Source organism: Perca flavescens, chromosome 2 (assembly GCF_004354835.1).
Source record: "Perca flavescens isolate YP-PL-M2 chromosome 2, PFLA_1.0, whole genome shotgun sequence".
NCBI lineage: Eukaryota > Metazoa > Chordata > Actinopteri > Perciformes > Percidae > Perca > Perca flavescens.
In genome coordinates this window covers 31,461,048-31,579,828 of record NC_041332.1, presented here as the reverse complement: position 1 = coordinate 31,579,828, position 118,781 = coordinate 31,461,048, and the positions used below count along the sequence as shown (strand labels likewise).

The 118,781-nt window shown below is 40.9% G+C and overlaps 5 protein-coding genes across 11 annotated transcripts; 1 reads left to right on the top strand and 4 right to left on the bottom strand.

Moving 5' to 3' along the window:
- Positions 1 to 9,849: 9,849 nt before the first annotated feature.
- On the bottom strand, positions 9,850 to 26,892 carry fhdc1 (FH2 domain containing 1). Its single transcript, XM_028589546.1, has 12 exons — positions 26,865 to 26,892; positions 26,225 to 26,562; positions 24,360 to 24,421; positions 18,764 to 18,866; positions 18,567 to 18,652; positions 17,637 to 17,737; positions 16,173 to 16,243; positions 15,147 to 15,254; positions 14,394 to 14,464; positions 13,539 to 13,656; positions 13,210 to 13,374; positions 9,850 to 12,692 (listed from the first exon to the last, which is right to left on the bottom strand). The coding sequence occupies exons 1-12, from the start codon at positions 26,890 to 26,892 to the stop codon at positions 10,521 to 10,523; spliced, it is 3,423 nt and encodes a 1,140-aa protein (XP_028445347.1). The 3' UTR covers positions 9,850 to 10,520.
- Positions 26,893 to 47,620: 20,728 nt separating this feature from the next.
- On the bottom strand, positions 47,621 to 64,482 carry arfip1 (ADP-ribosylation factor interacting protein 1 (arfaptin 1)). 4 transcript variants are annotated; one of them, XM_028599716.1, is made up of 10 exons: positions 64,468 to 64,482; positions 63,796 to 64,358; positions 62,045 to 62,427; positions 58,044 to 58,145; positions 56,381 to 56,489; positions 52,922 to 53,034; positions 52,429 to 52,650; positions 49,633 to 49,790; positions 48,195 to 48,369; positions 47,621 to 48,096 (listed from the first exon to the last, which is right to left on the bottom strand). In XM_028599716.1, the coding sequence occupies exons 3-10, from the start codon at positions 62,423 to 62,425 to the stop codon at positions 47,941 to 47,943; spliced, it is 1,416 nt and encodes a 471-aa protein (XP_028455517.1). In that variant the 5' UTR covers positions 62,426 to 62,427; positions 63,796 to 64,358; positions 64,468 to 64,482; the 3' UTR covers positions 47,621 to 47,940. The 4 variants fall into 4 exon arrangements, with proteins under 4 accessions (XP_028455517.1, XP_028455508.1, XP_028455526.1 ...); XM_028599707.1 differs by lacking the exon at positions 64,468 to 64,482 and adding an exon at positions 54,807 to 54,908; XM_028599725.1 differs by lacking the exon at positions 64,468 to 64,482 and adding an exon at positions 54,807 to 54,908 and having other exon boundaries at positions 62,312 to 62,427.
- Positions 64,483 to 64,718: 236 nt separating this feature from the next.
- fam193a (family with sequence similarity 193 member A) lies at positions 64,719 to 87,460 on the top strand. Of its 3 annotated transcripts, none has more exons than XM_028602064.1 (23): positions 64,719 to 65,171; positions 66,677 to 66,751; positions 68,368 to 68,610; positions 73,369 to 73,544; positions 73,657 to 73,824; positions 75,119 to 75,365; positions 75,929 to 76,053; positions 76,245 to 76,392; positions 76,541 to 76,603; positions 76,706 to 76,780; positions 76,875 to 76,987; positions 77,594 to 77,836; positions 78,623 to 78,779; positions 78,975 to 79,121; positions 79,662 to 79,940; positions 80,326 to 80,548; positions 80,663 to 81,025; positions 81,719 to 82,001; positions 82,148 to 82,334; positions 83,199 to 83,438; positions 83,664 to 84,567; positions 85,975 to 86,056; positions 86,468 to 87,460. In XM_028602064.1, the coding sequence occupies exons 1-23, from the start codon at positions 64,950 to 64,952 to the stop codon at positions 86,559 to 86,561; spliced, it is 4,857 nt and encodes a 1,618-aa protein (XP_028457865.1). In that variant the 5' UTR covers positions 64,719 to 64,949; the 3' UTR covers positions 86,562 to 87,460. The 3 variants fall into 3 exon arrangements, with proteins under 3 accessions (XP_028457865.1, XP_028457875.1, XP_028457858.1); XM_028602074.1 differs by having other exon boundaries at positions 76,529 to 76,603; positions 80,663 to 80,977; XM_028602057.1 differs by having other exon boundaries at positions 76,529 to 76,603.
- A 4,966-nt stretch (positions 87,461 to 92,426) lies between these two features.
- Positions 92,427 to 96,526, bottom strand: tnip2 (TNFAIP3 interacting protein 2). 2 transcript variants are annotated; one of them, XM_028601909.1, is made up of 6 exons: positions 95,821 to 96,526; positions 95,088 to 95,390; positions 94,795 to 94,884; positions 94,319 to 94,582; positions 94,042 to 94,158; positions 92,427 to 93,576 (listed from the first exon to the last, which is right to left on the bottom strand). In XM_028601909.1, the coding sequence occupies exons 1-6, from the start codon at positions 96,136 to 96,138 to the stop codon at positions 93,292 to 93,294; spliced, it is 1,377 nt and encodes a 458-aa protein (XP_028457710.1). In that variant the 5' UTR covers positions 96,139 to 96,526; the 3' UTR covers positions 92,427 to 93,291. The 2 variants fall into 2 exon arrangements, with proteins under 2 accessions (XP_028457710.1, XP_028457701.1); XM_028601900.1 differs by having other exon boundaries at positions 92,427 to 93,579; positions 95,821 to 96,524.
- A 6,452-nt stretch (positions 96,527 to 102,978) lies between these two features.
- On the bottom strand, positions 102,979 to 104,642 carry sfrp2 (secreted frizzled-related protein 2). Its single transcript, XM_028564958.1, has 3 exons — positions 104,039 to 104,642; positions 103,733 to 103,813; positions 102,979 to 103,414 (listed from the first exon to the last, which is right to left on the bottom strand). The coding sequence occupies exons 1-3, from the start codon at positions 104,538 to 104,540 to the stop codon at positions 103,110 to 103,112; spliced, it is 888 nt and encodes a 295-aa protein (XP_028420759.1). The 5' UTR covers positions 104,541 to 104,642; the 3' UTR covers positions 102,979 to 103,109.
- Positions 104,643 to 118,781: the final 14,139 nt, after the last annotated feature.

Here is a 118,781-nt window from a genome sequence, read left to right as displayed (position 1 = left end):
CCGCAAAAGTCTGTTGACCCTGTAAACGCAGCTCCAGCCTATACTGCAGAATTAAACCCAAATATTCAGACCAGAGTTTGACCATGATTTCATGATCCTGCTGTGTTCACCTCTGCCTGCACCTGCTGCTGCCATTACTCCAGCAGAGCATGGCGGGATTAGCAGCCAGAGTCCTGTGAATGGCTGCTGAATAATTGACCAACTTCTTTTGTCAACATATGTTGAGGACCAAATTGCAATGAAAGTTTGATGTGGAAATGGTAATTAGGGGGGATTTCAGAGAGTGAAAGAGTTATTAGGGACGGCTGTTGCTAAATGTACCGTACAGTATCCAGGAGAAACAGCAAATCTGACTCTTCCCTTCTTTGGGGAAGCAGGCTAACTCTACTCTACGCTATGGGACTTAATATTAAAAACATTTTTAACTTTTATTATTCATTGCCGTGTCTAAGAAGCTTTCAATGAAAAACAACTGAATAAATAAGTCATGTAAATTTAGCCTCAAGTCCTCAGACTGGCAGGAGTTGAGTTTGAATGTAGCTTTGATAAAATGCTTACAGAGACCATTTTTGGTGCAGTAAGTGGTACTTTAATATTTAACTTTAACTTTCGTAGCAGCAATGATCACGTGTGGACTGATCCAATCTGAAAACAATACCTGTTTGACTGTAAATCTAAATATTATTCAACCAACGATTATTCTCATTGCCACATAACCTGCTGATTATATTCTGAATAACCAATCAATCGTTTCCAAAACACTGGGCGCTACTCTCTGCTAGGGGTGGGGGGAAAAATCGATACGCATAGTATCACGATATTTTCTGTGGCAACACTGTATCGATACATAGACTCCAAGTATCAATCTATTATTAGATTATGTGTTGGTCAGTTTGTCTGCTTGACAATCCCATTTTGCAGCAATAAAATAGAATAGAAGTGAGATGAACAAACAGAGAACTGTTAGCCTAGAAATCTAGACGCAAATGTAATTTGCAGCCAGGGTCAGTCTAGCAACTCTCCGTTGGCTTGCGAGCTGGAAAAACCAAATTCTGGTCAGGCCAATCACATCGTGTATAGAGTCGGTGGGCGGGCTTAACATTAGGATGGCAGAGTTGTGACGGTTCCGCATGAATTCCCTGCTACTTGAAAACAAAGAAGATGGCTGCTGCTGGCGAACAGCAGTCTTTCGAATCGGCTTTAGACTCTGGAAGTTAAGAGTCTTGGAGTTAAGCTTTTCTTTGAGAAAAGAACAAAGAACAGCACTGAAGTCATTCTCAAAAAAGGGAGATGTGTTCGGAGTTTTGCCGACTGGATACGGCAAAATTTTAATCTTTGTTGCCCTGGTTGGTTGTAGCGCTATCCTATTGCGTGCAGAGGAAATGTGAAAGACAACCGTTTATCCCGCCCCTCGGATTGAGCCCTGCCAATGGTGAGTTCCCAGACCCAACATCTTGATGTGGGTCTGGCTCGTCAGGCTACAGAAATGTATCTTTTTTAGATAAAACAGATGTTGACAAAGTCTCCTTTTGGGGGACATCATTTGAAATTGGGAAAAATTTGAAGTTGGAAAAAAGGTAATAAACTGCAATATATCGCAGAATATTGCAATATGTTTAAATATCGTATCGTGACATAAGTATCGTCAGGCCTCTGGTGATTCCCACCCCTACTCTCTACCACCACTGTGTAGCGCCCACACAGACACAAGGAGAACCTGCAGACTCCACACAGAGAGGCCCGGGACCAGCAGGGTTCGAACCCGGTACCTTCACTGCTAACCATTGGGCTGCCGTGCTGCCTCCTTTGTTGCTGTTTGTCAAGCCGGGAGGAGAAAATCTTCTCACGATTATTTGATTATCAAAATAGTTGATTCATTTTCTGTTGCGCAACTAATCTAATAATAATAATATACTTTATTAATCCTGCAAGGGGAAATTACAATGTTGTTCACTCTGTTGTTATTACACACATTACACCCACATGCTCAGTACCTATACATGCACTAATGGAGAGATGTCAGAGTGAGGGAGCTGCCCATGGAAAGGTGCCCCGAGCAGTTCGGTGCCTTGCTCAAGGGCACCTGGGAGTGCCCAGGAGGTGAACTGGCACCTCTCCAGCTACCAGTCCACTTGACTTGAACCAGCAACCCTCCGGTTCCCAACCCAACTCCCTACTGACTGAGCTACTGCCACCCCCTAAAGACAAATCGTTTCAGCTCTAAAGAGACATTTGACTGTAACCCAATGGGTAAGAAGCAGTGTCCAAACAGAAAAGGGAAGCACATGAATGCAGTCTGTAAAATACTACAGTGTGTGTGTCTCACCCCATGTCTGTTTCCTCCAGTTTGCTCTCCCTGTCTCGTCCCGTCTCTCTCTCTCTCTCTCTGTCTCTCTGCGTCTGCGGGGGTCAGTTAAGTGGCTTGACTTTCACCACGTGTTCCTGTCATGCAGATCTGAAGACAGAAGAAAAAGTGAACGTTAGCTTTTCTCCACCACACACTGACAAAATATTGACAATTAGTTTTGTCCCTAAATTCTTATTAAAAAAAAAAGACACCCTGAGCATTTCAAAGTGCATGTTTTTTATCGGATGATTTGGCTTGCCTGTACTGTACAGTCTGGACAGTCCTCTACAAAGAGGGTGTTGTATTTCAATTGGTCTCACACAGATAATCCTTGTAGCTGTGGTAGAATGAGACTAAATCCCAGCATGTTGGCATTACATTTATGTGGAAATGGTGTATTTGTTAAAGGTCAGGAGTGGTTGGGTGTGACACTGTGTCCTTTTAAAGTGACAGGGAGTAAGGTTATCAAAGGGACACTGGAAGAAAACTCTTAGGAGACTGTCACCTGGTGTTACACAGCAAACCGTCTCTGAAGAATGAACTCACGTGAACTCAAGATTGCGTGATAAAAACGTTGCTATAAAAAGGTCACAGCCTCATTTGTTTGAGGGGGGGGCATATTTTCATTTTACAATTCCATATTTTGGTTGCCAATGCTTGATGTCAGATTCAATTGACTGCAAACATACCAACATTCAGATTTGAATCATTTGAAATTGACCATAAGAAGATGTGCTTTTTTTATTATTATTATTATTATTATTATTTCTACCCCCCAGCAGACTGCTGTAGTAAATGTGCACTGAAAATGGCTCATAAAACAGACAGAAGTTGTGACTCACTCTCTCTAGGGATGCCGTGTTGCTGTGAACTCCTTCCTGTCCAGCTTGTTGTCTGATCCCTGCTGTCTGTTTCGTGACGTACTTGCCGAGCAGCAGAACATCCCCCAGCTGCTCTTTTCATCAATCAAAAAAAACAAAAAATCCAAAACAAGAGCCGTGGCTGCCTCCTGCAGCAGTGTCAGAGTGAAAGTAAAGAATCTACTCCTCGGCTGTTAGGTTGAGCTGCAGGATAAGGAGGGATTGAGAGGAGCATAATCCCTCACACATGCACAGCAACTTTGATCTCGAGATAAACGTGCCAAGTCGCGACATCTTATGCTATTTACCCCTATGGAAGGGATTTGTAAACAACCTATGTAGTTCTCATATTATTTTTACCTTTTGTTTTTGTACTCTGTTAATTTGATATTGTGTGTAATTTCATTTGTAATTTATTTTTGGTTTTTTCCCCCTTTCTTTCCTTTTCAGTATTTTAGTTTCTTTCGATTATGCATTGGAGATTGCCCATTTTTATCTCTCCATCACATCTTTTATCGATTTTGTGTATATGAATCTGTAGTATTTGTATATGTGTAAACCAATAAAAAGAAAATGCTATACAATAAATAGTCCTTTGACTTGAGCTAAACCCATAGCATATATGCCTATATCTAAAGTACTAAGCATAACCAGACATACTTTTTGTCCATTATGGTTATAATTTATTCCTAATAGATCCAAATATGTTACAATTATGGTAATACATTATGAACAGTGTTTTGTTGTTGTTGTTGTTGTTGTTGCTTTTATTAAGGAAGCAGATGTTCCTTGAGGTGCACTTTGTCTGTTTGTAGTTTACAGTCTCTAAAATCATTACAGTCTGTAATGTCTGAGCATAAAAACATTGATTATAGTATTTGAACCAAAAAAACTGAGGCCTTTTAAACCAATTCAAAATCAAGATTTCCTTTGAATGTAGAACACGATGGGTAAACAACAGAAGGCCGATGAACAGTATTATAAAGGAACTACAGAGGACTAGAGTAACTTATATGTAATGTAAAAATAAAAGTTGGTCCTAGTGACCAGTATACTGTGTTTCTAGTGTATTCACTCTAGATCAAACCGTTTGAAGCTGCTTTGCCTTTTCTGGTTTTAGTGTGACTGTTTTAAAGGGTTACACTTTACTTGAAGGTATCTACATAAGAGTGACATGACACGGTCATGAACGTGTCATAAACATTATAAATAAGTCATAAACGTTTATGACATAACGCTTCTTTAATTCGTTTTTTTGTCATGACAAGTTAGGGTTAGGGTTCATGTGTCATGACAGTGTCATGTGTTCATGACAGTGTCATATCACTCTTATGTACATACCTCTACATAAGTCACGTCTCTCCATTTACTGAAGGTCATTGTGTTTCACATGATGTTAACATTGGGTTCTGTGAGATTTCTCAAAGCATAAAATCAAAAACTGTAACCAAAAACAACAAAATGACACACACCGTTGTAAAATATTCAAATGTAGCAGCCAAAACAGTAGCGTTTTCAAACCTAGAAAAAAATCAGAGAAGTAGCTGAGAGGGTCATTTACAGGACTGCTGGCACCCGAGATACTCTGCTGCACTCTGCTGGTGTAGATGCTGAGGTTCACCGATTCTATGTTTTTGTCATAGACCAGAGCTCTTTAACAGGGGGTCCAGGGCCTCAGAGTTACTGAAGGGGGGGGGGTACCAAATTATTGTAAATTTTTTGAAAGAATGAATATAAAATATTTTGAGACAGGTGTGTCGGAGGGGGATAATTAAGTGCAAAGAAACTCCTGCACACTGTCTAACTTGCAAAAAATAAATGTAATAGTAGGCAACGTTTGGGTACTAGACCATCATCAGGCAACATTAATGAAGGGAGTTTCTTTGCAACCCTGGAAAGCTTAATGTTTTTTAAATGTCTTAACATGAATCCAACAAATTACTGGCAAATATAAATCAGCCCATTTGTGAAAAAAAATCACATTGATCATAGGTTTACTGGCTTCTAGGTAAGGTAGTCACTGAGCCAGCCATTAGTATTTTATATGCATTGGTTTAATATGTAACTTTATTTTATACAATATGTAGTTGGGGGTCCTTGGCTTGAAAAACATTGAAGACCTCTGTCATAGACTGTAAAGCACGTGTGTCAAACTCAAGGCCCCTGGGCCAGATCCAGCCCCTCGCAGATTTTGATCCGGCACACATATCAATTTAGGTTCACGATAAATTTCAGCCCAATTTTGCCGATGCTTTTCGGCCTTTTTTCTATGATGGCTAAGGAACTTTTTTGCTGACTTTTTTAGGGCTTTATGTCGACCAAACTGTAAGGGAGAAGGCTTCATAAGACATGCAATAATACAGTCAAAGATATTTGACTTTGTCAAAATGAAAACATGTCAATAAACTCTAAATGTCTGGCCCTTGATGCGATTCTTATTTTCCAATGTGGCGCTTAGTGAAACCGAGTTTGACACTACTGCTGTAAAGGCTTTTGTACTTTTGCTTCCTGGAGTGTTTCGCTATAAATAACTTGCAAATATAAAATCTGCCTGTTTAAAACCAAACCATATACAAAGTTGACAATAATCTGGAGGAGAAATTGTCAACACAGTTTGATTATTTATTTAGTTTTATTTTACATATTCATTTTATCTTAAATAATACTAACTTCTTGTGATTTGTGGGCATTATAGTGGGAATGCAAAGCTTGAAATTAGAAGTCAGTTTCCACATTGTGGCATCAAGACTGCAGTAAACCAGCTATTTTAAATAGACAGACAAACAATTAGGATAAAGAAAAACCCGGAACAAGTTTTCCGTTTACACAGCAACATGTGAATTTTATTTATTTCTCGGATGTCATCATCAGAAATCCAAACTGCAGAAGAGTAACGTCACAATTTGCAGCCCTGTGGCCTAGTGATCAGAGATGATCATATGATCAGTCTTTGCTTTTTCATTGGGAGGCTTCAGACCAAGCAGAGCGGTAGAGCACCTACAGTACATGGATTGTTAAACTACAGCAGACACATCAACGGTTCTCATCACATGGTAAAAAAAACAACACACACTAGTCATTCCTTTCCAGTGTGCAAAAGACTTCCTTGGGTGTAAATTAATGCCAAAACAAGGGACATTTAATCATTTGGTGAAAGATAAATGAAGGAAATACATATTTATACTACTAGAGAAGCAGCAATTCTGTTGGTAATGAATTAAAAAGGGCAAAAAAAAAAAAAAAAAGATTAATTCTAAATAATATTAAGTCACATATTGTGAGCACGTTTTGCATAGTGACTTGAAACAATACCGTCTATACATTAGGTTTGCAGATGCCATGACCTTTCAGGTTTACAGAGCCGTTAGTAAGCAATCGTAATTGATGTTTGGGCTGTTACTATGGTAACCATCCCGTAACAAGGAAGTGGTGACGAAAAGGGCAAGTAAGTATTCAAATTCCTCAGCAGCTCTGCTGCTGTAAGCCAGTCAGATAAAATGTAAAAGGGCACCCATTGTAACGTTCGGGGGCTGTTAAAAAGGTGCAAGCAGCGTGCATTGTGGGATACACAAAGGACGACTCTGAGGACAGACAGTGCAGAAGACTGAGACTGATTGTAGGCTATACATTGTGTCCAGGTTGGAGGAATCGCATCTATACAGCTGTTGAAGTTGCAAATTAAGTTGGTGTGTTCTTTCTTTGAACAGCCCGTTCCAAATAATCCAAATGTAAACAAAAAAGTTGATTCCACAATTAAACTTTGTACGGAGACAAATGTATTGTTTAGGCTAAAGACACATTATTCCTTGGTTTGAAGGTTTATACAATCTGTGTGATTTTAAGTTTACAGGAAGATATACCTTAAACCAATCCTGAATGGGGTTTTCCCAATCTTTACTCAAGGTCCACTTACTAGCTTTTTCCAGAGCTCTCAATCGTGTAAAAACTGCTGCTTCCAAAGTGAATTTGCACGCTCAAATTAAAGATGTTTTTTGATTGTATTTTAGGCTGAATAGCAGTAAAATATTAATGAGCTGTAGCATTCCCTGACACATATACTCAATACTCAATTTAAAAAGTAAAGAGCTGAACTACAGTAGGTGATTAATTAATTAATTAATCAATCAATCAATCAATCAATCAATCAATCAACCAACCAACCAATCAGCAGCAAAGTAATCAGCAAATTTTGACAATCAAATCGATAATTAAAAAGTGAATATCTTTGGGTTTGGACAAAGCAAGCATTTTTAATAAGTCTACTCTGGCTTCTGTGAATTTTTCACTGTCTTCTGGCTTTTTATGGACCCATTGAAGAAAGTATTCGTCAGTCAGATTGATCGATAAGGAAAGTAATCATTAGTTGCAGCCCTCGATTACTTCACTTGATACTTGTTTCAATTTAGGCTACATGCAGACCACACACACACAGTGGCACGTCACACTGGGCCTTTTGTGTCATCGGTACATCAACTTCATTTGCATTACAAGGAAGAGGAAGACACCCATCGCATGTCAACGCACTGTAGGGCAGGGCTCTGATACAAGATATGCATGCTTGGATCATTTTTGAAATATCTGTGTGCTCACATACTTCACTCTTAATGCTATGTAAACATATTGATAGTCAGAAAAATACTATGTCTTTACATTATGTACAAAGTGTATCACTACGAGCGTATTACTAACCAGCGGAGTCACTGTTTTTTAGCTCGGTGGGATGGAATGTAGGAAAAATTTCTACTCTCCTTTTTTACGATCGAGCAGTTACTACTGGTGATGGATCGGCTACATTAAGCTTTAAGGCAATGCACTGTCGTGAGTGTTGCTGCCATCAAGGCAATGGCACAATGCAGTTTGAAAGGCAAGTGGTGTGAAATGGTCAACAGGGCTGTATTAAGCCTCAGTCTGTGCCTCTCATGTACTACCATTACATTTGAGTCATGGAGATAAGAAATCAGTTCATCTTTAAAAAGTAGTTCTTTGTATGAAAATATAAAACAACACAATGTAGGCTAACAGCTATATGGACATATAAAACATTTTTCATTTTGTTTCACATTGTACAAATCATTTTCGGCTACCATGTTTCGATTAGGGGAAACATTTACACAACTTGAGAAATTAAAGCAACACCAAAGCACTTTTCCTCTTCGGTCCCCCTACAGGTTGGAAGGGGAATTGTCCATTACTGCTATTGTGATGTCTCATTATGTCTCGTTCAAACTACAGATCCGCTACCAGATCTGGCAAACTTGCATAGTGCGGTTACAGCCGATAGAGGGCCGCAAAGCGAATGCAGAAGTGCCGTTCACCCTGTTACGAGTTGATGAACCACTTAAACGATTTTGGAAACATTATTTTAAGGTACATTATTTTGGTGCAAGTTTGCCAGCTCGGGTAGCAGATCTGTAGTTCGAATGAGACATAAGAATAATGGTAATGGTAACGGTAATGGTAATGGACAATTCCGCTTCCAACCTATAGGGGGACCGAAGCGGAAAGGTGCTCCAGTGTTGCTTTAAACACTGCATAATTGTGCAGTGGAGTATTTCTTTCTAAGAAACAAATATGGCAGCCGCAAATGACATATGTTCATGCTCAATTTGTACGACGTGAAACAAAATCTATAACCTTTGTCAGTTATTTTACGTCCATATTGATGTTACATTGTATTATTTCCATAAAATCATTCTCGTGACATACAAATGAGCAATGACATGTCATTTCCGGCTACCTGCATTAGAAATATAGTTGCAACTTGGGACACTGGCTAAAATGTTTCAATATTGTGCAACGGACAGAATATTTCTCTCTTTCTTTCTTTCTTTCTTTCTTTCTTTCTCTGTTGTCTCTGTCTGTTTGTCAGCAGGACTTCAGAAAAACTACTGGCCTGATTTTCATGAAACTTGGTGAAAGGGTGTAGCATGGGCCAAGAAAGAAAGCATTACATGTTGGAAAGGAGGGGAAACACAAATTATATTTACTTACGTTAACATTGCGAGATAAGGCGAGGCTTTGGCGGGAGCTGTGTTCTCCAAGTGCCCTTCTAGTTATAAGAGTCTTTACAAATTCTGAAAGTGCCTTCAAAACAGCAGTAGTGTTACCAGTGTTGGACAACCGTCTGGGTTTCAGATTTTTCAGGATAACGGCTGCTTAGCTCTGTAACGCAAATGTAACAGGAGGCACAAACTGGGGCTAGGCTGAATTATGACCAGTTATTGTTGCAATTTAACATAGTCAAGAGAGGTGCAGGCCTAGAGAACATATGAGATGACTACATTCACAGTAGAAACATTAGACCAGGCTGTCAAAACAATCATGTGACTGATGATTATGTCAGTGTTGTTTCAGACGCGTTCAGTGCTTTTCTTTCAAAGCATTAGCGTTGATCGTGTATTAGCCTCGAGTATACAGGAAACAATTCCTACGTGCATGTCTACTCCATGATACTATGGAGGAGTTCTAACACATTTACTTACTACAGACACACATACATACACAAGGTACAACAGATACCACAATTGGTATACACTGTCTTATAATCTGTGACTTTATATATTGTAGTAATATGATTTATACCAGGGATTTGTAAAAAAAAAAAAAAAAAAAAAAAAAAAAAAAAAAAAAGAAAAGTGACATTGCAGTTTAAACCAATTTATCAGATCTACATCTTCATCATGCAGAGCCAATTGAACATATTGTACTTTTTTTCTGCCGGTACAAGGCCACTGCGATCTTTCTGAGGTATCAAGCAAAGAAATCAAAACGGTGCGATGCTCTACAGGAGGACGCACCAAAAAAAAATAAAAGACACCATAACAGCAGCAAGTGTAGGTACAACAAATCTTGTAACCCTGAATGAAACGGACACTGAAACTCAGTCTCAAACTGTCGGAGCTAATTAGCAGCATCATATAGTCAGTAGTGTTCGACATCAACATCATCACAGACACAAGCATATACAGTAAACAGACAGCTAAGCGGGCAGAGGCTCCTGTGTAAAAACACCCATTTGCCATTTGTCGGTGTAGTTAATGCCCCCCACCCCACCCCTAAAATAAAAAGGGAATTGTTAAAACAACAGCAACAAAGAAAAAACAGCTCTTTGCAATTCATAAACCTGATACAGATCCAGCTACTAGAGGAATCTTAGGGTGAGATAGCCTAAAACATCTTTCAGATTCCTGTCTTTTGCATGATATGAGAGGATAAGACTGCGCAGTAGAAGGGGAAGAAGGGCGAATATCAATTTACATCAAAGTCTCTCTTTCTTTAAGTCCTTCTGCAGTCAGTTTCCACTAGGTTTTACTTTATTTCCAGCTTGGTTTAGCACCTCTGCTGGGCGTCACTGAGTCTCTAGACTGGACGGACTTTTCAGAAAAGCTACTAGTCTTGCGAATGTCTTCGCGTGTAGGAGGCGGTGGGGGAGTCTCGCTGCGGTAGGCGCTGCGGCTGGTCGCTTTCACACTCTGCACCCGTCGCAGGTTTGTCCCTTGGGGCCGCTCCTCGCTGGCGTGAACTGTGGGCGACGGCCTGTTCTGCTTCACCGGGGTTTGTCGACCTAGAAGCGAGGGGCTGCGAGACGGGGTGGAGGGGACAGACGGGGGGCCCAGATCCTTCCTGGACCTAGAAGTAAAAGCTACCGTGTTGCGGGCAAAGCTGGGGACATCGGAGGCGTTTTTGAGTGTGTTCCAGCTGCTGTGCTCAGAGGAAGCTCCACCCTGAGCCTGAGCCTGAGCCTGAGCCAGGGCTCTCATGGTGGAGCGGCACATCTTCTCCTCAGGTGCAGGCTTGGGGATGTTCCTCAGGGGTTTGGCGTTCGGCTTGTTGATGGAAGCCTTTCTCTGGGCTAATTCGCGTGCCCATCTGGAAGCGCCGCCTGTGAGGCTGCTCCCCCTCTGAGCTTTGGACTCATCCGGAGGCAGACTGGAGTGTCGAGGAGGTCTCGCGGTCTTCTCGCTCCTTCCTCTCGCTGGGGTGCTCTGGTCACGGCGTGGCTCTCCACAGTCGTGCTCCAAAGGTCTCTCTCCTCTCCTGCTACCGATCCTTGTAAGCTTGCTGATGGGCACGACCTTCCGCATGCCCTGGCTCTCGCTGCTGGTCAGCGTTCGCACACCGCGACCTCCGCTGCACTTTGTCGCTTTGGTAGCTTTGCCCTTTGCATGCGCTGGCTTTCTGTTGCTCCTCTGCGCGTCTTTCTCCACGCCTTGTTTCCCCTCAGCGGTGTCACAGCTCTCCGTGTCCCACTCGTCCGCGGTAGCAGATGGGGTCACGGACGCTGCGTCCACAGATTTTGGCGCTGAAAGCTCACTGGTGGAAACGGACTGGTCCATGGGAGACAGCGACTCCAAATTAGAGGACGGGGAGCTCGAATCTAGCTGGCTCTCCTGATCGGATCTCTTGCAGTCAGTCGTTCTGAAATGAAGCCCCTCTTTCGTCAGAGACGAGCTATCCACTTCAGAATAATCCGAGGTGACAGAGCAGTCCGTTTCTGTGCAGTCTAGTATATAAAACAATGGTTTCTTATTGGATACAGAGGTATCCAGTGGGAGGGGTGTATCACAGGTTGTTGATGAAACCGTGCTGTTGTCCTCTTCTTCTTTCTCTGTCTCAGGAGAGAGCCCAGCATGTGTGGGAGGATCTATTTCCCCTCTCCAGGCTGCATTGGGATCTGCTCCTCTTTCTAAAATGTCATCGTGCAGGAGGATGTCCAGATTGGTGGGAGGTGACCGTCTCTCCTTTTCCAAATCAGTCACCACAACATCCCCCTGGTTGACAAAGTGCAGAGGATTACTGTTATTGTTTGGACTAGGTAGCTCAAAAGCTTGAGGCCCTCGAACTAAAGTGTGCTTCTCCACACTAACATTCAAGTGGCTGGTAATGGTTGGGTTGGGAAGATTGGCGGGCTTGGGAAAGACGCACAAGGGACGAGGCAGAGCGCTGCCTTCGGACACAGATGAGTAATGGTTGTTGTTGTTGTATGGGTCATTATCGTTTAGCCCGGGGGACGAAAACCTGGCCAGCGGGCTGATGGGCTCCGTTTCTGCACGTGGGGACTCCACCGGTCTGTCGCAGCCCAGCTCGCGGTTGTCGTCCTGGGCTGAGATCCAGGGGGTGGACCTGCGCTGCACGGTGCGGCCCGGCCGAGGTAGGCTGTTAAACTTGGAATAGTCGGCGGGGTTCCCAGTGCCTCCAAATAGCTCCAGGTAGCCTTGGAGTTCTCGGTCTGCTACGGAGGTCATGGTGTGACGGTGGCGGCGGGCGCTGAGGGAGCGCCCCATCGGGCTTTGCGGACTCTGAGACCTCTGCTGGAAGAAGTCGAGCAGGCCTTCCTTAGTGAGCATCCCCACGTCGCTCTCGCTGCTGCTGCGGCCAAATCCGCTGGCGCTCGGATCGGCGCCCGACCAAGCAAAGCGCTTCTCCTCCAGCTCTCGCAGACGACGCAGTCTGGCGGCTTCCTTCAACTCGCGGTCCGCGTTGTCCTGAGAACAAGAGGAAAAGTTAGAAGTGTTTAGAGGCAGGCAGGAAGACTAATAAATGATGGTAATATCAAAGTGAACTGGGAAGAAATTAACATTTCAAGCTTCTTTTTACATTGACAATCACTCCTCTTAATGGATATGTCCCAGTTATTTTAACATGGGTCTTACTTTCGTAGTTTTAACTATTATGTATCACGCACAACTACTCTCCTATTTTAGCGGACTGTTTTTGTTGATGCAATCCACGCCCCTAGGACAACACAGCACAGTGCTTTGGTTTAGGTGGCTCGGCATCTGCCCCCGTAACGGAATAAGCGGATGACGATGGATGGATGGATAACATGGGTTTCTTTAAAACCTGTGTAATTGGTCTCCTTATGTTTCCTACCAGTCTGACTTCCTTTTGAGCGATGCTGATGCTTTCCCAGATCTCAGCAATCAACTTAGTGGGTTATTATTACCCAAGGGAATGAGGCCCAGTTGTTAAACTACAATTATTCTTTCACGAAAAACTGACCTTGACAGCTTTCTTGAACTTGTTGCAGAAGTCTTGAAAGATGCGGAAGCACTCGTCCAGCTTAAAGGTGTCCTTGTCTTCACACAAGAAGTCGATGAGAGCGTTCCCCTCTTTGCGCAGATCCAGCCTGCGTCTCTTCAGGTCCTGAAGCGTCTGTGCTGAACTCTGAGACATCGGGCGCATACATTTTTTATTATTACACTTTAAAAGGGTGTCATTATCTATAGCACTTGAGTCAGCAGCGCCAGGAATGTACAGTGGCCTGGATCCAACGTTCTGTATGTGTGTGTCTGTGTATATAACGTATTATACAACTGCTGCTACTTCACCTGCAGAAAGGGCTCCAGCTGCTGCACTAGCTCCCGGTCTCCTTGAACTTTCTCCTCCAGGGATTTAATCCGAACATATAAGGAGGAAAACTCCACCTCGATGTTTTCCACTGAGATTCTACATGAAAACGTTACAGCAGACAGATTCAGATCAGGAAAATGTGCTTAGAAACCATTTTGGTGATAGCATACACAATAATCATTTTGTCCTCATAATACTGCTGAGCACGACAAGACCTGACAGCATTTTGTTGAATGCGCTGTCAGACTGTCATCTGTTAACGATAGGATCGCTGTGAGAAATGCTTTCAAATATCCTGAGAGAGGGAGGGAGGGGTAATCTTAGCTCTCTGGTGCAGGAGCGGCACTGTCTCCACACAGAGATGACCTTGTGAAGCTGACAGAGCCTGACAGCCAGCAGCATCACACTGCGCTCTGAACAGGACTCTCAAACACGACTCTCAAAGTACTGCACTTAAGTCAGATGTCAGCCTGAGTAATGAGGCTGAATGTTGTTGTCCATTCAGCAATAAAAATGTATAAAAAATGTTAAAACCTCAGTTTGATGAAATGGTTGTTTACACTTTTGGTCATTTACAGAACACAGAAATTAAACATGGAAGTACTATATATTTAAAATTAATTTATGACTCGTTTGTCAGAGGCCACCCCCGTTTTCAGTGGTGGAAGCTCTGGAAACCAAATTAGGTTTGGTGAAACTGAACAACCTTTGGTGGAAAAAAAGATTCCTTCCAGCCTGCTTGATACAATCATTTCCAACTTCACAGTCAAGATACAAGTGCATTGATAAATTAACGCCACGTTTTTTAGGGCGGTAAATGCTGAAAAGTTTACCTGGATGCACTCTGGACATCCTGAAGTTTCTCAGAAAACTTGAGCAGCTTCTCGTCTTTTTTCTTTGCCTCCTGTGTGGAGACACATCATACAATTTATATCCAATTTGTTTGTTGCTGTACATGATGAAGTGGCATCATTGCAGTGTGAAGGACCACTCTCTGTTGTTTGATTATGTAAGTGCTTGGCCAGCCTCTCTTGGCTCTTTTCTGCTTCCTGTCACCATCTGCTCTCCAACCGCCCTCCTGTAGTCCGTTTACTCAAGCACCACTGCTGTGAACGATTTATACAAAACAAATTCATTTTGGCTGACAAGAGACTGCCTCTTATTGGACTGAAACATGTGCCTGACAATATCTTTTATTATTATTTCACACATTTGAAGTTTTGCATGATTTACCTGCAGTAATCAGGATAGACCACATACTTCCTGGATGAAATCGGTGTCTAGTTATCCTAGAGATACCTGAGCAATGTCTCCAAAAGAGTTCCTATAGTACAGTACCAATTCATAGTATCTCAGATAAAATACATTTAAGAGTTCCAAATACATTTAAGAGTTCCAAATACCAAAACCCAGCAACAAACGGTAGCCATGTGAAGCTTTCAACTTTCAATTTTATGCTAATGTTGTGTCAGAGTGTGTTGACATGGTCATTTTTCTGATGCCCACTTTGCTGTGTTGATTACATACAATAGTACAGCTCCTAATGGTAATGTGTGCATCATATTGTAACTGAAGCCTTCACTAACCATGGCAACAAAGTGCAGGAGGTTCATCCCGGGTTTGTTGGCCTTGGTGTCGGCCAATGAGAGAAGGGAAGACAGCTTGAAGCCCACAGCATTGCCTGCGTAGCCGCCCTGTGAACCACAGAGGGACAGAAACATATCAAGATGTTGAAGGTTAAGGCTGGGGATATTCTATGTGTGCCTAATTAACAAATCCCATGAAAAGACCAAAACCAACAATGAAGGGATCTGCAAGTACAGCCTAAGCCTGGAATTATAAAAGGAATCGGTCGACATTTTAGGAAATATTACTCTTTTTGTCTGTACATAAATTATAAAGCTAGAGCAAGTTTAGCTTAGCATGGAGACTAGAGACCGGGGGAAAGAGCTAGCCTGGCTCTGTCTAAAGTTAGAAAAATTACCCTACCAGCACCTCTAGAACTAACTAGAGCACAACATATTTTTAAGCTAACTATCTCCTAGATCTAGCTTTATGATTGATGTACAGATATGAAAGTTGCATCAATATTCTTATCTAACTCCCGGCAAAGAAAGAGAATAAGCGTGTTTCCCAAAATGTCCAGCTATTTCTTTAAATATGAAGCTTCAGCCAGGAGACGGAAAGCTTAGCAAAAAAAGGTTGGTTAAGAAACATTCCAGCGAGCTTCCGTGAAGCAACAAATTGTTGATTTTAGGCTTCCGTTTTTGTGTCAACCAAACAAACAAAATACAATGTGTTCATTAATGAACACGTTTCCTGTCTTCTTCCTAAACTAAGCTAAAGATGCACTATTTACTCCTGTTTCAGTAACAATTGTCAAAAACTACATTGCCCAGCTGGTTAAGGAAATTAGTCTTTTGTCTTTTAAATTAACCAATATATATTGGTTTAATTTAAGATGTATGTCCTCAGTAGGAATGAAAAGGCTTTGAGCGTAGTGTCACCAAAATAACATTAGTAGTTTTTGTCGTTGGCAATGGAAATGTATAAAATAATGCCAGCCAGATATGAGAGTGAATGTATTAAGTGAACATAACCGATGCACTCACAGCGTTCATGATGTTTCCGGCCTGCAGCACCAGATGCAGAATGGCATGAAGCTCCTCGCAGCTCATCAGCTCTATAGGATGAGATCAATATAAACTCAGTTAAGAGAATCCAGAGCAGATCACAGGAGCCCATTACACACTACTTCACTTTCATTTACCAGCACCACCACACAGAACAACTGTCAGCAGTAAGAATGACATCCTACTTTATAGAAAGTTACCGGAAATGTATTTTTGCGTTTTAGACCAGCTTCCCTTTTAGTCTCACAGTAAGGGTCAACGTTACATACTGTTGAAAGTTTCAATTAAATGGTGTCACAAAAGTTCAACTTCATTTGTCCCATGCGGTGTTTAACTGATGGCTCTGCAATGCAGTGAAAAGGTCAGGGTACTGTAGGAGAGGGTTTTAGAAAAATCCAATAAACCACAGTTGCAAGACAGTGTGACTCAGCTAAAATGACACAGGCTCAAATGATGGTTGCAAAAAAAGCAACTTTTCATCAAACCCTATCATCGGGTACACATTGCTTTGCCAAATGAAGCTTAGCGAAAGTTCCATCAGACTTGATGATCAACACTCCTTTTATACACTTATTCATTCCCAAATCTCTCTGCCTCTCTCTCCGGCTTCTACTCTATGGGCATTCAAGTAGTCCAACAAGATTTTGTCGATTTCTGTACAAACTCATGCGACCCTCCTCCAACCCTCACAGCCATTCTTCATCATATAGGCACTCAGTCCCCGGACGAACATCCTGAACTAATCACAGCATCACTACCCCCCCTAAATATACTAGGACAGGATGGTCTAAGCACCAAAGACTCTTCTCAAAACTCTATTTATAATGCAAAAAATATTGTTTACTCTAAATGAAGTCTCTCCTTAATGAAATACCTGCTAAATGAATGGCACTCCTACCAGCCTTAGCTGTACTTTGTGTTTACTGCTAATTTTGTTAGCATGCTAACACAGTAAACATTATCCGCATATGTTGTCTGCCATGTTGCCGTGCTAATGTTAGCAATTAGCCAAAGCACCACAGTGCTTAAGTACAGCCTCACAGAGCCGCTAGCATTACTGTAGTAGACTGTCTTAGTCGTGTCACGGTCATGTTTAATGTGAATTTGACAGGAAACCATTAAAAACGGCACAACTGTCTGTTGCTGTCATTCCATAGCAAGACTGATAAAGGCTGACTATCAACTTTTGCAAACTTTTATGGTAAATTTCCTAATTTAAATAAAGTATTATTTATATTTAGAAAATCAACAGTATATGATGACACAGCCTTGTCTTTCCATTCTGTCCCCAAATCACCATATCTCAGGTGACACATTTCTACTTCTTGTGCAGCACCCCTGACTGCTCAAATATCTGGGTCACCTGTCTGTGTGTGTGTGTGTGTCTGTGTGTCTGTGTGTGTGTGTTTGTGTGTGTAGGCAGCAGAGCCCGTGTGTTATTACCTTTAGTGGCGACGCGGACGACATCGATCTCGCGGCTCATTACAGCGCAGGAAGGAAAGAACTCTTCGCGGAGGACAATGGCCTCGATCCGAACCTCGAACCTGTCGGGAGACGGAGCAGAGAGCGGATAAATCTGTGATCTGAGGGGAATCTCATTCTGTGGGTTGTGATGAGATAGAAAATGGGAGTTGACAGAACTCTTTTCAAGGACTTGTTGAGGTTCTGCAGAGAAGCTTAAACATTATTTTCACTGTGAAATGTTTCAGGATGGTGGATGGGGAAACAGGAGGGATTGTTGGTGGCAAATAACTTTATTTGAGGCTGAGTGGCAGTGGGAGCTGATGGATGCACCTCCAGATAGTCATGAGTCAGTAAAGTTACTTCATTTAATAACCGTGTAGTATTTTGTTTTATACAGTCATTGCATTACTTCTCCATCATACCCCCAATAGTGATCGCATCTCCATTACACTAATCCTACTTTAATGTGATCACCCAGTGTTGTTACAGAAAAGAAAGTTTGGTAAAAAGACCAAAACAAATTTCATAAATGTGAAAACGTTTAGCTGAATTAACTATAAATAATATGTGAGACTCAAATCTTTGCAGGTAGGGTAATTTTAAAACTTTGGGAAGAGAATGCAGATGTCAATTACCCAATCTTTGCTAACGCTGGTGCATTACAGTTTAAATGGTAAGTTAATGTAAATTTGTCCTAGAATAATGAATAGATACAAACACAACACTTTTATAGGAACATGTGTGAATGAGGAGAGCGGTGCACTGGAAAGCCCCCACTAAATGCGAATCCATCCTCACAAAATGATACAGGACAAACCCTTTCTTCTTTCACTGACTTGTCAAATTAGTGACTTCACATTTCCCTTTGACTGAAACTACTCTATGTACACAGCATTGAAATGAACTTACCGAGGCACCTGGATCAAGAGGAACATAAAGGAATCAACCAGTGTCAGCTTGTCTGGGTCTCCTTTAAACGCCTGAAGTTTCTTGATCTGTTGGGGGGGGAATACAGAGAGGAAGCTCAGCAGGCTCTATTGTTTTCTATCTACATTCACTGTCTTTGATTCAAAAACTAAAAGCCACAGACATTCATAAACACAGACCTCCTCTACGTCAGGCAGGAGCTTCAGCAGGTCTCTGAGCAGCTCTGCTCCATAAGGCTTTCCTTCTCCTTGTCGTATGTCTTCAACAATGGAGCGGTTGGACCTGAAACACAAACCATTAATTTCAATGTAACTTAATGATAAATAGCACAGGTGCTCTATTTTAAAGCCCCCCCCGGTGTTTTTAAAAAGGCACTGAATCCAACTGTTACCCACAGAGTCAGTCAGGAAAAACAAACCCAGAATACTGACAGTGACAATATTCAACTGTATTTCGTTGCTGATTTCTTCACGACATTCCCAGTTTAACATGTATTCTTGATCCTGTCTTCCTACACCCAAGTCTGTAGTACTGCAACACAATTACCAATTACATAACCGCTATAAAAGAAGACTATAAAGCCTTCATGGACAATATCCAGTAAGCTGACACCTTACAATATGATGTAACCCAGCACAGTAGTTCTGTAATAAATATCCCCTTATGGAGGCTTTAAATACTCCAATATAATCAAATACATGTTTATTTAACTTTTAAGGCCACAGTTAGAGTTGTAAACTGGAACAGAATGAAAACTTGTTTGTTACTATATAAGAGATTCATGTTGTGTGTGTTTTTTAGCTAGAATGTATGGATTTCTGCATGATTAAATTTGCTCTTTGAAATGGTGTTGTGAAAACTGACAAAGCATTTGTAAAGAGAGGGAGGTAGAGGATAAGGTATTATGGTTCAAGCCAAATAAAACAGACAGTTTCATGCCCATCAGACCTTGGATAGACATGAAACTATCTCGATTGAATGATAGAGTTCAGAAGCTGAGCAACAGTGCCAGAAAAACGAGAGGAGTCAACTACAAGTTGCGCTGTGTGTGTGCTGCTGGTTAACTGAAGCTAAACATATAACTTTATATGTTTTACATTGGTATTATTTTGTCTTTCTGTAACTGTCTTCCTTATATATATTTTTTAAAGTATAGTAAGAAAACTGAGATTTTACACTCAAAATAAACTTTCTTACTGAATTTATTAATTACATTTTGAAATCTGGGTACATAAGACATGTATTTATTGAGTATGGTGTGGTGTTCTGGTATCTTCTCCATAGCAACAGCAGCTAAGGCTCATGAGTATTGTACTTTATATTTAGAGCCATTCAACACAGCAAATGGATAGTGATGACAAGTGATTTCTCAGAAACAAGGTTAAAACTATTTAAACCGACGGCCACAAACAAACCTATAGTATCAGTAAATGATCCAGGAGACACGTGTTTGAGGATATCGTTCAAAGATTAAATGGAAATGGGAATTTACAGTGGTAAAAATAAACCTATGAAATCAGCAGCTTCTCCCACTTTGCAAATCTATTTCAGTATAGCATATTGTTTTAACTTTTAGTTTTCTGTTAATATAGAAGAGTATTGTAACCAAGGTTAAAAATCTATATTAAGAGCTAAGTTTATATTAAAAAGTCAATTCATTAAGTATGTTATTAATGTTAAAGATTAAAAACATATTTGTCTAAAAAGCAATTCAACTGAGAGAGAAAATAAATAGGAAGTTTATTTTGAAGGAGGTGGGTTGGGGATGTGCTGTCAGCCAATCAGGAAGAAGCTCGGACTGTTGACCTGCACGGAGCAGAGTTCACTTCCCCTTGAGCTGTTGGAAGAACAGAGAGCAAACCCCACGTCGAACGATACCTACCTCGTCAAGACATTCCAATAGAAGTTGTTAAAACTCAGAATAAAAACTCTTAAAAACAATCCAGTGTGGAGCCCTGGACCTGTGAGAGTGCAGCCGGAGAGAAATGACGTCCCCTCACGAAGAAAAACGCATCGGTGAGCGATCGTTTTTACCATGCTAACCGCTAACGATAGCGCTAGCCGCTAACACTAGTGCACCTGGAGCGCTAGCTGAGATGCTAACTAGCACAATGGCAGACGCCATTCACTAACGCTAAAACCATTAGCTTGGTATGTTAAAGCTGCAGACTTAATCCAGTGCTGTGTAATATGGTTTAGATAATTGTTACACACTTAACTGTGGAATGTGTTGATTTAGCACTTTTATCTGTGTATTTTGGGCACATTAATATTTAAATTATCCTTATGTGCTACATTTTATTTGAGATGTGTTTAAACATGCCTTCACATAGCCAAGGGTACACAAAGTGTCTGCTTACTAGTATCTGTTATTTTGTGTTCTATTATGTGGAAGCAGTATTTTGATATTATATTGAAGAGTTTTTCAATCATTATCTCGAAATATATTTTGAGAATAGTTTACCAATATTGTGATATCGTATTACAATGTTCAGTTTAATATGATGATTTAACATGAATTATATTCTAGTTCATGATTGAAAGCTAAAAGAAAAAAGCTAAATGATTGTTCTGACCTTACTTACTGTAGGTCAGGTTTTTTTGTTGGACCCTTTGAACCTTTGATCTACCTGGATGTTGGAGCCTGGATCGAGACATTGATGGCGAGCCACAGCCCAGAGGAGAACTAGAGATACGGCGCCTGCAGATTTCAACACTTCATTACACACACACGCACCCACCACCAACTGTGCGGTAGGACAAACTCTCTCCACTTCCACAGTGGACCAAACTGAACTGAAACAGAATTGAAGTGACTGAGAACGGGGGGGAAATTCCGAACTTTAAATCACAGCTGTGAGTTTTGTTTAAATTTTTTATTTTTCTACTTACCCGGGTAAGATTTGTGTAATTTTAAAGTGTTTAATTTTTATATGTTTTGCTATCCTTCCCACACGTGTAATAAAAGGGAAGCGATTTTGTTTCTCAAAGAAAGCATAACTGTGTTTGAATCATTCCTGGCGTATTGTTTGGTTAATCCTGGGCTCCGTAGTCGAACATAGAACTTCTGATCCCACTGGCCATAATTAATCATTTTATAGAGTAATCCATTTCTGCTCCCCACCCCTAAACGGTTACAGTATCATGCTGTATTTGAGCCTAAATGTATTGAATGCTGGATGATGAAAATGATAAATTTATATTGTAAAAACTGGCTCCAAGCATTTACTAACCCAAGTAAATTTAGAAGAGCGTGGAGGATCATATATAGGACAGAGGATAAATACATATTAGTTTAAAAGGCACACACATAAACAAACACTATCTGTGATGAGGTCACTGATCATACTGAGTGCAGTATGACTGACAGTCAAATGTCATTAAAATACAGTGGGGAGCCATGCAAATACACAGTCATGCAAAAAGATAGGCCTACCTAGAACACTTTTTGTACTCTGCTCCAGACGACTTAAGTAACACAATGCTGAGCCCGGGTCAAACACGTCTTAAGATTTCCTCAACCAATGAATGTTAAACAATGGAGAACTAAGTAAGCCAATTAAAATAACTGACACATATTTTGACCCTAATCTCTCTCAGTTACAAAGGATTTTCATGTATTTGTTTTCCCTCAGTCAGGCACTAAAACACAAAATGAAAGTGAGAATGTTTGCCAGTGTTGGGTCTCATATCTCCGAGACAACTGCGGAACCAGCTAAAACACACTGTATTCAAATGTGGTACATGAAGTAGGATAACAACAGTTAAGTGTTCGGTCTAATTCCCTTTCTTCCGAATCTCAAATTACATTGGGATCAATCGGGTTTTCCTAAGTGTTCTTCAGCCACAGAGAAAACCGTGTGATCACTGCCCTGCTCATAATGGCCAAATAAATATCTCGCTCTCCTCAGGACTTGTGAGGACACTGAATGGCCACAAACTGACAAAAAGTTTGATAGAGCCTGCCAAATTGTACATAAATTCACCACCGTCCTTCCTCCTAGATACTATGTACTCATTCTTCATAGCTGTGGCCTCACAATCTAACACGATAACATTTCAAAAACTGTTACACAACCACATTGATTTTCATTACATTCTCCCACAGAAATATCAAGAGTATACCACTTCACGGTCACCAGCTCTCATCTCAATAAACAGCTGTGGGATATCAGAACCCATTGTTTTCTATGCAAGGCCACCCACTGGCAGTGTGACAGTGCAACACCTGAAACATCCTCCTGGATCCATTCTTCATAGATTTACAATCCATGTATCATTTTGTCATCCTGATTGTCCATATTGTAATTTTACTATGTTGGTCTATTCTGTACAAATTACATCGAATGTCTACCTGGGAGAGGGATCTCTCATCAGTTGTTCTTCCTGAAGTATTTCCTCACCCAAATCGAGATGTTATGGACAGAGGGTGTCATATGTTGTACATATTGGAAAGCCCCTTGAGGCAAATTTGTGATATTAGGCTATATAAATAAAATTGACTTGACTAAAAGTTACAATCTCAAAAGATGTCTGCTTAGGTTATCTTTGGCGGCACGGATGGTGAAAAGCGGTAATTGCAGGTTTAGTTTTGGATCTCACTTCCCAGAGATCTAAACAGCGTGACGTCAGTCAGTTGGCAGTCGAGGAGCGAGTCTGTTGCGTTAGCTCTACCTACCCTCTCTGGCAAAGCAACCATTGCTGGGCGATGTAAAACACGTCACTAACTGTGCGCCTAACTGCCGCAAATGCATAGGCTCAATCACCCTTGTGTTACCTTATTCGGAGATAGAGTGATTTAACAGACATTTATTTCAATGAAAATCTTCAAGATTATTTCTTTAAGTGGGAAGCAGAGCAGTGGTACATCCCGACAAATTGATAACGTGCGCTCACTTTTACGATGACATTTCGGTGCTCAGACCGTCACCAGGTATATATTGATGAACTAGAAGGGCACTCGGAGAGTGCAGACCTCCGCCAAGGTATGCCCTATCTCACAACGTTAATGCAGTGGGAATTTTCCTAGGAACTAATTTGTCTGATGATTCAGACCACATGAATGCAGCACAAATTCCCAATCTCGCAATGTAAATGAAAAATAATCTGTGTATCTTCCCGGTGATTCTGATCTGCTCTCAAATGTATTGGGTTCTTCCTTAGCCCATGCTACACCCTTCCACTATGTTTCATGAACATTGGGGCCCAGTAGTTTTTCCTGTAATCCTGCTGACAACACACAAAAACAAATGGGCAAACTGAGCTGAAGTTATTACCTGCTTGGCGGAGGTAATAAAGTGAGGACAAGTGATCGACAGAGTGGGCTGGATGTTCTTTCACAGTCACAGTTTAACCCTAACCCTAACAGTGCCATTTCCCATTATCGCTGTGTCAACTCTCCATAAAAGCAAACGTAATTTCATACCATTTGCTCCTCAGAACAGCACAACCCAGCAACTGTATCTTGACGACTTTATCGGTCTGTATGATGCATCTATTGTTTGCTATGGTCATCAACCGACACTCAGGAAATGACACAAAGCTACATGGGGCGGTCTTTAAAATGCACTCTCCACCATCATCATTACACCACCAAATGAGGGAATAACAAGTTTAGACTCCAGAGACTTAGATAATCTATAACAAGGAGCATCAAAGCTGGAGGCTTACTAAGACATTTCCTCTTTCACGTTTTTGCATTAATTTGTCACATACTCCACTGAGCTTCATGGAAGCAGCTCTTCCCTCAGGTAGTGAAGCAGGTGGAAGACTTACTTCTTGAACTGCTTCAGGAAAATGCCCACATTCATCCCTCTCTTGGAGTCAAGGATGCTGATCTGAAAACAGATAAAAGCAGTGATACATGAATGTGCTGTAGTTTAGGCTATGTACCCACAGCCCCCCCTTCTTCTAACAACTCCTGGTTGTTGTTGCTTGTGTTACCTACAGAACAGGCCCCCACCACCACCCATAGTCACCCTATGGGACACTGAAATTCCACGGGGCCACACGTGGCTCACGTCTCCTTCATTAACAATGGCTTGTACTGCCTTCCTTTAACAGGTGACTGTACAATATGTACATTTAAAAAAAAGGCTCCCTCACAAGACCTAATTAGAGCTTTTAAATAGCAATTAGAAACGTCTGTGGTTTGAATGAAAGACTTTGAGTACAGATGAGGTGGGGGAAAGCCAAGTAAAGCAATTCAATTTAAATGTAATCAACTTATACACACCCAAAGATATAACGTATGTAGTATGGTGCTAAAATAATTAGTTGATTGACATAACAATAATCTGCAAAACAATATCAATTATCAACTGATTCCAACTTCTCCGGTGTGAAGATTTGCTGCCTTTCTGTTGGATATCATTAGAAATGGAATAACTTTGGGTTTTGGACTGTTGGTCTTTGAGGACATCATCTCGGGCGGTGAAAACTTGTGATCAGCATTTGTCACATGTTTATAGACTACACAATTAATGAATAATTGATTAATTGAAAGTGAAAGCTGTTTGCAGCCTTAATATAATTATATATTGTGCCCTTGTGACCACGAGAAAAACGTACGGTCTTGGACAATATATTTAATAAATATATAATACACAAAAGAGTGTGCACAAAATGGTGGCGTTCTCTCAAACTCCCAAATGAGTGTTTAGTAACTTTAAGTCACTTTAAGGTTTGACCAGCTGCAGTCAGCTTATCGTGGGGACACAGAGGTGAGTTAATCTGGAACATGAGTCTCCCTACGCCTCACGCAGGTTTTGCTTTACAGTTCAAATGTTAGGTGATTTACAGGAGTCCATAATGACGCAAGCATGCTTTTGTTCTGTTTATGAACACAACTCATTTCCTACACTCAAAGAAAAGCTGTAACTGAGCACTGTAACCTAACTCGTCCCTGCAGTGATATCCTAATACAGTGGGAGCGGGGTAGAGTTATGCACTCCAGCATTGTATGGTTATGAATCGGGGACTGTCTGATCCGGTCAGTGGTGTGTTCAGGACGTGACGTAACCAGCACGTCTTGCACAGGGTTCCAAAAACAATGTGGATGTAGGAGCTGGTATCAGGGTTCCGTATTTCTAAGCTTGTGCATTTTCAACAATCTGAAATTTGTAATGACAGCATCAGAGAATAAAACAAGAATACAGTCACAACAATCTAATATTTTTCATTTAAAAATATTAGGTCATTTCAGTTGGCAGAACTTTCTATGGTAAGATTCGGGCCTGAATCTGGACTGTGACCGACAGTGTGCAAGATTTCTGGTTTATTCTCACTTTACCAAGCTTTTAAGTCATTAAGACTTAATGGTGAGCTAAACCTTTTTTGAATGTCTTATTTACTTTTCTAAATAAGATAAAAAATATAAACCCTAAATCTGTAAAATACATTCCTGGGGGGAAATCAACACACAACACAAATTAGGGCACTTTTGAATCCCATAATACTCTCTTTGGTCTAAATTAAATCCAGGGAATTAGTTCCCAGACATGGGCCACTTTAACTTTAAGAGGATTGATATATAATCACTGTGTCAGCACTCTAAACTCCACCATCACCGGTCTTCTTTGTTAAAAGAAACTTTTTTTTTTCCAGTGTTGCAAGCGTCAGTCAGTATGTCAACCGCTCACCTCATCCTTGCTGCTCTCCTTGAAGGAGCGAGACCTGGTGACATGAGTTGAGGTTCCGGCGGCCGGCGGCGCCCCGCGTACGCCCGTCACTGCCTCCTCCTGCTGCCCGAACAGCTCCTCCACGGAGCGGACATCGATCTGGTACTGCTGCTGCCGCACCACCAGCGTCCAGATGTTGGGCTTCCCGCGCACCTTCTCCTCCGGTATCGGCTTCCAGAAGAAGCTGCGGACGCGGCGCTTCTTCCTGGCGTTGTGGCTGGTGGACGTAGTCTCCGGGGGCGGGAGGGGGGGGGCCCCGGTGGTGGGGGCGGCAGGGGCGGAGGTGGGGGAGCTTCGTGCTTAGAGGTGCCGGGGGCATCGGCGAGGGAAGGTAGGGTGGCGTGAGTGTGTCCGGACATAGAGGATGGGTCAGAGGTGGTGATGGAGGAAGTGGTGCCGCTGCTGCACTCGCTGCTGCAGCTCTCTGGCTCATTGGTTGAGGATGGACAACTCATAACAAGCATTACAGGGATAATCAGTCGGCATATGGGCTCTATGCTGAGAGAGTGCACACACTGAATATATCTGATCAGTATTTCCACTTTTTCAAAACGATTTCCAAATGAAGAACATCAAAATGCTGCAGCGTACGTCCCCTCACTGCTGGAAGAAGGTAGGCGTCCCTTCATCTGGGCACAATGAAGGGAGCACGTCCTTTAAATCCGTCCATCTCCATCACTCAGCTGGTCGCCCATCGTGCTGAGCTGGGCCTTTGAAGGTTACCTCCCAGAGGGAGAGGGCGGGCAGCGGCGATGGCCATGGACCTTCGAGAGCAACAAAAACAACATGGGACAGGATTATACAGAGGTAGTCATGCGTCACGTGTTGTCACGGACAATCTGAAATTAAGGGAAATTAAGAGGTGCGACAGATCAAAAGAGAAGGGGTTCCCAGTCAAAGGGGCTCACAATGAGGGAAATAGCAAATCCGATTTTTTTTTTCTGTTTTTGAAGGGCTTTGAAGTCAGGCTCTGGGGTGTGTAATGGTCAGAGACATTACACCCACAGCTTAGCTTCTGTTACGCAGTTTGGTATCATTTTCATTCTTAAGCAGTTCTCATGTAGCGGGACACTAAGGAAGATAACAAGTGGTTGCAGGTTAGAACAAATAGTCTAATTTAACACTGTCATGTGTTATGTAGCGGTAGAGGTTCTCTACGGCTCTCGCATCAGGCGGACATTCATTTGGCCTCATGAGAAAAGTGAATTTGTCAAATAAATAAATAAATGGGTTATGTGTCTGATGGTCTGTTTAATTACTTCTAGCTGCCAACTCTTCATTGTTAATCCAATTAAGTCTATTAATTTAATTTTCTTGAGACAGTAGGCCTATACGATGACCTCCAGTTAAAATCAACCATTACCAAAATTCAATCAGGCAGACTTCCTGATTTTAATCAGAGGAACAGACTGTAGTTTTATGGAAAACAACCGGCGGTCTCTGACGTATTCATATCACCGTCACCTGTTGCCATAGGGAAGAGCCTGTCGCGTAACGCCATTAACAAAACAACACAGTGCACCAGAAAAAAAAAAAGGTTGAGATTGGGCAAAGTTTGTCAGATTGCTTTGCAAGGTCACCCTGGAAAAGAATGTAACAGCAAATCCAATGAAGTAACCGAAGAAAACACAAACAGCACATTTTGCTGGATAACAAAGCTTAAGTTAATATTTAAACTGGCTTATGCCTGGCTGAGAGAACCTTAAATTCACTCAAATACAGTACTTTTAAAAGGAAAAGTGGGGCACGAGTTGAGGAGCCAGACCTAACAGAAGCCTCATACAGTGATAATCTACAACAAGTAATACCACAATACATCATATAAAGCTGCAAGTTGAATCATTAATTACTCAACAGACAAAAAAATAATATCAAAATAACTATTATGATCATTCATTAATTGTTTAAGTTATTTTTCAAGCAAAAACTTTTTCCCAGATTCCAGCTTGGAGGATTGGCTGCTTTTCTTAGTCTTACATGAGAGTAAATGAAATATCTTTGGATTTTGGAGGATTGGATAGACAAAGTAAAACATTTGATGACATCATCGTAGGCTTTAGGAAATTGTGTTGGGCATTTTTTAGTTTTTTTCTGACATTTTGTAGACCAAACAATTAAATATTTATTTATTCAAGGATTATTTAAAAATCATTAGTCACAGCCTTAAAATAATCCTTGGCACCACAAATCTAACTGAAATTATACTGTATTAAATTATACATAAAAGAAAAAACTAGTGCAAATACCCCTTAAAATGAAATTGAGTTTTGCTCTCTGGTTATATATTATACATAAAGCAATATAAAATAGTGGCTGGGAAACATAATAGTATTTGATTTACTTTAATGTAAGAAAATTATCACATTTCAGAATCACTTAAAAAATAATAACTGATAACTTAAACAAATTAACAAACAAATCGGCCTATTGCATACCTGTTGAGAAACACAGCTGTGTAGATCCCAAACTACTGGGCATATCTAGTGCTTTTACTAGTCTAACACTTTTAGAAGATTAAACCTCTAAAATGCGAGTCATTGGACAATATTTTCCTTAGACTACTTTAGTTTTGAAACAATCTTTCAAAGAAAAAAAAACCTTATTTAACACGTAAGCCGTTAATAAAGTGGTAAATAAGTAACCTCACATATCAGTAACCTCACATATCAGAAGGATCTCTCTCTCTCTCTCTCTCTCTCTCTCTCTCTCTCTCTCTCTCTCTCTCTCTCTCTCTCTCTCCCCCCCTCTCCACTGTTCCTCTCGGTTGGAGGGAAACTGGTTCTGTTTCAGACAACACATCACTCACTGCCACAGTTGACATGGCTACGGTGATCTGATACTCTTCATGGCCTAAACAAAGAAATGAATGGTGCTTCTGACAAAAAACAGGAGATAGATCAAAGCCATGCTGGTGGATGGGGGCAATAATTGCCTTCAGCACCTTAAGGAAAAATTTATTTGGCCATTTATTTCTCTTTGGGCTGCATTCACATAAAAATAATAATAATATATGTTTGGTATCAAACACTATATCAGTGGCCACTTTCTGGGAATTTATAGAATCAACTCTCTGCCTCTTATACAACTTAGCAACATTGTAGTGGTAATCCCATTAGTTAGCAGCCCTTTCCACCTGATACCCAGAGATTATGATTATTTTATAAAGAACACGTCACAAATGGCCTCATGTTGCCAACATCAGCCTGCGCGCTTAGCTGTCCGGTTCTCAGAGCTGGACCACACCGTCACTCATGTCTAATTCATAAGACTGTGAGAACATCTGACCTCACACAGAGTCATCTCCTTCTGTGGTGCTAAAAACGTGGCTACAATAGCAGATGGAGAAAACTCGGGAGCAAAAGAGTTAAACGGTCTGCCGCCTTTTGTTGTTGTTATCTCTCTTTATTCTGTTTACAGCCATCTCAGCTAACATTTTGAGAAATACATTTATTTGCTTTTTTTCCAGAGTTGATATGAAAGAGAGTATAGATGAAAAGATCCATAACACTCTCATGTCGGTAACGTTACAGTAATTATGAAGCAACAGATGGAGGTGGTTAGCTTTGATTAGCATACTGGAAACCCCTAAAGTTAACTTATTACACGTTAAGAAAATAAAGTCTTGAGACTCCACAAAGTCACTGCGCCTGGCCAAGAAATAGTCTGCCACAAAGCCCTGCATAAAACAACAAAGTGATTTTAAAACTTTGTTTTTTCTACAGAAAAACATTACGATATTATGTGTTAATTGTGTATTAAAGGTGCTGTAGGCAAAAGAAAGAGCAAAGCTAGCTCTGTCTTACAGGCTTCATGATAAGCTAAGCTAACCGTTTAATCCATTAATCCTGCCTCTCTAAAGAAATTAGCTCTGTGACAGTGATTGGTTTGTGGGGTTTCACATTAATTTAATTATATTTCAACCAACCAACAACGCTGTAACTGACATCCTTTGTCTCAGATGATTTACAGAGGAAACACACCTGTCAGTAACACTATATACAGAGATCACTGAGGCAGAGAAGAGCAGTCTGCGTGTCCACCTTCCTCACATGAATCAACACAGACAGATTGTGGGGCTTCACCTTAAGGTACACCTGTTGTCGACCCCGAGGCATTCCTCATGACCAATCTGAGGTAGAGGTTCTGGTGGTGGGTTCACTTGAGTCCTGGTAACTGAAACCCCACTCACCCAGGACCCGAGTTGGGCCAGTCCTCATTTGGTGAGGGAATATCTTGAATGGTGTTCATCCCTCCAGTAGAGGTGTAGAGACTTGGATGACCAAGTCATATACACCTAATGTGGTCTTTTACTTTAATTTGTCACCTGTCTTTTGTTTCACAATAAGCAAAACGTGATGCAGAGACATCCGACTGCCTGCTGGACTTTTTTTCCTTTCTTGTTCTATTAAAAAGTCATTCTGCAAAACTGAAAAAGAATTTCAAACCGGAGGTAACTGTCAACGAGCAGCCAGGGGGCCACCAAGTCCAAAACAAATAAATCCGCTCTCAATCACAAATGTGTAATGCGGAAGGTCAAGGCGCCACCGGCTGCTATAATAATCCCCTGTTGCTAACTTCCAGTTCAATTTCCTAAGGGTCAGTGAACACCCCGCGGAGCCGAGGTCTTTCATTGACACCGTAGGGGCAAAGAGGTGCCTTCACAAGGAATTTGGCCAGTTCTGCTCCACCATCATTACCAAGGGAACGCTCGTTAGCAGAGAGACGTTTTGCGTAGGCCTCAGTGGGATGTCGCTGTCACGCCTTTTTGTTTTTGATCCCTTTTGACCACCTTGAGCTCTACTTGTCCAAACAGTGGTGAGGGGGCAGCCATGACAGGATTTTATTGGCGCTAATGGCGTTTTTCCATTACATGGTACCTGCTCGACTCACCTCTACTCTACTCTACTCTACTCTACTCGCCTTTTTTGGTTTTTCCATAATGAAAAACGTCCCTGGTACCTGCTAACAGGTACTTTTTTTAGTATCACGTCCGCAGAGGTTCCAAGCAAACTGAGGCGATACCAAAAAGGGTCGTGAAAAACCTGCAGACTACTGACTGATCAGAGAGAATCGTCACTAATCACTGCGTCATCATTGCTAGCGACAGACGGAGGTGTCCTAAACAAACCCGCCATTTTTAATATAGTTTAGCCAGCGGTGTTTTTTTTTTTTTGCTGCCTCCAGCTTCTTTTGAAACTAAATTTGTCTCGCGGCCGAGTCGAGTCCAGCCGAGCCGAGTAGAGTAGAGCTGGTACTAGCAGTGGGTAAGCGCCAGGAGATTTTTTTTTACGTATCATCATAAAGCTGCTACGGCTTAGGCTGTAGACCAGTTGTTCTCAACCTTTTTTGGGCCAGCGCCCCTTATCCATTATCCAGGTCCCTTCCACCCATCTCCATCAAATGAGATGTAGGCTAATTGCCCTGAATATTATCATTGATTGATGATTAGGCCCTAACTTTTGTTGAATGTTTAATGAAGACTTTAAATTTCATGACCGATTTGTAATGCTGCAGTAAGGAGTTCATTTAAGATGACGCTCCGACGTCCCGTTACCTGTGAAGGAAGCACCGAGCTGACGGAAACATTAACGGGAAGAAGATACACCGTCTCGTCCAGTCGCAGGGGCGTAAACTGGCAGGTGACCACTGTTTTTTGCAAGTAGTTTAAACTGTAAACTCGTATTGTTGTGAGTTGTTGGTGTAAACTCACCTTAAAACAAAACGCCTCCCCAAAGGGCACCTCAACGCCCCCCTTATCAAAATATTGCTTCCAGCCCCCCCCGTCATCCTCTGAAAAACTGGGGATTTCTTTGGCTTTACTGTCAACCAATGATAATCCTAGCTGTCTGTCTCTCTGCTGTCATTGGAGTCCCTATCACTACACCCCTTTCACCACCACGAATGTCCTGGCCCTGTTTATGGCTCCCAAAGACAATCTCTGCATGGCTGCTTTTTAAAAAGGGTTTTACATAGATATATAGCTTGAACTGAGTAGTATAACAGCACCTAACTGTACAAGCATTATAAACAAATATGCACACACCGTTTGTGTTTTACCACTTGGATTGTGTGTTTCTGTATCATGCAGCAGCTCAGTATGCTTTCTGGGACTCCCTGGATGAAAAGGACTTCATGTCCACTTGGGATCGCTTTTCACAGCGCTGGCTTATCTCTCTGATTTCCATGTCCTGTTTACAATAGAGAGGACACACAATAGACGGAGTTGAGCATATTCTCTCAGCAACAAAACACACACACAGTCACACGCTGCCCCAGCTACAGCTACCCAGATACCAAAGACAACGGGATCGTGTTGCCAAAAAATTTCTTTTCATGCACAGAAGATGTGAAATGACACCTTTTAGGTGCGTCTAGCAAACAGAGCAAAATGTTTACAGCACAGCGGTTCTTGGCAACAGCAGAGGGAGGGACTGCAGTCCATCATTCAGATGTAGCAGAAGGTGACGGACTGTAGCGGCATCGCTAATGTACATCAAGCCATATCAATCTGGTCTGTTGCATAAGTCACATTAAGCTTGCAGCCTCTTCCTCGGACAGAATGTGCCTTAGACAAATACAACACATCACTTCTATGTAAAATCTTTAACACCTCTATGTAAATTGCTCTTCTAACAGCGTGTTGTTTGGACAAAATGTGCTTAAGTAACAAACTAAATATCAAATGTCTGGTAAACTGCAGGCCATTTATCCCCTCGTGCCACTGGTTGTGTAAGGCACCACAATACCTTAACAAAACAGCAGAAAAAAAGTAGTCTAATTGGGAAACACTGTAGACAAGGAGCCTATTATTCAGTAAATCCTGGATTTATCAAAGATTTTAAAAGATTGAGCGCTTGGTACCGTTATGTCAATGTATTTTCTGAGTGAACCCTGGCAGAACCTGACAGAGTAAATTATTCATGTCCCCATAAATAAAGTAACCCCTCTTCTAACCCAACTGCTGCTGTCCTAAGCAGATAGCAACTCAACGGTGCTGACCCAGAGGCAAGTCACCTGTGTACACTTATGGCTTAGTGAAATATTTATAATGCAGGAAGCAACATGTTGTTGAAGAGCAAAAGAAATATGACTTATGGGTCTAGAAAATAGATAGGCTTTCTGCAGGGTTCAGCACGTTAAATAAAGACTGTTTACCACAAAGAATGCAATTTAATACCTGGTTCATGGTCATACCGGCCAAAATATGGCCTAAAATGATTTACTAAGTGCATGAATGACATTCACAGACGTTAATATCATAGCAACATAATTCATAATAACATTATTCATTAATCATTGAACAATCTGGACCTGCAACAGAAAATGGAAGGATAAATGGATGGTTGGATGGATTAACCAAAATAATAACTGAAATTAATTTAAGGTCCACATATTTGACAGAAAGTCAGATGTTTGGAACAACAGCACTGAGGATTTTTTGCTTAAATCCCATACAAAAACATTTAATAACCATCATTACTGCCCACAACACGCTATAAAGAATATGTAAGACCTTTAAGAGGGAAATTTAAGACTTTTGAGTTGTTGAGTAAATTCAAATCAATGCTGTTTAAGACTTGTCACAGCCTGTAGACTGACCGTGTAGGTGGATATATTTGACACATAACTAAATGAGCTCTTTCATCTTTGAGGGATAGAGGAGTTAAAACACTCAAGCTTTGAGCCCTACTCCCTTGACACAAAGCGATAAAGATTTAGACTCCAGTCCAGATGAGAGAATACATTAATGAACATGTTCAGTCCTCTGTCTACAGGCTGTCAGGTCAGACAATCCTCATAATTTCCTCTAGTCACTCCAACCAGTCTGCTTAGCATTCAACTTTAGTTCCAAAGGTTGTCAGAGTACTAGTACTCTTCCCAGGCTCCCCCCCCCCCCTTTCCTCTTAACCATCCCTTATTTAATCCATGATAAAAGTCATTTTTTAGGACCAAGGAGGTAATTCTTCAAAATAACGTTGCAGAATGAGTTAGGTTACATCCAGAATTTAGGCTGACCAGTCTGCTGCACGTTCAGGCCAACAACCTCCAAAAACAAAATGATACAGTAGGCTCTGCATGGAGTATTAACGTGACTCCAATGAAACGGTTTCTCCACTCTGCAAAATTGGTGTTAAGGGGATTATTACATGGTGTTATTTGTCTGAGAAAGACATTGCTAATGAGGCCAAGGTGCTGTACTTAGCACCTCATGCCATGTGAAACTAAACCACTTGAAGGCCACCCAGGCAAACCTAGTGGCCTACTCCACTCTGCCAGCCAGAAGACAAATATTGTTCAAGTGGCAGGAGGGGAAGCCTTCCTTCCTTTGCGCACTGGGTTCGGGAGGTTTTGCAGTCACTAAGAGTAGAAAAAAAAATCCGTTACACCGAAAATTTGACTTGACTTGGAGGCCTTTTTTAGACTTTATAGATGGGTTAGATGCTTGGTTACTAACTATCAACATCCAATCTGACTTCAGTTGACCTTCCTACAACCTAATTCGCATTTTTGCTGCATTTTACTTTTTTTTCCTATCCACTATCTTTATACGCAATATATATTTGTATTCTTTTTATTTATTCTTTTATTTACTTTTTCTATTCTTATTCTTTCTCTTTTTGTTGTTGATGTGTGTAACCCTTGGTAATTCACATTACTCTAAACTGCCTGCTACCTGGGGGTGGGACAGGTAGGTAGGTGGGAGGGGTTTTGTTCAAATCTACGCAACCGTTGATTGCTGCATCAACTGTGTTGTTCAGAACTGAAGATGAAAAAATAAACCTTGATTAAAAAAAAGTGAGAAGTCTCCTGCAAACAGCATCTTTTTTTTAAGTCTGCAGTGTGCTGTCCTCTTGGTTAAAAAAACAAACAATTGAGGTCCTGCTCGATCTTCAGCTTGGCAATTAAATCCACCTGAAAACTGTCCCTGATGTTCCTCTGCAAAATTAGCCCACTATTCACAAACGGTACTATAAATAGACCGCAATCTCCCTTCCATCTCTCTCTGCATCAAATTCCGTGTGAGAGGAAAGCTGTCAGTTGGAGGCATAGGCGTAATTTACATCCCCATCCCCCAAAAAAAAGAATCAAAACTGGCCAGTGTAACCCCCCTCCACCCCCCAAAAAAAAAAAAACCTAATCTAATTTCCCTATTATAAATTAAGACATTTGCACCATAAATTGGTGCAGATAAATTCACCAGAATGCAGAAAATGAAGTGTTTGACGATTAGAATTTCAATTGTGCTTAAGAGTGGAGATCTCGGGGTGCCCCGGTAGCTCACCTGGTTGAACGTGCGCCCCATGTACTTAGGCTCAGTCCTTACCACAGCGGCCCAAGTTTCGATTCTGACCTTTGCTGCATATCATCCCCATCTCTCTTCCCACTTTCCTGTCTTAAGCTGTCCTATCCAATTAAGATAAAAAAAAAAAAAAAAAAGCCCTCCCCCAATGTCGAATGCAAGGTTACGCCCTTGGTTCGAGGTGACAGTAAAGACTTTTTAATTCATAAAGTTTCACAAAAGGCTTGATTATTAACCTCCCAACCTCATCTTTTAAAGTTGTTTTTCTGTTATTGGGTGAGGAATACTGGAGGATTCATGTGTCACATTTTCACTCTATGAAGTGATTCAAATAAGTTACACAGTGGGTATTTTTTTTATTGTTAAGTATGATTGGACAACAAGGAATATTTTCTAATTGAGTAGGTAGAAACTGTAACAACTTCTCTCTTAACGCCATCAGCGTGACTGAACCTGAGATTTTGTCACGAGTTCTCATGACAGCAAAGTGGGTTTCTGGGTTATGTAGTGCAGTCGGGAAAAGTACAAAACACACGGTAGGCTATTTAGGGCTTAAAGTTCTGATTAACGATCACGTCAAATAATTATGGCATTGTGTTCTGCTGCGACTATCATGAAAATGAGTTGCATTTAACTGTATCATCTACTGACAGCTGCTTTTCCTAGGAGAAAAAAAAAAAGAAGTATATTACCAATAATACGTATGGTGTTTCACAATTTTTCAAGTTTGTCTTAAAACCAACGTCAGGTGCTCATATGAAGATTGGAACTGCATTGTCTGGCTGTGATCATTTCTCCTGTTCATAACGACCATCAAAAGATCCCTTATAATGTGATTTCAATGTAAGTGATAAAGGACAAAATCCACAGTCCTCCTTGTGTGCAAAAATGTATTCCAAAGTTTATCTGACCTTGATTTTGAGACTTCGGCCATCAGAGTTAGACAAATCAAGTTGATATCCTCCAAAGTAACTGTCTTTTTAGTACAAAGATCACTCTTTATTTACTCTATAATTGACACATTGATCTCAAACAGATCTATCATGGAAATCTATACGAAAAGAATCGCAGCACATTAAACCCCTCATTTTCCATGATTTCTATTGCAGTGTGCAATAGCCGGGAGGCTGCTGAGGCAGATGTTATGTTTAACTAGGAATTTGTTATTAGAAGCCTGTACAAGTGCAGCATTATTTCCTGCTGACACTATGAAGACAGTATTAATGACATGGGATGTATTGGAATTAGAAGCTGAATATCACCCAAACAAGTCTGCCAACACTGTCACAAATCATATTACAGCTTACATCAGCTCTGTATAGCACCGTATAATAAATACTAAGTTGCATATGTACACAAAAATGTAACCTTTACTGTAACTGCAGTCCCTTCACTGTGCCTCCTACTGCAAAACAAACACCTGCAGAGTCAGAGAAGGAAGGATTTTCTAAAGACCCCCAACACAACATATCGCCCAAGCTTAGCATAAATCTGGTAATAACAGCCTGTGTCTGTAACACGGTTTTCAGATTTGAAAGATTAAAGCTGCCAGTTTGCAGCGCATGCGTTGCTGCTCTGTCAATGACTGTTTAAACAGGCTTCAGACGGGTTCAGCTAAGACTAATATGAATGACTATCTCACCTGTAACACCGGTTATATCACGCATGTCAGCTAACCCGTAACTGAGGAGGGAATTCATCTAATTATATAACCAACAGCAAAACATTTCTAAATCTGAGTCAAACAAACCAGGAGTATGTGTTTATCCTCTTAACAACTCACTCATTAAAGTTTTGTTGGTAAGCAGCTGATAATTCAGAACCATAGATGTGTATGTGAGATAGGAATAGATAGATAGACAGATGCATCAACCTCATACTTCGGCGAGCATGTCCAACACTGCTGAAATGATAAGTGGATTGGCAAATTTTATTTTCATTTTAGCCATTTATAAAAAGCAAAATTTCAAATATTTGCTGGTTCCAGTTTCTCAAATGTGAGGATATTCTGCTTTTCTGTGTTTTACATGGTTGGAAACTGCATATTTTGGGGTTTTGGTCTGTTGATCAAACATAATTTGAAAAAAAAAAGAGAAATTTGAAGACGTCACCTTTAGCTCTGTTATCTTGTAAGAGCACTTTCGACTATTTTCAACTACTATTAACAACTTTAAAGAAAAGTGAAAAAAAAAAAAAAAAAAACACTGTCTTGCTTCCTGGTAAATTTATGTATGATTTTTCGGTCTAAACAACCTTCAGACTGAAAAAGAGATTTTTAACTTATTTGATAGACTAAACAATCAATCCATTAATCAAAACAATAATATGCAGGTTAAAGGACAATTCCGGCGCAAAATGAACCTAGGGGTTAATAACATGTGTACCGAGTTTGACCGTTCTCTGGGATATGTTTTCATGCTAATCGAATGTGACCGGTTTTAGCGCAAACCGCTAATTACCTTATAACGCTAGTTGTCGGGGCACGGGTAAAGTAAAAAGAAATCGCTATTTCTATAGTACTAACATAACACCAGACTCCAATGACGAACGCCGTGCAACCAGTAACATAGCTCAAGCACGGCGTTCGTCGTTCGACTGGACTGGTACTGTCTTTCTAAACTATATTTTTAATAACCTGTCTGTACAAGTTCTCAATGCTTCGGTTTAAATGTAGAGACCCTCATTATGCTACCGTGGAAGTGTGGTGCTACTTTGAGCCTTGTTAGTGGTATAGAAATAGCGATTTCTTTTTACTTTAGCCGTGCCCCGACAACTAGCGTTATAAGCTAATTAGTGGTTTGAGCTAACACTGGTCACATCCCAGAGAACGGTCGACTCTGTAATCATGTGTTATTAACCCCTAGGTTCATTTTGCGCCGGAATTGTCCTTTAACTCAACTGATGATGAAATAATCATTAGGACTGGGCATGATGATATATATCATGAGATGGCATAAATGTGTCAACTGTCAGATATTTCACTCCACCATGGTATCTAAACTCCGCCACCAGTGTAATACTGAGAGGTGTTTCGAATATACAGTATTCTCCACCCTATTTATATCAATGAGGGTAGACTACATATGAAACACCTAACTAACTAACAGTGCTGATCATAACGTTAAAACAACACCTCCATACAACAGTTTTGACAAAGAGTTAACATTACAACCTTCACGAGGGCAGGATCTATCGCAGGACTGTTCTATGAAACTGCATTTTGTTTTGGCTAGGTGTGCCTCATAAACTGGCAACACAATGCTTATCTCTAAAATGTGTTCTGAGGGCGCCTGGGTAGCTCACCTGCTAGAGTACACACCCATATACAGAGGCGCAGTCCTCGACGCAGCGGCCGCGGGTTCGGTTCCGACCTGCGACCCTTTGCTGCATCTCATTCCCCCTTTTCTCTCCCCTTTAACGTCTAAGCTGTCGTCAATAATAAAAGGCCTAAAAATGCCACACAAAAATATTCTTCTTAAAAAGGTCCCATGACATGGTGCTCTTTAGATGCCTTAGTGGTCCCCTAATACTGTATCTGAAGTCTCTTTTATATAGACCTTAGTGGTCCCCTAATACTGTATCTGAACTCTCTTTTATATAGACCTTAGTGGTCCCCTAATACTGTATCTGAAGTCTCTTTTATATAGACCTTAGTGGTCCCCTAATACTGTATCTGAAGTCTCTTTTATATAGACCTTAGTGGTCCCCTAATACTGTATCTGAAGTCTCTTTTATATAGACCTTAGTGGTCCCCTAATACTGTATCTGAAGTCTCTTTCCCGAAATTCAGCCTTGGTCCAGTCCCACAATGAGCTTTCCTTAGGATGTGCCATTTCTGTGTCTGTAGGTATTGAGGAGGAGAGAGGGGGGGCAAGGTGGAGGGTGGGGGTGTGGCCTTGACCAACTGCCACTTTGCTCATTTGAAAGCCATGATGTCTCTCTCTCATGGGTGGGCCAAATTCGCTGGACAGGCAAAGCAGAGAAAGGGGAGGTAACCTTGCTCCTTATGACCTCATAAGGAGAAGATTCCAGATCGGCCCATCTGAGCTTTCATTTTCTCAAAGGCAGAGCAGGATACCCAGGGCTCGGTTTACACCTATCACCATTTCTAGCCACTGGGGGACCATAGGCAGGCTGAGAGAACGCATGTTAATGTTAATAAACCTCATAAAGTGAAATTTCCATGCCATGGGACCTTTAAAATATGTTCTGACAAACCGCACTATCTGCCCGACGGACAGGCAAAATTAGCAACTACATGTAGCTGGTGAACACAGTGAAGCATTTAGCTGCTAAAGAGCCAGACGTTTCCCTCAGGGGTTGGTGGAGACCAAAACAGAACTATAAGGAGAGGAGACGTTGGACTTCAACTTGTCAGGCGGACACAAATATGTTGCTCCGTGTTTGCTGAACTTATACACCTTTGTGTCTATATATAGACATCTTTGTCTATATAGTCCTTTTATCTATATCAGGGGTCACCAACACGGTGCCTGCGGGCACCAGTTGGCCCCCAAGGACCACATGAGTAGCCCTCAGACCTGTTCTAAAAATGGAAATTGAATATTGATATTATCTGTTTCCCACCTTGTTAAGTCATTGTTGATAACTATTGATAATGAGAAATCATTAACAGGATCAGTGTCTTCACATAGATGAGCATCATTAATCATTAATAACCATATATAACTAAAGGCAAACTGAGCAAATTTGTTATTTCAGAAGAGTGTATCAAACTGGTAGCCCTTGGTATGACTCAATACCCATGAAGTAGCTCTCAGTTCCAAAAAGGTTGGTGACCCCTGATCTATATAGATAAAAGGACATATACCATCGTATCATATGCCCCTCTTCTAATAGCAACAATACTATCCCACACAATAATCCTGCAGCTTCAAACGAGCATTTTCCAGACATGCAGTATATGACCCTTAAGATCACAAAACAAAACCACCTAATAAAAGATACAAAGGCATTGCTCACCCAGAGAAACAAGTAAACCAGGTGAAACTAAACCCACTAAGGGGAAGTAATGACAGGAAGGAGGGATGAGATGGGACGGAGTACACCACCTGTGGAGGTTATGCATTAAAAACAGAGCTTTGACTCTTCTTCTGTTTGTTCCTTTGTTCACCGGGTGATCAGTGTCTGGCCTGCAGCAGACCACTGCGTCTGCATCACCTCTGGCTCTGCACTCCAATTGTTGCTTCAGCAACCTGAGCCTGGTGCCAAGATCAGCGTTGGGCAAATCTCGCTGTACCTCTGGGCTTTCACAGGCTTGTACAGCGGAAGCTTACAGATTAATCACAGCATTTTGAGAAAGAATAACACACGCGCTCTTTGATTTAAAAAAATAAATAAAAAAAAGACTCGATGTGGCTTAAACCAACAGACCCTGAGTGAGCTGTACAAAAGGTGACGAATAAAGCAGGTGTTTTCCGGTCACCATAGAGATAACAGCGGGGAAACATGGCGGGGATGCAAACATGTTTACATAGCGGTGGGGAAAAGGGTTTGCCCAAGAGCCCAGAGAGTCAGCAGGCTTCATTAAAATACACTTTAATACCACGAAACACTACTTACAGGCAGCGCATGTACACGGATCATATTACAGACTCTTACAAAACACAACACAGGAGCCACTGAGCAATGTTCATTAATCCCCTAAACAATATTTATTGAGACAAGTATTGTAACATTGTATATTTGTGTTTTTATTTTAGCCCTGAATCCTTCTTTTTTTCTTCTTTTTTTTTGGCAGAAAAGATGTGTGTCAGTTGTTGTCCCTGTCGCTTTATTTTCTTTATTAAACCGCTTTTAGCTGAGAGATTTGGGTGGTAACAGGGGTGGGAGTTTGGGGCTTGACATAAGAGAACAGAATGCAACCAAACCAAGGAATGGTAATGGTCTTCCTTTTTTCTTTTTTTGTTGACCGTTTATTTCATTGAAGACTAAAATTGAATTTATAAGACAAGGACAGATTATCAGGCAATAAAGACCACTCGAGTTGACCCAAGTTGGCAACAACTATTCAGCTCCTCTCCTGCTCCCACAGAAATAAATCAAGCCATCCCCCCCCCCCCCCAAACATCTTCCTCCTCTGGGATGACGTCAGAGAATTGAGTTTTCCATGTTACTCTCGGCTTCCACAGCAACCGGGGGGGTGACACCGCCCTCTCCCTTGACTTGACCTGGGGAGAAACCCTTTTTTTCCACGGGGGTATTGTTCCCAACGCTTGAATGGATTGCCCTCTAATTCATCTCAGCATGTATAGTATTATACAAAAGCCAAGGAAGCCGGGGTCTGAGGTGCAGAACAAAACCAACAGCGGCAGAGTTGTAAAGCCATACACGGTGAACTAAAAGGGTAGCCTAAGTTCTGTATCTGAATCCACAACAACCACCGCAACACCGAAACACTGCTTCTTCACTCCAGGAATCACTTCAACATCAAATAAAAAGCTCCATCAAATACATGGGGCTGCGTTCTAACGGTTTGTGGTAGCAACCAAGTCCATCCGAAGCACCATTTAAAAACCGTGGAGTACTGATAATTAGCATCAAATGTCTCATCAGAGCCGTGGTTTTGTTTACATATTATTTGGACAGAGAGTTCCTGAATTAAATCAAAGTCATTGCCAATTTTAAAACTGCATTATTTAGGAAAAGTCTTGTAAGACTGGCTGTGAAAATACATTTCTTAATATGAGGACTTTGGCTACTTTTGTTATATAAAACAAGGATTTTGTAGGAAAACACGTTTATATTTAAGTATTACATTGTTATCATTAATATTTAAACATATAGCACCAATATTGGAACATTTCAAACTAGATCCAGCCCAAATACTGTATTTATGGATCATGCAAGTAGGTAAACCACCAATTAAGCAAAACCTATAAGCTTCAGTCCTCTGCAAATACTCTTAACTGAAAGTGACAACTAGTAATTGTTACTCCAACATAAAAAAAAACTATAACTCTCTCTACTACTAGGTTATATAACTACAGCGCTATTCTGATATTGACATATTGTCTTTCTGTTAATCAGTGTCAAAAAAAAGCCCCAATAAATGTTTGATTCAGTAACACAATAACACCTCCAAATGGGATTGACACTGTTTTTGTCTATTATTCTTTTTACATTACAATGTATTAGCTTGACAGAGATTTGCACCATTAGGTACACAATTCTTAATTTATTGTGTAATAATTTACATTTTAGGCTCTCAGGTGGCAGTATTAAGTTGATATAATCAAATTGTTGAATCAAAACTCTTAAAATACCGAAAACAAGCTAATGTTTCCTTGGTGTTTACATTGCCAGCATACAGTGGAGCAACAGATTCAGGCCTCAGACTGCACACAATCATCACTGGGATGTCATTTTGGACTTCAGCTGCATTGCAAGACACCTTCTATTGTTTTTCAGAAAACAGTAGCACGGAGGTTAAATGCAATCTGCTTTGCTAACATGCACACTCACTCTTACAATGACTTTTCGCAGCAGTTGCAGCACACGCGCGCGCACACACACACACACACACACACACACACACACACACACACACACACACACACACAAAATGATGCGGCGGTACCGTCCTGCTTGACTTACCGGGGGATGAGAGGGTTCGCCGGGACACGTAACGCGCTCCGACACCGTTAGAGTCAGTGGTCGATACTTTTCAGAGGAGAAAATCTGTGTTTTAGTTCAGGTTATCAGCCAGTCAGGTGGACCGGTGGAGGTGTCCTGGTCCTGGCCGAGCTGCAGCACAAACAGTGCAGACACTCACCAGCAGCAGCAGCAGCAACAGCAGAAGACGGCGGTGTGGTGAGCTTCCTCGTACGTGATTGGGCCAGGTGGAACAGGCGCGTTCACGCGTCCGCTGCGCGCGCCACACCCAGCTGGTGCAATTACAAGACTGCCACCAGTGGTATACTCAGGTGGGTTCATGCAACCAGGTACTTTTAATAAGGTTTAAACAGTGCTGGAAAGTAACGGCGTACATTTACTCAAGTACAACATTTATATAGATATATTTTTTCTTGGGTATTTCCATTGTATACAACTTTACACATCTACTCCACTACATTTCAGAGGGAAATATTGTACTTTTTACTCAACTAGCCTACTACTCCATTAATCTGACAGTGGCTCCACCATGACCAACTACAGCAGTAAAATGCCATGTGAACATTAATGCTAATCTGTAATAATCTATAATATTAAATAAATGATGTTATATACACTACCAGTCAAAAGTTTGGGGTCACTTATTCATTTCCATTCCACTCCATTATAGACAGAATACCAGCTGAGATCAGTTGCATTGCTTTTTTAACCAAGGCAGCAGTTTTCAGATTACATTATGTGCTTACATAATTGCAAAATGGTTCTCCAATGTTTTCTCAATTAGCCTTTTAAAATTATATCATCAGATTATTAAACAGAATGTGCCTTTGGAGCATTGGATGAATGGTTGCTGATAATGGGCAATGTAGATATTGCATTAAAGATCAGCCATTTCTTTCTACAACAGTCGAGAACCATTTTGCAATTATGTAAGAACATAATGTAATCTGAAAACTGCTGCCCTGATTAAAAAGACAATGCAACTGATCTCAACTGGTAATCTGTCTGTAATGGAGTGGAATGGACATTTGTAAGTGACCCCAAACTTTTGACCGGTAGTGTATATTAGTAATACACTCTGAATGGGGCCATTTTGCATAACGAATGTTTTTGACACAATACTTTCGATAATACTTCTGTATTTTTTGCTCAAGTACAATATTGAATACAGGACTTGTAAATGTTAGGTCGTGCAGTTTTCCTTAAGTCAAGGGTCTGAATACTTCTTCCACCAGTTTTGATATAGGCTTCTAGTACAACTTGCATTTTAAGCAAATTTAAACTTTTACGCCACCACATTTCACACATATAGCACTTTTATCACAACATTTATATGGCCGAACTATATTCAGATTTTACTGCCATTCCCAAATTGTCAACTTTTCAGGAATAAACAAGCCTGGTTTTAGCTTGATGTCATATTGCAAGAGCTTTAGACAATTTAGCAAAAGTGTTTCTTTTCATTTTTTTTCCGTTATTATGTACATCATTTCTACTCTCCTGTTTTTTTTTAAGATTATTTTTTTGGGCTGTTCCGCTTTTAATGGACAGGACAGGTGAGAAAGGGGGGAGACATGCAGGAAATCGTCACAGGTTGGACTCTAACCCTGGACCTCTGCGTCGAGGCATAAACCTCTTAATATCTGTGTGCCTGCTCTACCCACTGACCCAACCACTCTCCTGTTTTGATAGGAAAATCCCCCAAACTGGGGATAAAACAGCAAAAAGTGACTAAATGTCAATACTTGAGTACATTTTTCTGCTAAAACTTAAAGACTTTTACTTATAATTCAATATTTTTTACACTGTATTATTACAGCATTGCATAATAAGTGTGGAAAAAAATGAAAGATGAGTCAGGGATGTACTGAAGGGTGACATTAGGAGGTACACTGTCTCGGGAAAAAAGTGCACATATGAGATATAGTGTTCATAAGAATTCAAAGACAAACTTTAATTGGATGAGATATATTTTCCTCCAGTCGTATTGCCTCAGTGGTTTGAAAATGTTTGTACGTCCCTGCAGTTTTTGCACAGATCACTGAGCTATAAAACAATTTGAATTGTTACTGAATGAAATGCATTTAACAAAGAATTTGCATTTTTAAATTGCAGGTACTTTGTTTCTTATATTCATGTTTGATTTGACATCTTAGAACTGCTGCGTCCCATGATCCCTTTCCACTGAGAAACATTCGACTGTTGCTGTAAGTCTGGTTAAAGGAAATCTAGAACACATCACTGAGTCGGTGATCAAAATCCTCAAGGCTTTTCTGAGGATTAACCAGATCCTGTCAAATGTGTAGCCGTGGGTGTGGTGGGTCTGTGGTGAAAACCTAAAGGGGAATCTAAAAGCACCTGGACTTAAGTAAACACGAGTCAATTTGAACTGATATGTCAACAACAGCCTATAAACCGCTGATGTATTTCTGGAAAGGAACATAAAAAACAGGATGAATGCAGAAAAGATTTACTTGAATTATAATTGTAAATTCTCATAGGGCATGCCATAAGCTTTTCTTGGCCCCTCAATGACTATGTTTGTATCTGTCTTGCTGTAGCCCTCTGTTAGCCAAATGTACTACTGTATAAGGCTTTGCCTCGCTTCATATTTCTTTGTTGGCCCCTGGTGGTGACTTCTCATACAAGCTGCTACTACAAACACATCTGGAGATAAAGAAAAGAAACTTTTATTTCCCCATTCAGAATCCTTTTATTAACTCAACATTTGTTAATGTTTCATGATTACAAAAGGTAGAGCTCCACTAGCAAATCATTCTGTAGGTCTTCAGGAAAACTCAACTAAATCAAAGCCAAATGGCAGCATTGATCATAAACTACATATTCAAAGGCAAAATAGAGAAAATTACAAATATATATCCATCTATTTCAGGGAAACATTAGATTGTTGTACAAGATTCACACTCTTAAACTGCTATGGCGAGCCATAGGGAAAGTACAAATTGAGGACAGCTGGTTATCAATACCGGGGTACAATATGTCCTCTTTAAAAAATATACTTTAATGCAGCCCAATGAAAGAAACCGTTAGCAGCTCAGACAAGGGATGCTGGTCTTTCAAATTTACAAAATGTTTCTCAAGTTAATCGTATTTTGGTTGTCACCTTACATATCGTACAGCACTTACAAGTTTTTATGTAATTAGTCCCAAATGCGTAAATGTGAACATGTGCAATATGGATAAATATCTTTGAGAACAGCAAGTTTTAAAATATATATACTTTCTGAATGTTACTGGAGTATTCTGTAACATAGCTATCATGTTTGTGTTGCGTGGAGTGTGTTAACATTTACAGTTGTACAAGTTTTAACTGTACTCAGAGTGTGTGCATGGGTGTGTGGTCCATTCTCTTCCTTCAAGAGTTGGTCCTGAAAAAAAAAAAAAAAAAAACTGGTAGTGAGAGCGTCGGTTTTCAACAGCAAGACCAGATATCAAAACACGGAGGGGAAGAGAATAACTAATTCAAGAATTCAAGGCACATTTAGTCACATAAGGCTGGTCCAACATTTTCTCTAGAATCTAAGAGAATCAACATTTTTACCCATTCAGTCAAATGCTGTGAATGTAAAGAAAACAGGGGAATGCTAAGAAAACAAAACAAAGGGTGATATTGATTACAAGTAGCAGTGTGTCAACATAACAACATACCAACATACAGGATTTGTTGTGAACGGCAACCAGTATGATTTTAACAGATCAATTTAAGGGAATAGTTTGACATTTTGGGAAATACTCTAATTTGTTTTCTTGCCGAGAGTTAGATGAAAAGATTACATGTTAAGCTACAGCCTGCAGCTGGTTAGCTTAGCATAAAGACTGGCATCAGAGTGAAATACTGAGCCTGGCTCTGTCCTAAGATTAGATTAAACCACAATTTGATTTTTTACTTTGGTTTTTGTATTAGTGAGGTTTAGAGGTGCTGGTAGGTAGAATGTTTTTTACCTTTGGACAGAGCCCGGCTAGCTGTCCCCCCCACCCTGTTTCTAGTCAATATGCTAAGCTAAACTAACCGGCTGTTGGCTGTAGCCTTAAATTAAAGAAACTCTCAGCAACAAAGCAAATAAGTGCATTTCCTAAAACGCCAAAACTACCACTTTAATCAGACTTTGCTGGTTAAAATGACCAGTTTGCATTTGCACAATTCATGAATCTGAATGACGCTTTGCCCCGTTTATCACAACCGGTTTAAAATCAAATCGTGAGAGAATTCGTATTCAGTCTCCTGAAGCTTCCCAATTGGTCTTTCAAAAAGCATTCATCCACATCTCAGTCAGCTGATAAGAGTAATGTCAATAACGGGTAAGACGGCAGTGTTTTGGATCCCGTAGCTGCCCTTACAGAGCCAACATGTCCGCCGTGCTGGGATACAACATTCATACGCTGGAATACAAAAAGCCATCTACAGTTTTCCAAATGTGTTTACTGCAGCAACTCCCGTTCAACAGATTTGTCAAACAGTATAAAAGTGCGTCTCCCATGATTTCAAATAACTTCAAGATGAAAAGGATGATTTAACAACAAGTGTAAAACAGATTCTAGGAGGATTTTTTTCTTCCTTTTTGTATTGAGTTGGAAGATTTAGAGTTCTCAAAGTTCGAAAAGGCAGCGACAGTAGAGTTGAAGGGAGGAAGGGAGGAGGGGAGGGGGGGGGGGTCCTGTAGTTTCTGTAGAATTTGACATTTCCTGTCAAACTGAGCCGCTGTGGCTTTGAAAGTAGTGATTAGTGCTCTTCCAGCCAAGATGGACTGTCCCCACCTGGCATTTTCAACTTGATGTGGAACTGCTTGAGTGTCTGTTCCAGCTGCTGTTGGTTTCCAGCGTAGTACGCAGCTATGGCGTTGTGGAATAGGATGAGCTGGTTATGCAATACCTTCACCTGGATTTGGGGAGCAGGAAAAGTAAACAAAGAGATGGTGAGCACAATGAAAGCCATTAAGTTGGTGCCATCTCGAGCAGAACAAGCCTCTAGCTGACCTTGTTCTCTTCCAGGAACTTCAACTTGACGGAGACGTCGTTCCGCATCCTCTCGTACTTCTCGCGGTGGATCTGGAACTGCTGCTGGCAGTGCTCGATCTTGGGCATGGCGGCGGCGTCGCGGGGCCCCAGATTCAACTCCTCCAAATCTGTACGGTACGCGTCATACTCAACCCTAGATGTGTGGTGTTATTTAACAGTATCACAAATATGCAATATGAGTGTATAACAGGGCTGTAGTCCATTCCACCTTTGTCGAGTCCAAGACCAGGACTAGTCGAGACCGAGTCAAGTCCAAGTCCAAAGAGGTTCAAGTCCAAGTCAAGTCCGAGTCCAAATGAGGGGACAGTCAAGATCATAGAAAGGATCAAATTCGGCCATATTATTTACTTTAAGTATAAAATGGAAATGTTCCCATTGCAAGACTGTTAAAAAATCAACACGAGACAAAAGTAATCCCTGAAATGTTTTATGAATGAGAACATTTGTTCAATGCCTCAAGAATACGCTTAAATGCATTTTGGTGAATAACACTGAATGTTTGTTTATAAGAAAAATCCACAAGAGTCCTTTAATATGTATTCATTTATACGTAGGCTTATAATATTTTTCATACAGGTTGCATTATTCAATTAACTGCCTGAATGAGAGTAGACATGTTAGCTTGTGTTAGGAGTAAGTGGACACTCTTTTTGTGGAGAAAAAGTTCGGTAATGTGACGCTGTCATGAACCCTAACTTGTCATGAGAAAAACTGAATGACACTTAATGACAGAAGCATTATGTCATAAACGTTTATGACTTGTTTATAATGTTTATGACACATTCATGACTAGGTGTTGAAATTAATCAAATAATTGATGCATCGAATCGGGGACATGGACGATGTTGCATCGATAATCGGCCGGGCCATAATCGATTATTTCTGTTTACAATTTAATGTAGTCCTAGCAACATTTCTGTTTACATATTCTGGTATGTTTTGCACATTCAGGAAGTGCCATGTGGTCAGTGCTGTAGTTTTATGTATCCAATTTATTTATTATTAGAGCACTGCAGAATGTTTTGTTTTGAAGCTATGAATTAAATATCCTACATGGCTTTAATAGAAAAATGTATTTGACGCATCGTGATGCATTGAGATATTGAATCGAATTGAATCGCTGACATGCTAATCGTAATCGAATCGGGAGATCAGTGAAGATTCACACCTCTATTCATGACACGCGTCATGTCACTCTAATGTAGATCCCTTCAAGTAAAGTGTAACCCAAAGTTCTAGTTGTGTTTTTGCATGAAGTGTGTAGTAAATGTGGCTACTAACGCTGTCTGATAACTAACAAAAGATCCAGCCAGGACTGAAACATTTTATCCAAATGGCTAAATAACCTTTTGTGGTGTGCGGGAACAATAAACACACATGATCATGCATTACCTACCTGGCAAATTCATACTGTTTGATATTAACCATGGTGTCTTCGATTGTTTTGTCCACGAGTGTGTTCACACTGCAGATGAAAAAGTTGATGGCACCCAGCAGTGTCTCTCCATTTTTGGACAAAAGCTTTTGGGTGTCAGCGTTGTAACCAAACTCCTCCTAAAGAAAAGAGTCAAACTAATTGAAGTCATCTCACTGAATTTTGCACCATTCTTTACAGTGAGGTGCAAGTATATATACACAGGGGTTATAGAGATATTAAAACTATATGAGTAAAACAATTAAGTTGACTGGCACCTTGTGAATTAAACAAACATTTAACCTATGGAGAAACCCACTCCTCATAATAGTTTCCAAAAAATAAAAATAAATGTAGCATAGTACAATGCAGGGCTGTGCAATTAATCGAAATGTAATCGTGATTATGATTTTGGCTCCCAACGATCACAAAAAACCGAATAATCTCTTTCTTTTCATTACGTTTTACAGTAAACTCTTATTTTCTCTCGTGTTCTGAATGAGAAAATAAAGTTTAAATAGGAAAAGTATAATGGCAAATTTCACAGTTGTCGGTGTGTTTTTTTTTACTGTTGATTTATTTAACTTTTTCCACTGTTTTTAAGTTCAATAATTGCAAAATCTTTCCAGAAGTCAAGGCGTAATCGTGTTAAGTTATTGTGATTTCAATATTGACTGAACTAATCGTGATTATATTTTTTTCCATAATCGAGCAGCCCTAGTACAATGTTCCCAAAAGAACATCTGACACAACAACTGAGATATAACATACTGTACATACATATATATTTCTATGATGCAGTAATTGTACAGCATATACTCACTCAAATATAAAACAGAATGCACTTGGTATTTGAAACATGGAACAATATAGATAAACTATATTGTATAATTGTAACCAAATTAGAGGACTCCGAGGAAGAGGACCTAAACTTAAATTATGCATGACTCTTTACTGCCTTTTAAGCCATTAACGTGATCTAAAGGCTCTGACACACCAACCCGACGGCCAACTGTCGGCAGAAAAGGCAGTCGGACTGATCATTCAGCTCCCGTGGGTCCAAAAAGTGCCTCGGAACACACAGAAGCGACGCCGACTTGAGCGTACGTTCTGCGTGTATGCGAGACGTCATACGTCTCCATAACAGCAGGCGCCGCTAATCTGTATTGTTGCCCAAAAAATGAAAACCGGAAATGACGAACGCGTCACAAGGGTCTGGCTGCTCCCGAATTTCAAAGCAGACCATAATGGCGGCTCGTTCGGAATACGATATACAATACTCGTATTTTACGAATATAGTTCACCGAAACGTGTTTCTGAAAACATTTTAAGCGAGAAATAGGCCATGCAGTTGTCTGTTTTTTTTGATCGACAAAGGTCAGTTTGAAAGATTTTCGTCCGATTTTGAGAGGCGTTCGTCTCGCTAATCCCGCTCGTAAGTGATTCAACAAGTCAAATCGGCCCAAATTAAAGCCGACGGCTCCTCTGACTGACGACAGCACGGAACACACCAAACAGACTTGAGTCACCGACCTCGCCAGACTGTCCCAGATCTGCCAACCTGAGTGCAAAGTAACTAAAGCTATAAAATAAATAGTAAGTAAGTAAAGTAAAACGTTCAATAGCCTACTTGACTCTGAATTGTGGTGGACTAGAAGTAGACTAATAAGTAGGATTAAATGAAAAATACCCAATTAAAATTGAATCAAAGTAGCCGACGGTAGGCTATAGTTATTTTCCACCGCTGATAAAATGTAATATTACGTGTAGCAAGACTAAACATTAATTCTCAACATGTTATCTGTCAGTTGCTCGGTCACATTACTGTCGTCACTGACAGGACACAGATGTTGTCAGTTACCGTCTCTGGTTCTGGCTCTGACCACGGGGAACAGTGACGGGACTTCTCGCTTCAACGCAGCGTAAAAAACTCCGGAAAATAATGTCCGTGTCGCAAATGTATCTCTGCAGTCAAATTCAATTGTGAATTGTAACGCGTTACTCCCATCACTGATGGACACTATGAACGTTTTTTTCTTTTATCCATTTATTTTTAATATCATTATGTTTCGGGGGGTGGGGAGTATTTGTTTATGGGACTGTGTTCTGTACCTGTTGCCCCTTGGTGACTGATGTCAATGTCTGTCTTGCACACGTTGCAGAACGGGTGAGGAGGTTCTATATACTGTCTCTGTGAGGTAGCCTGGACATGTGGAGGAAAGGCCATCTCTCCCGTTAAGAAATCCTTTTTTTGAGGCGGTTCAGCCATGGCATGCAAGCCTACGGTTATCCGGACAGCCTGGCTTGCTGAGGCACTGAATTGAATTAAACGCCCGAAGCAATTCGCTAGGAGGGGCAGGTGGGCAGAGGGTTCAAATGCAGCGCTTTGATTGGCCGAAAGCTTTTCACTCCACTGCTCAGCGGCAGAATCAACGTCACAGATGTAGATTGCATAGAAACTAAAACCGGAGAAATGCGAGATGCAACAAAATGCGTACCTAGAGAGCAGCGAATCATACAAGCGTACTTAAGGGTCAAAATGCGTGCTGAGTACAAAAAATGTGTACATGTTGGCAGGTCTGCTGTCCGGCCAATGTCAGGGCCTTAAGGGATCAGAGTAGAGTCAGTAAACATTTGCCCAGCACATGAAACACACGTCAATACATATTCAGCGTTATTTTATGACTCTTTGCTCAGACTAAGTAAGGATGATAACACGCCCCTTCCCGTTTATCCTACCAAATCTGATTGATTACGGTGCATCTAGTATGTACTCACATGCAGTTCTGGTGACTTGAGGCTGAGGTCGGCGAATGCGTCGCCCAGCTGCCTCTGCGTCTGCATTATCTGGGACAGCTGACTGGCCAGCGTCTGAGCCAGCTTGATTACATTCTGGTATTTTCTCTTGTTGTCACGGAGGACATCGATCTGAGCCTCCAGCTCCAGGTCCACGGTCCTCGAGCCTCGACCCAGCTTCTCTGACAGGATCTGCCTGGTACACTGCAGAGGACAGAGCAGCATTTTAAAATATGAGGAATGACAGCTGGGAGTTGCTACTGTGCTTAAGAGAAAAAGCAGAGAGACTGTGAAGGAGACAATCAGAGGAGCAGAGTGGAGCCAAAATACGTCTAAAACAAGAGTCAGTTTGGGGTACAGTTCACTTTTCTGCCAACATCCTAATAAACTGAGAAGAAAAAGACTGAGCATAAGGCTGGGAGAAGAAGCAGAGTGAGGAAGGACATAAAAAGAAGTCAAGGACAGAGAGGATTACTTTATATGTGTTGATGCTCCACTTTCTCACTAGGTCCAGTTTTTCCATGGCTGGGCTCTTCAAGTCATCTGAAAGGACCACCGCTCCACTCATTGGTTGTGCATTCATCTCACCTGGACAATTAAAAGTCATTCACTTAGTGGGTGATTAAGTTTTTAGATTTGCAGGCTAGAGAGCGGTGGTGAAAATTAGGGAGGCGTGATTCAATTGTTATAATCATCAACAGTGTAATGAGATTGTCATGTTAACACTGAAACTTCAACACAGACCAAATACTAAATTTAAGGCATTAGAGAATGCGGACGACATCTAGGATTATTTAAAAAGGTGCAGTAGGTAAGCCTTATAAAACTAACTTTGTCATATTTGCTGAAACTGTCCCTATGTTCCAGTAGAACTACATGAAGCAGCTCATTAAAAATAAAAAAATTCCAGCTCCTCTGGCACCACCTACAGCCTGTAGTGTGGGGGTGGGAGGGGCTTAGAAGACCGTTTTGGGCTTTAGCAGAAAAGGGGGAGGGACTGAGAAGTTGTTGATGTTCAAATTTTTTTGGCTAAGTCCTGGATCTTCGCAATCCTACCTACAGCACCTTTATTTAAATCAAAATTAACATTAAAATACAATTAGTCATGACTTACCTTTTTTTTTTATTAAAACGGTCACAGTAAAAGTGAGGAAAAGTGCTTTATTGTGGTTTGGGCATAGAGGGGAAATGCTGAAAGGTACTAAGCCCCAGAAACAGACAAAATATAGTTAATATGATATGAGACAAGTCAAAAAATATAGCAGTACATACTGTAAATACTACTCTTAGTTAAATAAATGAAGTATAAAAGAAACATTTGCTTCCCAGTTAAAATAGTTTAAATATTACACCATGTGTCAAACTCAAGGCCCGTGGGCCAAATCCGGCCCCTGCACAGATTTTGATCCGGCCCGCATATCAATTTAGGTTCACAATAAATTTCGGCCCACCTAGTTTTTGGCACTTTTTTTCCCCCCGTTTTTAAAGTTGTTTTTGTTGCTTTGTTCTGCCTTTTTTTTATGATGACTAAGGAACTTTTTTTTGCTGACATTTTTAGGGCTTTATGTCAGCCAAACTGTAAGCAAGAAGACTTTATAAGACATACAATAATACAGTCAAAGATATTTGACTTTTTCAAAATGAAACCATCTCAATAAACTGAAAATGTCTGGCCCTTGACGTGATTCTTATTTTCCAATGTGGCCCTTAGTGAAACTGAGTTTGACACTACTGGTTTACACAGTGACTCGACAACACTCTGCAACATATAGATGATAAAAACTGTGCGCTCTACAGCTGTAGTTTTATGAAGAAAGTTAGCTTCAGCGAGGTAGCTAACATTAGCTGAAAAATATTTATTTTTAAACTCCAGTTTAATTATTTCACACACACAAAAAAAAGATGTATGCCGTTATATTTTTGACTTGTCTGACAACCTTTTATTACATTTGTCAGTTTCGGGACTCCATAGAGAGAAAACAGGGGATACTATGGATGCCAACTTCTGCAAGGACAAAGGTTACAAGCAGGAAAACCCACTCAGATGAATTGTGAAAGCAGTTTTTTTTCCAAGCCATAAATGACTTTAAGGGGTGTGTAAACACGTATCATTAGCCACTGCAAAGCAGAAAACTACTTCCGTTAGCCCAGACTTATGTGAAGACTAAGTTTGGAGAGTCAACAAACAAGAAAGGAGAAGAAGAAAGGTTTGATTCTGAATGGAGCACAGCCTGTGGGAACAAGCAGCAGGTAAGAAACTGATGAAAACCAAGAAGAGGTACAATAGCACTGCGGTTAATTTAGTGTGCAAACGGTGACCATTCAGTATCATCTGATTCATACTCCATCGCTGCTGGTACCTTTCTCAGCCTGACTATCGCTGGAAGAGCGCGCCAGGCGGCTAGCAACAGCCGAGCTGGGAGCTACAGGTGTCACGGGTGACGTGGGCATGCTTGCCGACCCTGGGAGATATTCAGAGTTAGGATTCATTAGTATGTCACCATCCAGCCTGCACAAGTGTAAGGGGGGATTTCTAACTGATGTAGATTTCCTTTGCATGTTTTTTGTTGGTTTTGTTTTATCACGGTGGCTCTCTATATTGCAAGATCAATGTGTTAATGAACAAAAGCCTACCTCAACCAGTGTAAATAACATGGGAAATAACCATGGCAACATCATGGCAAATGGGCTACAACAGCTCACCACTCTATGCAGAGATTTTTATTTGCATTTGTAACAAGGGCATGATGATGAAAAGGAAAGGAGGGTTACAACCTGGAGATCAGAGGAAACTCATTAAATTCAATTGGATGTCCACCTTTACACATTCAAATTTCAAAACAAAAAGTGGAGCGCTGCAAATACATGGAGAGGAAGACTGTTGTGTAAACACAGAATGCTGCAAAGCAATACAAAAAAATGTAACGAGGCATGATACATTCATGATGAGCTTCTCCGTCACATAGACTGTATATAAAAACGGACACAAGTCTCTACTTCATACCACTGTACAAAAGTGAAGCCAAAATATCGATCGGATACAGGTGCTGCCATCCTGTAAATTTTGGAGCTAAGTCTGTGCAGAAGTGGTCTATATTGATTGACGCGATTGCTCCGGTGCCGCCGGAGGTTCTGCCGGATGTCCCTCATTTTCAGCCGGATGTCTGTCACCTTCCGCTTCCTTTGTGTTGCCATTCTAAACTCCGGTGGATTTCTGAGGACTATGGTTAACTGCTCCTCAGATCTCTGCAGGGTAAATCCAAACAGCTAGCTGGACTATCTGTCCAATCTGAGTATTCTGTTGCACGACTAAAACTACTTTTGAATGTACACATGTTCCACCGAAACAAGTTCCTTCCCGAGGCTATTTTGCAGAGGCTCCTTTAGTGCGTTCAACGCTTAGCACCATCCAAGACGATTGTGATTGGTTTAAAGAAATGCCAATAAACCAGAGCACGTTTGTAGTGATAGGGCAGTGGAGCCGTGGTATCAAAGTTCCGCCCATACACCCGCCCGACCAATCACGAGTCAATCACAGCTGTCAATGATGAAGTTTCACCCAGTTTTTATAACATCAAATAACTAATACAAAATAAACTCATCAGAAAAAGAAACACTTGAACAAACATCACTGTGATAACAACTACCTAAAATGACAGAAACCATCTTTGGTAAAAACTTATTTGACGTGTACTTTGATTTTTTTTTTTAGTTTGGCCCATGTCCCATCCACTAACATGGCAGGGGTGGGATTTATGACCTATACTGCAGCCAGCCACAAGGGGGCGACAAGGGGGCAATCAAGAAGTTTTGGCTTCACTTGTACAGTCTATGCATCAACCCCTGCTCCATTACATTTAGCTTGATGAACTGGGAAATGGTACACAAAACAAGGAGAGCAACGAAAAAAAATCGGGCAGTGAAAATGTTTTACCTTTGTATGGTCCTGATTCAATGATGCCCTCTGTTGTTGAAGCGAAGTTGCTGGAGGTGACACAGGACTCTGAAAGATTTAGGGCCCTGGGGACACTGGGGTAGGAGTCCTGTGAAAAATATTCATATAAACAGGTCAAATGGTTCCTAGAAGACAGGCAGCAAAGACAGGGAACTTTCTGCACTTTCTGTGTGTGTGTTTAACATTTGGGGTTCACCAAAAATTAAAAAAAGAAAATATATTAAAAGCACATTAAAAGATTCATATCAACTTCACAATAAAAGCCATTATAATTTGAGTTTTTTTTTTTGTAAATCGGGTGACAGATATGTTCACTCAATTTACATAAACATACTCCCCACACACCTGCTCTCACCTGTATGGTAAGTTTTTGTCATTAGTCAACAGCACTTAATTAAGTACTTCAGCTTTTTCTTTTTAGATTTTTTGGGGGCATTTTAGGCCTTCATTACACAGGACAGCTGAAGACAAGAAAGGGGGAGAAGGGGGAATGACATGCAGCAAAGGTAATGAACCCGCGGCCGCTGCGGCAAGGACTGAGCCTCTGTACATGGGGCGCACGCTCAACCAGGTGAGCTACCCAGGCACCCCTTATTTAATTTTTTATATAATTTAAAAACTGAAGGTTGAGAGGGGCACAAAACAGAAGAGAACCATAAGTTTGGTGTGGGTGCTGCTACTGTATTGTTACGAATGGCCGATTGGGGGGAATGGTTGACTGTACAGAAGCAAACCTTTCATAACATTTATGTCACACTAATGACTGAAGTTAACTCATTGCGACCCTAAAGTAGCAAACAGCAGCTATGTGGTGCACTGTATAAACCTGTGTATGCATTTACAATCAATGCCTGTTTAAAGATTTAACATTTTGAGGCTGCATACATTCTTGTGGCTGTGGCATCCACCCTGCCAGACCGTCAGTGTGACTGTGAGCTATTAGAGGTAAACAGCAGGCCATCTGGAAGCACTGCTGGCTCACAGGCACATGAATGAGAAAGAGAGGGCACCCTGAGGTCCCCATCAAAATGACTTCACTGCAGAAGAATCTCACCTTGACTGTCTTGAAGACGTCATCGCTACATGGAATTAAACCTTTTTGTAGAGCTGCAACAATTTCTTGAATTTTCATTTAAAAATGGGTCGAAAAAAATTAATCTGCAACTATATCGATACATTCGTTAATTGTTTGAGTTTATTTTCAAGCAAAAAAAGAAAAGCCAAACATTTGCTGGTTCCAGCTCCTTAAATGTAAAGATTCTATGCTTTTCTTTGTGACTGTTGGATGAAATAAAAGAAGCAATTTGACTAAGCATTTTGCCCCGTTTTCTGATATTTCATAAACATAATTTAAATTAAAACGACGGCTAATATATGACAATAATTGCTGGTTACAGCCCTACGTTTGCATACATTGCCAAAGACATCAATTTTGCACGTTTGTTTGTACCGTTACATTTCATCCAGGAGTAGAGTTGTTAGTGTTTTATGTCGAGCCAATTACATCATAACAAGGGCTAATAGTGTTGTTAGAGAGACACAATCTTTCAACCAACGACTTTGAGGACATAGTCAATGCTTTGTTTGGGAAGCCAGGAGGCTTCCATTGAGACAATTATACAGTTTTGAGAGATGCACTTACCCTCTGGAATACGCTTTCAGGGCTCTGATCCAGGTCTCCATTGCTAGTGACTGGGATCTCAGCGGCTGAGCCTCTATGGGACTCCTCAGTCATTGTGCTTTGCTGTAATGAGGGGGGTGACATGAAGCAAGTTATTCTATAAATCTATCCCAAATAACTTCAAAGAGAGAGACCTCTATACAAGGGCGTGAGTTTGAGATCCACCTATATTGCGAGGTCGTTTGTTACTGTATATCTTCGGGGGAACAAATACTAACCTGGGGGTTCTTCCCACTAAGGAAATTTTAGGTATCAAACACTTCACTTCCTGCATTCTGGTGAATTATGCAACACTGTGTGCCTTTTCTGCTTTAAAGGAGAATTGCGGCCAATTTTTATGTGAATCTTGATCGCTATAAATATGCGTGTCCTTTCGTTTGAAAAAACCCCGACCCGAATCGGTGCAGGCAACACGGAGTAGCTGCAGCTACGTGTACAAGCTTCCATTGAGCTAAAACGGCAGTTGTCGGGGCAGGTTTTAGAGCGCCTTTGTGACTCTTAACAGACACAAAATGCAACTCAAATGTCTGTGCTACATGAACAGGGCCCTTACGTGACAACAAGATGCGTTTTCAACTCAGACATTGTTTTAATGTCTCGATTCTGCTGGTAGCTAGCTTGCCCTGTTAGCTGCTAGCTGTTAGCTGCCGTCCGTGATAAGTGTGTTCAGCCAACATAACACGCAGCAGTTCCGTGTGTATTTGTAGCTCATCCATTTTGTGTGTAAACGATCTGGTGTTGGTGAGTAGGAGGCTTGGCTGTGTCGATTTGTGTGGTAATTTTAGCTGCGCTAGCAGGCAACACGGAGTAGCCTACTCCGTGTTGCCTGCACCAATTGAGGTTGTTTTTTTTTCTCAAATGAAAGGGGGGGTCACACACAAAAAAAAAAAAAAAAAAAAGAGTCAGGATCCACTAATGGGACACAACAGTTACGGGCTGCCATCTTGTGGACACCGCCATGGAGGAAATGATTGGCCTGGTCCGGGATTTTTTTAATAATATTTGTTCTGTGGATATACATAGAGATGGCATGGCAGTGTGATTTCAGAGTGAGTATATACATTGGTGATAAAAAAGATCATTTCACCATCTCCCCCCTTTTCTTGATTTAGCGGCGTATTGAACACATCTCATATTATGTGCTGCCACCCATTAGGCTATGCAAAAAAGGGAATCAACTAGTTATCTCTAACATCGCCTGTTCGCCATAGCAATGATTTGTATACGATATCTGGTTTCTAGTTGCCATGTTCATGTCAGAGTTTCCTAGCAAATACAAGGCTTTGTGTGTTACAGTGACATCATTTATTTCAGACCGCATTAAACCCTGTCTGTCATGTTTTCTAACTGGTCATTTTGTGGTTAAACTCAAAAAAATATAAATAAATAAATCCTCTGATGCAGCAACGTGCATGGAACTAAATTCTCCTTCCCTCTTGATTGTTCCTGAGGACTGTAATGACACGGCGACACGTTGGCTTGCTTAGCTGCACATTTGCATGCTGGCTTGTAGCAAGCCACAGGGTGGAGACAACAGTTTGTGCCAACATCAGTTTTGTTTAGCCTATGATAGACTGGCTGCCTGTAGTTGCAGGCTGAAGAGACTGCTGTTAGTTTTAGGAGCTACGACACTGACCTAAACACTAAAAAGCTTTACATGCAAGCTCTGTGACTAATAGTGTAAAAGGTGGTTAATGTGGATTACACGCCTGGCAAAGGGGTTAACACTGAAAACATGTATTTTAAAATCAATAAATCAGATTTGAATCTTTGAACAAGATCCTTCAACTATAGGTGGACCTTGACCAATGTCTAAATAATGCAAATGGCTACCGGATCACCAAGTAATGAGATCTGGGTCTCGTCTAAACTGACTAAGCGGGTTTACTCTGTGAGCTAAAAAGTGAGTTTAAATCAATGAACACATTTCATGTGTGAAGCTAGCATGTTTGGTTTCAGTTTATTTAGTAAATTATGTGTTTACTCACTAACAACCAAGTTTATACTGGGTTAATATAGTTTAGTCTAACTCAGACTATGACTTTGAATGAAATTTTTAGAATTTCGTGACCTTGGACACAGTCCCATTGATAGAATACTAAAAAAACAATTAATCAGACGATACAGTATACATAACCAGATAGCTTCTTCAAACCCTGTTTAAAGTCTTAAATCACTAAAAAGGTGGGTCATCTATTGCAAATACATGAAGATAGCATTTTGCTTTGATCACAGTGTGTCATCTGATACTGTAAGGTGTGTTTATAAAGGGTTAAAACTGGTCTCGGAGAAGAACGCTTTATACGTGTTAGGATGTTTGGCTCTCTGGAAGTCAAACCATCTCTTTGTAAAGCCACAACCAAATATTTCTGATTTGCTGAACCAGAATATAACAATATAACAAGACCAAAGTGAAGATTTTATGTTGGTACGTGTGATAAAGACTTTACTTTGAGTGTTGTGTCATGTGACAGACACATAAATACTTAAAAAGGCAATATGACGCCTGCATGCAGGCAGATCAGCACAGACATACACTGACATCAAGTTTAAACAGGCTGTGTGGTAGAAGCACATCTCGGATTACATGCGCTTCAAAAACACAGCGTAAATTGTTGTTTTCTTTTAAATTAGCTGTGGCTGTTGCAGAACTATCCACGTATCTCAATTTAAGATTCATTTTATATTATGAAACCTAATGGGACTCAACCATGTAATCCAAGATGATCAGGGGGTCTCAGAGCAAATAATGATCCAATCTAACATCTGCAAACATTCTGCAAGGAAGCTTGCTAATATCAGTCTACAGGAGCACTGAGTATAAAAGTGGCTGCAAATGAATGCAGCATATGAAAAGGCAAGGTATGACAAGTCATCTTGTGCCGTTGCCTACAGTTCAGTATCCTGGATACAAGCTAACATGACGTGGGAGGAAGGGATAACAACAATAAACGAATTGTCCAATTAGCTGCGTCAGCTGAAGAGGAAGGAATCATGGCTTGCCTCTCAAACTACAGAAGAACGTGACACATAACCACGTTGCACAATGCCGGGATTAAGCTGCAAAAAGCACGGAAAATGTATCTTTAAGTAAAATCTATGGATTACAACTGTGTTGCATTTAGAGTTACTAAATGAAAAGAATGAAAAAAAAAGAAAATAACATTTTTTATTTTAAATATGTGTGATCTGATGTACAATACTGGCACCGAGCAGCGAATGTAAATCGACATCCTGAGGAGTCGCACATTCCAACGACACAAGAAATGTGGGACTGCCTGAGAATGTGCTGCCAGGAGTCCAAATCCGTTTCACTTAGCCAACCATGTGACTGTCTGACAGCATGTAGAACTCAAAAGCTCTATGTACACCCAACTAACAAACAGGGAAAAATTTAAAGGAAGTGGCATCATAAAAACATCATGTACAATACATGTCACTTGCACACAAACAGTCAGTGCCCAACAAAAGAAGGCAAAAACTTTATAATAATATACATATAGATTGCATAGCAATAAACAGCAAATAAATCCTTCTCAACAATCACTTTGAGATAGGCCACACTTATACAAAGCAGAGCAAGTGTATGAAGCCTTGATCATCCCCAAACACACAAGGCACATCACAGAGCAACACACAAGTAAAAGAAAGAAAGCCACCGACTGCATCATCAACACAGATACACCAGCTATATATATATTCCTTAAAACCTCCAGCAAAGCAGAATGAAATCTGAAACACATCTATCAGGGAGAAACAAACAATCTCTTGACAGCTATAACTCAGGTTCATGTAGTTGATTATATCACGTAAAGCTTTACAACTAAATTCAATCTAATACTCAATGATCATATTGGAAAGAGACCACCACCACGACAGCAAGTGAAGATCAGAACAGCAACACGAACAAGAGCACAATGAGGAAGTGCTAGAAGAGCATCCAAAGTGGAGGTAAATATCACCTTTGTTTCAGTGTGAGAATCTCCACTTTCCTCTGGTGTTTCAGCCGTTTCAACATGACGATTTGTCTCGTGTGCCCCATTTTCTACACTGTCAGACATGTGTGCAGCATCGCTGCCACTGCATGTCTTCACCACACTCTCTTTCTGAATGCCCTCATCCTCCTTCTGAATAGCCGTGTTTTCTGCATTTTCTTCGGCGCTGTCAATATCAATGTCGTACAGCACATCATCTCTGTCATTTCTTCCTCTACTGTTGTCTACACTCGCCTGTTTTACATCCTCCCTCAAACTCTCTTCTGCTTTGTCTGCCTCCTCAAAATCCATTTGAGAGTCCTCGGCTGAGGTCTTCCCCGATTCAGCCTCAAGACTAACTTCAGACATACCTGAAAACAGACAGATAAAAGGGTATAAATAGGTCCTACCAAGCTAGTAGACTGCTTATAGTGCACTAATACAGTACAATAAAGGAGTGCAATACAAGTATACCTCCGTTTTGTGCCTGTATGTGAATATATTATCATTACAATCAAGTCTGGGCTAAGGATTTATTTTTCCTTAAAGATAAATCTGACAATATTTGAAGGTTGTTTATAACACTTGCTGCTGTTTAGATGGCCTTACCAGAAACCTCACAGACTTTCTGGATAAAAGCGCTTGATAAAAATATATTTTTTACTTTTTCCTCCCATGTTGTGACTATTTTTAAGAATGTAGCTGGAATGACAAATCTCATTGCTCATTTTGTACAACACAAGAACAATATGAATGCATTATTATTGTGAATGAATTAAAGTATGTAGGCTAGATAGACTTTGTTCCCAAATTGGACATTTGTTTGCACACTGTGTACACTATCCATGTCTATTAAACATGGATGCATCCATACAGCACGTACACCCAGTCAGACACTCCCACATAAAACATCCATACACGCAAACTCAATTGTTTTAATTTTGGCTCATTTCCTACAAATCCAAAGAGAAAGGCCACTTCCAGCTAGCTACCTTCATTGATGGGTTTTCACTTTGTAAAACCTTTGACTGGATTTTGTACGAGTTTGTGCTCTACAGATACACTTGAATTTTATACTGTTCTGTTAGCTGGTAAGGCAAGGTGCTCATTTCCAGGTTTTCAGCTCACTGCAGGAAAATACGACCCATTTCTATCGTGATTACTGAGATAGGTTTGGTACTTCAGTGACATTAAGCTAGATGGGAAATGACGTGGATGCTACTACTTGTACAGTTGACAAGTCAAACAACACTGCTGTTGTCACAATGTTTGCTCTGTTTCTCTGTAACATTGCACACCGGAACTAGCTAGCTCTCACGTTTAGCAGAACAATTACCTGTTGCAGCCTTGCAGCACAGTCACCTGACTCGCGAGGGTGTCCAAATGATAAAATACTTATACATGCTAGTAACGACACATAACATTAATATAACTTAATGAAGTGTTATTGCTATATTGCATGGTTAAGGCTATTTGGAAAGCAAGCATTCAACAAACATTTATGTAGTTTCACCTCCCAGTCAGTTAGCTAGCTTAAAGCTGTCCACTACTTTTAATGTATCAAAGCCGTTGACGTGTTTGCTGACGTTAACCTAGCTAAACAGAAGATAACGAACCTATGAAAAACTTAAATAACAGCACTTTAAATGGTTAACGGTATTTTACTATTCCGCCATACAAGTAACTCAATGCCACAAGGGAATGGCGATGCTCACAACTTTAGTTAACATTAACGTTACCTGTGTGCGGTCGTGGCTAACTATTTAGCTAGCTGCGAACTGTTAGCCGTTGTCGTAACGTTAGTTCACTGAACTCCTTTTTGTCGTGCCGCACTGTGCTTCTTCCTGAAAGGCAGTGGGCCTGCTGTTAATGCAAACGTTGCATATAAATATTCTACTAATTTGTCATCGATGGTCCTCGACTCTCCTGAAGCACACTAGACTTGTTTGAACCCCGGAAAGACTGATCCACTGTGCGGACCGGGCCGTCGGCTGTCATCAGAGGCAGACCACATCATTTGCTGCATGCGCTCGCCCCCTGCGGTTAAAACATGCTCTTTGCAGGTCTTCTTCTTCTTCTTCTTCTGTTGGCTTTCCGGCAGACTAGATGCCTCGTGGCATATTGCTGCCTCCCACAGGACATTTTATGCACCAGTCAAAAGTATTGTCAGCTTCAGTGGAGTAGTCCTGTCGCAGAGATGTAATCCATGACGGCTCACTATCTCACATTTATATTCAGGGGGATTTAATAAGTCTCTCAATGTCATGTGCTGTATTCCCCCTTTGCAGTTTGTGTCCAAGGTCTTTAAAAAGTGAATTTAGAGGAAAATATATTTAGACACGTTAGGTAAAAAACAAGACAATGAGCAGACTATGAGAAGCTTTGCTTAAAGCTAATGTACTTGCACTTACTACTTGGTGTCTGGAGTTTGAACCTTCACAGTTGAATGCACTTAATTGTAAGTCGCTTTGGATAAAGGCATGTAAATGACATGTAATGTAATGTAATGTAACTAATATTCTGGTCAAACCTTCCTCGTTAATGTTTATCTCAGCTACAACTACAGTTTTCTCCCTGTAACGTTGGCTTACTCATAGATATATGGGCTTACTACAACGTAGCATTACACAACAAACTCAATTTCCCATATGCCCCGGGATGTGGGACGCACAGTTGCGTTGCAACGCAAGCTGATCGAAGCTGAGGCAGTCCAGCTAGAGGCCATATTGGAATCTATGAAGTCGGCTTGCACTTTGATGGAATAGAGTGTCTGTATTTTTGAGAGTCTCTAAATCGCTATCCCGGATTTATACCCGAGTGATTGCGCCAGGCATTCCACTTGAGACCCTGCCAAGTCTGGACGGCAAGTTGTCTCGCTTCGTTTGTGGAAAAAATGAGTCCAACCGATGCTAAACGAGGGGCTAAACGCAGGAAGAACAAGCGGGGCGGTGGCAGTAGTTGCAGTGCTGTATGCAATACCAGCGGTGGCAAGGCCGGGGTTGCCTCGGCCCTTGGCTGTGCGGGAACATCAACATCTGCTTCTGTCGTCAGCTTTTTAACACCTGGCAGCACAGGCAACGGGAATATAGGGTCCATCGCGGGCATAAACGGAGAGGTAAGAGTGTCAGGCAATGTTAACCGGTGGATGTCAAAACTGGGCGACTAGCTAGCAGCGTTATCAACGACACACATCTGATTTGGGCCCGACAGTGATGCGAGTAGGACAGCTAGCTAACTTAACCTATGCGTAGCTAGAAATTAAATGTGCTTTGTGGAATACCGTGCCAGCTAGCAAGTTTTAAGGTTATAGCTGTGTAGTAAAACTGGTCTCGTTATATGGTAATAAACTGCCGTAAACATTAGGCTAATTGTACCCTGGCCAAACGCTGTGACTACTATCGTTAGCTCAACAACTGAGACACCACGAAGCATTACTTTGAGCTAACGTTAAAACAGTCCAGGTAGGTGAAGATTACAGTAGCCAAACCAAGATTTTTTTCGGGAGCATCATTAGGTTCAACAAAGTTGGACCACAGGCTGCTATTACACAGATAAACATTAATGCTAGCTAATGCTAACAGTGAAGAGTACTAACAACTTAAGCCCCGTCGGGCCTTGATGTGTTTTTACAAGCTGACCTTCTACTTTTCTTGCTTCTAAAGAGTTTAACTTGGTTATATTTGCCTGATGAGCTAAACCAACTAACTAACTTAAGTTATCCAATGTTGCCTAGTTATACACCATTAGCGCAAACATTAGCACTAAAACAATAACTCACATTGATACCATACGATGTTAGCTAGTTTTTGTATCAACTGACCCATGTTTAATAGTTCTACTCATATATGTCCGTTCACAAGTTAGTTGGTTAGCTTTTGGGGTCACAAATACCACACTATACAACACAATTGTACATTTGTCATTCAAAGGTAAACATAGGCTTTCATTTTGCAAAGACAGCTAGCCTCCTAACTAGTAAATAACCTCCTTCTGTGGATGTTGTGAAAACCTTGCACATCATGAGCATTACATACTCTGTTCATCATAAAATAAAATACACTCAGAAGTGCTGCATGATATGTTTACAAATTGGATTAATTGTAGTCAGTTGATTTTCTACTTGTATTGATATACAGAAGTGTGTCTAATAACAGCTGACCATCCACTATTAAGTTGTATGTAATTCTTGGAGCCAAATTATCGGATATAAATGTTAATCAGTCAAACAGGTTTATGCAAATTACAGAAAGAGCAAACATAACCTAAACTAGATACTACTGGGTGCAAGTGGGCTAAATGTGTAAACATCAGTTATGGACACGTTATGTTAATATGGTAGTCTACCTGGCTATCTTGGGCATGCCTGACTGTATGGCCTAACAATTTTCTGGCTTGAGTGTAGCTTGGAAACTCAAGAAAATACTGATTTTTACTTTCGCCATGTAGCGATTTGAAATGTGATGTTGTAATTGACCTACTCACCAAGCTAATCAGCCATAGTTCCTAAACAAAATGATCAATCTCAGCGACAGGCGATTCACTCTTATAGACATATTATATGTTCACGGTGTGTAAGTGTGGTCAGTTCTATGTAAACACTGAGTTGTTTGTGTCCCTCAGGTCAAAGTAAACAACAGTGTTACACCACAGTTTACGGAAGGACCAGTGAATGCTGACTTCTCCGGGGTCCTTCAGGTAAATTTACATCCGGTGTTTCAGAAGTTCGTTTGAGGCCACTGTGAGATTTTCTTCCAAAGCCTTGTCCCATTTGCCAAGCACAGTTTACATCTTGATGCCAGAAGATGAAGCACGCTACAAGATGACTTCATTTTGGTTTTATTTTATTGCCTTTACTCAGAAAATATAAAACATTCAGTGCATCACTTTTAATTTTTTTTAATTTTTCAACAACAGTTTTCTAGTGCTGATAACTCAAATGTAGCTTTCTGTTAGCATTTAGCCATATTTAAAGTGACTGTCAACAAAAATGTGGCTTTAACCAAACTTTATATTGTCCTGTTGCAAAGATCTTGGACAGCAACGTTAATATCTATAAACATAGAAAACCCGCTAAACTGGATATCAAAACATCAGGACAATTAATGATGACGTTATATCCAAAATGAGTGTTATTTGAATGTATGCCTTCCTTCATATAATGCATAAAACATAACTGTGCCCATATCCATATCTCTGTAGATCTTGTCAAAATGTTCTTTCCAAATTAAATCAGTCTGATTGACAGTTCTTACAAAAGTATTAACATGTGTATTACTGAACATGTTCAAATATGTTGTCCTGTTTACATGCACCAAAGTAAGTAATCAATTGGCTGTAACATTGTTTTGTGTGTATTGTTCAGAACAAGAAATGTTTTAGCACACACGGTCAATCAAATAATTTACCTAGCGCTTGTCCAAAATATGTTAAGTGGCTGTTGACCTGCGCTACCTTGTGTTTTTTATGTTGTAAATATTGCTTATGTTATGATGGCAACAAATTACTCTAAATAGGTCAGGGGGGATAAGTCTCAATTTAATTCCTTTACAAAATTGATTTTTTTAACAAATTTAAAGTAGAAATGTGAGGAACATGGTTAGATGCTGCTTATTTTCACTGACTTTTGCAGTATACCAAAAATATACAGGCAAACATCCGGAGGGAAATGATGGCTTTCTTTGCTCTCCTTTTTCAGTTTAGTCAGAAAATACTACTGCTGGAGAAGTGAATCAAGTTGAGTAAACCACAGCACTCTCAGATTCAGAATCTCCTGGGAACTACTAGTACACCTATAAAAATGTCGCTGAAATGGATGCAAAATGGCTTTTGTGATTTTAAAAAGGTTGCTTCTCTCTGACAAACACCGCCAATGTGGAGATCATTAATTGAAACTCCTGGCTGCTAATTATGTGTTTGTGCCACTCTGTGGTTCAGTCACTGACAAGGCTGCACATTAAGGAAAGGTTCCAGTGTTTTAATGGAGTGCAGAGGGGGCGGTTTAGACAGCTGGTGTATCCAGAGTGCAGAGTGCAATGGCTTACAAAGGGATAGAGTGTGACTTGCCTTGGTATATAGCAGATATACAGTGAAGCAGACTGGTCAATCTTGGAGCCAATTGTTTTCATCTTAAACCTTATTTTTAGAGAGAGGCTTTCGTTTGACTGTCTATAACAAATATTCAGTTTTCCTTCAAAATAGCCTGTGTTTTCTTTTAAAAAAAAAAATTATAATTTTTTTTTTTTAAATGTTTAATGCAAATGCTAAAGTGGCTGTGTACCTTCTACTTCCTTCTACTATCATGCTCATCACAGACCCCATTCACGTTTGGCTTAAACCAGCGGGCTCCCTACACCGCAGGCGATCGCTGCCTCTTATGCCGATGTGAGCGCAAGGACAGTGCTGTGCCTTCAGAGGCAGGGATCTTGGGCCAAAATGGTACGGCACAGCCCAACAAGACACCCAGTGCCCTCCAGCTGCCTCTGTGGGTGTGCTCTGACTGCAGGCGCACAGTGGAGAAGGAGGACCGACACACTGCTCTGGAGCAGTCGTTGGGGGTAAGTCACCTGGGTATGGAGAGTTTTAAAAGCTGCGGGGAAGGTGGTGAAGTTAAAAGATGACGGTCAAACGTTTGTGGCTGAGAGAACTGTGGTTCCTCTGGTTCTTTGAATGATTCCACAGTTTCCAAAACATTATCTGTCTCAGCACTGATGTCAGATAATCTGCAGTTTAAGTCACACAGCTGCAGTCAGTCTTTCAGTGGATGGTGCAGCAGCTCTTGTGTTCACATCCATTTCTCTGCCAGAAAAGCTCAAACAGATGGAGCAACCAGAAGCAACAGCTGTTGTAGTTAGAAAATGTTATAAAGGACATACTATCATTTATATTTTTCACTTGGCTTCACTTTGAGCTATAGCTAAATAACAGTATGTAGGTCAAATGTGCAAATTGTGTGAAGTTCTTAAAACAAAATGCCAATGCAGTGGATCAGCTACTTGCAATACTATATTCAATATTTGTTCATACATGATTTACATTGGTTGTTTTCAATATCTGTATTTCTAACTTTCAGATGTTCTTTATACTTTGTAGATGTTGGATTTGATTTACATATCCGAGCATGACTTTACACTCTCAGGACTATGTTATATAAATGCCATGATGTCTAAGACTAATGACTCTTCATATACAGAGCTTCTTTATGTTAGACGACCTGGCTATGTGCTCAGCCCTGCGACTTTGTAAGGACACCACCAATTGTTTCGGCTGTAAGCAGTAGGGCTGCCACCTCTTAGTCGATTAGTCGACTAATCAGTCGTTTTGGTCTTAGTCGACTAAGATTTCTTTAGTCGATTAGTAATTTTTTATGCTTATTCATATTTAATTACTTATTTCCAAGAAACTTCTGAGCACATTTATGGTAAACACAAGATTTAAAGTGGTGCTTTTGCAGGATTAATTGTGGAGAAACTCAGTTTTACAGATGGTTAATTAACTACATTTATATTGTGCTTTTCTAGTCTTAACCACCTCTCAAAGCGCACAGCTCTGTCAATTAAATCAACTAATCGATTGTGTTAGTCGACTAAGAATTTCTTTAGTTGAGGACAGCCCTAGTAAGCAGTCCAACAAAGTGCTGCCGCGAGGGACTAAACGCTGAGAGATGCATAAACACACTGACGCGCTCAAGATTGTATTGCAGTGATGTATTCCTCCGCATGAAATACAACTAGTACTGCAGTTACCAAATGTAAAGTTACTTTGAGTCAAAATAAGTGCGTTAGTGCAGCGGTCAACAGAATGTGTTTGCTCACCCCCTCTCTGTCAAAGCCCCAAAAAAAACCCAGGTGAAGCAAACAAATAGGTTATCACTGCGATGAAAACACCCACCACCTACAATAGAAGTGCACAATATAATCAATAAATAATATAAATGAGACCGTAAACATACAATATGTGGCTCCTACTAGGGCTGGGACGATTCGTTGACGTCATCTATTACGTCCACGCGTTAAAAAAAAAAAAAAAAAAAAAACATTGCTGCCTCCAGCAACAGCACAAGTATGGATTCCTCACGAGTTCAACAACACGACGAGAAAAAGGCTTGCACACTGTCTTCTAAAGTGTGGGAGTATTTTACTCTTAATGCAAACAACAACGTGGTAGTCTGTAGACTTTGTAAAATGCATCACTGAGTCAGGATAACCGCAGCAAAACACCATAAGTTCTGCTCACCTTTTTGCTCTGCTCCCTTTCCCTACCAAGTAGAGTTTAGATTCTCTGCCCGAGCCCGAACTCGACCCACGGGCCGGGTCGGGACGATATTTCCTGCCACTGTCCCCAGGCCGGGCCGGGCCCTTGATCAAGCATTTGTGTTTTTTTAATCATTACTTTATTAGCCCAATTGGGTGGGGTGCTATGCCTCTCCAGCTTCTCCCATAGATCTGGGTATGTCCTGCACTGACTTGAGCATGAGGTCAACTGTGCTAAAATCGTGTCTCCCCCATCTGTAGCACTGTCTTCCATAATTGCGCAACCAGGTTACATTGTTTCAGATATCTCACAAGTCACGGTTGATTTTTTTTTTTGTGCCCGATCTAAGCTTTACTCCCAAGCATGTGCGATTATCAACATAGTGACACGGAATGTGTTCCCAGCAGTAGCCCAACGGTACGGTAGTCCGTTGATTTAGTTTACCATCATCATGACTGACCCAATCGATTTATTGATTATTGTTATATTAGACACTCTGCAACTTGCCTTGCCTTGATACATCTGATTTCATATGTTGCTAAAATTGCAATTCTTTACTGTAAGATTAAAGGGAGAAGAGCTTGGTTGTTAAACAAGAGCTTATTCTTATTTTACCTACTACTGTTTAAAAAAAGCAAATACAGGCGACTCTTTTTGCACTTGCTCTGTTTACTGTAAGTTTTTTTTGTGTTCCTCCTAAAAGTGACTTTATTTTGTGGTTGGATTGATAGCCTACATCTGGCTTAAGGTTGCACCAAAAATTTATTTTACTTGAACAGTAAACAATTTTAATAAATAGAGATTTGAACCTTATTGAAATTGTTTTTGTGTAAATTGATAATAATTGAGCAATTGAAAAATGAATCGTTAGATTAATCGTTTAAAAAACAATTGTCTGGGACAGCCCTAGCTCCTACACCAATGTTGAAGTGGAAACATCTTGTGATTCCACATAGCTTTTTTTTTTAAACTGGGAAGTCACCTTTTGTTCCTCAGAGTTGTGTTTATAAGGGTGTGATTATTCAATGTAATTAATAAGGCTCTTGGCTATTACAGGAACGCGACTTATTGGGACTTTAGCTTATTCACCGTATCCCCCAGAGTTAGATAAGTCCATACATACCCTTCTCATCTCCGTGTGTGTCGTAACTCTGTGACGCACCCACCGCTAGCCTAGCTTAGCGCAGATCTTGCAGGTAACCAGCTCCATCTAGCCTACTGCTCCCAATAATTGACAAAATAACGCCAACATGTTCCTGTTTACATTTTGTGATTTGTATAGTCACAGCGTGTACAAATAACAAGGTCACATTAGACACAGCCATCTTCTAACCGTATACAAACTGGGAACTATATTCTCAGAAGGCGAAGCACTGCTACTTGGGCGGAGTGATTTGCTCGCAGCACCTGAGAAGCCCCTTGGTGAGGAGCAGAGAGTTTGCCTGGAGTTTGCTCAGAGTTTGCTCATCACTCCGCCCAAGTAGCAGTGCTTCGCCTTCTGTGAATATAGTTCCCAGTATGTCTACGGTTAGAAGATGGCTGTGTCTCGTGTGACCTATTCGTACACGCTGTGACTATACAAATCACAACATGTAAATAGGAAAATGTTGGCGTTATTTTGTCACTTATTGCGAGCAGTAGGCTAGATGGAGCCGGCTTTTTTCTTAAAAAAAATTTTTTGTTTTCATTTGGTTTGATTTAGAGCAGTATAATAAGCAGAACAATCAGTTATTTGTTGTATAGGCTCTAAGCAATAGATTCATATTCCACCATTGATTTTTAAGCAAAGCTGATTGTAATTACTGTTATGTATTTCCACTGCCACTACTGTGTTTAAGCTACAATTTGGTTGTGCGACTTGAGCCTCAACTCTTATCAATCAGAAGTAATGTGTAACTATAATTATTGTTTTAACACAGAGGTAAATTCTTGATAATTTCACTGTTTGCACATTAATAACATGTCTCTGAATTATCGGAAATTCCTGAATCATTCATTACTCAACCATTTGATTAGGAAACTAAAGCACCAAATAGGCTATTGCATATTGTAGCAAAATTCTAAATTAACATTATTTTATCATGTTAGGTACAAGATTTCTGAACTACAAGGAAACATGGGCTCTAAAGACACCTTACTGTCTTACTGGTTCTAACTGTTACATTGTTGTTATGCTATTGATCAGGCTTTATATCAAGGTATGTCCAGGGGATTGGTTTTCCTTGTTGTGGGTGTGGGTGCCTTGGACATGGCTGTTTGGCTTGGGTTTGGTTTCCTCATAAATGTATTGTTCCACTGCATCCTCACAGCAGTGGGGTACCATGCTGACTCACAATGTCATGGCCCTGCAGTAAACCGAGCCAAACCACTGGAAAGCTTTTACTGTGAAGCGGCTGAAGAAAGTTAGCCTGGACAAAAATGTAACAATGAAATACAGTATAGCTCTAATAGCTTGGCAATGATGAGATCAGAAACCGGGGAGGCTCCTATCTTAGTGACAGACTGCTAACCTCAAAACTCCCAACATGTGATTCACTTACCCCATGCCATTCCTGTTGTATGGATTGGTTGGCATCGTGTCCGTATTACAGGTTCTTAAATCGGCTTTCAGACTCGCTCCATGGATTGGCAGATCCCAGCTACTGTACCTGGACTTCTTCTGTGGTCGGCTCATAGCACATCTTCTTTCTTGGCCTTGTAGCTGCAACAGTGAACAAGGAGAAAGTTATTGGTGTTAATGTCCAGATCTTTGCAACCCACAGTTCCAGCTTTATAAAGATATTATTTTTTCTTGGAGAAATAAAGTAAAATACTCCTAAATAATAGTAGTAGTAGTAGAGTAGATCCACATTGCCAATATATGCTTTATTTTACGCTGACGGTTGTTACCCTGCGTTGTTGCAGCATCTTATGAACTTTAAACATCAAAACATAAGCATCAAAAGACATAAATGTGCTTCAACAAACACATTAATTGCTAAGTTTCTTTGCTCTCTTGCATCTTGAGCAAAGTATAAAAAATTGTTCTGTATCTTAGTGTCTGTGTGTTATATTTCCCACAGAGCCAGGACTTCCTTTTGCACATGCCTGTGGGTAACGGAAACCTGGGCCAGGAGGCAGCCACGGGGGACAGACTGACCGCTGCTGTGCCTACACTACCCATGCTCCCTGCCCCGGACCTCACCGCACCAATGCCTGCTGATACAGTGTGCAGCTGTGAAGCCTGCAATGAGAGACGGTCAGTTCAGAGTGATGACCATTCAAAGTGTATTTCATTTTGATGTATTATTTAATCTTTTTTTGTTTTTAAAGTCGATGTGATCTTAATGAAATTGTGTCCTGAATAACAGGGAGATCTCGGCTGAATCGGAGAGGGAGTCACAGCAGCTACAGAACCACTGGTCGGAGGTTCGCTACCTGGTGCGCTGCATCTACCGTCAGACAGGAACACCGTTAGCAGATGACCATGACCAGCCCCTAGAGAGAGACAAGGAGGGCATGAAGGAGCTGGTCGATAGGTAAAACTGCTTTGTCTTATTTCTCTCTTTCAGGGTGTTTGTCCACTAGGGGTCTCTATTGAACTGTGGATGAAAGGGCAAAAGCCTCTTAATATAACAACCAGGAATGACCGCTTTGGAAAGGAATGACAACAACAAGTTGAAACTAGTGCCATCCCTACTGTAAGCGGTCTGGTTAAAAGCCCCATAAAATTGCATCTTTACTTCCTTGATATGATGCATTTCTTGTTGAAACAGGACCTTTGGCTGTCCCATGACTCACTGAGGGAACAATTTAAACTGTAGACCAAGGGGAGATTAAAGGTCCAATATGCAATATATGTACTGTATTAAATCAAAAAATGACCACAATACTGTAGATCATCAGATATTAAGGAAAGCTGAAATACTATCTTCTCTGACAACAATGCTAAAGCCAGTATTTTCTCCTTAGAAATTTCTATTCCTGGGCGGAATGTCTGTGATGGTTTTGGCCTGTGTGTTGTTGTCGACTGCCCATTTTGACACCTGGGTTGCCAGACATTAAATGCAAAATCAATGTGCGTCAGCCGTAGCAGCAACCAAACAAACTGGATTATCAGAGTTAGATTCATTCTACCTGACCCAAAGAAACTCGGCATCTTTCTAAACAGTTGCATGACCAGAGACCTGGTAAAACACGGGTAAATATATGATGTGCATTTAAAAGATGGAGACCGGTTAGAGCCCAAAAGGACTCAGAGTTGTCTAATTTCCCCCTGAACAGGTAACTAAGCATTGAGCTTTTCACGGTTATTAGTTGGGATGGGCATTTCAGTCATTTCAACATCCGTGTGCCTAACAACGGTCTTTTTAGCGGTTGTTAAAGTAAAGTTTAGCCGATTTAAAAAGGTGACTGTCAGCTGGCTACAGAGAGACGAGCTAGAGCACGGGCTTATGACTGTCAACATAGCCAGCAGCTACTCCGCTGCACTGTGGAGTAATGTCTGGCAATGTGACACTAGCATCAAGCCAACGTTGACATTGTGGGACATTGGGTTCAGTGTTCTCAACCTGGCAACTCCATAAACTTAGAGTCTGGGGCGGAGGGGCTGGCTCTCACCATCATCCGTACCATATTGCACCTTTTAAGTAAAAAAAAAAAAAAAAAAAAACTGTTTTATTTGGTCGTAACGTCAACAGGACGTATTTGCCATGTTTTCTTTTTTTTTTTTTTTTTTTTGCCGTTTTAATTTATAGTAACCTGTCCTGTCTTAATGTATTACCCTTTTTTTTATTTATTTAAAGATTAATCACTTTTATTTTCTTCCTGTAGACTCTGTAAGAAGGACCCCTACCAGCTGTATCAACGGTTGGAGCAGCAGGCGCGTGAATATGTCTTGGAAATGAAGGTGCGGCTACTGAAGCATCTATCTACAGGACCCAAGGCTACAGGACCAGCGGGGACTGTGGCTGCAGCCCTGGGTCCTCCTCAGGCCTACCAGTTCATCTCCCTGCTGCTGGAGGAGTACAACGCCCTCTGTCAAGCTGCACGCACCATCAGCAGCTTCCTGCTCACCCTGGTCAGTTTACCTTTTGTGTAGCCCGAGCCACAGGGATACTGTTTGCTGACCTGCAAGTGGCATCAAAGGCATTTTTTATAGCCTGTTTTTACTGTGTTTGCTTCATCTATAGTCCCTTTCACACAGCCTGTTCAAGGCGGGACTGTTGCGCTGTTAAACCGCCATGCCGTTCTGTTTAAATAGAGAATGAATGGGGGGCAGAGTTGTTCTGCCAGCAGCGGATGTAGTAACAGAGCTGAATCGACTTCTGAGTTAAAGGGACAAGCAGAAATCAACTTCTAGAGGAGAGTTTACCTGCGAGAGTGTGTATGCCCTCCAGCGCTTGCAAAGCGAGGTGGCTGCTCTGTGCGCGTGCTGTTTAGTTTAATACATGCAGGTGCCATTCTTTCCCTCTTCCTATGTGTTGTTTAACGCTCGCAGCTGCCTGTACAACTTCTCGATTGTTTAATTGGTGCACAAAGGGTGATATCTGCTCGTGAGCATGGTTTATCGTGCTCGCGAGATATGACACAATCCTGACGCCCCACCTATGATTCTAATCCCCCTTTTTTTTTTTTTTTCAGGAAAATGAGCACCTCCAGAAATTCCATGTGACGTGGGAGCTGCACAACAAGCACCTTTTTGAGAATCTGGTGTTCTCTGAAACGATCTTGCACAGCAGTTTACCTGCACTGGTTGCACAGCTGAAGTAAGATAGTTTTAGTAGTTTAAAGAAAGATATGACTCATCCATCAATGTCACGTTTCAAAATAAAATACGTTTTTTTTTTAATTAACTGTTGATCTTACTGTAGTGAACAAAACAAAGTCTACAAATCTCTTGTCTTAAACGATAAAACAAGTGTCTTTAATGATTTGTCTTATTCTGCATCTTTTTTAGACATGGCACAGCCTCCCATGATTCATACAATGAAGATATGTACAGGACCTTGTTCGAGAGCTACCATCAGCTGCAGCAGGAAATGGCTACGGTGGCTACTGAATGGCAGGAGTGTGAGAAGAGGATTGATGACTATGTAGATGAACAGGTATACACATCCAAGACATATATATATATATATATATATATATATATAACCGGAACTAACAGTATTTTATTAATAAAAATGTGGTACTTGATAAAGATGCCGTAATTAAAGCTGTAAGGATGTGACTTTTTTACAGTTGCTTTTTAAGGTGGAGGGTCAGAGTCTCACCAACCAAAGAACAGAGCCACACAAGTCCTTGATTAGCAAAAACGTAAGAGATTTAAAAAAATAAATAAATAAATAAAACTTCAATATTTTTTATGTATTCCATTTATGGAAGTTTATGTTCTTCTCATTATCTGCCAATTTCCAGACTTTGAAGACTAAGCAGCGAATGCTGAAGGAGGACTGGGAGTTCTTTAAGCAAAGAAGATTAATAGAAGAACAGGTACACAACAAGAATATGGAGCCATCATGGCAGATTTTAGTGTGCAATTCTGCGCGTCAGAGCAGTTTTTTTTTACATGTTGTTCTCTTTATAGTTACCTAACAGTAAGAAGTCTCCCCCTGAAGAAAACAACTTTACAGACACTATGAGAATGCTGTCATCTCGTCTGAGTATTCCCGACTGCCCAAATTGCAATTATCGAAGGAGGTGAGTTTCCAGGATTCACTGGGATTTCATTTTCTGCCCTGAGATGTCACTTTCAGTGTAGCGAATTCAAAACATACTTGAAACTACCTTTTACTGACAAATCAAAGAAAATATATTATTTTTTATCTATTTACGTTTGTCATGATCTTCTCACGTCAAAGGTTTTTCAGTTTTTGAAAGATTTCATTCCCTAACTTTGAGTTGTCAAGTAATTGATCCCACCTTAAATATTATGCCCATTTCTCATCTAATCAGTGAGCTAAGTGTGAGAAAACTTGAAATTTGAAAGTTTGTGTTCTACATGGATGGTGACATCTGTAATTCCTATTGAAATGGTTATCCAAAGTAAGGCCACTATGAACTCAACTTTTAACTCTGCCCCCTTTATCCCCAATGTTTGGCAATAATAATAATTATTTTCTCTCCATATAATTGTATTGTGACAAACGTTACTATAACAAAACGTTGAGAAAAACACGCAAATGAACAGGAGTTTTAACACCTTGCTTTTTACCATGCCATTTTGAATACTTAACAATATTGAGATAATGCTGTGATAAATATTGCAATTTAAATTTTGACCATATCACCTACCCTTACCAACAGGTGCACGTGTGATGACTGTAGTCTATCCCACATCCTGACATGTGGCATCATGGACTCACCCATCGCTGAGGACCTCCACATCAAGCTGCCCTTGCAAGGGGAACCTCCCCGCGACTACCTGGCAGAGGTGCACCCTCCCAGCCTCTCCTCTGGCAGTTCAGCATCTGGCTCCAACTCCAGCTCTCCCATCACCATTCAGCAGCATCCAAGGCTCATTCTGCCTGAAGGGGACACAAACACTTTGTAAGTCCGTCACTGTCCTATCAAGTGGTTGTCAGTGCTTGGTAACAGATCATTTAGGCACAGTTTAGTATTTGGTATATACATAGACAGTTAAATGGACCAACAGATCCCGTTGCTCTAGAAGCACTTTTCCGGTGAGCGCTGAGCGTTACTGCGCAGCCTCCAACTGAGCTTGAAGACGTAGATGTGACGTGAACAACGTGTCTGAAAGTTGGAAGTCTTCTGGTAGCTGTGACAAGAGAAATCTCAATCATTCCCAATCTTACAGACTGAGAGCGTAGGTATATGTAAGGAGATAACATGGGCACAGGCTAATTATTGCTAACTAACATGCTAGTTAACATTAGTAATTAAACTTAAACAGCTAATGTAAGTCGAAACTGCCTGCGAGCTTCTCCTGTTCTATACGGTAATTCCTCTACTATTCGACAGTAAGTCGCGTGGTTACGACACAATCGTTAGCCTATTTTTACTAAAACGTCTGCTACGGAGCCATAACGTGAGGTACAAGGTAATGGAGCCTTTTATACATGTCGTGTTTCTTTAGAAATAAACAATGGACAAATAAAAGTCTTTAAACACTTCAGATGTAAAGTTGTTCGCTGTCAAAGTGACGTCAAAATGAATGGCAGTCAAAGGCGCCATAGGAGGTACGCGTTGTGAAGAGAGACTTGCCCCCTTGGGTATATCGGATCATAATCGCACACCTCTTCCTATAAACAATAATTCTCTTTCCCCACACTCCCCCTGCCACTAACATGAATACTAATTTCTCTCTTCTTTTAGTATTAGTGATGATGACGAAGTGCCTCCGTTGTCCAGTAAGTTCGGGGACATCTACCCTATGAGTGGTTATGAGGATAACAGTGTTGTGACCGCTGCTGTGAACGGCCTCCATGATGACATCAATGGGGAATGTGAAAACATGGAACTAAAGGCGCGGGTGAGTTCTGTACTGATGTACATTACTTCAAAAAAATGCCCAAGATTAGTTGTGAATTTCCCTGCCGAGTTTCTGGATGATGAAACTGACGTTCATTATGAGTGGGCTACCGGTAGTTCGGCAAATGTTTTGTGTACTGTTTCCTTAACCCATTTGCTAATTGAGTCTTCTTTGTCCAACACGTTTCTGTATCAGTCTGCTCGTATGACCAGCAGCAGCAGTTCATCAGAGGGTGACGAGGAGGAAGTTGATGGTGAGATTGGCGGGGAGCCCCGAGGGCAGCAGGAGGAGCTTTCCTCAGGAAAGACCAACAGTCCTCCACCTTCTTACAACCACCAACAGGTGTTGTAACCCTTTTTAATAAGCTTTTTTTGTTGTTATATTTGCTTGGAAATGAAGTGAATGAACCTGTTCCACATACACAGCTATTACTCCAAAGCATGTTCCCATAATTCTTAAAAAGGAATGACAACTGGCCCTCGTCCCCATGTCACATCCTTGAATGTAGGGCTGCAACTAATGATGATTTTACATTATTGATTAATACTTTGTCAATAAAATGTTAGAAAGTAGCAAATAAAAATGAGGATCAGTTGTCTTTTGTTTCGTCCAACTGTCGACAATTGTGGAAAATGCAGAAAAGCAGCAAATTCTAACATTAAAAGTAGCTGGAACCTGGTCATTTTTGCTTGAAAAAAATGACTGAAATGATTTATTGATTGACAAAATTGATGCTGATACATTTTCTGTCAATTAACTAATTGTGTCCGCATACACATAATAAAATAATAATAATTTATTACATTTAAGGAGAGGGCACAGGGACCCACGCTCCAGAATAAAAGCAGACAACATATTTTGAATTTGTGTTACCACCCTCAGGTAGAACAGGTCCAGCATGCCTGCGAGTGCCACGTGTGCAACCAGGACCCCAGCTCCCCCACCCTGGGCCCCGCCACATGTCTGCCCCCTAGTCGGCTCCACGCTGCACCTCCTCCCACTGTTGGACACCAGTTCTTCACAGACTGCAAGACGCCCCCGGCCCACCCTGCCCTCCACCTCTACCCCCACATCCACGGACACCTGCCCCTACACAACTTCTCCCGGCCCTTACTGCACCCTACACTCTACCCTCCCAGTCCTCCTCTCACTCACAACAAGGTGAGGATCATTCTTGAGCCCATACATCCATAAGGCTAGACACATTATTTTTCTCCTGATTACTGTTTTTTTTTTTTTTTTTTTTTTTTTTTTTTTTTAAGTGTATAGAATTATAGATATGGGAGTCCCTTTTAAGGGAAAATGTATTCATTTCCGTATCACTGGGGGTTTTCAAAGTTTCCAGGAACAATACTGAGTTTAGTTGTATTCTAGTTTCACTTAGTTTCACTGTAATTTTAATTGTCTGCCACAAGGGGTCAGACTGAACCAAATCTAGGAGAAGTAAAAAGAAATCCAAAACTATATTGTACAAATCAGTTCCTCATAATCCTAAACCTAGTGATAGGATTTGCCTTGTAACTTTTTTTTTTCCTTTTTCCTTAAGCCTCTGCCCCCAAACCCTACATCAAACCACTCGGCGGCCAAGCAGCCGGCCTTCAGCCCGTCGTTACCAGAGCACGTTTACCAGAACTGCTTTGGCGGTGCAGGTGGAGCAGGTGACTGGAACAGCTCACTGCAGTGCCTCTCGCTCAAGTTTGAGAATCTGTGGGATGCTGCTGTGATGAAGAGCTGGAATCCATCTGTGCTGTTGCCCGAGTCCCTGCCAGGTGAGCCCCTCTGGCACAGCAGAAATAATCAATTTAATAAAAATAATTAAAAAAAAATCTCAGCAAGTCAAAGACGGTTAAAGTCGTGACTTGTCTCGCATTATCTATCAACAGGCGACATGCTCGGACCACCCCTCGCTGACCTGCCCCTCCCCCCAACATCATCTATCGGCCCCCAAGGGGAACACCCCTCGCTGCCCACCCCTCTACCCCCATCTTGCTCCGCTTCCTCATCTTTGTCATCGTCTTCATCATCGTCATCGTCATCATCATGCTCCTCTTCAGAAGCCAAACAGCAGAAGAAGAGTGGCGCCAAGAAGAAGTGTCTCTACAATTTCCAGGATGCCTTCATGGAGACTAACCGAGTAGTGATGGCCACGTCTGCCTCCACGTCCTCTGTGTCCTGCACTGCCACCACTGTCCAGTCAAGTAATAACCCACCCATCCACCTAGCATCTAAAAGACCCAACTCTTTAGGTAATCTAGGTGGTAGGAGCAATGGTTAGGTTTGCACTGATGATGATCAGATTATGGGCCACACAGTTATTACAGTCAATCCATTGCTAAAATCTTTTAACATGCCTTTTAACTTTGCAATCAAAATAGAGACAACAGACAATACCGAGCAAAAAAAACAAGTGTAGTCAGTCATAGTCCTGCTTTAAAGTCTAACTGAAATTTATTTTCTCCTCCCTTTTTGTGTAAGGAAGCTATAATTGTACTGCAGCTATTTTACGTAATGTTGCATTTTTCAAAAGAGGATAAAACTGTTTTTGCAAATGTTTGTGCCTGTCAAGCTACGCTAACTAGCTTACCAGCTTGCTGCTGTTAGCACTGATCACTAATGCACTGTAACACTAATGTAAAGGGCAGTATCACTGCAAGAAAAAAACAACTTTGATTTCTTCTATTTGGGAATTACAGTTTTGACCAAATAAGTACACAAGTAAAAACAAACAAGTGTGTGTGTGTGTGTGTGTGTGTGTACACACAGATTTTAAACAAAAAATGTAATCTCAGTTCGCCTTTAAGTCAATCTTTTTATTAAAAAAAGAATTAGTGAAAGTTATGATTCTGTATTCTTTGCTCCATTGTGTGAAAGCTTTGTGAATAACTGCATGTTTTGTGGCAAACAATGCTCTCAACCCACATACCTTTTGTCTCCTCTAGATGATGTATTTCACAATCTAAGTAAAGAGGACCATAGGCAACCCGCTCCAGCCCCCCCTAGGAACTGCCCTACAGGACTGACCTCCCTCCCTCCACTCTCGGGCCCCACCCTGCCCCCAGCACCCACCACGCACCTTCCAACAATGGGATCCCAGCCCTTTCCAAAGATGGCCGCTCCAGCCCCAGACTTCATGGAGGCCCACCAGGGTTTGTGCCTCCCGCCCACCGAGCCTCCAGCCTCCTCAGCAGATGGTCCGGTCAGTGCCCCACCCAGTGTCTGCAGGTAAGGCAACCACCACAACCTACAGGCTCGTAAAGATGGACACCCATTATATCAATGACAGACTGATGTTGGAAAAGGTGATTTTGTTGTCTGTGATGAAAAGAAAACTGTCGGCCGGGACCAATTTGAAGTCAAATTATTTTCAGTGATCCTGACTGCGAAGGACATCGCTGTGAGGCCAATGGGGCATACGAGCACCAGCCGTACGACGGGGAGGAGAGTCAGGACGAAGACAGCTGCTCCGAGCATAGCTCCTCCACCTCCACATCCACAAACCAGAAAGAAGGAAAGTACTGTGACTGCTGCTACTGCGAGTTCTTTGGGCACGGAGGGGTAAGACGCACATTTATTACTCACTGAAATTGGCATGTTCACCTCAAATTAACATTATTTTTTTGGGGGTGGGGGGATGCCAATTTAATTAGCTTTTGAATTTCCATGAAGAATCTTGAATTCCAATTCTGCATTCAGTTTGTTTAAGTAACATTTTCAGATTTAATAAATTGATTTTAAATAGACTTTTAAAAGGTCCCATGGCATGAAAATATCACTTTATGAGGTTTTTTAACATTAATATGCGTTCCCCCAGCCTGCCTGTGGTCCCCCAGTGGCTAGAAATGGTGATAGGTGTAAACCGAGCCCTGGGTATCCTGCTCTGCCTTTGAGAAAATGAAAGCTCAGATGGGCCGATCTGGAATCTTCTCCTTTATGATGTCATAAGGAGCAAGGTTACCTCCCCTTTCTCTGCTTTGCCCGCCCAGAGAATTTGGCCCGCCCATGAGAGAGAGACATCACATCATGGCTTTCAAACGAGCAAAGTGGCAGTTGGTCAAGGCCACACCCCCACCCTCCACCTTGCCCCCACTCTCTCCTCCTCAATAGCATTTCAAGCTACAGACAGAGAAATGGCACATACTAAGGAAAGCTCATTGTGGGACTGCCTCTAGTGGCATTTCTTGGTGCAGTGCACCAAGGCTGAATTTCGCAAAAGAGACTTCAGATACAGTATTAGGGGACCACTAAGACCTATATAAAAGCATCCAAAAAGCAGCATGTTATAGGACCTTTTAAGTTTTGGTCCATGTAAAACAAAATCAATGGAAATTTAGCATTTACACCCCAGTGATTCATAGTTTGATAGCTTAATGTAAGAATGAATTTATAGTGTCCTCAATGATCATTCTGTTTCATTTCCAGCCCCCAGCTGCTCCTACCAGTCGAAACTATGCAGAGATGCGGGAGAAGCTGCGCTTGCGTCTGACAAAACGTAAGGAAGAGCAGCCGAAACGTGAGGAGCAGCAACCGGTGATAGAACGAGATGGAGGGGTCGAGGACCACAGGCGGGTGGAGGACCTGTTGCAGTTCATCAATAGTGCTGACAATAAACCTGCCTCCAGTTCTAAGGCAGCCAAACGGGCCAGGCATAAACAAAAGAAGGTAACCGTTCCTCCCAATCGCCTCAGAAGTCTTTTTTTATTTTATTTTTTTTTATTTTTTTTAAATAGTCACAATAACCTCCAGCGCGTGTCCATCCAGTCTAAACCACTACAGTAACTCTGGTAGTCCTTAATACACGGCTCTTTTTGTCAACAACTAGAATTGTTTTGGGGGGGGTCAAGGTTGTCATAATGCTGAAAGTATGCATGTCTCTGTGTGCTTCAGATGGAGGAGAAGGCCCGTCTGGAGGCAGAGGCCCGTGAAAGGGAGGAGCTGCAGATGTTGGAAGAGCAGCAACGGCGACAGCGGCAGGAAGAGGAAGAGGCAGCGCTTCAAAAGGAACTGCTCCGGCTGCATGAGATGCAGCACCATCGTGCTGCTAAGAAGAAAAAGAAAGAGAAAGCAAAGGAAAACACCGCTCCCCCACAAAACAACCCACAGCCCCTCAAACAGACAGCTCAGAACGTCCTAGATAACTTACAGAACGGAAAGTCACAGTCACTGCTTCAAACCCTCATCTGCCTCCCCGACCAGAAGGAACCCCGATTTGACCCTGTATCCCGGGTTAGGCCCAGCACACAGCACAGCCCAAAACACACTAGTGAGAGGGGGTTTTCTACCGAGACCCACGTCCCCAACTGTCAAGCCATCCTCCACAATGGCACTACTGCATCTCAGCTTGAGATCAACAGTAAAGCTAAGGCCAAGCAGTCTGCTAAAGTGGGCACTTTTGAGGCTGCTGTAAAGAAAGCTCCAGAGCTACCCAAGAGCTCAGACGTGGCAGCAAAGCTAGCTAATGGCACCTCCCCCACCACCACAACAGACACCAAAGCAACGCGAATCAGGCCCGCCGAGGCCCTGGCTCCTCTCCCAACCACCGAACCAAGGAGGGAGGACAGGTGTAATATCAGAAGCGCCAGTGGGAAAGGGCAGCAGCATCTACAACATCCGCTGACCCAAATAAAGGAAGACAGGATGAGTCCACCTGTGACCAACCCTTCCCCGTCTCCCCCTCCAGCGTTGCAGTCGGAGCAGAATGGCAAACCTCCCAGTGCAGAATCCCCACAGCCCAAAGGCAAGACCAAGAAGAACAAGAAGAAGAAGGGGGACAAGATGAACACATCGATAGGTTGGTATTATCATTCGCTATTCGATTTTTAGGATTCAGGTGTGTGTTTATGTCCAGTAGTTGTTTTTTTTTTTTTTTAGGCCTTTACTTGTATAGGACAGTTTAGACTTGATATTATGCTTTTGGGCTTTTTCCCTTTCCTTTATTGTGTTTTATATCTTTTTTGTGCACGTTATAGGTTTACAAAGTGAAAAAGCCCAAAGTCCACCCCAAAGGGACTTACCATCTCCAACCGAAAATACTGTTCACAAACTGCTCCAAACAGCTCTGTTGTAGTCCAGCCTTTACTTCCGTGACGAACGTGTGTCACTTTGTAACACCCGTTATAATGCTCGCCTAGCTGCTAGTGTGGCACGCCCTCATACTCTGCTTCTGACTGGCTAGTCCTTACCTAGCTACTGCGCATGTGGGACTCCAAACAAAGATGGACCAGAAGTGAGATGCCTCACTCTGTAGCTAAAACAGAGAGCTCAACACACAGGGTGAAAAGAGGAGCTGCAGCGATGTGCAGTACAACAAATATATGTTTTTTTTTTTAAACTGAAACCACATAAACCTATTCTGGTACAACATCTAAATACAATCATGAACCTGAAGATGAGCATAATATGAGCACTTTAATGTCACTCCTGCCCAGCTTTACTACTGCAGTAGCAGACGTCATGCTACTGTAGGTGAGGGGAATACGAACTGTGTCCTTAACAGAACACTCTGACCAGGGACAGCTAGATCTATTTCCTCACTTGTCTCTCTGGGGTATTCTGTGTACGGCATCACAGCATGGTTGGTAAATGTGTGCACTGTGCAGATTGCTGCTGCCATTTACGTCTCACTGCCACGAGCGGGTAGTATGGCGAGTGGCTTAAAGTAGCTTTACTTTATGTCACAAATATTTGTGTTGCACTTACACACTCTGCGTGTGCTCTTATGGCTCAGGTAGTGGATAGATAACATTCTCAACAATCTGGTATAGAATCTCCTTATCAAATCTGAATCCTTTCAAAACCCTTTCCAAATCTTTTTAGGTCAACTTCCAAAAATGTTTTAAACCCACTGTTTTTAAACAACTGAAGACATTTTCTCCACACATCTGTATGTAGGCAGGTTTCTCGGCAGAAAAACAGCAGAGCAACTGTCTCGCTTATTGTGCGCTAGTGTTTTTCTTCTTGAATTCCACCGACAAACCAATCTACATTTAGACGTGCAGAGATACTTTTTCCCCACTTTTATTCAAGCCACTATTTGTAGAATTTCCAACTTTAGTGCCAGCTTTGGTAGTATCAAATATGCATATGAGGCCGATATGCGTATTTAAGTTCCTCCCAGAGACTACTTTCATAATACACCTACAACATTAATGATACATTGTAAAATGGCAATTAACATGCATTTGTTATTTTGTTTTAGATGATGTATTCTTGCCCAAAGACATCGATCTGGATAGCACTGAAATGGATGAAACGGAGAGGGAGGTGGAATATTTCAAGAGGTGGGTGTATTAAAAGTAACTGACTGCCAAATACTGATGAGATATTTCTGAAAACTTTTCTCTTACCCTGTGGAGTTTTGGACTACTAGTTGCGCTATGGAGTAATGTTTTTATACAGTAAATGCGTAAGCACAGTTTCCGCTGTTGACTGCTGATTGACAGAATGTGTCAGCAAAGGCAATGCAGAAAAACAACTGCAATGTAGCTAGCTGCAATGTAGATTTTAAAATCATCAAAATTGCCTTTCAAAACTATAGTGCGTAGTTTCTGTCTCCCCCATGGGGAATTCTAAGTAATGACAACAACACTGTCAACACCACATGAAAACCCGTCAGGGTACCTTTTTTAACATTTCAAATTGAGGGAGTATGGCTCTTCAGAGGGTTAATGTTTTTTTTATTTTTCCCCCAGGTTTTGCTTGGATTCGGCCCGGCAGACCCGCCAACGACTTTCCATCAACTGGTCAAACTTTAGTTTGAAGAAAGCTACGTTTGCTGCACATTGAGGCTGTTAGTGAGTGACTGTCAGGACACAATCAGTACCTTAACAGCTATACCAACCCACACGTCCCCCCCCCAGAACTTCTCTCCCGCTGTGCCCGAATCACACCCACGCTGCCTTGCTTTGTTCTTGTCGCTGTGTCATTTGAACACAGACTCCTCTGGACTGATCCACCTGCAGAGCTAAAACTAAAATTGAATTAAATTACACAAAAAGAATCACAAAATGCTACTTTACATCCAATTAATTTTCCTTGCGTGCTTGTGTGCTTTTAGTCCGAGTTGGGCATTTCTCTTTGACTGAAAAAGCCATGGTCTGAAATTATTTTTCTTATATTGGCTTACCTGTAGTCAAAAGATGCTTACTATGTCTGGATAGTTTCCTTCCAAAAAAAAAATAATAAGAGACAATGGAAACTACAAAAAAAGAAGAGAAATGTTATGAATTAAAAAGCTGTATTTGAGATATTGTGGCTTACTATCCCATTGTTTCCCGTTCCTAGCACGGCATCTCATCAACATGATTGACAAGGGAATGGGCTTGGTCAGCTGGTCTCCACTCCCTGCTCCCCCACCCACCCCCCAACCATCCCCCTCCACCCTATTTCACAGAAAGGAGAAAAGCGTAATACTTGACAAATGTTCTTTTTTGGTTTTTAAGTTCTGTTTAACAAACTGTTGAGTAAAAGTGTACCAGTTACAGTTTTTGTTTTCTTTATTTTTGACCTGTAGCCAGCTTGTATCAGAATCCTTTCAGAATGAAATTGAAAAAGAACAATACTCACACTATCAATCTGTTATAGAGTGTATATTGTATTAACACTGAAGCCAAACTGGCTACTTTTAACATATTGTTAAGTAATATTAAATCTTGTCTTTCTTTTTTGAAAGATGGAATACAGTAGTATGGCAGGATTATGCGTCTTGTGTCAAATCTTATTTCCTACATGCAGAAGAAATTTCCATTAAAGGATATGGACCCCTAAACTACACATACATGTGAAGAAATAGTTCAACATTTTTGGGAAAATAAGGGAATTCACTATCTGGCCTATTTTCATTTTAAATATAAGCCAACAGCCGGTTAGCTTAGCACAAAGACGAAACTGGAAGCAAAATTACGAATCCCACTATGGCTACGCCAAGACCCACTTTGCGTCGCCGTAGTGGTCGATTGGTTGTGGTTAGGCATTTGACCTTGAGTGGTTAAGGTTAGGCTAGCCGATTGGTCAGGGGATATGACCTGAACAAATCAGGTTACGTTACCTTGCGCAAGCACTGAAGCCTAGCCAATAGTAGCTATTGAAGGGCGGGTCTTGGCGTGGCCATAGTGGGGAGAACAAATATCGCAAACGGCTAGCCTGGCTCTGTCCAAGGGTGATAGAAAAAGGGGTTCTAAAGCACACTAATTAACACATTACATCTAATTTTTTTAATCTGTTAAAAAAAAAGACAGAACTCTAGACTAGTAGAGTCTCTGCTGGTTGCCTGGCAACTGTTTTAGAGCCAATAAATAATCTGGGACATTAACCCCTGTAGAACATATTGACGTTTTAACACCTCCATCTTTTTGTACTGATTAAACAAACGAGATGTAGCGTTTTGAAAAGTGAGTTTTAGAGGCGCTGGTTGGCAGATATTTGTTGTCGTTGGACACAGAAAGTTTCAGACAGTTTCTCCCTGTTTCCGGTGTTGCTAAGCTAAGCTAACTGACTGCAACTTCATACTCAACAAATGAACATGAGTCGAAGATGTATCGAAGTTCTCGTAACTCCAGGCAAGGCAGCAAACGCATATTCCCCAAAATGTCGAATTTGTGCTGGATTGGAAGCTCTTTAAACAAAAGTGCGAAAAATCCCCTTCACGTTCAAAGCGATCATGCCCCTATGGGACCGGTGAATCGCATGTACTGCTTGCGACAAAGCAGGAATTTTACCCATTGTTGCTGCTCTGCATGTCTGCTCTGCAGCTAAACAAGGTTGCAGGGTGAGTCACACCCTCAAATACATACGTGTTCCTTTTGGGAAATCCACTAATTGACAGTCATAATCAATGTAGAAGGCCACTGTAACTGAGTCATGCAGATCCCGGAGTTCAGTTTCAATAGTTGAACAAAAAAAAAAGAAAAAAGTAATCTGACAATGGGCTACTTCAGGTATTTACATATGTAGCCCCATTTCATGAAACTCTAGGGAAATTGATTTGAGGCAGTTTTGAAATGAAGTGCATTCCCTCAGGGTAAAGTGAGCATGAAATGAGTTCATGCTTTGGCTTATCACGAGGTAGATGAGTTAATACATACCTTTCACTTAGCGCCACTGACAGGACATTAGTAGCAGTAAAAGCTTTTGCTTGGTGTTTTTCCACCAGTTTTATTTGAGTTAAATAGAGGCATATGACATGCATTGTTTATAAGCTCTAAATAACTGCTGATTTTCCCTTTCTGCCACAAAGTGGTCAAATATGCTCAATTTAAATGTGGAACTGTCTGGGTAAAGCTTGGGAAAACCAGAAACTAATCTTGAGTTTTTAGTTTTAGTTTGTTTTTTGCTATAGCCTGACCTCATTTCTCATCTATTTGCACAAATATATAAGGGTAAAGAGATGCCCAACACTTCAGGAGGGAGAATATTCATATATTTAATTCTTACTTACAAAAGAAAACTATAATAGTTTTAAGCAGCTCTTGATTTATTTATTTTTTATGCTCAACCCTTATGCTGTAAAAGTATTGTATGTTGATATCTTGTGTTCAGAGCCAAGTGGATCGTGAGTAGAGGAAGTGAGTTAGTTATTTTCCTCACAGTGGCCGTTTCCTCACTTTTTGAAGAGTGACTCTTAAAACCAAAAGGTTTTCACAATGAAAAATGACCACTCCTACAATACAATTTGATGATTAATTAAACTTCATACAAAAAGGTCTGGGTTTGAGAGAGCCACCAAAGCACATCTGACTCAGAATTTATTTCAGTTATGAATGACTGTCTGGCTGTTTGTAGAGTGTGCTTGCTCTCAGTCACCGGTGATGCAAGATGGGATCTACCACATTTGAGCAAATGCCCCACAAAACTACGCTAATGTATACGAGTCAAAAAAAAAACACCGAGCAAAATGTCTGGGAGACAAACGTGGGCCGTGATCTAAATAAAACATGAAATTGGCACAGATTTGTGTTTTTGATATCTGCAGAGATAAGAGCCACCACTTAAGTCAGCCATTTCCCTAATTTAATAATAGATGTATAAGGCTGTAGAAGGTCACTTATAAAGAAGTTTCCATCATGTGTTCATTCAAGAATTTTCCATTGTTTTGACCTTTGGCTCTAAATATGGTCTTGGTTGATGGAAGAAAAAAAACAATGGGTGCACTCAGAGCAGTCTGACAATGACAGGGGCGAGCGCCAATAGGATTATTAGAAGGGATCACCGCTGCCTTGTAGCTTGTAATCAGATTGCTGATCCTTTCATTGTCAACTGCCTGGAGCGCTTCAGGATCACAAAACACTTCCAAATAGGGAATCCCCCCCCCAACTCCCTTTGTTCTTGGCTCGAATCTGCCACAATGCTGTTTTTGATGTCCAAAACTCATTGGACTTTTTCACCAAATAAATCCTTTAATAAACCGTCAGCAATAATTACCAGCTACCTCAACCAACATACGTTAAATCAAAAAGAATCCGCTCAAGTCGACAGCACTCCATTTTCAAATAAACGTGTCTGCTTTTTTTTTTTTTTTGGGAATTCCCTCGTGATGGCGGGAAATTCCCGTTCTTTTAGGATACACATAAGATTAAAGGCCATATCTATCCATTCTGTATTTGTCCGGATAAGTGTCAGTGTCGAGAAGTTTTCCCTCTTTGTTAGAAGTATACAACAGCTACATCAGTACATCCTGATGCTTTGAAACTAGTTTCCAACAGGAACTGATCTACAGCTGTCACCTGACTCTTCTTATTAATTCTTTTGTTTCTTAGAAAAGTTTCCAGACACTCAGGTGGGGACTTGTGACCTAGTTTTTTCCACATTCAGATCGGTGGGTAGCGTGTTTTTCTGCGTTGAAGTTCAGTCACTTATAGACCCTGTTGTAAATGCGTGGGTGTGTGGGGCGGGGGGAGAATCCCCAGCAGACAGCTCATGGCCTTTTTGGGGCCTGTGTGTATTTTCTACCAGTCTGCGTGTGGTTGGCTTATATAGTACGAGAGACTGAAGTTGCCCTTTAAAGCCAAAATTGGAACAAATTGTTTTGCGGGCACATGAATGGGAGCCAAGCTGTGTGTTATGTAAATGAAATAAATGTGTTCAGCCACAAATATCTTCCCCCGTTAGCTGATGAGTAAGTTAGCATGTGATGCTGCCTGGTGTCATTTGCGTGCTTGGGCAGTTGGGTGATGTATGTGCCAGCTGTCAAATCAAACCTGTTCATTTTGATTTCAGAAGTTAGTCCAATACTTTTAATTTTAAGCATTTAAAAAAAAAAGGTCAAAATCTGGTTTTTAAAATCTGGTTGAATCTGGTTTTTGGTGGAAAACTTTGAGATAGACGACCAAGACAGATTTTGTTCTCGATAAATCCATACATGTGAGATTAACATTAAAATTATACATTTTACAGTTCTACATTTTGGGAAATGAATTTATTCACTTCCTGACAGAAAGTCCGATAAGATTAATACCTCATGTTTGTACGGTAAATGTGATGCTACCACTAGCTAGACAGCTAGCCTAGCCTCTGTCAAATGTTACAAAAATCCACTTATCAGCACCTCTAAAGCTAACTAATACGTTTTATCTTGTGCGTTTAAGCTGAACAAAAACATTGCAGACTATTTCTCAGCGTATTCTTGTTTACTGTGTAACCGTTATTGCCACGTTATCCTGTCAATGTGCTAAACTGAGCTAACCAACTGGTTGCTGTAGCTTAATCTTCTCACCTGACTTGGTAAGAACGCAAACAAAGCAAATATGTAGAAATAATATTTTATAAAATATTTTAAGCAAGACTATGCAACTAGCAACCACATTTACCATTATCCCATAAATGACACACAAGTAGATAAGTGTCCTACAGTTGGTTGCACAGCAATATCTAGCTACAGTTAACAGCCAACATTAGCTAACATAACCTATTGATAAAGTGGTAATGACAAAACCCCTAAGGGAGTATTGAATTGAGCAAGACTCTTACATTTATTGCTCAGTGATTCAACTTTTCCTTTGCAGGAAGACAAGAATGTGTGCGTTATGTCTTCTTTAAAAACTCTATTTTTGCTTTAAAATTAGCAATCATCTGATCAAAAAAACAATGCAGCAAAAGGGGTATATTTTCACTCACACACAGAGAACACCGTTGTTTGGGTACGTCTTTTCTGTGCAGTGCAACTGCCTACTTCCTTTTTAAACAGGGGATGTCCAGCTTCCTGTGCTTACTACACTAAACCCATGACAACTGCACTATAGGTCCGTTTGTGTCAAAATGATAGTTCACAGTGACTGACTGCAGTTGTTGAGGGTTCTTGGATGTAACTCGAGCTACTGTCTTTCTCTGGTCTTCTTATACCCCTGTAGTGTTTGCCATAGTCACACAACAGCTGGGAATATGGCTGTGACAGTACAGCGTGCCCATTCAGGCAACACCGGGAAGGGGTTTTCCACCGTGCGCAAGCAGATACACGTGACACAGATGGACACACACACACACACACACACACTAAAAAGACATGCACACAGACTTCGATTAAGTAGTGCCAACATTTTCGTGGTTAGGCTATGATCTGTGGTTACAGCTCGAGGCTGTAGACTGTCTCTAGAATTAAAATACACCACGCGATAATGAAACATACTTAAAGCTCTATTAAATCACCAGAAGATAAAGTGTGGGTAAACAGTCTTTTATTACAAAAATAATGTGCCAGCTCAAGAAAGACAGCACTAGATCTCCAAAAAAATGAGCATATTATTGTCAGTTGGGATGCAATCTTTACATAAACTGTTACAAAAAGTAGATCAAACATTTTTTTTCCAGTTGTAATGGGTTTTAAGATTTTGGATCCCAAACGTTTACTAGAAGAAAAAAAAATATATATATATATATTTATATTTCATGGCTTTGGTGAAAAGAAAAAAAAAAAGGCAATAAAACATTGCGTGAGAATGCTTTGCCTTTTCCCATTTATGCAAAGAGAATAAATATTAATATAATAGTTATATATTTTAAATCTGTTAATATATAATTTACAGGGCAGAAATATGTAAAGTTCAATCAAAAATCAAACAACTAATAGCACCAAAATAAGAAGCTTATGTGTCATGAATCTCTTGCTCGTATGATTCAGTTGTTAGCTAAATGTCAAGAAAGTGCAACAGTTTTTTGTTTTTTTTAAATTTGACACATTGAGGTATATGATATTCTATATATTGCATTGGCATCCACTTTCCCACCACAATAATCTCCTGCATTGCCACAGGAGAACTCTAAGAACCTGACGCTGGATATTTAACCATGCAGACTTGAGAAAAGCCTGATGAACTCATTGTCTTGTAACAGGGGAACTTTAGGTTGTACAGTTTTGCTTCACTATGTACAAACATCTTAAGTCAGTTGTTTCATTTGTAGTCAAGTCTTTCCGAATTGGAAACTCCACTCAGGTTATTTTCTGTCGTGTAGTGCTGCTCTTCAGTGTTCGGTTACGGTCAGCAAGAGATAACTTTGTCTTATCCAAAAATGAGTGTTGTTCCGCTTATAGTTTGGCACACTCTTCACAATGGTTCAGGTACTCTGCGGCGTCCGAATCGCTGAACGTGGCGAGGCACCGCGGGCACTGTAACTCCGACAGGCCTGGACATTGGTTCCACGCGGGGCTCGGGGTTGTTGCCGCCGCCGCCGCGGCGGCAGGCTGTTGCTGCATCTCAGCAGCGGCCCTCAATAGAGGCTCTGAAGAGTCCTTATGTCGCCTCGAGGAGATCCTGTGTCCTATGTGCACACGGCACATGGGAACCACTTCTCTGTTCTCTTTGCTTGCTCCCTGCTGGAGATAATTAAGTACATACACGGTGAGGATCGCACAAGCCAACACAAATGCAAGTTAATGTGCCTAAAGATGCACTCACTAGGGCTGCCCAATATGAAGAAAAATATCAAATGGAGATTATGTTTGACTGGTATTGTGATAGGATTCACGATATTGGAGGGAATGATAATTTTGTATCATTTTCCTTGTGTTTTTATTGATTATCACTATATTGATTATAGTGCGATTCCTGCGATGATCTGTACCAAACAAACTTTTCTTTTTTTCGTCTGTAGGATACGATTTGTAGGCTGGGATGTCTCTGCAGCACCACAAGATTTCATTCATTCAGAATGGTTTGACATATTTTGCCTTTTACAAATATTGCGCCCCCCCCCTGCGATTTGGATATTGCACTAGTCTATATAGCGATTTCGATAAAATTGCGATTAATTGTGCAGCTGCAGGCTGTAGTCTCACCTGTTTGTATAGCTGCTGTTTTAACCGATGAACCTGCTCTTTCAGGTCTTGGATCTGGCCTTGTGCCCGCTCTCTGTCGGTACGCTCCGACTTAAAGTCGTCTGCGTAGATGAGGACCTGATTTAAAGGAAAAAGAAAGAAAAAAAAGAAAAAAATCGGTTTAAAAACAAAACATCAGGTGCCTTAAGAGCTGCATGCAGTCAAATTCTACAACTGTAATCTTAGATTCGGTGTAGCAGAATACAGAGATGTACTGAGGCCACGATGTAGCACCGACCTGCTGTTCCAGAGTCTGGATGCGCTCTTGATCTTGCCTCCTCATCTCCTCCACTTCTCTCCTCGTTTGTGCACACTCGCTCATATTCTCCTCGAGTAAGCCGTTGAGCCTGGAAATCTCCTGATGAAGCAAGCCGGTGCTTATGGAGCCAAGCCCAGGCATCAAGCCCGGCCCAGAGGTCTCCTTCAGCCTCTGGCATAAACCTCGGATATAGTCCTCCCTGCTGGAGTCATACTTCTGCCACTGGGAATTCAGACTTTGTACCTAAAAGCAGGGATTACGACAAAAAGGTTAGATCGTGCACTGTCTGATGTGGAATGTAAGCACATTATTGTTGAATTTTAGGAGTCATTTTAATATCTTTAAAAAAAAAAAAAACACCGCCTTAATATCTTGCATAAATGTTTGACTTCAGGGAGAAATATTAGTGTTGTCATTGACCACAACGTGTAAACCTGTTCTCCGTGTAGACTTACGTATGCCACACGCTGCTTTAGCTGTTGATTCTCCTCCTGAAGTTGACAGATTTGGGCGGTAACACCACTCATGTCCAAGGACTCGGTCATCTGTAGAAAATGGTGGATGAGAGGTTACAACAGGGACCTCCAAAAGAAAAAAAACCAAAAGTGCTCTTTTAAAAAGGTCTTATATACAAGTACATGGCAACAGTCACTGCCCAAAAAGTATTAAAAAAAACATATCCAACACAGTCGAAAGAGTAACACACACACACACACACACACACACACACACACACACACACACACACCTCATTGGACTTTTGCTGCTGAGCCACATCCTCCACTTCTCCTCCCCCCTTCTTATCCTTCTCCATCCTGGCCAGCAGCTCCTGGCACACCTTCACCGTGGCGCCCAGCTGGCTGCGCAGCTGGTCAGCCTCTTCCGCCAGGGATGTGCAGAGGACGGCTCGGGTGGCCTCGGACCGATCCCTCTCCTCCAGGGCCGAGCGCAGCCGGTGGATCTCCTGGTCCTTCTCGTGGTCCGGCTGACACCTGACGCTCTCCAACTCCAGCTCCTTTTCTCGGAGCTGCACCGTCAGCCTCTGGATCTCCTGGGAGCAGAGACAGGGAGATTACATTGCATGACCACATCAGTTTGTAATGTGCAATCAATTGGCATATTATAGGTTTTAAAGTTTAGGCTACATACAAATAAATGCAGAAATGAAAAAAAAAGAAAAAAAGATTCTAATTATTGCTACCAGGGTTCAAAATTAGCACTACTAGCCAAATGCTGGTAAAATATGCAAGTGCACTACACTCATCAGCCCCCCAAAAAACAATGGTCATCTATTGAGTGGGCAGGTCATATTTGAACATTCACTAGCCATTGAGCATGTGGACAAAAAAAGTTATTTTTGAACCCTGATTGCTACCAATATTTGTTCTGTTTGATATTCTTTCAATCATAGGTCAATCATGAGGTATACACACCTCATAATGTTTTTTATTTTTATATTTTTATATATTTATTTTTTTTACCTCAGTTTGTCGAGATGCCTTGAACTCCACATCGTTCCTTTTCTGTTTCAGTTTGCATATTTCTTTACACAAGCTCTCCAGCAACGACTTGGACGGCCCGAGGACCACGGACTCGTTATCTCCCACGTTCATGTAGATCCTCTCATATCTCCCCAGCCTGGCCTTTAAATCTGCGATGATGTTGTCCTTCACACAAATCTGTTTGTTCAGGAGGTCGATTTCCTGCCGCGTCTCATGATACAGGGTGTTGAGCGTGCTGCAACTCCGCAGTTTGTCTTTCAGCAAGTCGTTATCGGAGTTTGTACTGACGTTATCCATAGTAGCTGGCTTCGGAGATTTTGACAGACACGTATTTTAATAATCCAGCATTTGACGTCTCTGCTTCTAGCCCCGTGTCTTTCGAAATGGACCTCGAAGGTGTTGAGAATAATATCTCCGCACAGTCTTAGGGGATTTCCTAGGGAACTTCCCCGCGGAGTTTTTTGAGCTTCGTCAAACTGAGCCGCCCTGCCCGCTCTCAGAGATTCACCGTAGACCGTCATTTGGGAGGCAAAAAGGGGTTTTATAGCCTGCTGGGGCAAATGGCAAAGAAAACAAAAAGCTAGCTACAGAAGTTTTAAGCTAGGTAACGTTACCACCGGAGGCTGATAAAAGAAATAGCGGTGCTGCCTTCAACGCGGTCGTAAACTCGGACTCTCGAAGCGAGAGGTGCAATTTTTCAACGCACTTGCTTTTGATTCGCAATAGCAACAAAGCTGCTAAATCGTAAACAGCAAAAAGTGTTCATATGAAGTTGTTTATGTATATGTTTGCAAGTTGGGCCACAGAGCCTGGGAGTGAAAGGGGGGAAAACCTTCCTATCATGCATCTCATAAACACAATTGTTTAATTCCACCCAAAAGGTCATTGTAGTAGGCTACAACAGAAAGTGGCTTCATATCATATACGTTTTAGCTGATATTTTGCATGAAATAACAATAGGCCTATTAATTCAAAAGCATTAGGCTACATTTTCCCAACGGTAGTTTACAGGGTTTCCACGCAACACGCCCCCTAAACGTCACATCAGTGCATTTGTAGTGTCACAACAAATTCCCCGTAAACTTAAGTTGTTGAGTTTTTCAACAGCTATGAAGGCATCATTATTGCAGTAGTTTCTCTTCTTTTCATTGTGATGTCATTTAATATGTCTGTTCCAACAGTCTGAGTTGCGCCAAAGTCCTGGTTGCGCAGTTATGGCCACACCAGTGAGTGTGTGTGTGTAGCTATCCAGACCAGACTGGCTGGGACTTGACCCTTGTATGGCTTTTAAAGATCCTGTGGGGCATTTCTGCTTTCTGAAATTTTGGAAAATGCACTATATCCGTTACCGTAACTACTTATCTACAATATACATTTTAGGAATTCGCCTATTGTGTCATTGTGACTGACATCATGGTACTATAAGAATATTCTGTATAGCGAGCATTCCAGAAGATGATGCTGGTAAAACAGGAAATAATCCAAGCATCTTCCCTGCGAGATGTTCAATTGACAGAATAAGACAATTCAAATGCATTCAAAATTGTAAAATTAAATAGAATTTAATAATGATAAATGTCACACTATAGAGGATAATTAAAATTACTTGCTCAAAAACACCAGTCAGTACACCCCTATGTTAAATTCCCATAGAGACAGACTAAAAATAGGATGTATCAGGATGTAGTATCCTGGATCCATGAAATTACTGGCCTTTAAAAATAAAAATCTGCCTGCCTCTATGGGAATACATAGAGGTGTACTGACTTTTGTTGCCAGCGGTTTAGACATTAATGGCTGTATGTTGAGTTATTTTGAGTGGACTGCACATTTACACTGTTATACAAGCTGTAAACTTAATACTTTACATTGTAGCAAAGTGTCATTTCTTCAATATTGTCCCATTAAAAGATGTAATGAAATATTTACTAAAATGTGAGGGGTGTAGTCACTTTTGTGAGATACTGTATATAGCAGTGATGAAAGAAGTATTCAGATGATGCAGGCCTACCTAGTATCTAACACATACTCATACACATACAAATAAAAAGGATGGCATTCACAATATGACTTAAGTTTAAAAGTAAAGTAGAAGTACTCATTTTGAATAATGTTCCATCAGTGTTGAAATTGTCACATCTTTTTTTTTTTTTAGCAAAATGTTTGTTTTAGCTGGTCAAAGTGGAGCTAATTTGATCCATTTATAGGGTTTGGTAGTTTAATCAAAAATGCAACATTTGGTAGTGATTGCATATGTTTAATATGTTAAATCCTTATTTGCTAAGTAACTAGTCAATATACAGTACAGGCCAAAAGTTTGGACACACCTTCTCATTCAATGCGTTTCCTTTATTTTCATGACTATTTACATTGTAGATTCTCACTGAAGGCTTCAAAACTATGAATGAACACATAAGGAATTATGTACATAACAAAAAGTGTGAAATAACTGAAAACATGTCTCATATTTTAGATTCCTCAAAGTAGCCACCCTTTGCTTTTTTTGATAACTCTGCAAACCCTTGGTGTTCTCTCAATGAGCTTCATGAGGTAGTCACCTGAAATGGTTTTCACTTCACAGGTGTGCTTTGTCAGGGTTAATTAGTGGAATTTTTTCCCTTATTAATAAAAAACCAAAGGGTGGCTACTCTGAAGAATCTAAAATATAAGACATGTTTTCAGTTATTTCACACTTTTTTGTAAAGTACATAATTCCATATGTGTTCATTCATAGTTTTGATGCCTTCAGTGAGAATCTACGATGTAAATAGTCATGAAAATAAAAAGGAAACGCATTGAATGAGAAGGTGTGTCCAAACGTTTGGCCTGTACTGTAGCTGTTGAAGTGCAAAGAACAGAATTGACCTCTGAAAGGTTGTGTAGAAGTATAAAGTGGCAGAAATGGAGACACTCAAGGCAAAGCTTGAAATTGTATTCATGTAGGCTACAGCACTTCAGTAAATGTACATCCACTGTAAGGGATCGGGGCTGTAGCTGGGCTAGGCTTCGAATTCAGGATATATTTATTTGATATGTACAGCCCTTTGCAGTGGTATCACACACAATGCTTATAATAATTCATACACATATTATTACATGATCAAAACTCCCATTCCCTTCATGGTTGGACCCTGATTAAACGAACAGACACTGTACTTCTAATCATCATCAGGTCAAAATGAAACAACAGTCTAGACTGTAGGTGTAGAGTTAAAAGCCCTTTAGACATTTATTTAAGAGGCCAGTCAGTTGGCCGGTGGGGAGTCCCAGGTATTTCTGTGAGTCAGTCACACATAAGGTCACATGTGGCAGTCATGTGACAGCTGTCAGACTCACATGAATGAAGGTGTGAAGTGTGTAAAAACGTGGGAAGGTGTCGGGGTGAGATTTTAACCCTTTTGTTGTTCTCTAAATGTCTATATCAGAACTATGGGTCTCCTTTTAACGACCTCATTTTGATTACCCAAAAATAACACTGAGGGATGATTCCACACAACGCACTTCACAAGTAGGCCACAACAGAAGATCGGGTCTCTACTTCCATTGAATTTTGAATGTTTCGAAACAGTATCCTGACTGAACGTCGACCCTTCTGTGATTGTCCTTCCTTTAATATTAGTCTAAATAATTCATAATTTCAGCTTCTTTTTTTTAACTCAAGGATTAGGTATCATTTCCTTAATAAATGAGGTTTATTGACCATGAAATCCAAAAAAAAAGTGTAAAACTAGTAATGAGTTGGTGTTAGTGGTGTTTATACACTACCGGTCAAAAGTTTGGGGTCACTTAGAAATGCCCATTCCACTCCATTCCAGACAGAATACCAGCTGAGATCAGTTGCATCGTCTTTTTAATCAGGGCAGCAGTTTTCAGATTATATTATGTGCTTACATAATTGCAAAATGGTTCTCGACCGTTGTAGAAAGAAGTGGCTGATCTTTAATGCAATATCTACATTGCCCATTATCAGCAACCATTCATCCAATATTCCAAATGCATATTCTGTTTAATAATCTGATATCATTTTAAAAGGCTAACTGAGAAAACATTGGAGAACCCTTTTGCAATTATGTAAGCACATAATGTAATCTGTAAACTGCTGCCCTGATTAAAAAAAAAACAATGCAACTGATCTCAGCTGGTATTCTGTCTGGAATGGACATTTCTAAGTGACCCCAAACTTTTGACTGGTAGTGTACATGGTGGTGAAAAGAAGTGTAAAAAAGTACTAAAAGGTGCCTAGAAAAAAGGGATAAAAGCGTCAACAAGTGCACGGTCCAATGGAAAACAACACAAATGTTAAGAAAGTTTTGGGTTTTTTTGGCTTCCAGTTACCATTCACTTTCGGTGCAATTCAGAAGCCAGTGAGGTGCCTCAGTGTGAAGTCCCCTCTCCAGTAGATACTCTGAATATAGGTAGCCTGAATATTTCAGATGCCATCCTGACACTCCCGTTTTCGGTTTCACATAAAGTCACACCCTGATCATGCTGCTCCAATAAACTCAGCCAATGTGACACAGCAGTGTGATGACCCAGAGAGGTGGAAATGCCTGGAACTCCCCACCACTCATTAAGCCTTTTGGACGAGTGGCAAAAGATTTGACAGGTATTACAATAACTGGATGACTCCAACTGAAACTAGTGGGACACATTTTGCTGCATCACCTCTTGACAGCACAAGTTGATGGGTAGACCTGTAAAATAGTTATAATATATAATAGTTATAGTCCTGACACAAGTAGTTGATTAACTCGTTGACGCAGAAAATTAATCAACACTTATGATAATCAAATCAAAAGTCAAAACGTAAAAAATGTTCGTTCCAGCTTCTCAAATGTGAGAATTTGCTGCATCTCTCATAATTTATATATCAGTGTATTGTTTTATTTATTTTTGAGCTTTGGAATGTTTGGTCACACAAAATTAGCAGTTTTACTTTAACTCGGGGAAACTGATGGGACATTTCACAACTTTCTTCATTTGATGCACCAAGAAATTAAATGTTTTCCAAAAAAGTCTTGAATTTAATGTTTTCAGGCAAGCAGGAAAAGCATTCAACATGTGGATGTCATTTAACTGGCACTATGCTTACAGACCAAGCTTTATTTAGCATTATAAGCCTATATGTTATGGTATTTTTATTTTTATTTTTTTTTAAAAGGTAGACGTCATTAGGAAAAAAATTGTAAATACAGTGTTGCAAAAACATCACCACCAAATGCATCTAATGATCATGACCAGATTATACCATTCAATTCCACTAGATGGCGGTGTTACATTAATAATGCATACTGTAGGTTTATTTTCCATCTTAAAACGTTGGCCTTAGAAATATTATTTTTTTATTCCTCTTTTATTTGTGACAATATTATTTCCTACCACACACACAACAATAAAATGAATAATTTGAAAACATGTCGTTGGCAGCTTTTAATCGCTGAAAACTATAAAAGAATAAAAAGGCATTATTTGATATTTACACAGTAATACTTTCAAAAATACTTTACATTGCACACGCACACACACACACACGTACTTGATTATTTGCGCCTAACAAGTTACTGCTCATTAAATCAACACTACCAACCAAAACTCAGATATTCATCCTTTAATAATAATAATAATAATAATAATAATAATAATAATAATAATAATAATACCTAAAAACCAACTTGTGTCACTCAAACAGAATGAAGATGCAAACCAAAGTTAAAAGTTTAAATGAAATATGAAACTGGAGTAGAAAAATATTGGTTTTATCATGTATGCAGTGGCTCAAGTACAAAAGAGTATTAAAATGGTGAACAGGAAGAGAATATAGCCAGCTATTTCTCATTTTTGCTTGAGAAAACAGTAGGAATACAAAAACACTAACTGTCTTTGAACATTACACTAAGCACACAGGGATCACAGCTTCACTCAACATGCAACACACCATATGAATCAGTTAATTGTTGTCTGTAGAACTATGAGAGCAAAGATGAAAATACCTTATTTCGGAAGCTCCCTTTTTAAATTTAACTTGAGTTACTTTAGTCAGTTAAGCAGCTAAGGCCTTTGACCCTTGTGATGTATTTTTTTCCTTCTAGGAGTTTGGAATAATCCTAAACAAACAACTGATGATGACTTAATCTTGCTTGAGGAATGCCCCATGACATTTCTTTCAGTTTAATTTGTAGGTTATAATGCAGATCCCAGGGAATACCAGAAGAGAAAAGAAAAAAAGGTCTTAAACTCACCCCCCCATCGCAAGCTTTAACAGTAAGCCACATTTTCCAAGGGTTGTTTTAGATTATTTTTTTTTTTTAGAGTCAATTATTTTGAAGCCTGTAGTCAAAGCTGTGCTAGTTTTCACTCTAACCATGTCATTAGTGATTCCTTTACACCTTGGACACCAGCTGAGTGCAATTAATGAGCTGACAACAAAGACAGCTGCCCAGGAAGAGACGCATCCCTTTAATACTGGCCTTTAGGGGGCACCCACTACTCACTAAGTGCAAAATGAATTGGAGTCAATGAACTACTTGTCTCCCCCCCTCCCCCCATACTTACTTACTACTGTCTGTACTAGATATACGTGTGCCCTGCTCAGAAGACCTGTGTGATTTAGCCACTGAAAGAAAAAAAAAAAAAAAACAGTCTGGCCTTACTGACGAATTTGAGTGTATTTGGGGCATATGTGTCACCCTTCACAACATGAAAATCTATGAGAATTATAATTGTAGAGTTTTTTCTTTTAAAGGAATACGCCACTGTTTGTTGAAATAGGGCTTATCACGGTCTACCCTGGCCGTAGATAGGTGGGCCAATGCATTTTTTGTCTCAGTGCAAGTAATTAGGTTGTTTTTTTGTCTTTTGTTGGCTCTCTTTTACTCACAACATGCTAACTGGCAACATAGGATTCCATTCACTACGCTAAGCTAACTAGCGGCGGCGCTGGCGGTGTTGCACCGGACTAAAACGACGAAAAAATGCGTTGGCCCACCTATCTACAGCTAGGGGAGACGGTGATAAACCCTATTTCAACAAACGGTGGCGTAATCCCTTTAACATATTGGGCATTTAGAACTACAAACCAATGTAAAACACAGGAAATGGTGTGTTGTCTGAGGCCAAGGAGAAACATCTTAGCTGGAATCTAGAGAGCAATCTAGGAACTATAATCGCAAACCTGTGTGACAACTGCAAGGGGATCATTGGAAAGAGCTCAACTAAACTTTTTCTTCAACAGTGACACATGCAGTTTTTTTGTTTCGTTTCCCCCCTTCCTAGCACTGCAGCTTGCGAATGCTGCGGGAAATCCTCTTGAACTCTCGCTGTCCCTTCTGCCAGCGCTTCAGCGAGGTGATGACCAGATGGCCGTCCATCTTCTGGCCCATGACCAGGTAGGCAGCGTGGATGTCGTTCATCTCCTCACAGATGCACTGCAGGCCGTCCTTCAGCCACAGCTCCATCTTCCTCAGCTCACGCTCTGTCACGCCGTTCATCTTGTAAATGGTCTTGCTCTTGTTCTCCGGCACGATCTTGGTGTCACCATTGATGTAGGAGATCTCCTTAACTTTGATCTTCAGAGCTTGGTACAGACGGGAGAGAAAATAAGGGATTTGTTTTCACAAAAACTATATAGAGATCATCCTTTTGAGCCTCATGAGAATGCTTATGTATTTCTATATAAGTGTAGTGCTAAAATGCATGCAATAGGGGAGATAAAAAAAAGTGAGGAGGAAAATGGTCACAATACACATTCTTTCTCTGCACCTTCGAGTGAAAGAAACACATTCAACAGTGAATTCAACTTGGGGCCCCTGATCTTCACTTTGGGAACTACTGCTCTAATAATAATAATAATAATAATAATAATAATAATAATAGGTGGCTGGACTATACTTACCAAAGTCATTCTTACACAGGTTGTCAACTATTTCGTTGTCATTTTCATCCGTTTCCCTGCAAGCATCGCACACTCTGGGCACTGAAAGACAAATTAGATTAGGTAAAAATGACACAATATGCTATAATTATACAGAAAATGTGTAGTAGCAGAGGGGACACACATATCCAGATGTGACCACAGTGGATTTTGGCGCAATAAATGGATAGATGATCTATTAATATGTATGCGCCACTAAGTAGATTTGGCAATTATATTTGGGGAATGGCAAATTTGCTTCTGAAATACAGTTCTACAAAACCTTACCTTCTTTGGTGACTGGCACGAAGCTGTCCATGGCTGCAGGCGGTATGCACAGGTCGTTGTCGAGTGGGAAACGGTCGCAGTCCAACATCTTTGGCCAAGGGAAGCCAAACGCGGACATCACGGGCGCGCAGCCGTTCCTGACGTTCTCGCACAGAGACCTGCACGGCTGTATGGGCTCGTCCAAATCGTCCAGACAGACGGGAGCGAAAAGGGAGCACAGGAACTTTCTTGTGTCGGGGTGACATTGCTTCTGAACCAGCGGGATCCAAGACGAGGCTTGCTGCAGAACTTCATTCATGGTTTCGTGTCCGAGCAGGTTCGGGAGGCGCATCTCTGTGTACTCTATGTCGTGGCACAGGAGGAGGTTTGCAGGAATCGGCTTGCAGTTGTTCTTTTTGTAGAATAATTCATGCTGGCCGAAATTGTACAATCCGTGGATAGCTTCCATGCAGGGTATTGTTATCAGCCACAACACTGTCACTGTGGAAATAAAAGCCTTCATTTTGCATGCGCGTAAAACAAAATACCTGCAAGATATAAATGCGCATTCAGGGGTCGTTGAGCATCAGTCAGCGCGGATGGAGTCTGTGTCAGTGGCCAGCTCCTAATGTAACAAGAGGTTTTCTTCCAGGCTAGTCTGGGAGGAGTCTGTGTATGCTGCGCGTAAAGAACCTTCTCTCCATTCAGCACTTGGTTTCCTCATATCAGGTGAACTTTGTGGACAAATGTGTCCCTTCAGTCCAAAGGAAATCAAATACTCACTTGTTCCTCCTCTGGGTCTTACAGGTATTTTTGATTTCTAATTATAGCTCATAGTATTTTATCACCAGTCGTTTGCTTAACAATCCCCCCCTCTATTTCATCTCTTGCCATTCATGGAAATCATAAAAAAAACGTGTCTGACAGGTTTTCCCTCATTACGCCCAAATCAACAGCAATATATCCCGAGTGATCCCTTAACTTGCTGATTTTTTTTTTTTTTTTTTTTTAGACCCATGCTGTAAAAAGTTTGGGAATGCTGTCAGTGGGTGCATTTAGCTCAGCTCAGTGGAGCGTTAATTTTCCATCATTAGGAGTTTAGTGGTGAAATCCTCCGGGCAGGTCTGCAGGTTCATACCACATGGTGATATATTGTTTGCCCATGGTGTGAGAAGCAGACCTCCACTCGGCTCAGCACACCCAGGGGTGAAACCAAATCTGCCTGCTCCTTGCACTGCAGCCCTGGCTCCTATCCGCTCTCAGACCCCCTTGAGCTACAGTCTGGTCTGCAGACAGCCGTGTGGTTCTTCTCAGGCTTGACCCTCCTCTTGCTCAGCAATGAGTGAACGCTTAAAAATCTCGCGTGTGATCTTGTGGAATTTCTAGCTAAAAGGGTCAGTTCACCCAAATTACAGAGACATATTTTCCCACTTACCCCTTTGTGGTTTCTAGATATTCAGATATTTAAAGATTTGTGCCATTGAGATGTCTGTAGCTACCGCCCCCCCACCCCCAATACACCCAAATGCAATGGAGGTCAATTAAATAGGCCTACCATGTGTGGAGCTGATGAGTTTGAGGCCATGTCCATGTTGATCCCTAGTGGTGTCACAATCCAGTCTCTCAGAAGCTCCTCAGCAGCTCATTCAATCATTCAAAAAGCTCATGAGTCACTTGTTTTAAGTAGTGGGAAAAAGTATTTGAATAGAAAACACACAATTGTAGTATATTTTCTCTGAATTTAACCTGTCATTAAAGTTTATAGCTCTAGGTGTGCCAATTTCTTTTTTAGCAGAACTGAACAAAGACAGTATTTTGGAAAGAGGTGGCACTTCTTTTTCTTTCCATACGAAAACAAGCCCAAGCAAATGAAAAAAAAAAACAGATTTTTTGAATGTGGCATGTGTAAATATGTTTTATGAATAAAGTCCATAGCTCCACCCTTAAATGAGGTGTTTGATTGTTTTGCTACTGTAGATACAGTAAGTGTTTCCCGACTCCTTAACAAAGGAGTCTGAATGAAATTAAATGCATCACCCTGACTCATGAATCCACCTTATTGTCTTGTGACATTTATCGTAAATATATATATTGCTCACTTCCAGAAACTGGTTACTGTACATGAAAGCAAAGCGATGCAACTGCTACAGCTGCAGGCTACAGCGATACTTCTTTACAGTAAGACTTTGAATACTCTTTCTAAAAAAACATGTTTTGTCACTTACCTGTAGTTGCAGACAGTTTTGGCTTTATTTGTAAGATGTTATGAGATGTATGCCTCTGAAATTTCTGCTACCACCACGGTACAGGATTAAGTTGGAGGTGAATAGAATTTAATACGTGAAGCTCAAAGCTTTGAGAAATGACATTGAAAAAGTTCTCAACATCTCTGTCTAGAAACAGTGTTGTTGTTATAGTCGGGTGATCCACAGAGCATGCTATGAAAACTTTCTTCAGGAAAAAGGGGTTTCAATTAAAAACGGTCCACAGCGATGTTTGCTCCGTTTTTGGTCTCCACCAACTCTCCTGACGGAAATATCTGCTCTACTATCTTCACCGGCTCGTCACTAACTGTGTCTGTCTGTTTGGTGCCGAGCAGTATAGGGCACAGTGGGGTTTTTGGGGGGCTTTTTCGCTGAAAACAGCTGAGAACGAGGCTGTGAGAGTGAACCATAACAGTAGAGCTGTGGGAACTGAAGAGTTGGTTGATCATTTGTGCGGACTCATCACTATGTGTGATTAGGGTCTTGTGTTATTATATCATTACAAAAATACAGGTTATTGTTCCTTTGAAGAGAAACAAAATGTCTCCCAAGCCTATCAGGATTGAGCTGGCATTCAGAGAGAAAACAAGGGGCTGCATTGGTTGGGGGGGGGGGTTGCATGTCGCTCCAGGTACCAGCGAGACATGAAATACAATCCAGGAAGTTTGAGTAACAGATCCATGCATTCGATTAGCCACCACATTGCCTTGCTGGATGATGTCATGTTGCCAGATGACCCTGAATTTTTTTTTTTTGCCGTAGCCTTCTGCGTTGACACCCCCGCTTGCAGCACCAGACTCATTCAAATGAATGAGAGGGTTGTGTTTTTTAATGTAGAGCCAAAGTTGGTCTGAAGAGCAGGGACCTAACTTGTCTGTGTCAAAGGTTTAACCTGTTTTTATAGGGCAACTCTCCCCCTCGTATCCCCTCTCCTTCAAAGTGTGTTATTTCTATTCAGGTCTCTGTAGGAACACTTATATGGCCATTTAAGAGCGAGCATCCCCCATTAACCTGCAACTGGACTCCCTTTAGCTGAGCAGCAGGTCAGCTGGCTAAACTGTACCTGTGGTGTGGCAGGTCACACGATAACCTTTCTCGGGCGACTAAATGTTATCAGCTGGAAACACTCCGAATGCACTCTTGGGCTGTGTATGCAAACTCTTTTACGGGACATGCGTTGATATGTCTATAATTGCAGCTTGTGTGACAACTGAAACGGGATAATTGGAAAAAACCTTTTCTTCAACAGTGACACATGCAGTTTTTGTTTTTCCCTTCCTAGCACTGCAGCTTGCGAATGCTGCGGGAAATCCTCTTGAACTCTCACTGTATATATACACAAAACATGTGGTAAAGTAGTCACAGTAATACATCCCGAATACTTGAACTCGCCTTTTAAAATGACAAAAAGCAAAAGGCTCCAAAAGGGGATAAATGGACTTCAACTAAGATCAAACCTTACCAAGCACAAGGCTTTATTCCTCCAACACAGATAACAATACTGTTTCACAGACCGTTAAGGTCAGAGGCTCGGAATAGAGGTAAGCTGATCCTAGGCCTGCGCTTAAAGTCACCCCAGCGGGTTTTCATTACAACGCTGTGTGAAAATGAGACGCAGTTTGTCGGACCTAGTGGTCCATCTGTAGCCCAGTAACCCGTCATTCTTTTTCTTTCCCCTCCACCTCCATCCAACCTTTACAGAATAGAAAAAGAATAGAGGGCTTGATGGTGTCAAAAACAATCACAGAATGTATGGTGCAGGTTCAAAAGAAAGCCCCTGTGGAAATGTTTGAGGAATCAATTTATTGAATGTTCGTGAAGACTCGTCGCTCAGTGTGAGGAGCATCAAAGGCATCAGGACCACCATAGTGTAAACCAAATCAACCCCATTTTGGAAAAGTCCTGTCTGTTAGCAGATTCCTCATAGTCCCATTATTATACAGCCAGGCTACCCAGCTCCTGATTTGGACAAATTAGATTACATCTGATCGGAACATATTATAAGATAGGTTTGGTGATTTCTTATTGTCCAAAAAAATCCCATGAAAAGACCAAAATCAACAATGAAGTGATCCTTCTAACAAGTATTGTCTGTGTAAGCCCATTCCTCGGTGTCATACTGTAGACCTCTATCGTGGGCCAAAAACTATTATAACCACAATGTTGCTGGGAAAAATGCTCCTTTATTGCCATGAATATGGACACTGTAGTTTATTTTTGAATCAATCACACATACACCATCCTGCTGCCGAAAATACACGCTAGTGCACCAAATGTGCATTAATCCACAGATTTAAATTGTCCCCAAGAAATGCACTATTTACTCCTGTTTGAGTAGTGTTGACTAAACACGTCGGCTGCTTCAGGAAATGACTGAGGCTCTTTTAAAAATGAAATTACCTTTTTAAAGATTTATGTCTTCAGTAGGAACAAATGGGCTTCGGGCCATAGATGGGCTGGGGAAGCTGGAGATTATTGAGAGACCGACTAATATAATGTTGGTTTCTGACGGGATTTGTTGCATATGGAAAATGTGGAATAATGCCAGCCTTGTATCCTTTAAAGGAAAAAAATATATTTTACAGTATAACTTTATTGGTCTGAAATCTCTCAGAGTGTACGGCAGACTCTTGGTATTTTACTACTTTGTTTGGACTTCGTAACGACGATCTACACATTTACAAAAATGGTGTTATCTGATAACTTGTCTGATAAGTTAAGGGGTTATTTAGTCGCACAGAATAAAAAAGATCCACACTCTTTCCTTTTCAACGGCCCCTTGACTGCCAACTGAGAATCAACCATTCACCTCTGAACATTGTCTTGAAGTGCACTAATGAGCTTGTTAACTTCAATCACTCCTTCTACATTGACATTTGGGAAAGAATGTATCCCATCCAAGGAGAATTAATCTCATTAGAGCTCCAGAGTCATATAGATTGTGCCTGCTTGGCGTAATTGATGTCCCTATTGTACAGGTCTAATTGACTCAGGATGGGGTTTCCGAGCAGCTGTGGGACACGTAGACCACTCTACCAGTCTTTGGGATAACCACATGCATATTAAGAGTTGTGTGCACTGTACAAATATGTGGAGAGGGCACAATATTATTTGTATTTTCTGTTATTAAAGTATTGAAATGTAATGTTAGAAATATTTGATGTTAATTAAACAGCCATTTACGAGTCATGGAAAGCAATAATTTGACATACAGTACCAGTCAAAAGTTTCTTATTCACTTGAATGAAAAAAAACAAAATAGGTTATAATATAGGCCTGTATATTTCTAAATTAAACCAAAGCCATGCTTTAATTTGGTATTCTTATTGCAGCATTTTAGTTATTTGTGTCCAAACTTTTTACTGGTACTGTATGCTTACTTGCTTACCGCATTTTTGCAAAGAGTTAGATGAGAAGATTCAGATCGATCCCACTCTCATGTCTGTAGGAGTATAAGTATTAACCAACAGCCGTTAGCTTAGCTTAGCATAAAGACTAGAAATGGGGAAACAGCTATCCTGGCTCTGTCCAAAGATAACAACATCCGCCTGTCAGCACCTCTAAAGCTCACTCATTCATGAATTAGTCTCGCATTGCCAGACCTAGCATCACAGCGCTGGGGAGTAAGGGCTGGCTCCACACAAACATTCTGGGAGAGGAGTAAAAAACGCTCTGGGTTGTTTGCATTTCTTTAAACCAATCACAGTCGGCGGCGGCGCTAAGGTCCGGACGCAGCGACGGTGGCTCCGTCTCGGGAAGGAGCCTTTCGTCGTTTTGGTGGAACATTTGCACCCGGCAAAAGAAAACACCACATAAAATATTAACTGAAGTTAACTGTTCACACAATACAGTAACGTGAGCTATTTCAGTTAGCTGGATACATGGTTAAACGTTATTTTCTCTTACTAGTGTATCGTCCACAGCAATCCTCCTCTATCGCTCCAAAACGTCCCAGTTAGATAGTAAATGCTGTAAACATATTCCTTGTAAATCTTTACAATCATTCCCTGAAAGAACCAAGCAGGCCTGCCTTGTTGCACGATCCAAATATTCTTAAAAACGTGCCATTTTCAGCGTGTAGCTTGCTAGCTGGAAGTTTGTCATCGTTTCCCGGAGCGAAGGGGTTATAAGAAGGGCACCGCACAGAGTGGAAGGTGAGGGACGTCCTGCGTTGGATGTCAGGCTTTATCCTGACAATGTACTTCCGTTGATCCAAACTATAAATTAATCAATATGTTATATCTCGTTTGTTTAAAGGTGCTCTAAGCAATGTCACGCGTTTTTTTAGGCTAGAACATTTTTTGTCACTTACAGCAAACCTCTCCTCACTCTCCGCGAGCTGCCTGTCCCCTGAACACACTGTAAAAAAACGCGGTCTCTGCAAGTGGCCAACCTGCACCACGAAACATAACAAACCGTGTTCCAGCATTCCAGCCAATAACTGTCAAGAAGGATTTGGGGTGGGGGTTGGGGGAGTTAAGTTCGCTGAAGCACGGAAGAGAGGGGGAGGGGACGGGATGAGGAGGGAGGGAGGGAGGGAGGGGCGAGCTAGTCTCATTTTGTTTGAAAATACTTTGAATGTCAACAAGAATAACGTCTCCCACCATCGCTTAGAGCACCGTTAATTTATACAAAGAAAGACTTCCTAACTGTGACAAGACTTTAGGAAGATTCTAAACAAACAGATTAAACAAACGAAAAATAACTTTACGAAAGTGGTATGTATCAATGTTCTCATTTAACTCTCTGCAAGAAAGTCTCCCAAAATGCAGAGCTAGCTGCTCTAATGGCTTGTAATGATCACCGTACGGACGGATGTAATTAGTATTGGGAACAATCGGAGGGCTTCAAGGCTCGTCAAAAGTCCAGCCAGATTTGTGTTACAGGATCCAAAAACTGTGTCACGGTATCATAAAAGACAGCAGAGAGCCGGGCAGGTTTATGCTCGCAGGATGTCCATGGATCAGGGTGACAAGCAGATCCTTCTGTAGGGCCCTGCTCTTTGACCCCTGACCGATACTGAAGCTGGAAGACTCACACTGTGAAGGGCTCTCGGGGGACATTTTACAACTTAGACCAAAGTGCCAGAATCTCTGCCGTCGGAGAAGTGTTTTCTGAATGACCCGTACCTGATCTCCACCCCATACGGAGAAGGGCACTAACTAGTCCTTCCGCTCGCCACCTTCACACGGTCCTCACAAAAGGGATGTTCCTGTTCTCTGCTTAATGAGCGCATGGGCTTTTACTGAATCTTTCATCAATGAAAATCTGAAGACGGTTTAAGCAATTTAAAAGATACATTTGTCTTCAGTCAGGGGAGTTTCCTGCTCTTTCAAGGAGGTTTATAGTCAAGTTCTGTCCTGCAGTCTCGCATTCATTTATAATATAAGTTTTATAGAGAAGGATACAAGTAATTTTTTTTTTCACTTTTACCCCTACTCACAACCTAAAGAATAAAACCTAATTACATTCAGTTAAGAGTAGCTCCTAAATAACCGTCACCCTCTGAGACATGTTTTAGACTGATTTTATTGACTATTACAGACTATTGATTGTGATGATTAATAGGCCTATGCTAGCTGAAGCCATGTGTGTAATTCAGAATTGGCTGTTTTTTGTTTTTTTTTGCCTTTGATTTGAACATTTGATATGTTTTTGTTCTCTTTGTTTGCATTAAACAGGGGAGGAAACAACATGACTGCTGGCGTTGATTGGGTTTGTCAATGTGATACGAAGTTCTCCAGTGTGCTTTCCTTTTAATTTCCATTTCAGGCAATTTCCTAGAATTTCATCTCTATTCATAGTTTATAAATAGATTGGATTGTTGTTGATTTAACATATTACTTGCTAATGGAGATATTAAGGATTTTGCACAAATAAAATCCTCACTTTTTAAAATGAAAATTACCATCAATTACAATGTACGGCAGATGTAGGGTAAATTGTTGTCTTTGATGGATTGTTCCTGCTCCAGGCATGCCCCTGATTCAACTTTATGGTCACGTAAATTACTAGCCTGGATGCCAGCCAAACTTAGCCCCGCCCACAACATCCGAGGTCGGGATTCTGACTAGAATCTGAGTATGACCACGTCAGGCTAGTAAATTACTTAAATAACTTAGACTTTGCTGTAAGTAGGAGTAAGTTGCTGTTTGTTATTCTTTACATTTAAATTACTTTTTTATTTCTAACATGGCTTTTTAGAGCATTCTTAGGGGCCATCCAAACGGAAACGCTTTTTGGTGTAAACGCACACGCATCGTTTTGGCCGATCATCCAAACAAATCCTGTAAACGCGCTGCCTGAAGACCAAGGGGGTAAGTGAGCGTCTGGCAAGCGTACCTCCTATGGCGCCATTTTGATGCTAACAAGCACTCACCCGCCGTTAGCATTCCATTGACTGCCATTCATTTTGACGTCACTTTGACAGCGAATAACTTTACATCTGAAGCGTTTAAAGACTATTTGTCCATTGTTTATTTCTAAAGACACACCGCAATGTATAAAAGGCTTCATTACCTTGTACCTCACATTATGGCTCCGTAGCAGACGTTTTTGTAAAAAATAGACTAACGATTGTGTCATAACCAAGTGACTTACTGTCGCATAGTAGAGGAATTACCGTATAGTACAGGAGAAGCTCGCAGGCAGTTTCGACTTACATTAGCTGTTTAAGTTGAATTACTAATGTTAACTAGCATTTTAGTTAGCAATAATTGGCCTGTGCCAATGTTATCTCCTTACATATACTACGCTCTCGTCTCTGCAAGATTGGGAATGATTGAGATTTCTCTTGGCACAGCTACCAGAAGACTTCCAACTTTCAGACACGTTGCTCACGTCACATCTATGTCTTCAAGCTCAGTTGAAGGCTGCGCAGTAACGCTCAGCGCTCACCGGAAAAGTGCTTCTAATAGACTCACTGGTCTCCGTCCAGAGCAACGGGATCTGTTGGTCCATTTATTTTGTCTATGCTGAAGATGCACTTTTTGGGAAACCTGGTCCCAGGGTGAACAAATTCGAAAACGACGCCCTTGCGTCTTCGTTTGGACTTGCGTATCTATGATGTCATCGCCACACTCCGCGACCGCTAGCCCTCGACCTCTTATCCCGCAACGACGTCTCATAACAACAACGACAACAACGGACTACATGCTTGTGTCCGTACAAACGATTCTGGTTTCCTTGCACTAGCCATTTTCGTTGTCTTCTTCTTGTGTTTGCTTTCTTCTTCTTCTACTGTCTGTTTGTATACAGCGCGCAAGCTTTATGCGCATGCTCCGCCTTTTTTTTCCCATTTTTTTTGTGAATTTCTGTAGCAGAAACAGCGACACCTATAGGCCTGGAATATGAAGTAGCGTGTTGAGTCATTTACAAATGGATCCGTTTGGACGCAAATATTCTTGAAACAACACTACGATTATTTTTTACTTTTTTAGTATTGTGCTGTTGTTGGATCTTGAGTTTGACTTGGTTTACTTACTCACTTGTACTTCAAATGTGATGATTTATTGTTTGTTTGATTTTCTTTTATTTGTCATTTTGGCGGTTTATTGGATGTAAATACAAATGGAAATTGACAAATTATTTGATCTTGAAACATGCTTTTTTTATCATTAAGTCAAGTTTTCACATGAATTTACTTCCTACAAAGACATGTTCTCAGTGACAGGAACAAATTACCACTCTGGCAGAAGTCATGGATCCTTTGCCTTTTGACAGTTTACGTATGTTGTGAAATATAATCTCACATACCTTCATCACAGGAATTTTGGGGTTAGAAAAAAACTAAAACGAAAAACCACCCCTCATAATTTTAGCGACGGTGGCAGTGGGTTAGCAAGTGACCCACATTGACCCCTGGAATACCAGACACGGGCTCAAGTGTAAATAAAGGTTTGGTATTCATTCACAGTTGTGACACCACAACAAGGACACATTTTGTTTGGAGCCATAACTGAAACGTGTGTGTGTGTCAACCTGAACAGAAACAGACTTTATACCAAGTTCAGCCCAAACTCTGAACAACCTCTGCTCACTAAACTTCAAAACAGCCATTCTGAACCATGAAACAAGATGTGACTTGTAGTTGCTATCTATAATAATAATAATCTTTTCTTTTCATTCCCCAGATGTACATGATATGATTTCTTTCCCCTGACACTGAATGTTTACTTCAAGTGAGACTGATAACTCCATTCAACTTGCACTGCATAAATGTAATTAAGAGTCATTTTATTCAGATACCCTTGACTTGCCAAAATCTACACACATGGACAAGTACACAGAATATGCACTTCATAGTTTTCTAGGAATTTTGCTCTGGAATGCCAGTGATCTAGATAAAAGCCGAGGGACAAAATAGCACATTGTTCGTCTTGTTTTACTGGGTGATCATGAAAAGCAAATATGAAGAAAAAATGTTCTCCACACTCAGGTCTTTTTTTTTTTTTTAACTTTTAAACTTTTTTTAAAATACTATCTATAGTTTACTCATATAAACATCCTGCAAGAACCCAAAGTGTAAGTATCAGAGTACAGAGTGCTCTTTATATGTATCCTCATTTTGATAAATGTATGCTCAATAATACCCTAAAACAGAGCTACTGAGCTACAGATAATGGAACAGGATATTGTTTGAGAATATTTCTATAACATGTATCATATTACATGTAATGATGACCCTTACAGGATAACATGTATCTGATCCCAGATACAATCCAGGCAGTGCCAATAGAATCTGGATAGCATAGATAATCTTAAAGGAATACTTTGATTTTTAACCTTTATTTATCCAGGTAAGTCGATTAAGAACAACTTCTCATTTGCAACGACGACCTGTCACATTCACACAGTTACACATTCATACCTGGAAGCTGTCCAGTACAACCACGGTCTGATCTGCTGGCCACTGAGCAGCTCCACTGGAGCGGTTGGGGTTAAGGGCCTTGCTCAAGGGCACCTCAGTTTTGCGTATCCAATACTCTGAAAGGTTTGCAGCTTGCTCCTTCACAGAGGACACCAGCTGCTTGGATTCAAGGCCGTTGCAAGGGATTCCAATGGCAGCCCAGTGTCACGATGAAAAAATTTCCTTACCTTCTCAAATCATTTCTCCGGCATAATCCATTTCTCTGTTAATGTGTTCTAAACGCTTCGACCCCTCAGGCATAAATATCCCTAAATACGCTGCTTCCATTTGTCACCAGCACAGGCAGCTGTTGTGGATGTGTGCAACAAAAGTAAAAAAGCTTACCACATAAGTGACAAACATTTTCAGTGAGTTTTCCTATAAAAAGCCAAAAGCTGAACAAGAATACGTTATGATTTTGTACTCTCAGCCCGGTCATTTGTTAATAAGACCGATGGAGCTTGACTCAAAAAGAAAATCTGGGCTAGAGTGACCTAATCAGCCTCAACCAAGCTTAACTTCTTGATCTATGCATTCATCAATTCTATTTCAAACTGTGCTCTGTACTTCAAATTCATACACTACACGTTTTCCATCATATAATGCCTGGAAAATCTTATTTTACTACACTGCAAAGTTTACTTCATAGCTTATTTCCAAAAGTAGACATTTGATCCTCCCTAGAGATGAATGCTTTTGTAACAGTGCCAACTGTGAACATTCAGTCTAGTCTAATGGACCCACAAACATGTCATCACCGCTTCCCCGTTGTTTTCATATGAAGAAGGCAACATTAAAACCCCACGTGCTAAATTCTCCTACTGTGGTAACAGAGGAAAACGCCCTTAATGCAGTCAGAGGGAATCACCAAGCCCTTTATTATTCCTCAGTACACTCCCAGAAGAGACTAGCATTGACTTACAATAGCGTCACTACCTTGTGTGTGTGTGTGTGTGTGTGCTTCTGTCTAACGGAAGATGGAACAATCCCCGGGGCAGTGCACATTAAACCTGCAGAGTCCTGCTGAGAGAAGGAAAAGACCCTGAGTTACCCTAAACTCTTTGGGGAGACACATCACAGCACACACACACTTAAAACCCGGCCTCACATTAACTAAATGATGGCTCCCCTTTAACGAGGGCTTTTCCAACCTCAAACATCCACCAAAACGACCTCCAACAAAAGTGCTTCTGCTGTAATCGTTTGACATTCTGCTTGTATTTGTCACAGAAGGATGAAACAGAAGCTCTGTGAAAGTGGTTTAGAGAATCATCGCTGCACCACAAGGCACATGACCAGAAAGTAAACATGGCCATGCGTATCTTTCACAGTAGTGCTTAATTAAATATTCTGCTAACCTTTGCTTCACAGTTCTGGTTAAATGATGGTGATGGCACAATATCGAGCTGTTGCGTTCCAACCAAAACATCCAACCATGCCTCGTGCTGCCAGAAGTTACGTATGCCCTATCGGATGACACATCCAGTGTATACAAGCTTAAATATAACATTTATTCTAAGCCATTCCATGCATGATGTCTGGGCTTTAAAGCTGCTATTACAACTGTAATGGTAAGCAAGAAGTGACAAACTCGCTCAGTGTCAAGATGATGAAACTGCTTTGTTTGCCTCATTTTTTTTGTTGAAGAAAAACTTACTGTTGCTCTGCCAAAGTAGCATAAAATATCCCATTGTTTATAAGAAATATTAAAACTAAAAGCTTCATTGTATTCTGATAAAATCAAGCTGGTATTCAATGTTACGCCAGATGGCGTAATATTCAAAATGATTTTAGGGTTGGTGAAGTGCATGTACAGTATTATGCATAATGAATAATAAAGTAATTGTTCTACTACTTAGTTTGCTTCAAATTTCCGACCTTGGAACAGAACTAATATAGTGTTTTTAGTCTCGCACTGCCAGACCTTTCTCCACAGCGCTGTGGAGTAAGGTCTGGCTACACCACACATACATTCTGGGTTAGGAGAAAAAAATGCTCTGGATTGGCCTCAGGAAGGAACTTGTTTTGGTGGAAATTTTGCACCCCGCCAAAGAAAACGCCACATAAGCTATTACCTAAAGGTAACTGTTCACACAATACAGTAACATATTTCAATCAGCTGGATACATGGTTAAACGTAATTTGCTCTTACCAGCGTATCGCTGTGTTTACTTCGTCCACAACAATCCCACCAATCGGTCCCAAAACGTCCCAGTTAGATAGTACATGCCGTAAACATATTCCTTGTAAATCTTTACAATCATTCCCCGAAACAACCAAGCAGGCCTGCCTTGTTGCATGATCCAAACACACAACAACAATTTTCAGCGTGTAGCTTGCTAGCTGAAAGTTTTTTGTTGTTTCCCAAAGCGAAGAGAGTTTGAGAAGGGCAACACACAGACAGTGGAAGGTGTGGGACATCGGGCAACTATCCTGGAAATGTACTTCCGTTGATCCAGACTACAGTGCTTTAGGAACCTCAATTGTGACCTTCATGAACTATGTATTGTGCAGTCATGTTTTTAAAGCCTGCAAAGTCCTTGCATGCGTATTGCGTGTATTATTTATCTGGAGCTGTAAAGCTGGAATAACTATTTCTTGATGGAAAGCCCAGCACTTCTTGATGCCTGGCAACCTCACCGTGACGACAAGCCTCAGGGAAGTCTCCATTCCCGCCAATAAAATGTTACAGCATGTAAAATGTACAAATTAAACAAATAAGATTCAATGTGTTAATTAGTGAACTTTAGAGGTGATGGTAGGCATGTTTTGAAATTTTTGAAAGAGAGCCAATGTAGCCGTTTTCTCCTGCTTCCTGTCTACAGTATATGCTAAGCTAGGCTAATTGCCTTCTGACATTTGAAGGTAATCCTCCAACATCTTTTTTGCACTATACTTACATGTTTCTATACTTTATCTACAGTATAGCTGTCGTTTTTGTGTTTTTTGCACTGTATATAAGTACATTCACAAACACAGACAGAGTAAACTAAATAGTTTAAATACGCATATGCTTTGTGTTTCTTTACTCTGCAGAGTATCATCAAAGTGAAGGGATGAAATGAGCTCAACATGGGACACTGTGCAAAAGTCCTGCATGACCAATTTCATAGGCCTGGGAACGCTCAACACACATGCACACATTGAGCTTTTTCTTCTGTATCCCACATCCGTGTCTATGGTCCTAATTGATAATACCTCTCCCCTTCCAACCTCCATGTGCAGCAGAGACACTAATAGGCCCCAAAAAACCTCACCCCTTAAAAACTGTCCGGGCCTCTGATTCTTGTTAGCCTGAGCTAACCGATGGAGATTTCACTGGTCAGTGAATGAACTCATGCTACTCACCACCTGTGTTTATTCCACACGGTCGTTGTGGCTGGATTGTGTATATGAGGATGGTAGAGTGGTTTTGAAAAAAAAAAAACGTTGCTTCTTTAGGGGGCTAAGGAAAACTAGGAGGAAAAATGTCTGCTGTGTTTGTTTCAGTCTGTCTGTAATGTATGCATGCTGTTGAAGTTGGACATACAAAGAAATTCTATTTATTTTTGCATGTTTTGCATTGTACTAGAGCTGGGCAATATATCGATAT

Coding starts and splice junctions, on each gene's coding strand:
- fhdc1 (XM_028589546.1), bottom strand. CDS start 26,892: ATGAAGGGACGCCTACCTTCTTCCAGCA. Junction 13,375..13,538: donor AGCTGGAGCCCTTTCTGCAG/GTGAAGTAGCAG, acceptor CCGATGTCTCAG/AGTTCAGCACAGACGCTTCA. Junction 12,693..13,209: donor AGTTCAAGAAAGCTGTCAAG/GTCAGTTTTTCG, acceptor TCTTGTTCTCAG/GACAACGCGGACCGCGAGTT.
- arfip1 (XM_028599707.1), bottom strand. CDS start 62,425: ATGTCTGAAGTTAGTCTTGAGGCTGAATCGGGGAAGACCTCAGCCGAG. Junction 56,490..58,043: donor CTGAAAGCGTATTCCAGAGG/GTAAGTGCATCT, acceptor TATTTTTCACAG/GACTCCTACCCCAGTGTCCC. Junction 48,370..49,632: donor AAACAGTATGAATTTGCCAG/GTAGGTAATGCA, acceptor CCACACATCTAG/GGTTGAGTATGACGCGTACC.
- fam193a (XM_028602057.1), top strand. CDS start 64,950: ATGAGTCCAACCGATGCTAAACGAGGGGCTAAACGCAGGAAGAACAAG. Junction 66,752..68,367: donor ACTTCTCCGGGGTCCTTCAG/GTAAATTTACAT, acceptor TGCTCATCACAG/ACCCCATTCACGTTTGGCTT. Junction 73,545..73,656: donor GAAGCCTGCAATGAGAGACG/GTCAGTTCAGAG, acceptor CCTGAATAACAG/GGAGATCTCGGCTGAATCGG.
- tnip2 (XM_028601900.1), bottom strand. CDS start 96,138: ATGGATAACGTCAGTACAAACTCCGATAACGACTTGCTGAAAGACAAA. Junction 95,391..95,820: donor AGGCATCTCGACAAACTGAG/GTAAAAAAAATA, acceptor CTCTGCTCCCAG/GAGATCCAGAGGCTGACGGT. Junction 94,885..95,087: donor AGCAGCAAAAGTCCAATGAG/GTGTGTGTGTGT, acceptor CATTTTCTACAG/ATGACCGAGTCCTTGGACAT.
- sfrp2 (XM_028564958.1), bottom strand. CDS start 104,540: ATGAAGGCTTTTATTTCCACAGTGACAGTGTTGTGGCTGATAACAATA. Junction 103,814..104,038: donor CGTGCCAGTCACCAAAGAAG/GTAAGGTTTTGT, acceptor TTTGTCTTTCAG/TGCCCAGAGTGTGCGATGCT. Junction 103,415..103,732: donor CCTGTGTAAGAATGACTTTG/GTAAGTATAGTC, acceptor GTCTGTACCAAG/CTCTGAAGATCAAAGTTAAG.